The sequence below is a fragment of the Phocoena phocoena genome, chromosome 2 (assembly GCF_963924675.1).
Source record: "Phocoena phocoena chromosome 2, mPhoPho1.1, whole genome shotgun sequence".
In the NCBI taxonomy this organism is placed as follows: Eukaryota; Metazoa; Chordata; class Mammalia; order Artiodactyla; family Phocoenidae; genus Phocoena; species Phocoena phocoena.
The window spans coordinates 87,363,641-87,479,685 of NC_089220.1; the positions used below are offsets into that span (position 1 = coordinate 87,363,641).

The following is a 116,045-nucleotide window of genomic DNA, read 5'->3' on the forward strand; positions in this document are numbered from 1 at the left end:
AGGCCAATCCACCGCCCCCATAGGTGGGCGTGGAGTTCAGAGCCCGCTTCTGAGTGCGGCGTGGAGAGGTTGTGGGTTTCCTAGGTGTCAGCCAGCGGCAGCCAGAGGCGATCCGTGTGACCAGAGGAAGGGCGCATCCGACTGGTTGGGGCGCGGATGGGGTTGGCAGGGGAGGGGTGGAGAGGGCAGGCGAGAGCCCAGCGCCAGGCAAGGTACCGCCCTGCTAACTTTCCCGCACTTACATTTCCTTCCCAGGGCCCAGGATTGGGTGCCTTCCCTCAGCCCCTTCCTCTCTCCCCACCCCACTAGCCCACAGGACCTCCCCGGGGCGTGGAGTACAGGACGCTCCGCCTTGCCCGCCGCATTCCGCGCCCCCTTCCGGCCCGCGCGCACGTCGCCCCAGCCGCCGCCAGAAGGGGCGGGGCCTGGGCCCTGGCGTTCAGTCAGCCAAGGTCCCAGCGTGCCCTGCGCCGGTCAACGAGAGCAGATCCAGTGACTCACATCCGCCGCGCTAACTCTTTGCTCGCTCTCTACTTGCACACGCTTACACCCGGCTCGAGATGGCGGCGGCAGCGGCGGGGGACTCCGACTCCTGGGGTGAGGAGAAGTTCCGGGAGCAGGGCCTGGGCCGGCGCTGGCCCCACACCCAGGGAGGCATTAACGTGGCTCGCTCTTTTCCGTAGACGCGGACACGTTCTCCGTGGAAGACCCGGTGCGGAAGGTGGGGGGCGGCGGCACCGCCGGCGGGGACCGCTGGGAAGGCGAGGACGAGGACGAGGACGTCAAGGTGGGTGCGGGCCGGGGCTCCGAGCAGTGTTGGAGCGGGCTGGCGGTGTCGCGGGCAGAGTTGCCCGCCGACGGGCGGGCGGACGGAGTGTGGGCCCGGGGGCGCCGCCCGGGCCTGCGGGCCGTGGGTCTAGGCTCGAGCGTAGGGCCTGGCGGTGCCCTGTTCCCCTCTTTTCGCCGGCCATATGGGCCGGAGGCGGGCAGCGTGGTCTGTTGAACTTCCCTAACGAGTCGCTGGCCCCAGCCCTAGCCTTAGCCCTAGCCCCGGCCCTTCTTTGAAGGTCTGCGCTCCGGCCTGGATCCCACCCGCCAACTGGCGACGGGAGGTGACAGCAGCTGCTGGACCGGCCCACGTGCAAACTTCGCGGTCTGGAGTTGCTCGCGGGGATGAGACTGGGAAGCTGAGAATGGAGCCTCTGGCTTATCCCATATGGAAAGTCTTGCAACCCACCTGCCCTTTCAAGCTCAGGTCTCCCCAGGGCCAATAACTCATTTATATCCCCGAAGGCCCATTTGTAGAGTTTGTTCGAGGTGTTGGATGAGTGAAATATTGTGGTTTAATTTTAGCCACCTTTTTTTTTCCCCCCACACAAACGCAACAATTTTTAGCCTCCCTTCTCCCATCCTGTGGTAAAAGGATGAACTGAGTACTGAGATAGCTAGCAGTTAGTGATGAGAAACCTGGGTAGTCCACACAGCGACCTATTATTCATTTACACACGAACGCGTAAGGAAATAGTGAAGATTTGGTGGTTGGAGAAGACGAGGGAGTCAGTGTTTTGTGTTCTTTTGGTGGTTGTTTTTCCTATGCCTTGTAGATTTGAACCTGATTTACCGTCTTCGTTTGTTTTTGAGAACTCCTGGGGGCTTCAGATGACATTATGACTACTGCATTCGTTTTTGTTTTTCAGGTAGCTACAGAAGTCTCAAGCACAGAATGTTAAGACTCTTACTAACAAACTTCTCAAAATCTTTTTATTTTTGTGAAGATAAGGTTTAGTATGAGTTGGAAAATGGTTGTTTATGGTTTCAATTCATTTGGTGAATGTTTTACTCTTCTAACTTCTACCCTTCAGCTCATGCTAACAACCCTACAAATCCTTCTGCTTGGGTTGAAAAAAAATTTAAGCTAGGTAATCACTCTGAATTTTGTGTTAATACTGCTTTTGTTACATTTTACCTGAGTCTGATGAGGTGGATGTCCAATTCATTGAACAGCCTGAGGTTCAGGGATGACGCGAGCTTTGCAAATCTTGGGTTTAATAAATGAGCAATACTATTGTGAAGATACTTAAATGTTTCATTTAAATGTTGTATAGACATGGGAATGGATTGTGTTATCAGCCTCATTGCAAGATATTAGTTACCTCCCTACATTGTAGCAGATTTTCTGTTTTGAGTCTTTAGTTCAGATTTGTCCTTTCACTTTTTCTGTGCAGAGTGGATGTAGGAGTTAAGACATCTGTTATGAAAATTGGGAATAAGTGAGAAGAAACGACTAGAGAAATCAGAAAAGAATTATCAGAAAATGAAGTTTGAATGAAGTAGTCTAGACTGATATCATGAAGAAGACTGACTGAAATTATTGTATTTAATGGTGTCAATCCTGATAAATATAATTCTGACCACTTGGAACTAATTTTGGAGATTTATAAGTTGTAAATCTTATTTACAAAAAGGTAAATCTTATGTACCCTAAAGGTCATCTCGCCTCTTTGCACTCTTTTAGTGCAGAATTTCTTTCTTTTATACAAGTAGCTTATTTCTTTTACATAAACTTTGAAGTTGATATTGGAGTAGAAAGCTGAACTTGTCCATTTTATTTCCATGTTGAAATGCTGGTTTATTTCTGTTGAGTTTCTCCAAGACTTCCAAATTAAGGTGATCATGGAGTAGTTTGATTCCTAGTAGTTTGGAATAGACAGACCTGGATCTATATTTTTGCCTTGACATTTTCTGTTTGTGGTCATGAACCAGTTTTTTAATCCTTTTTTCTTTCTCTTCCATTTCCCAATCTTGTCATTACAGAAGCTACCTCAGAGGATTATTTTGCACTTTAAATGAGATAATATGTCAAGCATTAAGCAGAGTTGCCTGGCACTTGGTAGGCACTCAGTAAATGTTAATTCTCTCTCTCTGCAAGAGAGTATTTTTCTGGCTAATGGAAAATATCTTTAGGCTGTTTAGATCGAGTAGCTGGGGTTATTTTTGTGCCACATTTTCTTGTGCTTAAGCTCAGTAGGAGTAAGTTCTCTCCACGGTGGCTGTTTACTGTGAATTTTTTGTTTTGAACTGAATGACCATGGTTATCAAGCAAGTTTTTGCTTGCTCAGAGGTTACCAATCTAGAGTTGAAATTTGTCACCTTGAATGGTAGTGAGTACAGGTTTTCCCTGCTATCCGAAAGTAGAGCATTCCTATGAAACCTTCCCTGAGCTGAAAGAAGCAATTGCCTTAGGACACATCTTGCTAACAAATGCACAGGATGAATCAAGGTAAAGCACAGATGCTTGCAGACACAGTTCAAAGCTATGGCAGCTTGATGCTGAGATGCTGAGTAGCTTGGTGGAGAAGGAGCTTGGCCTTGGCAGTGCCACTCTTGCTGCTTGGGTGCACGCTGCCTCTATAATGGCTCAGTGCAAAAACGAATGCTATTTTCACTTGTAATAAAAGTGAAAATCCTCTTTGGATTTCTTTCACTTAGCGAGCACAGTTATTAACGAGGGTCATTCAAAAAAGCGAAGTGGCATAAAGTGAACTTTAAAAAGTGAGGGATACCTATAATACCAAATTTCTGAATTCTAATGTTTTAGCATTTAATCCTTTTGTAAGGAGATGCTAACAAGGTTTAGTTACCATGAGATCGAATAATCATAGTCCTTAAATAATACAGTATGTGAATTTTTGAAAAGTCCTTCAAAAGTAAGGTATGTAGAAACAGTAAGTTCTTCAGTTTATGTCAGCATCTAGTGTTTAACCTTTAAGAGTATAGGTTTAATGTCATTTGTAGTGTCCTGAGAAATGAAAGGAAAACTGAGGTCCTCGTTACAGTAACTTGCTTCAGTAGTTTACTGTTTTTCAGTAGATATAGCATTTTGCTGCCCTTGACTTTTCAGATAGCTGTCTGAAAGTGGCAGTGCGTATAGGTGAAACTGTAGAATTTTTAATATTCATGGTAGGGGGGAGTCTATGCTTCTTCCCAGTGAAAAGGTAAGAACTAGGGAGCGTACTTTCCTGTCACATTAGCTTTATATTCCCTTTCTGTACTATCCTGATGTTATGTAGAGGCAGTGGGAGGAATTATTTTCTTGGCATATATCTCTGGATTCCTTCCCCATTGCTGGAATGATGTGTAGGCTATGTTGATTAAGAAGGCACAGACTTCCCTGCTGGTGCAGTGGTTAAGAGTCTGCCTGCCAGTGCAGGGGACACAGGTTCGATCCTGGTCCGGGAAGATCCCACGTGCCTTGGAGCATCTAAGCTCGTGTGCCACAACTACTGAGCCTGCGCTCTAGAGCCCACGTGCCACAACTACTGAAGCCTGTGCGCTTGGAGCCCGTGCACTGCAACAAAGAGTAGCCCCCGCTCGCCACAACTAGAGAAAAGCCCACGTGCAGCAGCGAAGACCCAACGCAGCCAAATAGATAGATAGAAAAAAAGAAAGAAAGAAGGCAGTGAGTACCTACCCACTGCACGCAGGAACAATACAACTTTTACTCCATTTTACTAGTATCCCATCATTTCAGTGAAACAGATTAGAAACTAGATTTATTCAAAGGGTGTGGAGTTTGTTTTGAGAAAACTTCTGGCTGTGATCAATCATCTCAGACATTTGCTTCTGTAATGTTATTACAGAATTTCTTTAAAAGATCCTAGAGAGGGCTTCCTTGGTGGCGCAGTAGTTGAGAGTCCGCCTGCCGATGCAGGGGACACGGGTTCGTGCCCCGGTCCGGGAAGATCCCACATGCCGCGGAGCGGCTAGGCCCGTGAGCCATGGCCGCTGAGCCTGCGCATCCGGAGCCTGTGCTCTGCAACGGGAGAGGCCACAACAGTGAGAGGCCAGCGTACTGCAAAAACAAACAAACAAACAAAGATCCTAGAGAGCTGACTTAGTTGAAAACTGCCTGCCTCATGCCCATTCAACTGTCTGTTAGGATCCTATCCTGGTTAATAGTTTATATCTACCAGAGTAAGGACATTTTTAAGCGTTGGAAACAGTACTTCTGAAGTAGGGCATCTGTATTTCAAAGAAATTGGAGATTGCTGGGGAATTCTCAGAAGGTGGCATTTTGCTAGGAAATGGGTATCTGGAAGTGTGTGTGTGTAACTTATGAGAAGTTCTAAACATATAAAGAAGTGGAAAGAAAAGTTTAATAAACCCATGACCAGGGACTTCCCTGGTGGTCCAGTGGTAGAAAATCTGCCTTCCAATGCAGGGGATGCAGGTTCAATCCCTGGTCAGGGAACTAAGATCCTACATGCCACGGAGCAACTAAGCCTGCGTGCCGCAACTACTGAGCCCACACACCTCAACTAGAGAGCCCATGTGCTGCAAATTACAGAGCCCACCCACTCTGGAGCCTGCACGCCACAACTAGAGAGAGAACCTGCACACCACAGCTAGAGAGAAGCCTGCGTGCCACAACTAAGACCCGACACAGCCAAAAAATAAAAAATAAAGAAAAAAAAATTTTTAAAAACCATGACCAATCTTATATCTTCTGTATCCGCACTTACTGCTCTCCTCCCCCAACCAGATTATTTTGAAGAAAATACCAATTATATCATTTCAATACCCTGATAGTTTTTTTTATAAACTAGTAAGTTTTTAGTTAGGATGGTTATTTTTACAATAAGGCATCCATTACCCCTTCCCGGCCCCCCACCCAGTTCGCCATAATTAGACTCGGCTACCTTGTTTCTATCGAGTAAACTCCTCCACTTGTGCCTCTGTATTCTCCTTTGTTTTGCAATTTGAATCTCATTTTACATTTTTGTTTTGTTTTTTCCTTTTTTAAAGAAAAACACAATAAATGACATCTTAAGAATTTAAAAGGCAAAAAAAAATACTGAAAAATATTTACCTAATATATTTGTCATGCTGGACCATTGAAAATAAATAAGCCACTTGTTTAGAGTTCAGTGTCTTGTTCTTGATCTAGCTTAGCCAGGAATTTAAAGTAGAATTGATAACAGTTCCAAATATGAGACAGGTCAGCAATAAGATGGAATTCAGCAGAGTGCTGAGCCATAGTAGGGTGTTAAAAACTTAATGAATTGACTTAAGTGAAGTAGAATTTATTGAGGCAGGTACCTTGGCTTCCAGAGACCATCATAGTTCTGAGGTGATGGAAGAATATTTGGGCTTCTTTTAAGAACTAAAGTTTCCTGGCAGGTCTAGCCATGGCAGGAGCTCACTACAGAGTTCTGAGGCTTCTCAGAGCAGGTTGGTACAGCTTACAGAACACCAGTAAATGACTCTTACTGCAAGAGATTATGCTTTATCTAAACCAAACTAAAGAAGAAAGGGGGAGGAGTATATGTTAGTTAATGGGCTATTGCTATGGGACAGAAGAAATTTACTGCTCATTTGAAGCTACTTCTATTTGATGATCTATAAATATATCTTGCTTAAGTTGGAAAACATTTTCAGCCCTAAATGTGTTCTCTCATTGCATGTGACATTCTGTAGTTGTACATTATAAAAATGACAGACTGGCCAACTACTGACTGCATTATTAGGAATAAAGAAAGCAGGGTTTAAATTTTTTATGTTATGTTTTCAGTTCTTAGTCATATTTGATTAGGAAGCAGATTTTAAACTTGAAAAGCAGCCATCTCTTTCAGAGAAATGGCTCAAATGATGCTGGGTGTGTGTCTGTAGAACATGAGTATAGATAAGTGAGTAGTTTATCAACAGCCTCTCTTCTGAGGAAGCTGGCCATTTTAGGAGAGCAGCCTGGTTAATACTTTTGGAGATAGATCGGATATTATAGTTGGAAGAGTTATTGGCTACCAATGATAATTGGGTAAAGAATTTAACTCAGTATTTATAGGTAATCTCTTGAACCAAAAACAACCATTTAGGGCTTACAAAATTATAGACTTAACTCTCTATTTTAAGTATTCATTTTAGGTGTTTCTCTTGGAACCCTTCTTACATTTTATCTGAATTTATTGTCAGTATTTACAAAGTCCTGATGTTTATGGAAAATTAGGCAGATATAGACATTCTACTTTTATACATTTACTTTTACAACTAAGGATGCAAAAACTCTTTAAGTTCTGGGGGAAAGCTACCTGGCCTTCTGCTTTTGGGATTGCATCTATTTGGAAGTATGGCCAGGCTCTTCTTGCTGATATCACTATGCTCCCTTCTTTAGGAACTTGTCCCCAGTATAGGAATAACTTCAGGGCAGTTATTACTGTTTCAAGCAGTCTGGGGTGAGGGTGCCTTTCATGGTCCTTTTATGAACTGAGGAGCAGATGTCATGGTTGTTTCCAGGACTTACTAGGGACCACTGTTTTTGCTACTGAAATCCATTCTGTGGTGGAATTCTCTGTAGCCTAGTTATGCTTGCACTGATGGGACAATGTAATGACTGTCTAGAATAAGGTTTATTCTTTGATAGGGAAACCAGGGCGGGGTAGAGGTGGAGCATAGAGTTAGTGCGAATGAGATACTGAAGGAGCAGTGATATGGGTGGGGTGATGTTTTACTGGTAAAGGGAACTGAGGCACATCAGCATTGAACAGAAATGTTACTCTGTTGTGCTGTTTCTCTATGTTGGAGTTACTGGGATGGAGCTGCTCATTTTCAGCTATACCTCTCCCTTCTTGGCCTCCTAGTACCAGAGGCTGCTAGACTCATTTGTTAAAATTAGTGGAAATCTAGCACAGGCAATTTGAGATGAATAATTGACATATTTGTAGCTGGGCATATCTTAGTATGTACTGTAACCCTTCTCTTTGATATGGGGTTCCTTGAAATTCCAGGGGACCTCATTCCAGAACTAATTGAAAGAACAAATTTTGGTGTGGAGGGACCTAGTTCCCAGACATATATTTTATACTTCAGCACTCAGGTAAGAAGTCATGTTTAATATGACGCTTTAAAGGAACTTTGGCCTGTTCAAAACAGGTTCCTTCATTATTTTTCCATTCGGATTGTAGGATAGCTATCTCTGGGCCTTAGTGTACTTATATGTAAAGTAGGGATAACACCACCTTACTTACAGAACTTTTGTGAGGGTTAACTGTTACTATATGTAAAGTCCTTTGGGGAATTCCCTGGCTGTCCAATGGTTAGGACTCCGTGCTCTTACTGCCAAGGGTCCAGGTTCAATCCCTGGCTGGGGAACTAAAATCCCACAAGCCTCTCTGTGCAGCCAAAATTTAAAAAGTAAAAATAAAACATAAAGTACGTTGCACAGTGCTTGGTGCAAAGTAAGCCCTCAGTAAATGTTATCTATCATTATTATCATCATCACTGGTATTAGTAGGGAGTTATAAATAAACATCCCCTGGAAGTAAGCAGTTGGTCCTTTTATCTGAAGCACCATCTAAGCAGCATATCACTCACAGACCCAGCTTTCCTGTGTTCTGTGAAGATTAAAATGACAAAAAACTCCTGGTAGTAGTTAACTTCTATATTTAGTTCTCTGGTTCCTTTTGTACTATGGTGTATTGATACAAGCACTTAAGCAAACCAGCAGGGTAATATAAACATTTGCTGTCTAATTTCTAATCTAGTATCTTAGATGTTCAAACAATGACTGGCTGGTTTGCTTTCATTCTGTTTGTTAACTATGAACTAAGGATTAAATTGCGAAGGTAAAGTTATTATAAAAATGCTTTTGTACAAAGTTCTTCCCACTGCTTGCAGACCCCATGGCAGCCTTAATCAGGACTTTTTATTTCTTTGGATTTACAAATTTTTATTAAGAATCAAGGATTGGTTAGTTTATATACCTAGGATGCTGATTCAGATTTATGACCTGTCTTGTTAAAAACCAGAAGCTTGGTGTCATAGTTATGGCACATTAGTCAGCTTCTGCCTCTTCCAGTAGCGTCAGGGCCTCCTGCTTTGCACCTGCCATGCTGTGGCTCAGCTTCCAGTGGGCGTGTCCTGGTGTGCCTGGCGGTTGTTGAGACAGTGGTCAGGCTACCTATAGATTAAAGCCTATTTAAACACAGGGCTGTGTCTTTGTCTATTAAACCTTCTAAATTCTGTGGAGCCTTTAGAAGATTGTTTGATAATTGGTTTATATTTTGCCCAGTGACTGTGACTGTAAAGACAGTATAGATCCACCTTAAAGTGCCCTGCCCAAGTTAGGGAGCGGGTTCCATGAAGCTGTTGATCAGCTCTTGACTTTTCTAATACTGGGATTAACTTTTTTTTAATTTAATTTTTAAAAATTGAAGTATAGGGCTTCCCTGGTGGCGCAGTGGTTGAGAGTCTGCCTGCCGATGCAGGGGACACGAGTTCGTGCCCCGGTCCGGGAAGATCCCACATGCCGCGGAGCGGCTGGGCCCATGAGCCATGGCCGCTGAGCCTGCGCGTCCGGAGACTGTGCTCCGCAACGGGAGAGGCCACAACAGTGAGAGGCCCGCGTACCGCAAAAAAAAAAAAAAAAAAAAAAAAAAAAAATTGAAGTATAGTTGATTTATAGTGTTGGGCTTAAATTTTTATAAAGATTTAATTCATTAACCAGGGTTGTGTTGTATGGAATATTGCTTGAAATAATCAAGCCATTAGCTAGAATGTTGGATGCTTTTACATTTGGGGAAGTAAGAAGTATAAAGACTGCTCAGTTTTTCATTTAAAACAACTGAATTATTTAAGAGAGGCTGTTAGTTTTGGCTTGGTTGTCTTGTGTTTTAATTGTTAATGGAGAAGCTTTTTTGTGGAGTTAGACAAGTTGATATAAAAATTCATATGGAAAAACAAATGTGCAAGAATGGCCAGGAAAACAGTAAAAAACCCTGAAAACCTGCAAGGGGTGACTAGCCCCAGCTTACATACGATAAAGCCTCTAATCAAAACAGTCGGTACTGGTACGTGAAGAGACAACAGACCGGTGCGATAGAACAGAAAACAGAAATAGACTAGGTACCTAAGAAAATTTAGTATATGGTAAATCACAGGGCAAAGATGGACTTTTTTAAAAATTGAGATATAGCTGATTTACAATATTATAAATTTCAGGTGTACAACATAGTGGTTCACAACTTTTAGAGATTATACTCCATTTATCGTTAGAAAATATTGGCAAGGTGGACTTTTCAATAGATGGTGCTGTGACAGTGGGTAACCATTTGGAAAAAGATAAAATTAGATCCATACTTCATACCATACAAAAGAAAAACCTCCAGTGGATCAGAGATCTAAATGAAAAAACAATGAAAGCATACATGTTCTAGAAGAAAATTCCTTGCTTTAAGAAAAGACTTTCTGGGCTTCCCTGGTGGTGTAGTGGTTAAGAATCCACCTGCCAATGCAGGGGACATGGGTTCGACCCCTGGTCCGGGAAGATCCCACATGCCGCGGAGCAACTAAGGCTGTGCACCACAACTACTGAGCCTGCGCTCTAGAGCCCGCGAGCCACAACTACTGAAGCCCGCGCGGCTAGAGCCCGTGCTCCACAACAAGACAAGCCACTGCAGTGAGGAGCCTGCATACCTCAATGTAGAGTAGCCCCCACTCGCTGCAACTAGAGAAAGCCCGTGTGCAGCAACGAAGACCTAACACAGCCAAAAATAAATAAAAAAAAAAAAGACTTTCTAATTGACTTGGAATCCAGAGGGAATAAAAGAAAAGATTAAATTTTACTGCATAAATGTGGTGGGGTACATAGCACTTAATGGGGAAAACACTAGAGGCATTTCCATTAAGAGAAGAACAAAGCAATGATGCCCATTTTCTCTGCCACTGTTCATTCACACTGTACTAGAGGTTTTGCCAGTGCAGTTAGATAAGAAAAATCAATTGTGGAGGCACACGAATTGATAAAGAAGGAATAAAGCTATCTCTTGTTTGCAGATGATATGGTAGTATACCTGGGAAAACCCTAGAAAATCAATGATGGAACTAACTTAACTGAAATGAATTTAGTAAGGTAGCAAGGTATAAAATTAACATACAAAAACCAATAGCTTTTCTATACTAAAATAGTAACTGGTTAGAGGACATAAAAGGAAAAAAAAAACATATTTACAGTGGCAACAGAGATGATGAAATACTTTGGAATAAACCTAAAGAGAAATGTGCAAAACCTGTAAGAGAAACTTTAAAACACTCCTTGAAAGATACAGAGGGAGCCTTGAACAGATGGAAAGATAGCCCTTTTTCTTGGCTAGGGCAGTTCAACATTATAAAATGTCAGTTCTCCCAAAATTAATTTATAAATTTAATGCAACACCAAAAAAAAACCCCAACAAACTTGTTTCTGTGGGGTTAGACAAGCTAATAATAAAGATCACGTGGAAAAGTAAACATGCAAGAATTATTAACGGAGGTCGTTTTCTTTAGGATAACTGGGATGATGATGATGATGATGAAAAAAAAGAAGAAGCAGAAGTAAAACCAGGTAAGCCATTGGGGTTCTTCCATTTTTGGTTTTATATCTTAGTGAACATCTGATGCTTATGTTAAGACAAATGAGAAAATGCCTACAAAATCAGAAATTTTGGTTATTTTTAGAAACCAAACATCCTTCCGTTACCACTTCATTCTCTTCTCCCTGTATCTCTTCTCTCTCCTCAAAACATAATCAGATTAGATACCTGCCAAATTTCTGTTTGAGTGCTTTTGTTAAAGGAGAGAGTAAAAAATAAGGCATCATAGTTGAATGATCTAAGTCCTGCCTAAAGGACTGTAGGGAAATAAGAAGGGAGATGTTTGGATCTTAGGGGTCAGATTAGAGAGGAGAAAGGAAGAGTCCCAGAACTTTCCTATTCTTATTTGCCAGGAAATCCCCATATGAAATTGGAGCTATGTGAGGTTTGGTCTCTTGAAGTATATAAGTATGATGTCTGTCTCATTCATAAACTGGAAAGTATTCAAGATAACTATGATTAAAAACATTACTTTCAGAAGTAAAAATTTCAGAAAAGAAAAAAACAGCAGAGAAGATAAAAGAGAAAGAACGGCAGCAGAAGAAAAGGCAAGAAGAAATTAAAAAGAGGGTAAGTACTATTTATTTTCTAAAATACAGAATTCTCACATCAGTAGTGGTGCAGCATCTTAACAGACAGTATTACCTAATAAATAGTACTATTTATTTTCTAAAATATAGAATTCTCACATCAGTAGTGGTGCAGTATCTTAATAGACAATATTACCTAATCATTTGAAGGGCTTTGTAAGGACTATAAATGGATACCATCAGATAAGATGATCCCAAACAAACTGAATTTGTGGTTTTTGCAAAAACCAAACCCAGAAGCTGTATGTCTTAGAATGCCTTTTTAAGTTTTCACAGACATTTTGGAACATGACTGTGTTGTGACCATAGTCAGTGATTTTTGTCATTGCCTGCAGTTCTCTCTAGCTGTGATTAGTGTTTTGTTTTTTTTGCAGTGTACATTTTGAGTGAATACAGAAAGTGTCCATTTCTCTGCCATGTGCTGTATAAATGTTTTTGTTCTTGATTATTTGGAGCAATATCAGGAATTTTGTGTTAATTTACTTGCTTTTTGAATAGAAAACACATTTACATGATTCAAAAATCAGAACGGTATTAAGAAGCACTCCCAACTCTTCACTCATTTGTCCTGTTTCTCTCCCTCTATCCCATAAGTAAATATTCGTTTATGATGTCTCCAAGGTGATTTTGTACATTTGTGTACAACTGTAGAGTCATATTCCTCCCAATTTTTATAGTTTTCATCTTGCTTTATTTAATATATCATGGAAATCTTGCCATAGATCATGGCAAGCTTTCTTATTTTATTTTATTTTATTTTTTTTGCTGTACGTGGGCCTCTCACTGTTGTGGCCTCTCCCGTTGTGGAGCACAGGCTCCGGATGCGTAGGCTCAGCGGCCATGGCTCACGGGCCCAGCCGCTCCGCGGCATGTGGGATCTTCCCAGACTGGGGCACGAACCCGTGTCCCCTGCATCGGCAGGCGGACTCTCAACCACTGCGCCACCAGGGAAGCCCACAGTGATTTTTTTTTTTGATGCTTAAATTGTCCCAACATTGGACAGTAGGGGTCCCTCAAAGCTGTTCCTATCTTCATCCTTTTGACAGAACTCCATTAGTCTTTGAAAGGTTCCTTGTTTTTTGGCACAATAAGTAATGCCCGGGGGTTCCCTGGTGGCACAGTGGTTGAGAATCTGCCTGCCAATAATGCAGGGACACAGGTTCAAACCCTGGTCTGGGAAGATCCCACATGCTGCAGAGCAGCTAAGCCCATGCACCACAACTACTGAGCCTGTGCTCTAGAGCCCATGAGCCACAACTACTGAAGCCCGCACACATAGAGCCCATGCTCCGCAACAAGAGAAGCCACCGCAGTGAGAGCCCGCGCACTGCAATGAAGAGTAGCTCCCGCTCACCGCAACTAGAGAAAGCCCGCGTGCAGCAACAAAGACCCAATGCAGCCAAAAATAAATAAAAATTAAAAAATAATTAAAAAAAAGTAATGCCTGGCTTATCTGGTAGACTCCCCTAGGCCTGGAATCAGCTACTAAAATTCCTTTTTAGTAGCAAATTATCATGGCCAACAATGTGTGAGAATGTCTGTTTTCCCCAAGTCAGGAACATTTTAGATGCTTTTTAATAATTTGTATATCTAAAAATACCTACATGTATGCTTTTTAATTAATTAATTTTTGGCTGCGCTGGGTCTTTGTTGCCGCACGAGGGCTTTCTCTAGTTGTGGCAAGCAGGGGCTACTCTTCATTGCAGTGTGCAAGCTTCTCATTGTGGTGGCTTCTCTTGTTGCAGAGCATGGTCTCTAGGCACGCAGGCTTCAGTAGTTGTGGCACGTGGGCTCAGTAGTTGTGGCTTGCAGGCTCTAGAGCACAGGCTCAGTAGTTGTGGCACACGGGCTTAGTTGCTCTGCAGCATGTGGGATCTTGCCGGGCCAGGGATTGAACCCATGTCTCCTGCATTGGCAGGCGGATTCTTAACCACTGCGCCACCAGGGAAGTCCCTACATGTGTGTTTATATGATCAGAACAAGCAGTGGATTCTTATAGCTCAGTCTAAGAAGTTGTATTGATTTGATCTTTCTTAGTCATTGAAGTTAGAATTATACTTATTTTGTTGTATCTTGATATTAGTCTCCAACTTAAAGAAACCTTAGTTTGCGTAAATTAATTTTATCTTAGGTCAAGTATTGAGTTAAGATATATTCAATTTTGATGCAGGAAATGATGTTCAGGTCTACTAAGGCAATTGAGATATTTCCCTTTTTCTTTCGAGAAAGTGTTCTGAGATTTCCTAACTTGGCATCATGACCTTTTTTTTTTTTTTTTTTGGCGGTATGCGGGCCTCTCCCGTTGCGGAGCACAGGCTCCAGACGCGCAGGCTCAGCGGCCATGGCTCATGGGCCCAGCCGCTCTGCGGCATGTGGGATCTTCCCGGACTGGGGCACGAACCCGTGTCCACTGCGTCGGCAGGCAGACTCTCAACCACTGCGCCACCAGGGAAGCCCATGACCTTTCTTATTTCATCTTCTCCATGAGAAATAAAATGTGACCTATTTCACAAGTGGACTTCTGAATCAAACTCGTCGAACTGCACAGGCACGGATAACCATGAATGGCACAAATTCCCTTCATCTTTTTCCCACTTTGATAAATATTATCAAAGATAGCCCCTTGTAACAAATTGTAGAAAATTATATTACAGTATATAGAAAGGATATAAACTAAACTGTTAACTGTCATCTCAGAGAAGTGGAACAAAAAGATAAATAGGGGGGAAATGTTTTTCTAATTCTTTGAAAAAAATTTTTTTTCTGTCTACATTGTATTGTCATATGGATGTGCCATATACTTTATTTAACCATTCTGTTGTGGAACATTTAGGTCATCTCTAAATTTATTTGATATTATGAATAATACCCCATTTGACCTCCTTTTGGCTGAATATTTGTATGCAGCTTTGGTTTCTTAAGATGAATACCTACAAGTGGAATTATTTGATTAAAGCATATAAGAATATTTTTAAGACTTGATAAATATTACCAAGTTACCCTAGAAAGGTTGTTTCAATATACAGTCTTAGCTAAAGTATGTGAGAGTGCCATTTTCAAGTTGTCTGCAATCTCAATTCCTTAATTAAAAAAAATTACCACAAAATAAACCCAGTCTTCAAATCTGAACTCTGTCACATGACCACCTGAGTTAACCTTCTGTTACCATGGGCAGGTTGCTTACCCTCTCTGTGCCTCAGGTGTTTTTCCTGTAAAATTGGGATAAGAATATCTAAAAGAATGCCTGAAATACAGTAAACACTTTATAAGTGTTTGCTATTATTTATATGTGTCTAGAAAAAAAATTCATACAATACAGAAATGTTCTGGGTCCATTATAATCCCAGCCCTTTTAAAACTTCATTGCTGTCTCATTTTAGTTAGAAGAACCTGAAGAACCTAAAGTGCTAACACCAGACGAACAATTAGCAGATAAACTGCGGCTAAAGAAATTACAGGAAGAGGCAGACCTCGAATTAGCGAAAGAAACTTTTGGTAAGTGGGGGTTTGATAACAGTGCAGTATTGAAGTTCCAAGTGATGAATACTATGGAAGTCTTACTAGTTACGAAAATTCAGAAAACACCTTTTTTGAAGAAACATGATACTGGCTAATTTAGATAGTAGAAAACAGTTTTTAATCTCTTTTGTTTATATTTGAGATTTCATTACTTAAGGTAGAGTGAGATACATGTTCAGATTTTTGAATAATTTGAGTATTGTATAAAAGGTGATTAAGATAGAAAGTAATTGTGGAAGCAATCTAAGTGTCCATTGACAGATGAATGGATAAAGAAGATGTGGCACATACATACAATGGAATATTACTCAACCATAAAAAGAAACGAAATTGAATTATTTGTAGTGAGGTGGATGGACCTAGAGCCTGTCATACAGAGTGAAGTAAGTCAGAAAGAGAAAAACAAATACCATGTGCTAACACATATATATGGAATCTAAAAAAAAAAAAAAGGTTCTGAAGAACCTAGGGGCAGGACAGGAATAAAGACGCAGACGTAGAGAATGGACTTGAGGACACAGGAAGGGGGAAGGGTAAGATGGGATGAAGTGAGAGAGTGGCATGGACACGTATACACTACCGACTGTAAAACAGATAGCTAGTGGGAAGCAGCCGCATTGCACAGGGAGATCAGCTCGGTGCTTTGTGACCACCTAGAGGGGTGGGATAGGGAGGGTGGGAGGGAGATGCAAGAGGGAGGAGATATGGGGATATATGTGTATGTATAGCTGATTCACTTTGTTACAGAGCAAAAACTAGCACACCATTGTGAAGCAATTATACTCCAATAAAGATTTAAAAAAAAAAAAAAAGTCATTGGACCCAAATAAAGTATACTGCTGCTTTAAATGTATGTATCAGTTGGATGAAATTTGGGTGAAATGTGAAGTCTGTAGCTTTGAGATTTAAATATTGAACTGACTGTAGGACTGTCCTGTTGTCTTAAGTCTGGATAAGATTTAGACAATAGTATGCTGGTCCTGGTGGGGCATTCAGCTTTGGTTGTGCCTTCTTGTGCTCAAGGTCCTTTCTTTCTGTACCCCTTCTTGGCCTTCACCATGCCCTGTCTTTAGAGGACTTCCATTTCTGTGTGCCATGCCTGCAGCTGTGGTTTTGGTGTAAGATAAAAGATATGTTCAGGATTCTGTAAATAGATAATAAGTTCAGAGTGTTCCAGGAGGATAGTTACATGGCACAGAGGGTAATGTAAGAAACACGGTCAGAGAAATAATTAAAAGTTCTCACTTCATTTAACCAAGTTTGTTGTTGTCTCTATTGAGTGCTTTTCAGAGTAGAATGTTGTGTTGAAACAGTTAAATAACTTTTTTTTTTAAATATTTATTTGCTTGTGCTGGGTCATAGTTGCGCCACACGGGCTCCTTAGTTGCGGCATGCAAACTCTTAGTTGCGGCATGCATGTGGGATATAGTTCCCTGACCAGGGATTGAACCCGGGCCCCCTGCATTGGGAGTGCAGAGTCTCAACCACTGCGCCACCAGGGAAGTCCTGAAACAGTTAAATAACTTTTAAATGAAACCTAGAGCCAAGAAGGATCTAGTTATTTTGATTTTTTCCTCCCCTCTCCTTCCTCCTCTTTAAAATGGATCAAGCAGGCTGACTGTAGTGATCATTCTCCTTTTCACTGGAAGTATGACCTTATCTTTCAGTGGGTCTTTAGCAATCTCAAGAGTTGCTATGGATGCTCCACTGGTGAGTGCTTGGCATGTCTTAACCACACTCATCTCATTACAGAGAGCACTTGGCCACTATCCTGTCTTTGTAGAATGGTAAAAGCCACCCATGTGTTTATTTAAGAGGAGGGTTTATGTGGTAATCTATTTAATCTATAGATTAAAAGGCAAAAACATGTATTCATATGGTGATCATTTGGTTAATAGGATTTTAATGTTTCTCATACTAAAATACTGGATCAATGTTATTGTTAACAACTAATTTACTTGATAATTGAGGAGTATACGGAAGCATAGTGTCTAATTGCCTAGAATCCTTTTAGGCCAGATTAATTTTTCTATTGGGATTTAACACATGGTTTGCTCTTTTTTAGCTTCTGTAGTTAGCTGGATACTTTCACAGGAACCATCTTAGTTTGCTTTGCTTTTTTCTTTCTCTCCCAACTTTTCTGTGGGCTGTTCTTGGACAGATGCTTTAAGAGCATCACTTTTGTGCCAGGGACTCCTTTGGCAGTGTGGTGAAGCCTTTTGGCCCCTTCTTAATATACTGTCTTTAAATGCATAAAATACACAGGATTTTACTTACAAAGGAAACCTGTTATAATGAAATAGGTGTCAAAATATTGAAATAACCTGTGATTCAGTAATTACGTACAGACCATTTGAATTCTGTCCAAGGATTTCAGTAGACTCAGGTTAAGAACCTCTGTTTTAGAATGAAATAACAGGGTTATTCAGGTATCTAATTAGTTTCTAAACTTTAAAAAAATCTTTGATATTTTGTCCCCTTTCTCCTACAGGTGTTAATAATACAGTTTATGGAATAGATGATATGAACCCATCTTCAAGGGATGACTTCACAGAGTTTGGAAAGTTACTAAAAGAAAATTACACAATGTGAAAAATCACTATATTATGCCAGTTTTTTTTAAGCCTTAGTTCGAGTAAAAAAATCTTTGATATTTTCTGTGTCCCCTTTCTCCTACAGGTGTTAATAATACAGTTTATGGAATAGATGCTATGAACCCATCTTCAAGGGATGACTTCACAGAGTTTGGAAAGTTACTAAAAGATAAAATTACACAATATGAAAAATCACTATATTATGCCAGTTTTTTGGAAGCCTTAGTTCGAGATGTGTGTATTTCATGTAAGTAATTCTAATCTCTGGCCTCTGTGAATGGATGTGTAGGGGCACATCATACTTAGGAGGATGGAGATTGACTTTTGAGGGGAGGGGTTGCTCTAATACATTTAAGATTTGCTTTTTAGCAGTTAGCTTGGGAGCGTTGTTCTGCAGATATACATTGAGTTTGAGTGCTTTTGTTTTTGTTTTTTGAGGGTGCTTTCTGAGTGTTACAGTGGCTTCCCAAAGAGACATCTGTGCTTGTTGGCACAACAGCTAATAAAACACTAGTTTCTTATTTTATCTAATTATATATTGGAGGCGGCAGCTAGCAAAGTGTCTTTTGGGGAAAATCATACAGAATTTTAGAGCTGAGTGAGATCACAGGGAGTGTCTGTTGATTTTATAAATGAGGAAGCCCATGGCCAGGTGCAAGTTGCTCAGCAGAGCTGGCACCCATTCTCTGGGTCCATGGATTTGGTTTCATGCTGAGTCATATATTTCAGGGGCAGGGGATATGGGAGTGACAACCTGGGGTGGTATAGCACTAAGGTGGGAAGGACTGCTTTTGCTAGTGTCTGCTGTTTTTATTTTTTGCTGTACGCGGGCCTCTCATTGTTGTGGCCTCTCCCGTTGTGGAGCACAGGCTCTGGACGCGCAGGCTCAGCGGCCACGGCTCACGGGCCCAGCCGCTCCGCGGCATGTGGGATCTTCCCAGACCGGGGCATGAACCCCTGTCCCCTGCATCAGCAGGCAGACTCTTCAACCACTGCGCCACCAGGGAAGCCCTGTCTGCTGTTTTTAAGATTGAGAAAAATAAATTCTACACAATGAGTTTTTTTTTTTTTTTTTAAATTAATTAATCTGGTTGCGTTGGGTCTTTGTTGCTGCACGCAACTAGGGCTTTCTCTAGTTGCCTCACGCGGGGGCTACTCTTCCTGCGGTGCACGGGCTTCTCATTGTGGTGGTTTCTCTTGTTGCGGAGCTCGGGCTTTAGGCGCACGGCTTCAGTCGTTGTGGCACGTGGGCTCAGTAGTTGTGGCGTACGGGCTCAGTTGCTCCACGGCATGTGGGATCTTCCCAAACCAGGGCTTGAACCTGTGTCCCCTGCATTGGCAGGCAGATTCTTTTTTTTATTTTTATTTTTTTTTTTTTTATTTTTATTTATTTATTTTTTTTTTCAGGCAGATTCTTAAACACTGTGCCACCAGGGAAGTCCCTACCCAATGAATTTTAAGTTAGGTTTTCTTTGGGAAATTATTACTAAGTTGAAGGTTCTGAATTTGATCAGTGATGTACCCATAGTTGGTATTTTATTTTCTGTATACTATTTTTACTGTTTTTGAAGGTGCTCTCTAACCAGACTGAACACTTTTTTGGGTAGCTAAAAACTCATGTCTGTTTCCAGCTTTATATTTTTATAAGGATGGAAGGATGTGTTGTCCACTAAATGGGCTTATTTCCTGGTGGGGCACTTAGATTTCTGAGATAACTACCACTTTCATTCTCATTCGTATGCTATAAAATGGAGACCCCAAGGGGTGGGGAGTTATCATCTGTAGTTTAAGAATTGTTACATGGGCTTCCCTGGTGGCGCAGTGGTTGAGAGTCTGCCTGCTGATGCAGGGGACACGGGTTCGTGCCCTGGTCCGGGAAGATCCCACATGCCGCGGAGTGGCTGGGCCCGTGAGCCGTGGCCGCTGAGCCTGCGTGTCTGGAGCCTGTGCTCTGCGACGGGAGAGGCCACAACAGTGAGAGGCCTGTGAACCGCAAAAAAAAAAAAAAGAATTGTCGTTACATAGTCATTCAGATACTCCTCACTGAGCATCAAGGATGTTTATTTCCATAAGTCATGGTTATTCTCTGCGTATTTAGACCGGATAAGGAAAAATGGTAGGGAGTATTGTGAGCTATAAAGACATTTCTAGTTTCTCGCTGGTGAGCAGTGTCATTATAATTAGAGTTCATTATAAATTTTTGTTGCTGAGTTTGCCATTTAACTTTAAACGGTTCTGATCTGTGAGCCTAGCCATAGGCTGAATGATTCTCCATCGTGTTATGTTAAACAGGAGAAATAAATAGCCTTTCCAAGTTACCGAAGTTAATGATGGACAAATTAGATGGAAGAATGTATATTTTGCTTTTACTTATTCTCCAAAATGCTTAAAAATTACTGGTATGCTTTTTTTTTTTAGTGGAAATTGATGACTTGAAAAAGATTACCAATTCATTGACTGTACTTTGCAGTGAAAAACAAAAGCAAGAAAAGGTAAGAGCTAGCTGCATGGGAAATGTGTATTACACAAGGATGGGGTATAGGCATAATATTCTCAACAAGTGTAGTAGGAGCCTGAGAAGTCAAGCACTGCACTTCACCAATACCATTTATATTGGAATAGAACAGGAGTATGAGTGCCATTACCATCCTTTTGTTTACAGACATGGTCATGTTCTCCTAAATTAATAATAGAAATTTCTCTGGGTCAGGTGTGGGATCTCCCTTATAGAACTAAGTTTTTTCTAGAAGCAGAGCTTTGTTGACTCTATGAGGGTTGCTGTACCATATAAGGTGCCCACAGTAGATAAAATCTCATGAATTATTCTCTTTTTATCTTCAGCAAAGCAAAGCCAAAAAGAAGAAGAAAGGTGTGGTTCCCGGAGGGGGATTAAAGGCTACCATGAAAGATGATCTGGCAGATTATGGTGGTTATGATGGAGGATATGTACAAGATTTTGAAGACTTCATGTGACGTTTTATCTTCTCCTGGTGTCTTCTTTCTGTTGCCCACAATCCCTTCAACATGTAGCACAACTTCCTTTCCTTTCAGTTCTGCCAAATGCTACAATCAGAAGTGCAGTATCTTTTGTGCTGGTTATTAACCCCTTGACACTTAGGTGCTAATGTGCAAATGCGGGAACTTGGATCTTGCTGCCAAGGGGTTAAAATTGGGAACCTCCATTGCTACTAAATCATAGTTTTAAAAAACAGACCTAATGTTGCTATCTGATTCCATAGCAGCAGTCACTAAATTGGAAACAAAGGTTGCAACATGACAAAAAATTGTGTAGTATTTACCAGCACCATTCAGTAATACAGCCTTAACCATACCTCCTTGAACTACTTCATAACTTGTCAAGAAAAGCAGTCTGCTGCAAGGGCATGTGGTGTGCACCTAGTATTAAAGTTGCTTTGTCTTAAAATTGAGCGTGAGGATATTAAAAATACATTATGAAGAAGACTGCTTATCTCAGAGTGAAGATACGGCGGCTGAAAAGCACTAGTTTGATACTTAAAAATTAAATGACCAAAACCCTCCAACTTGGAAGCTGAAGAAGGTAAACCTCTCCCATTATTGCATTACCAAGTTGTGGAATCTCTTGAATGCTAGACTGTCTAGTTTCTATTTATCAGACTATTCTACTGATGGAGTGTTTCAGATGGGGGAGGGAAACTCCTTACCTATTTTATTTGTCTGATTTAAGTGTCTGAGAAACAAATCTCCTTTGTTCTCTGAGGCTGCAGTGGATCAGCTTTAACAGGGTTTTGGCATTTCCTTTCCTTTATAAAACGTGTTTAGCAAACTGCGCCACTTAACTACAGTTTGGTAAATTGTTATGTTAACAATTATGACATCTGCAATGTTTTATAAAGCAACTAATTTAATAAAGTCACTATTGTGAGGACTTAAATTTTGTGTTACCTCCCAAGAGATATTTTTGGAGAGTAAAGAACAAAGCTCTTGGGACTAGAGTTCTCTGTATACTTATAAAGCTTAATAAGTGCTTGATAAGTAGATGTAGTTTTAAAACAAAAATGATGTGTGAGGTCCTTAATAGTGTCACCCTAGAGCAACAAAGGCATAGAGCTGCCTTCCTCTTCTTATTTATTTGGGGAAATTGGTTGGTTGTTTAGATACTAAGGCCTAATTAAGTACCTAGAAGAACTATTTATTTGGAGTAATTGAACTTTTAACTCAGGTTGTGGCTGTAAGCAGAGATAGGGTGATTGTCTCTATTATATATTTTCTTTTAAGCAATTTAACCAAATCTGTGGTTGGAGTCTGTTTTTGAAACTGCCACAGAACCAAAAGTAGGGACAGAGCAAAAAATATTTTAAATTTCTCTTACACAGGAAGTAGGATCCTCAATCAAAGCTCTGTAGACCAGTAAGTGGAAGACAGGACCATCTAAATGATTTGAGGAATTAACAGAAAGCAGTGACTACACAGCAATAATTACAGCCAATAAAGATTGTTTTAAGGCAGACAAGGGCTAAGATTTCCTTAGCAGTAATAATGACATACACTGAATTTAAAATCTATTTTATTATAGAGATCAGTTTCTAATAAATGGAAATGTATCATCTGTTCCTTAACTGTGTAAATAATATTAAATTCCTTTGAAACTGGAATCTGCAGGCACAGGCATTCTTTACTAAATATTGTATCATCTCCTAAAGTAGAAGCTATCCTGAGGAAGATGGACTTTTGATCTTAATACCAGTATCTATATAAAATGGTATAGATGAATAATTATCTTCAAATAGGAGTTTCCTTGTGAAAATTCTCCTCCTTCACCCACTATTCACAAAGGACTGGTATGGTCAGTCCTGGGGTTTTACATGGCATTTCTATAGTCTGACCACAAACATCTGTCAGTACCTCATTTCAGTGTAAGAAAACAGGCATGTCTGAATTTTTGGCAGTAACCATCCTCATGTCATCTGAATCCAGCTAACCTGCTAGCATGTCCTTTAGACAGCAACCTGTCTGAGGGTCCTTCAGAAGCACATTTACAACGTCATAAAATTTGTGTTCGTATGCCAGCTTGTAATACAAGTAGACGTCTTCACAATATGTGAGTAACTTCTTCAGATTTTTCACAACTAAGTCAGTAGGCTGATGATGTTTACATCTAGACAAAGAAACAAGAACGTACAGGTTAGGATAACTGCATCTTGAACGAGGGCTATCAGCTCTGATACTTATCACTGTCTATAGAGGAGAAGGTGCTTGAATCTGAGGAATCAATCAGACTATTAGGGACTGCTTGATAGACAATGAAATTATTTCATTAAAAATGAGTATCTTAATGCTGGCCTTAATTAGAATAATTTCAGTACTCCAAAGGGGACCTCTGATGTTTAGTGTTTTTGGCACCTCAGACAAGCTGAGTAGTTCTCCCATTTTAAGTACAGAGTACCATAAGCAAACTATTCTCATTCATCTGTTTGCATGAATTTGTTAAAAGATTGTCTTTCTGGGTATTCTTGACATCTCTTTGCCATCTCAAGCAGAAGGGTAGCCTATAGGCATGTTATATGTAGTCATAAAATTCTTACCCGTGCCTGATCTCAAAGCAGAGGCATTTTAATACTTACTTTATTGAAATTTCTTCAAATATACTGGATCTTAATAACCTTTGCTGCTTAAATTCTTCCAGGTAATTAAAGTCTCCTTTAAGAATCACTTGTTGGTATAGAATTTCAGCCCAATCAGGAACAAAGTCATAGGCCTCAGCCACAATAGAAGCCTTAAAAGGATGGAGGGGAAGGAGGACACCATTAGAGCCTACTTGATGTAAAACTGAAGACAAACTGCTCTAGAAAATGACTTCATATTCACTCTATGAGTGTACAGTATTATCATCACCAATAATGTTAGAAGACTCTACGTATCAGGGTTGGTGAAAAGTTTGCTATTTCCCCTTCCCTGACACCCCGAACACCTTCCTTCAGTGTTTTTAATCTTCCTCACAGTGGGTTAAAAGAACTGCTGATGAATATTTTTCTCACTAACTCAACTCTAAGGAACAGTGAAAGGGCTGATTCCCTGATAACCATCCCTCCTTGTTAAAGGGCTAGAACCAGCCTCTCAGAAGCCCTGACTTTTTATGCTAACCCAAGTGCACTGGTCTGGAAATGCTGGGGCTAAGAGATGCTCACAGGACCACTAGCAGGGATGTTCCCCTGAACCTCAACTATCTTAAGTGCAAAGATGTCTGCCTCTCTGCCGGCTTAATAGCGTGGGGAAAGGAGACAGTATGTCTCACTGTTCTCCAACCTCTGCCCAGACAATATGCTGGTAAGAAATACTACTATGGAAAGGCAGTTGGAGAGCTGGACTGTCCTGGTTCTGTCACTTGCCCTGAGGCCTTAGGTAAACCACTCAGCTTCTGGGTCCTATGACAGGGACAGCAGGAGAGAGGATGCTGGAAGCATGGGCTAGGTTTTTCTTCTTTGCTCACCTGGTAGAACCGAGGTAGGGCCATGATACAGTCCATCAGCCTGTGGCGCCCCAGGTTGATGAGCATTGTGTTCTGGCCGGTGTTCAGAAAGTGAATCTGCAGTGTTATCAACTTGGTGAGCCGGTGACAGTGCAGGGCTTGTCGCACGCAGGAGTCCTGAGGGATAAGGGTGGCAGTAGGCACAGATAAAGACTTTGTTGCCGTCATCTCCCCCGTGAACCCTCCAGCAATGGAACAAAATAAAATTATTCCTACTGCAGACACCAAGCCCCAAGTCCAGTCTGGAGTAAGACTCTCATGGTTACCTTGGCATAACTCTCTGCTGCATCCAGCATCAGAGTCAGGGCCTTCAGCAGCAGCTGCTTCAGTTGCTGCCCATCCTTGAGGCTGTCCTCTGTAGGGGAGTAAAGGAAACTTGGGTGTGTCTGACTCCCAAGGCTGGGTACTCTCATCCCACTCAGTAGTAGGGTGGACTATAGAAACAACCCAGCTCATGTTCACAGGGAGGCAGGTATGTCTCACTCAGGTAAAGGCTATTGGGCCAAAAGTACACACACACACTGGAGTAGGATTCACTGCCCCATCTAGTTCAATTTCTCTCTGAAACAGCAAGGCAGGCTTACACGGCATCAACATACATTGGTTCTTGACAGGTGACACCCCTGGATGCACTGGCTACAAGAGGGGTAAAATGCCTTCCAATCCCCCTTCTGTCTCCTTTCTGCCCCCTGGGGCCCCACTAAATAAATGTTAGAAGCTGAGGTGGGTATTAGTCCCATGGGCTCTTGCCCGGCTTAGCCCTGAGAACCTTCCCTGGCCAGCAGCACTGCCCTGGAGGTGCTGCTGTGACCTCTGCTCACCCCAGGGCTGAGACTCAATCAATTTCAGTTGGATGCAGGCAGCTGCCTCATGGTTCTCCCCAATCTCCCGACACATGCTGAAACACAGGGCAATCATGTTGTGCTTCTCACTGTCCCCAGGGCGGCAGCGTTTGATGTAGTCCAGTAGGGCCGTCTTCAGGGTACCGCTCTGCCCAGAAAAAAGCGGGGGATACCAAGGTCTCAGCCATGTATTGCAAGGTAAGCAGGACTGGTCTAGTCCTTTGATTCTGAAAGTTCCTCAGAAACTCCCAAGGAAAAGGAAAAGATAAGCAAAAATGAATACAAAAGTTTATACTATCCTGAGTATAAGGAAAAAGGCACATCTTCTCTGCTGGTGGGAGTGTAAATGGTAAGACCTGTCAGAGGCGAGAACCCTTAAAAATGTACACACGTGCATTAGTCTAACGATTCCACTTCTAGGACTCTATCCCTAAAGAAGCAAGCAGAGGAGAGTGCTAAGATGGATGTAACAAGGATATTTAATAGCAAACAATTAGAAATATTCCAGATGTCCAGAATAAGATCTAAGAGAACACCATGTAGCCATTAAAACCGATGTTGACTTGGAAATTATTCATGCTTATTATTAACTGAGAAAAGCAGGCTATTTCCTGTCTGCACAGCATGACAGAAGTTTGACAAAAATACGTGAACATGCATGTATATGTTTGTGGGTATATGTGCAAAGAAAGGGCCTATACCAAATTGTTAGCAGTGGCTGTCTGCAGACAGTAGCTAGACACACAGGGCTTTTTTTCGTGTTCTGTTTTCCAGGTGGCTTTTTTAAAAAAAATATGGAATGCTTCACGAATTTGCGTGTCATCCTTGCACAGGGGCCATGCTAGTCTTCTTTGTATCGTTCCAATTTTTAGTATATGTGCTGCCAAAGTGAGCACCCGTTAAGCGTCTTAATGTTGAATATTCATTACTTTTGTAATCAGAAACAAAGTTATTAAAAGAATATTTAAATGCAGGAAGAAAAATGCCTCAAAAACAATTTTTAAAATCCTGAAAGTGTCCCTATGTCCAGGACTTGCTCCTTTCCTTACAACTGGACTGGTCTGTCCTGAAACTAGCCCAGCATTGAGGAGAGTTTTTCTGTTTTGTCTCTTAATCCTGCTTGGCTGGGCCCAAGTTCCCAGATGTCAAAAGTGCACCTGGGTTTTTATTTGTTTGTTTGTTTATTGGCCGTGCCACGCAGCATGTGGGATCTTAATCTTAGTTCCCCGAAGCGCAGTCTTACACTGGACCGCCAGGGAAGTCCCATAGGTTTTTAAATCTTTAGAGGTGAAATGGGTGAAAACAATGAATCAGTCAATGAATAACTTGAAAACAGAGGCTCTGTGAGTGCATGCCTGGTGTCACATAGTATGCTGAGGACAGACAATTGCCCAGAGACCAAAGGCCTGGCAAGTCAGGCTTTTGCTTCCCAGCCTCCTTCCTGGTCGTCATCATAAATAGCTCCACAGCTTTCTAGACCCAGACCTTGGCATTCACTTCTGAATAGCTCTCGACAACACACTTTTTCATGGTCCCCTGAAAACTTTCCACTCTAAACTGGTCTGAGCTCTGTAACCTTAAGCTACTGGTTACAGTATATGTCTTAAGGAGGTCCTTAATTCCCTCCCTCTATATCCCGGGAGTCCATCCTGATTGGAATTAATCCTGAGAAAACCTGAGACTCTCAAGTGTCAGTAGTACATGTCATACTGCAGCTCAAAAATACGGTACACCTACCGGGTCCAATTTCTTCCTCATCAGCACTTCAAAGTAGTGTTTTTTATGCAGCAAATCAAATATGTATGTCATCTCATTGTACCTTCCAATGCCAGTGAGGAGACGCACCTACAAAGGGAGAGGGAAGCTTGCATCAGCATTGCTTGGAGTTCTCTGGGCCAGACCACTACCCCAACAGTTTGGTTGCTTTCAAATACCGAACTCTGGCGGGAAGAAGGGTTAGTGGCCAGGCTGCCAGGAACTCCTTTCCTCCTTGCCTGTCTCCCTTCCTTCCCATCCCATGTGCCCAACAGGGGCCTTCTCTGGAGGATTCAGAAATGCTAGTCATTGGGAAACCACTGGCTGGCTGTCCCCTCCTCTGTTGTCTCTAAACATGACTGTCAAGTGCCGAAGTGCCATCCTCCTGGGCAGGCACTCTTCCTCTTCCCACCACTCCTCATCCTCATTACAGCACCCAATGGCTTGCTCACACACTTGGGTCAGTTTCAAGCCTCGAGAATTTGGGGGGAGGTACAGGAAGCTTGAGTTGTCAGCCCATTTCAATTTTCAATTCAGATATGAGAGGCAGGTCTGAACCTTGTTTTGTGGGGGAAGTAACTGCCGTCTTAGCCCTCTAGAAAAGCTAACTGCTTGGTAAGGGGGTATGACAGTCCTGGAGCATGGCAGGGATCTTCTTTGCTTTCTGTTCCTTTGGAGCAGTCTCTGATTTGGACAGAAATCATAACCTGGAGCAGAGGGCTGAACTGCCCAGCCAGCTACCAAGTAGGTAGTGGTATCCAGATAGGTAAATCCCCTAAGACCACATCAGCTCTGAGCTGATAGTCTCCAGCCTATCTGTTCTATCAAAGGTTTCCTCAGGATGGAGGGTGAAGGTGAGGGGGTGACTTACCACCAGTCCATACTCTTCACTGGGGGCCAAGTGGTTGTCTGTGAGCAGCCGGGCGGCCTGCAGGACTCGGATGATGCCCTCCATGTGGCACGTCAGTGTGAAGCAGTGATGAGCCAGGATCAGCAGCTCTGTGGCTGGGTGGGTTGGGCACTGGTAAGACAGGACTTTCAACCCTGGCTAACCCCTGTCTAGCTTGTACCTGGCAGGAAGATCAAGGGGCCTAGTACAGCTGGGCCTGTCTGGAGAAGGCTCTCTCACCAGTCCTTTGAGATCCCTGACCTCACCAGTTCTAGCTCTGGGATGGCCCCCTGATGAAGTCAGTTCTCTCAGTGACAGCACAGGGATTAACTCTCTCCTCAGACAGTCTGCATATAGTGACACCATTTCCCAAAGGCTCAAAAAACGAGAACAAAGAACGTAGCTTTCTAAAGATGGAGAAACTTTCTGCAGACAAACTGATGGAGTACCTGCCAATACAAGTCCGAGGGCATTCTCTGTAGCTGAGTGGAGAGTCTTAGGCCTAGTCAAGTGCTATTTGATGCTCTGCACTTCTATAGGCTTTCTAGATTGAGATGTGACGCACACAGATTTAAAACTACTATACACAATCACTATGAGCACAATTAAAAGGCAAACTGGGAAAAATATTTGCAATGCTGGAAGGCAGAAGAGGGGTTCTCAGCCTTAATATATGCTGTGCCCTCTGGGCCTTTGCACCTGTGGGGCCCTCCCCAAACCTACTGGCTACTAATGCTTCTGGTCTTGGTTTGCACATTTCCTCCAAAAACCTTTGGGAGGAAAAAAAGGAAAGGAAGAAAAAACCTTTGGCCCCATCAGTATGCTTACTGTGAATGACACCCCTAGTCTGTGAGCTCCAGGACTGCTGCTTAACTTGTTCACCATACCCCTGTTTTTAGAGTGCCTGGCGCACAGTCAGTACTCAGTAGATGTTGCTGAACTGGACTGAGAAGAGATACAGAAGGCTATTTTATTTATTTATGTTTTGGCCGTGCTGCACGGCTTGTGGGATCTTAGTGGGATCCCTGACCAGGGATCGAACCCAGGCACACAGCAGTGAAATTGCCGAGTCCTAACCACTGGACCGCCAGGGAACTCCCAAAAGGCTGTTTTAAAAATAAACCTATTCAGGGATTCCCTGGTGGCGCAGTGGTTGAGAGTCCGCCTGCTGATGTAGGGGACACGGGTTCGTGCCCCGGTCTGGGAAGATCCCACATGCTGCGGAGCGGCTGGGCCCGTGAGCCATGGCCGCTGAGCCTGCGCGTCCGGAGCCTGTGCTCCGCAGCGGGAGAGGCCAGAGCAGTGAGAGGCCCGCGTACCACAAAAAATAAAATAAAATAAACCTATTCAACCTCTTAAAATCTCACGTGTTCACAAAACATCAGTAAAATGCCTTTTACGCGTCAGTCAAATTTGCAGAGTATAATGGGCTCCAGGAAATGATACTCTCACACACTGCTTAAGAGGGAGTGAAAGTGAATTTTTTTTCCTTAAGTAAATTTGGCAATATATATATAAAGCCTTAAAAATGGGCATACTACTCCTGAATCAGGAATTTGTCTTAGGGAAATAACCATGGATGTGCACACAGATTTGCCTATAAGCATGTCTATCACAGTGTTTAAAACAGCAGAAAACTGGAAGCAATCTATAGGTCCTACAATAGGGTATATACATTTTTAAATTACATATAAGAGAAATAATATGTAACGACTAAAAATTATAAAAAATTATATAGAATAGTGTCATAGAAAGATATTAATGACAGAATATTGGTAATTATAAACAGTATACAAAGTATAATGCTATTTTTGAAAAATAAAAACCTATGGACTTGCATAGAAAAAAGATGAGAGGGACACATACTACTGAATGCATACAACAACACTGAAAAGCGAGCAGGCTTTGAAATCACACAGACGGTTCATATGCCAGCTCTGCCACTTAATAGTTATAAATTAATCAACTTTTCTAAAGCTTCAGTTTCCTTCTAAAATGGGGACAATAATAGCCATTTTTCAGGGTAATGTAAGAATAAAATAAGCTAAATATGCCAAATGTTAAAAGGTTACCTTTTTGTGTGATTTTAAATTTGGGGCTGTTTTGCCATATATATTTTCTCACTTTTCTTCAATGAACTTATGGCTTTCTACTAAGAACTTATAAACAATCCTGGAGGAGTAGGGATCCGGAGAAGGAACAAGGATCCAAATTGAGTTTTGAAAAGACTTAACCTCAGAAGACTTCTTAGAGACCTGCTTGGGCCCAAAACATGTAAGAAAGTGGCCAAGAACTTACTGCAAGACAAGTCCCCATGGGGAACGGAGGAAATCTTATCCAACAACTTCATGCCTACCAAGGTGCGGTCTTGACACAGAGCAGTCAGCTGAAGAAACGTCTGGCTTTCCTCTGTTGGGGTGAACGTCTGCTTATGTCCTATACAGAAAGATGTGGAGAGAGGTGCTAGTTTTACCTTGAAAGAGATGAAAGGAAGACAAGAGCCCCAGGGCAGGAGGCCCACTCTGCCCAGGCCTGGGCACCAGGAGGTAATGATGAAGGTGCTCCCGGGCAGCTCTCCTTTTGCTGGGGTCAAATATCTCAGGTGAGATGCCATCTTACAGGACAGCAGGAGCTCATTAGCTCAGAGAAAGGCACAGTTACTCTAAATATAATCATAAAACAATAAACAAAAAGCAATAATAACAAAATAAATGCAATGTGTTCTCCTCTTACAAGTGCAACCTGGCAACTTGAAAGGACAGCATACAAGATATATATGAGCATAACATCAAATCCTTAATGCTGGGAACTTGAGAATGTGATCTGAAAGGCTGGGGAGGCCTGAAAGGTAGGGCACCTGTTCCCTCTGATGGGGTCAGCAGCTCCCGGGTCACCTCTTCAGCCACAAGTTCAGCCACTGTGTCTGGCTCGAGGCCCTGGGTGCTGATGAAGGCTTGAGCTCGCTTGCATCGGTCAGGCTGCTGAGAGGCCAAGATTACCCGGAGAATGGCCTCACCATCCTGGGCAGCGACATCTGTGTAGGAACAGCCCAACTCCTGAGAGGAAGGCAGAGCCAATCCCAGCCATCGTTAGGAACCAGGAGAAAGCCAGCAGAAGACAGCCTTCCCTGAAATCTGATGTGGACAGACGCCATGGTTTTCTGAGCTTAAAGATCCCTCATCCTGAGCAGAAACCTTAGAAGAAGCAAACACTGTTTTCTAGCCCTTTCTAAATTGCTTTGCCAGTGAGGTGAATCCAAGCAAGAGAAAGGCTTGTCTTCAGAAAACATCAGGTGACTGATCTCTCACTGAACACTGAGCTTTTCAAATGTTATGAAACCTAAGGAAGTTGAATAAAAGGCAGAGCCCCTTCTTTATTGTTCCCGTGGCAGCGGAAACCCTCAATTTCCAAAGAAGTCTCTGAGCCTTGTTGTCCAAGGAAGGGCTTTTAGTGCTCGGCTTGCTTTCTCTCGTGCTCTCTTCCACTGCACTTAGAATCTACTCTTTTTCTCCCTCAACCAGCACAAAGCCAGAACAATTCCTGGCTGCTCTGGCTCCTGTTTTACAGTCATTACATTCCATTTAATTTTATTTTAAAACTTATTTTGGGCTCTTTCCCATATGGAAAGCTCACCACTATTCCCCAGGGATGGATTTATAGGGGCCAACATCCTGACAAGAGCTCTACTCCCAGGTCATGATTATAATCTGAAGGGCTGACCGAGGGCAATGTCCAAAATCCACCTTCACCTTCTCCCTTCCCTCCCTCTCAGAGGGAGCTCCTGTGGAGACCCAGCCCTTTGGCACGTACCTTGGCAAGTGCATAGAGACAGAGGACCTGCCGGCAATAATTCTTCCCATGGAGGCATTTGCTTGTCAGAGTTTCCAGAGTAGTCACCACTTCATCACTGGGGGGCAGTATCACAAATGACTGACTGTCCAAACTTGAAGCTGGAAGCAAATACAGGTCTGAGGGGGGGCTTTAAGGGGCTTTTAAGGTCTCTCCTCAGCCCCCTATGACTCTACCTCTCTGCTCACAGCTTCCTTCACTGCACCCTGTTGACTCCCCCTGGGTCTGGGACCACTTCTAACAGGGCTCACACCCCACTTAAACTTCTTTCATTGCCTTCTTCTAGGAAATCCCCAGCCCAGGATACTTCAAAGACGCAAAGCCACCTAATGAACACTCTAGAGATCATCACCAAAGATGCCTGCCAGACTGTCCTCCACATACACTGCCTCCCAATTTCCCCTTATGTCAAATAATCACCAGGTCTACCTGACTGTATCTCCAAAACATCTCTCCAGTCACCACCTTAGTTCCAGCCTTTATCACCCTGCATCTAAGAGGTGTTAACTGTCTCCTGCCGTCAGCCTCCCTTCTTCCCCAACTCCATCTTCCACACACTCAGCATTCTTCACATTCTAAAATGCAAATCACAAAAATCAAGGATCATCTGACAGATACCTTAAAGGCACAGTAAAATTAGAATCCATTCCTGCTTTTTTAAAAAAAGCTCTTAGCCTAAAATAAAACTTTTTTAATTTGAGAAAGGGTTTCTGTTAGTGGAAAAAAGTAGAAAAGAATATTTATATAACACTGTTTCTAATAGCAAAAACAAAATTGAAAAATTTTAAATGTGTATCAGTAAATCATTGTTAAAAAAATCATAGTACATGACCTGGGAAGGAAATCCAAAAAAGAGGGGATATATGTATACATATAGTCTATATACTGTACAGAAAAGTGAATCAGTTAACACAATAAAGCAACCATACTCCAATTTAAAAAAAATCATAGTACATTCATATAGTAGAATACCCTGCAGTTATTAAAAGAATGAGGTCAATCTATCTGTACTGACAGAGGGAAAAATGTTGCAGAACAATATAACCGTATTTTTGTAGAAAATAAATGTGTGTGTGCACACACGCACACACACGCACACATGTGCAAGCCCACACGTAGAAAATAATGTACGCCAAGCAAGTAAAAGATGTTGTTCTGGGGAATTTGGTGGGCGTGGTGTTGAACGGATAAATAACTTTCACTTTTTACTTTATGCACTTCTGTATTGTGTGATTTATTACATTGAGCATGTAATACTTTTGCTTTTAAGATATTACTCTTTTAAAAATATGCTTTAAACACAAAAATATAAAAAGCAACTCAGACCATGTTATTCCCCTGCTTAAAATCCTTCATTAGAGTTTTCAGTTCTAGGTCTCTCCCACTGACCTCAATATAAAACCTGGACACAGTGCATGCAGTGCTATATGAGGACTCTGAAGAGCAAATAGTAGCAGATGGATCGAAGATAACCTGCATTACCATTTTCTCCCCTCTAGGAATCTCCAGATTGAATGCAACGCTGCCCGAAACCCAGAACCAAGCACTACAGCTCACAAAGAGAGTGGGCTCCAGGAGACATCCTCCAAAACAGGCTCAAGGAGCGGAAACAGAACTCCCACAGCCCATTCTCTCTGGTCCTAGCTCCTAAGCAACCACTCGGCTGTGGTGGGAGGGGCTGCAGCAGCAGTTGGCAAGAGCCAAAACTCAGAGAGGGACCTTCTTTTCCGATCAGAGGTGCTCTGGTCCTAAGGGGGCAGAGTGAATCCCTGTTCCTTTTTGTATTATCCTCCTGTCAGCTGGCCCTAGATGCGGGCAGTCAGGAAAGTACATGACAGGATGGGGTAACTAAACCTCCAGCTTTGGCCAGAAGACTGAAAAGGGAAGCCTCGGGCAACCAGAAAGTACTTGGAAGAGAGATTCAGGAAAGCAACACAATAAAGTTGTTTATAAACATTAGGGCTCATTCCTAGGCTTTGCATGTATGGATCTGATCCCGACCAACATATCAAAGACTTTGAGAACTAAGTCAACAGACAGACCACTACACAGGTTGCAGACTGACCACAGGATGGCATATACAGGATGGATCTGAACAGCACCACAAAGAATTTGAAAACTGAACTGATGTTACAACCACAGCCCACAGAAAGTACATTGGAACGTGTAGTCTGAACATAGCCAGGTCAATTGCCTGCTAAAAACATATCAACATTCTTCATAGGATTTAAACAAGATGCAGCATCCCATAACACACTATTCGAAATGTCCAAGATACAACATAAAGTTATTCAGCATACAAAAATACAAGAAGATCTCAACTCATACAAGACAAAGAAAAGACAAACGATGAAACCCAGCACTAAAATGACATAAATGTTGAAATTATCTGAAAAAGACTTTAAAGCAGCTATTACAAATGTTCCAACAAGCAACTATGAACACTCTTAAAATAAACAGAAAAACAAAGTCTTAGCAAAGAAATAAATGGTATAAAGAAGAATAAAATGGAAGTTGTAGAACTGAAATTTTAAAATCACAGAAATTAAAAAAAAATCTTAATAGCAGAATGGAAATATGCCAGAGGAAAGAGTCAGTGAAACCAAAGATAGAAAAATAGAAATTATCCAATCTGAACAAAGCTTCAGGGACATGTGAAACAATAACTTTTGTTTTTGTTTCATTGGAGTCATTGGAGTCCCATAAGGAGAGGAGTAAGAGTATGGTGCTGGAAAAATATTTGAAAAAAATGATGTCTGAAAACTACCTAAACTTGATAAAGCTACATATTTAAGAAACTCAGTGAACCCCAAATAGCATAAGCCCCCCCAAATACATGTCCAGTCATGCTATAACCAAACTGCTGAAGACAAAAGACAGGAAAAAAATCTTGAAAGCAACAAGAGAAAAATGCATTATCTACAGGGGAACAGTGATTCGAATGACTGCAGATTATTCATCAAATACCACAGAAGTCGAAAGGAAGTGGCAGAACATTTTTTTTTTTTTTTTTTTTTGTGGTACGCGGGCCTCTCACTGCTGTGGCCTCTCCCGCTGCGGAGCACGGGCTCCGGATGCGCAGGCTCAGCGGCCATGGCTCACGGGCCCAGCCGTTCCGCGGCACGTGGGATCTTTCCGGATCGGAGCACGAACCTGTGTCCCTGCATCGGCAGGCGGACTCTCAACCACTGCGCCACTAGGGAAGCCTGGCAGAACATTTTTAAGTGTGGAAAGAAAATAATAAATGTTCTATATCCAGCAAAAATCATCCTTCAGGAATGAAGGTGCAACAGAGACATTCTCAGATGAAGTAAAACTAAGACAATCTGTTTCCAGCAGACAACTCTGAAAGAATTACTAAAGGAAGTCCTTCACACAGAAGGAAAAAGAAACTAGAAGGAAACTTGGAACATCAGGAATGAAGGAAGAGCAACACAAATTGTAAATATCTGAGTAAATATAATAAACTACTCTCCTCTTGAGTTTGTTAAAATATATTTTTTGGTTGAAAACAAAAAAATCTAGCTTTGTTTGATGAGATTTTCAGTGTATGTAGGTGTAATATAATAAGGCAACTAAGATATAAAGGGAGAGAAGTAAAGTAACCTACATGGTGGTAAGGTTTCTACCCTTAAAATATAATTTTAAGTAGACTGTGAAAAGTTACAAATGTATAATGTAACACATAAAGCAACCAATTAAAAAAGTGATGCAAAGCTATACAGTCAAAATCACAAATTAAAATGGATGACTAAAAAATGTGCAAATAACCCAAAGGTAAGAAAAGGTTTCCTCAAAAACCACAAACTACCAAAACTCACCTGAGATGAAAAAGATAACCTGATTAGTCATATAACTATGAAATAAATTTGTAGTTAAAAATCTTCCAGGGCTTCCCTGGTGACGCAGTGGTTAAGAATCCGCCTGCCAGTGCAGGAGACATAGGTTTGAGCCCTGGTCTGGGAAGATCCCACATGCTGCGGAGCAACTAAGCCGGTGTGCCACAACTACTGAGCCTGCGCTCTAGAGCCCGCATGCCACAACTACTGAAGCCTGTGAGCCTAGAGCCTGTGCTCTGTAACAAGAGAAGCCACCACAATGAGAAGCCTGCACATGCAATGAAGAGTAGATCCCACTCACCCCAACTACAGAAAGCCCGCGTGCAGCAACGAAGACCCAACACAGCCAAAAGTAAAAAAAAAAAAAAAAAAAAACAACTTCCAAAACAAAAATCTCCAGGTTTAGATGGTTTTACTGGTAAATTCTACTGAACATTTAAAGAAGAAATAACACCAATTAATTCCACATAATGTTTTCCAGAAACACATTAAGCTAGCATTACCCTGATGCAAAAACCAAAGATGGTATTAAAAAAAAAAAGTACAGATCAGTATTCTTCATGAACATAAATGTAAGAATTCTCAACAAAATAGCAAGTTGATTCCAGTAATATGTCAAAAAGAATAATGCACCATAACCAAGTGAGGTTTTTCCTGGGAATACAAAAAAGCTGGTTCAATATTTTAAAAGATCAATTAATGTAATCTACTGTATTACTAGTCTAAACAAGAAAATAAAAACAAACACGATCATATCAATGGATGCAGAAAAAATTCAACATTGATCCATGATAAAAACTCTCAGCAAATAGGGAACTTCCTCAACATGACAAAGGGTGTCTTCAAAAAACCTACAGCTAATATCACACTTAATGATGAAAGACTGAATGCTTCCTCCCTAAGGTCAGTAACAAGGCAAGGATGTCCACTCTCACCACTCCTATCCAACATCATGCCGGAAGTCCTTGCTAGAGCAGTAAAGCAAGAAAAATAAATAAGGCAAATAGATTGGAAAGGAGGAAAAAGAACTGCCTCTATTCACAGATATGATTATCTCCATAGAAAATCCCAAGGAATCTGTAAGAAAACTCCTAGGATAAGTGAGTTTAGCAAGATCACAGGATTAAAGGTTAACATAAAAAATCAATTATATTTCTATATGTGATCATGTACAATTGGAAACATGATTATTTACATAGGATAAATTTCAGTGAACTAGCCACAAGTCAGATAGATTCCCTCTAACCTTGCTACTTAGCTAGTTAAAAGACCTAGGTGGGACTTCCCTGGTGGTCCAGTGGCTATGACTCTGCACTCCCAATGCAGAGGGCCCGGGTTCGATCCCTGGTCAGGGAACAAGATCCCACATGCTGCAACTAAGAGTTCACATGCCACAACTAACGATTCTGCATGCCACATCTAAAGGATCCCGCATGCTGCAACTAAAGATTCCAAATGCCACAATTAAAGATCTCGCATGCTGTAACGAAGATCCCGCGTGCCACAACTAAGACCAACGCAGCCAAATAAATAAATAAATAGATAAATAAGTGTGATAAACTGGAGCTCTAGGTTAAAAAAAAAAAAAGACATAGGTGTTCCTATTTCATTGACTAATTACCTGGTTTATGAATTACCCTTAACTTAGTGTAACTGGTGTGCCAAAAGGGACCCTTTCTTCCTGGAGAGAATGCCAACAGCACCTCACAGGACTCAGGGCAGTTTGATCTCCTTCACTTACTGCTTTGGACTTTCCTTAGAGGAACGCCAGGTTGTTCTTCTTCCTCAAGCAGCTCAGCACTTTGTAAGAAAGCATGGATGTCCGGGTGCAGGTCATCCACACTAGCTTCCCCTGAAGCCAGTGCTCTGCAATGCAACACCAAGGCAACATCTTGGTTATAGAAATGAAAATATCGGCACACTCTACTTGCTTCATGCACACAGCCATCATCCAATAGGCGCCCAATCAAAAAGTTTAGGGACTCCTGCTCCTTCCAATTCAGTTTGTTCTCACAAGTGTCTTTGGATGGAAGGCCATTAAATTCTAAGTATTTTGATGTGTTCAGAGCAGCCAACTTAGAGAATGAAAACTCACTGGCTAAGCTTTCAAAGGAAAGTTCACCACTAGTTGAAATCTGTTGAGAACATCCGGGGGCTATTTCCTCCTGCCTTCCCCTGAGGGTGTGCTGGGTGATGCGGCAGAGCCAGATCTGCTTCTCTAGCTCCTCCAGCTCCTCCAAAGGCACCAGGTCCTCCTGGGCAAGCCAGTGTCCTGCCAGAGTGAGGAGCAGATGGCGCTCCTCAATGCTGCTTGGTCCCTCTTCAGCTGGGCACTCACATGCCGTAAGAGCCTGGGCTGAGAAAAAGGAAGAAGCTGCTTTGCTTGAAATGGAATTTTTCTTAAAATTCTCATGACATTTTTTCCAGAAGTCAATTCTTGCTTGTTTCAGGGACCACTGGTCAATGTGTTTTAAGGTCTGCATTTCCTGTGTTATCTGTGAAATTGAACACAGCAATTTTTAGCCTTTCCTGGATAAAGAAATATCATAAATGCTAATGCTCCCTCGGTATACCATACTTGTTAAAACCCAAATCAAGTTAGAGAACATGGGACTTGGCTACAGATGATCCTGGATATTTTATCTGGAAAGTTAAGGTATGAAAAACAAATCTAAATTTATCTAATTGAATGAGGTTCAAGAGGAAACCACCTTATATTTAATTCTATTCAAAGTAAAATAGTTGTAGCATGTCCTGTAAGCTAACCTTATATTAAAGCAAACATTCCTCAAAAATGGGCATTCTAGGCTCATCCATTTCTGAAAGTAACGTCTGTGTCAAAAGTGAAAAAGTAGGGCTTCCCTGGTGGCGCAGTGGTTTAGAGTCCGCCTGCCGATGCAGGGGACACGGGTTCGTGCCCCGGTCCGGGAAGATCCCACATGCCGTGGAGCGGCTGCACCCGTGGGCCATGGCCACTGAGCCTGCGCGTCCGGAGCCTGCGCTCCGCAGCGGGAGAGGCCACAACAGTGAGAGGCCCGCGTACCGCAAAAAAAAAAAAAAAGAAAAAGTATCATCACTGGTAAATGACATACCTCATTTAGTTCTCTGTTTAATGCTGGTTCACAAAGCTAAGATTTTACATAACTTAAAAGACTAATGATACCTCTTCAATAATCAGGTTGTCCACAGGTAGCTCAGCTAGTTCTGCTACCCTTCTGGCCAAAGCAAAGTATCCATCTGTCTCCAGTTTTTCTAAAATTGATCTACATTCATGCTGAAAATTCTCAAGGCTGTAGCTGGTAATAATTACACGATTAATGGCTATGGATGTATCCTTCAAAATTTGGCTAAGGACACACAGCTTCTTCACATCTGGACCTGTGCCAAAGAGAAGCAGATATAAGCATTTAATCAGTAAAATACTGCTATGGCATTTCAAGAGTAACTAAATATGAGGGGAGAATATTTATATTTAACATAATAATGTAGTTAAAGGGAAAATAAAAACCTATTTTTCTACTCTGGTTGGCTGACAGAGGAAGCCAAAGGCAGCTCCTATATAGTAAGAACTATTAAGATTAGCACATGGACTCCATCTATAAATCTGGCTTTATATACCAGGCAGAAGTTGGTGGCCTGCTATGTAGTAGCAACTCAGTTAACCTTGGGAAGATTTGGCCATTCATTCAGGTTAGTTCCATCTTTTTCCAGATTTTTCTCCTACCTTGAACAAATTTGTTTTTCTAATTGTTCACTCATTCATTCACTGCAGGCATCATGTGGATCAAGACACAGAACTTCTAGGACAGCTGAAACTGCAGGTGGTCAACAGCCAAAGCTCTACTGTGGTACACTGTCTTCAGAATGGAGCACCACTTGCTCCTCCAGATATCTATCTAACTTAACCCAGGGAGACCCAGCTAAGCACTTCCTGATGTCCCCAGGAAAGTCTCTCTCTCTTTTTTTAATCAAAGTATAATATAAGTGACTTACAGTATTATATCAGTTTCAGGTGTACAGCATAGTGATTTGATATTTTTGAACATTACAAAATGATCACCATGATACATCTAGTTACTGTCACCATACAAAGTTATTACAATTTTATTGACTATATTCCCTATGCTGTACATTACATCCTTGTGACTTACTTATTTTATAACTGGGAGTTTGTACCTCTTAATCCCCTTCACTTATTTTGCCCATCCCCTCACCCTCCTCCTCTCTGGCAACCACCAGTTTGTTCCTGGTATCTATGAGTTTGTTTCTGTTTATTCATTCGCTCTTTAGATTATACATATAAGTGAAATCAAACAAATTCTTATCCTTAGTAACATTAGGAGTTCTCTGCCAATAATTTATGTGGCTGGGTTTGCTCCTACTCCCAAATATAGCATGCATAGAGCCTACGTGTGCCCTACCATGAAGGAGGGGCATGAAAAACGTTCTATAGGAGCCTGCTCCCAATGCCGCCTGCTGAGCTGTGGTCTGATTTAGGTGGTTCCAGGGACAGTGAGACACCTTGCACAATAACCACCAGTATGAGCATGCCGGGTTTCTTTGCAGGCATGATCTAAAACATAAGTCTTTTAAAAAACCTTTCTTTTCTCCAAGCACATATACAATATGCACATACAAATATTCTATAAAAACAGAAATAATTATGTGAATAAAAGCATTATAGTAATGGTTAACAATGTAGACAATCCTTGTAATTTTTTAAGGATAGGGTTAACTCTGGCAAGAAAACAGGAAATTTATTTCTTAATTAAAGTTACTAAAGAGCAATGAAAGTATCTTATATTAAAAGGACCTACTGTTTGGCCTATGTAGTAACTGACAGTAGCTTATATACACTGCATTTTGGAAACACCCCCCTTCCCTTCTAGTCATCAGCCCCACAGCGCACAACATGGGCATGAAGCCCAGGCATTCTGCGCCTGTTGTGTGCAAATGTGAGCTTTCCAGTTGAACATCTGTGAGTTTAAATGTGATAAAATAACCCTGGTAGTGAAAAATACCAGAATCCAGCGTAAAAGAACAACATTATCACTCAACAAAAACTTGGAATTATCAAACAAGTAGAAAAGAGGGTAAGGCAATATTGGTTTCATTCAATCAGCAACAAGCTTAGAGACTGCCAATGTCTGGAGGAATGTGCAAAAAATCGACACAATTTGTCTCTTAAAACCTTCAAAATGAATTAGGCATTCCTGAATCAAGTCTGTGACCTTGAGCAACGATGACATGTTAAGGTTACTTGTCAAAGAAAACAATAATAGTGACAGGGTAGTATAGAGGTTAGCCAGGGGAAATTTGGCTATTTGCTTAGAATTAGTAGATAGTTGTATTACTTGTTTTATATCCTGTTGTGCTGTTTTAAATGCTTTAACCATGACTGAAGTTTCCTGTAACCTCTTCTTCACACCCCGTTCTGGACTGTAATGTCGTATATCCTATGCATTTTAATTTCCTGAATGCCCTTCTAAAATATTTTCAGGATTAAGTAAGCTAACTTCCTAACAGCAACTTACCTGTAAATATTGTCTTACCATCAGAGAAGAGATGCTCTCTTCCAACAAACAGCTGTAAAAGCTTCCCCAGCTCATACTGGGTCCTACACTGCTGCAGCATAAGCTTCAAAAGAAAATACACATGCTCCTTCAGCCATGGGGCAGGAATGATAGCGTGGACCCTTGTGGCAGCCGTTTCAAGCTATGAAAAAAAAGGGTCAGGAAAGTGGTTTCTCAGGAACAGCAAATCAAAACCTCTGAACTTGGGAATGTCTAAGAAAGCCAAGGTACCATCAAAGGCATCTCCTATCACAAAGGAGGATGCTTATTCAGGTCCTTTTCAAACAGCGGTAATTTGTATTGCAGCTCAGAGGAGTAGCAAAAATAAGCCCTCTCTGGCAGCTTTGTAGTTTGTCTCCTTGTGGGACATCCTGTTGTAGAGAGCTGTGTGTCTGAAAGTCAAAAATGGGAAAGAGACCTAAAGACTGAATGGAGTGAAGCAATGCAAATACTGCCAAGTTAGTGACTGCCAGAGTAACAGTCCTGTGAGTGGCTGTGAAATTAACCAGACATGTTTCACTTAGCAGCTTCTTTAGAGAGGGGTCTAGTCCTGCCCTGAGTCCAGAAGATTTGAAATTCACATATGAAGACCTCTTAAAAAGACTTGCTTGGGCTTCCCTGGTGGCGCAGTGGTTGAGAGTCCGCCTGCCGATGCAGGGGACACGGGTTCGTGCCCCGGTCCAGGAAGATCCCACATGCTGCAGAGCGGCTGGGCCCATGAGCCATGGCCGCTGAGCCTGCGCATCTGGAGCCTGTGCTCCGCAACGGGAGAGGCCACAGCAGTGAGAGGCCCGCATAACGCAAAAAAACAAAAAAAACAAAAAGACTTGCTTAACATTGCTGAGCTGGTTCTATTAGTTTGCTTATAGTTTATACTATCATTAGAGAAGGATCTCAATTAGTAAGCCTGAACTTTTGTCATTTCAATCACATGCTAAAAATATTAATAGGAAAGATGACCCCAAGAAGCAGCCGTATTAAGCTTGAATCAGAGCATTAGTTCTTTTTTTAAAAAAATTATTTAATTAATTTATTTTTGGCTGCCTTGAGTCTTTGTTGCTACACGCAGGCTTTCTCTAGTTGTGGCGAGTGGGGGCTACTCTTCATTGTGGTGCATGGGCTTCTCATTGCGGTGGCTTCTCTTATTGTGGAGCACGGGCTCTAGAGTGCAAGCTCAGTAGTTGTGGTGCACGGCATGTGGGATCTTCCTGGACCAGGGCTCGAACCCGGTCCCCTGCATTGGCAGGTAGATTCCTAACCACTGTGCCACCAGGGAAGCCCTCAGAGCATTAGTTCTTAGTCTTTATTTACTTGTTTCCCTACCTCTGTTGCTCTAAGAAGAGGGTCTATGTCAGACAGACAATGGAACTGGTTAAAGTAAAAAATATATGGAAGTAAAGAGCTCAGGTAACAATGGAGCAGCTGCACTGCCCCTTGGTTGGGGACTGGAGCAGGGGCAGACAAGCAAGAATAAGAAGAGACCTGGAAGGACCTAAATGTAAAATGCAAAACTATAAAACTCCTAGGAGATAACATGGGAGGAAACTTAGGTGACCTTGCGTATGGTGATGCCTTTTTTAGATAAAATACCAAAGGAAGAATTCATGAAGGAAATAACTGATAAGCTGGACTTCATTAAAAATAAAAACTGCCCTACAAAAGACAATGTCAAGAGAATCAGATGACAAGCCACAGACTGGGAGAAAATATTTGCAAAACATACATCTGATAAAGGACTGTTATCCAAAATATACAAAGAACTCTTAAAACTAAACAATAAGACGACGAACAGCACTATTAAAAAAATAGGCTGAAGAGCTTAATAGATACCTGACCAAAGAACATATACAGATGACAAATAAGCATATGAGAAGAAGATCCATACCATATGTCATCAGGGAAATGCAAATGAAAACAATGACATATCACAACATACCTATTAGAATGGCCAAAATCTGGAAGTCGGACAACACCAAAGGTTAGCAAGGATATGGAGACACAGGAACTCTCATTCACTGCTGGTGGGAATGCAAAACAGTACAGCCATTTTGGCAGACAGTTTGGTGGTCTCTTCCAAAACTAACATACTCTCACCATATGATTGAGTACTCCTTGGTATTGATATTTACCCAAATGAGTTGAAAACTTACGTCCACAGAAAAACCTGCACACGGATGTCTAGAGCAGCTTTATTCATAATTGCCAAAACTTGGAAGCAACCAAGATGTCCTGCAGTAGCTGAATGGATAAATAGACTGGTATATCCAGACAATGTAGTATTATTCAGCACTAAAAAGAAATGAGCTATCAAGCTATGAAAAAGACATGAAAGAAACTTAAATGCAGGGTGTGGAGTCAAGATGGTGGAGTAGGAGGATGTAGAGTTCATGTCTCCTCAAATCTAGGGCACCAACCAGGCGCTGGTGAGGGACCTTGGACACCTAAGGGGATGGGAGGAATCCCTGTGTAACCAGGGTCTTGGTTCCCAGGCCAGGGGTCAGGCCTGAGCTCCTGTGGTGGGAGTGCTGAGTCCAAACCACTGGACTAACAGAGAACCTCAGACCACAGGGAATATTAATCGGTGTGAGCTCTCCCATTGGTCCTCATCTCAGCACCAGACCCGGCTCCACCCAATTGCCTGAAAACTCCAGTGCTGGATGCCTCAGGCCAAACAACCAGCAAGACAGGAACACGGCCCCACCTATCAGAAAAAATGAGATGACAAAAAAATATGGTACAGACGAAGAAGCAAGGTAAAAACCTATATGACCAAATAAATGAAAAGGAAATCGGCAACCTACCTGAAAAAGAATTCACAGTATTGACAGTAAAGATGACCCCAAATCTCGTAAACAGAATGGAGGCACAGATTGAAAAAATACAAGAAATGTTTAACAAGGACCTAGAAGAACTAAAGAACAAACAAACAAGTGATGAACAACACAATAACCGAAATGAAAAATACACTAGAAGGAATCAATAACAGAACAACTGAAGGAGAAGAACAAATAAGTGAGCTGGAAGATAGAATGGTAGAAATAACAGCCAAGGAGAAGAATAAAGAAAAAAGAATGAAAAGAAATAAGGACAGTCTCAGAGACCTCTGGGACATTAAATGCACCAACATTTGAATTACAGGGGTCCCAGAAGAAGAAGAGAAAGAGAAAGGGTCTGAGAAAACATTTGAAGAGATTATAGTTGAAAAATCCCCTAACATGGGAAAGGAAATAGTCAATCAAGTCCAGGAAGCACAGAGAGTCCCATACAGGATAAATCCGAGGAGAAACATGCCGAGACACACATTAATCAAACTAACAAAAAATAAATTGAAAGAAAAAATATTAAAAGCAACAGGGGAAAAGCAACAAATAACCTACAACGGAATCCCCATAAGGTTAACAGCTAATTTTTCAGCAGAAACTCTGCAGGCCAGAAGGGAGTGGCAGGATATTTAAAGTGATGAAAGGGAAAAACCTACAACCAAGATTACTCTACCCAGCAAGGATCTCATTCAGATTCAACAGAGAAATCAAAAACTTTACAGACAAGCAAAAGCTAAGAGAATTCAGCTCCACCAAACCACCTTTACAACAAATGCTAAAGGAACTTCTCTAGGTGGGAAACACAAGAGAAAAAAAGACCCACAAAAACAAACCCAAAACAATTAAGAAAACAGTAACAGGAACATACACATTGATAATTACCTTGAATGTAAATGGATTAAATGCTCCAACCAAAAGACACAAACTGGCTGAATGGATACAAACACAAGACCCATATATATGCTGTCTACAAGAGATCACTTCAGACCTAGAGACACATACAGACTGAATGTGAGGGGATGGAAAAAGATATTCAATGCAAATGGAAATCAAAAAAAAGCTGGAGTAGCAATGCTCATATCAGATAAAATAGACTTTAAAATAAAGACTGTTACAAGAGACAAGGAAGGTCACTACATAATGATCAAGGGACCAATCCAAGAAGAAGATATAACAATTATAAATAGTTATGCACCCAACATAGGAGCACCTCAATACATAAAGCAAATGCTAACAACCATAAAAGGGGAAATCCACAGTAACACAATAATAGTGGGGGACTTTAACATTCCACATACACCAATGGAGAGATCATCCAGATAGAAAATAAATAAGGATACACAGCTTTAAATGACACCGTAGACCAGATAGACTTAATTGATATTTATAGGACATTCCACTAGAAAGTGGAAGAATACACTTTCTCCTCAAGAGCACACGGAACATTTTCCAGGATAGAGCACATCTTGGGTCACAAATCAAGCCTCAGTAAATTTAAGAAAGTTGAAATCGTATCAAGCATCTTTTTCAACCACAACACTACGAGATTAGAAATCAATTATAGGCAGGACTTCCCTGATGGTCCAGCAGTTAATAATCTGCCTTCCAGTGCAGCGGACGCAAGTTCAATCCCTGGTCAGGGAACTAAGATCCCATATGCCACAGGGCAACTAAGCCAGTGCACCACAACTACTGAGCCCACGTGCTCTAGAGCCCCTGTGCCACAACTAGAGACCCCACATGTCACAACTACTGAGCCCATATGCTCTGGATCCTGCACACCACAACTAGAAAGGCTGTGTGCTCTGGAGCCGGCGCAACACAACTAGAGAGCCCGTGCACCACAATTACTGGACCTGCGTGCTCTGGAGCCCATGTGCCACAACTAGAGAGCCTGCACACCACAACTAGAGAGCCCACACACTGCAATAAAGAGCCCGCACGCTGCACCTAAGACCCGACGCAGCCAAATACATAAATATTTTTAAAAAAGAAATCAATTACAGGAAAAAAAACTATAAAAAACACAAACACACAAACACATGGAGGCTAAACAATACACTACTAAATACCCAAGAGATCACTGAAGAAATCAAAGAGGAAATAAAAAAATACATAGAAACAAATGACAATGAAAACACAACAACCCAAAACCTATTGGATGCAGCAAAAGCAGTTCTAAAAGGGAAGTTTATAGCAATTCAATCTCACCTCAAGAAACAAGAAAAATCTCAAATAAACAATCTAACCTTACACCTAAAGCAACTGCAGAAAGAAGAACAAAAAAACCCCTAGAGTTAGTAGAAGGAAAGAAATCATAAAGATCAGAGCAGAAACAAATGCAATAGAAACAAAGAAAACAATAGCAAAGATCAATAAAACTAAAAGTTGGTTCTTTGAGAAGATAAACAAAATTGATAAACCTTAAGCCAGACTCATCAAGAAAAAAAGGGAGGGACTTCCCTGGTGGTGCAGTGGTTAAGACTCCATGTTCCCAATGCAGGGGGCCCGGCTTCGATCCCTGGTCAGGGAACTAGATCCCACATGCATGCTGCAACCAAGAGTTTGCATGCGACAACTAAGGAGCCGGTGAGCTGCAACTAAGGAGCCCATGAGCTGCAACCATGGAGCTGGTGAGCCATAACTAAGGAGCCCTCAAGCAGCAACTAAGGAGCCCACATGCTACAACTAAGGAGCCCACCAGCTGCAACTAAGACCCAGTGCAACCAAATAAATAAATATTTTTAAAAAAGAGAGAGGATTCAAATCAGTAAAATTAGAAATGAAAAATGGAGAAATTACAACTGACACTGCAGAAGTACAAAGGATCATAAGAGACTACTTACTACAAGCAGCTATATGCCAATAAAATAGACAACCTGGAAGAAATGGACAAATTCTTCCAAGACTGAACCAGGAAGAAATAGAAACTATGAACAGACCAATCACAAGTAATGAAATTGAAACTGTGATTAAAACTCTTCCAACAAACAAAAGTCCAGGACCAGATGGCTTCACAGATGAATTCTATCAAACATTTAGAGAAGAGCTAACACCCATCCTTCTCAAACTCTTCCAAAAAACTGCAGAGGAAGGAATACTCCCAAACTCATCTATGAGGCCACCATCACCCTGTTACCAAAACCAGACAAAGATACTACAAAAAAAGAAAATTACAGACCAATATCACTGATGAATACAAATGCAAAAACCCTCAACAAAATACTAGCAAACAGAATCCAACAACACATTAAAAGGATCATACACCATGATCAAGTGGGATTTATCCCAGGGATGCAAGGATTCTTTAATATACGTAAATCAATCAATGTGATAAACCATACCAACAGCTTGAAGAATAAAAACCATATGATCAACTCAGTAGATGCAGAAAAAGCTTTTGACAAAATTCAACACCCATTTATGATAAAAACTCTCCAGAAAGTTGGCATAGAGGGAACCTACCTCAACATAATAAAGGCCATATATGACAAACCCACAGCAAACATCATTCTCAATGGTGAAAAACTGAAAGCATTTCCTCTAAGATCAGGAACAACACAAGGATGTCCACTCTCACCACTATTATACAACATAGTTTTGGAAGTCCTAGCCATGGCAATCACAGAAGAAAAAGAAATACAAATTGGAAAAGAAGTAAAACTGTCACTGTTTGCAGATGACATGATACTATACATGGAGAATCCTAAAGATGCCACCAGAAAACTACTAGAGCTAATCAATGAATTTGGTAAAGTTGCAGGATACAAAATTAATGCATGGAAATCTCTTGCATTCCTATATGCTAATGATGAAAAAATCTGAAAGAGAAATTAAGGAAACACTCCCATTTACCACTGCAACAAAAAGAATAAAATACCTAGGAATAACGCTATCTAGGGAGACAAAAGATCTGTATGTGGAAAACTATAAGACACTGATGAAAGAAATTAAAGATGATACAAACAGATGGAGAGATATACCATGTTCTTGGATTGGAAGAATCAATATTGTGAAAATGACTATACTACCCAAAGCAATCTACAGATTCAATGCAATCCCTATCAAATTACCAATGGCATTTTTTACGGAACTAGAACAAAAAATCTTAAAATTTGTATGGAGACACAAAAGACCCCTAATAGCCAAAGTGGTCTTGAGGGAAAATAACGGAGCTGGAGAAATCAGGCTCCCTGACTTCAGACTATACTACAAAACTATAGTAATCAAGACACTATGATACTGGCACAAAAACAGAAATATAGATCAATGGTACAGGATAGAAAGCCTAGAGATAAACCCACGTACCTATGGTCACCTAATCTATGACAAAGGAGGCAAGAATATACAGTGGAGAAAAGACAGTTTCTTCAATAAGTGGTACTGGGAAAACTGGACAGCTACATGTAGAAGAATGAAATTAGAACACTACCTAACATCATACACAAAAATAAACTCAAAATGGATTAAAGGCCTAAATGTAATACTGGACATTATAAAACTCTTAGAGGATAACATAGAAAAACACTCTTTGGCATAAATCACAGCAAGATCTTTTTTGATTCACCTCCTAGAGAAATGGAAATAAAAACAAAAATAAACAAATGGGACCTAATGAAACTTAAAAGCTTCTGCACAGCAAAGGAAACCATAAATAAGACGAAAAGACAACCCTCAAAATGGGAGAAAATATTTGCAAATGAAGCAACTGACAAAGGATTAATCTCCAAAATATACACACAGCTCATGCAGCTCAATATCAAAACAACAAACCCAATCAAAAAATGGGCAGAAAAAAAAAAAAAGTGGGCAGAAGACCTAAACAGACATTTCTTCAAAGAACACATACAGATGGCCAAGAGGCACATGAAAAGATGCTCAACATCACTAATTATTAGAGAAATGCAAATCAAAACTACAATGAGGTATCACCTCCCAATCAGAATGGCCATCATCAAAAAATCTACAAACAATAAATGCTGGAGATGGTGTGGAGAAAAGGGAACTCTCCTGCACTGCTGGTGGGAATGTAAATTGATACAGCCACTATGGAGAACAGTATGGAGTTTCCTTAAAAGACTGAAATTAGAACTACCATTTTTTAGCAATAAAGTGTTTTTAAATTAAGGTATGTATATATATATTTTTAGACATAATACTATTGCACCCTTAACAGATTACAGTATAGTGTAAACATAACTTTTATATGCACTGGGAAACCAAAAAGTCCATGTGACTCACTTTATTGCGATATTCAGTTTAGTGCAGTTGTCTGGAACTGAACCTGCAATATCTCAAAGGTATGCCGGTACTCTGCTTACAATAATGGACAGAATAACCTGACAGGAGACAAGTAAGGAAATAGAGGACTTCACACAATAAACCAACTAGATCTAACAGACATACACATAACACTCTACCCAACAACAATAAAAAACACATTCTTCTCGAGTTCACATGGCATATTTTCCAGGATAGAATATATGTTAACTCCAATTAAGTCTCATAGATTTTAAAAGACAGATATCACATGAAGTATCTTCTCTGACTACAATGAGATGATGTTAGAAGTCAATAACAAGAGGAAAACTGGAAAACTGACAAAATTGTGGAAATTAAACAACACATTTTTAAAGAAGACTCAAATTACTAAATCAGAAATTAAAGTGGGGACATTACTACCTATTCTACAGAAATCAAAAGGATTATGAGAGTACTATGAACAACCGTATGCCAAAAAGTTGGATGATCTAGATGAAATGGACAGATCCCTTGAAACACAAAACCTACCAAGACTAAAACACAAAGAAATAGATATCTGGATAGACCAAATCTCCTAGTAAGGAGATTTAATCAGTAGTCAAAAATCTCCCAACCAAAAGAGCAAAACAAAACCAAAACCAATTCCTAACAAAGAAAAGCCATGGACCTGATGGGTTTACTGATGAATTCTACCAAACACTTAAAGAACGAATACCAATCTTTCTCAAACTTTTCCAAACAACTGGAGAGGAGAGAACACTTCCCTACTTATTCTATGAAACCAGCATAATCTTGATACCAAAGACAGATAAAGACACTACAAGAAAACTACAGACCAATATCCCTTATGAATGCTGATGCAAAAATCCTCAACACAAGACTCACAATCTGAATTCAGCAGCATATTAAAAGGATTATATACCATAACCAAATGGGATTTATTCCTGGAATGCAAGAATGGTTCAACATACAAAATTCAATGTATATCACAGTTTTCTTCAACAGAATGAAGAAAAAAAAACCCCACATGATCATCTTAATTGATGCAGAAAAAGTATGTGACAAAATTAAACACCACCGCATGATAAAAAAAACACTCAACAAACTAGGAATAGACGGAAACTACCTCCACATGATAAAAGCCTTATGTGAAAAACCCACAACAAACATCATACTCAATGGTGCAAGACTGAGAGCATTCCTCTAAGGTCAGGAACAAGGCAAAGATGCCTGCTTTCACCACTTCTATTCAACACAGTTCTGTAGGTTCTAGCCAGAGTGTTTAGGCAAGAAAAGGAAATAAAATGCATCCAAGTTGGAAAGGAAGAAATAAAATGATCTCTGTTTGCAGGTATGATCTTATATAGAAAACCCTAAAGATTCCACCATAAAACTTAAGGGTAAACGAATTGAGCAAAGTAGCAGGATACAAAGTCAACACACAAAAATCAGTTGCATTGCTATACACAAACAATGAGCAATCTGAAAAGGAAATTATAAAATTTTTCCATTTCCAATAGCATCAAAAAGAATAGGACTTCCCTGGAGGTACAGCGTTTAAGACTCTGTGCTTCCACTGCAGGGGATGGGCGTTCAATCCCTGGTCAGGGAGCTAGGATGCCACATGGTGCAGCCAAAAAAAAAAAAAAAAAAAAGAATAAAGTACTTAGGAATTAACTTAACCAATGAGGTAAAAGACTTGTACAATGAAAACTACAAAACACCGCTGAAAGAAACTAAAGACATAAGTAAATGGAAACACATTCCATGTTTATGAATTGGAAGTCTTACTATAGTTAAAATCTCATTACTATCCCAAAAATCTACAAATTCAATGCAATCCCTATCAAAATCCCCATGACATTTTGTTTTTACAGAAAATCCCAAAATCATATGGAATCTCAAGGGACCCTGGATAGCCAAAACAATCTTGAAAAAAACTAAAAAAACTAGAGGATTCACTCTTCCCGATTTCAAAACTTACTACAAAGCTACTACAGTAATCAAAATAGCCAATGAAGACAGACATATAGACCAATGGCTAAGAAAAGAAAGCCCAGAAATAAACCCTCATATACATGGTCAAATGATATTTGACAAGGGTGCCAAGACCATTCAATAAGGAAAGAACAGTCTTTTCAACAAATGGTGCTGGGAAAACTGGATATCCACATGCAAAAAAATGAAGTTGGACCCTTACCTAACAACCTACACAAAAATTAACTCAAAATGGACCAAGGACCTAAATATGTAAGACCTAAAACAATATAACTCTTAGAAGAAAACACAGGACAAGAGCTTCACAACACTGGATTTGGCAATAATTTCTTGGCTAGGATACCACAGGCACAGGTAGCAAAAAAAAAAAATATGCAAATTGGACTTCATGAAAATTTAAACAATTTTGTGCATCAAAGGACACCATCAACAGAGTAAAAAGGCAACCCACAGAATGGGAGGAAATACTTACAAATCATATGTATGACATGGGATTAATATCCAGAATATATAGAGAATTCCTAAAATTCAACAACCAAAAAAACAGCAACTCAATTCAAAAATGGGCAAAGGACTTGAATAGACATTTCTCCAAAGAAGATATACAAATGGCCAATAAGCACATGAAAAGATGCTCAACACCACTAATCATTAGGGAAATGCAAATCAAAAATACAATGAGATACCATCTCACACCCATTAGGATGACTACTATCAAAAATCCAGAAAACAGGGCTTCCCTGGTGGCGCAGTGGTTGAGAGTCCGCCTGCCAATGCAGGGGACACGCGTTCATGCCCCGGTCCAGGAATACCCCACATGCTGCAGAGCGGCTGGGCCCGTGAGCCATGGCCACTGAGCCTGCACCTCCAGAGCCTGTACTCCGCAATAGGAGAGGCCACAACAGTGAGAGGCCCGCGTACGGCAAAAAAACAAAAAAAAAAACAGAAAACAAGTGCTGAAGAGGATGTGGAAAATTGGAAGCCTGTGTACTGTTAGTGGGAATAGTATAGCTGCTAGGGAAACAGTATGGCAGTTCCTCAAAATATCAGAAATAGAATTACCATGTCATCCAGCAATTTCACTTCTAGGTAGATACCCAAACAAATTGAAAGCAAGGTCTATATATATTCGTACACAACGTTCATGCAGTATTATTTGCAAAAGCTAAAAAATAGAAGCAACCCAAATGTCCACTGATGCATGAATGGATAGGCAAAATGTGATATATAAATACAATGGAATATTATTCAGCACTAAAAAGGGAGGAAATTCTGACACATGTTACAACATGGACGAATCTTGAGGACATTAATGTTAAGTGAAATAAACCAGTCACAAGAAGAAAAATACTGTATAATTCCACTTCTGTGAGGTACTTAGTCAAAATCATAAAGACAGAAAGTAGAATGGTGATTGACAGGGGCTAGTGGGAGGGGAGAGTGGAGAATTACTGTTTAATGGCTACAGAATTTCAACTTTACAAGATGAAAAGAGAGTTATGGAAAAAAGAAAAGAAAAGAGAGCTATGGGGATGGATGGTGGTGCTGATGGTTGCACAACAATGTGAATGTAGTTAATGCCACTGAACTATGTACTTAAAAATGGTTAAGATGGTATAGGGCTTCCCTGATGGTACAGTGATTAAGAATCTGCCTGCCAATGCAAGGGAAAATGGGTTCGAGCCCTTGCCCGGGAAGATCCCACATGCCACAGAGCAACTAAGCCCGTGCGCCGCAACTACTGAGCCTGCGCTCTAGAGCCCACGAACCACAACTACTGAGCCCGCATGCCACAATTTCTGAAGCCCATGAGCCTAGAGCCCGTGCTCCGCAACAAGAGAAGCCACCGCAATGAGAAGCCCGTGCACTGCAAGGAAGAGTAGCCCCCACTCGCCGCAACAAGAGAAAGTCCGTGTGCAGCAACGAATACCCAACGCAGCCAAAAACAAATAAATTAAATAAATTAAAATGAAAAAAAAGATGCCTGTTTCTTTAAGAAAAAAATGTTAAGATGGTAAATGTTAAGTGTATTTTATCACAATTTTTAAAAATAATTTAAAAACAAAGATACTGTATGGCTCTAGCCATGGAGAGTGACAGATGAAGGAAATGAATGTCCCTATTTTCTGTGATTTAGGAACTTCAGGCATATTTGAATAACTGATTCAGTGTTTTCGAATAATAAAACTTTAAAATCTTCATTACAGTTAAGACGAATGTGATTGAGAGGAAAATCATATACACAGGTTCCACTGTGATGTATTTGTTGGGTAAAATCAGTATATGGTTTTGTCTCATTTATCATAAAGCTTTTTTGGGATAGAGAGGGCAAAAGTGCTGAAACCCCAAGCAGGACTAAGGCATATTTTCCTTTTTTACAGCTTCCTCTTTCTTCCATAGGGTTAATTAGCTCCACATGTAAATAGGTCTGAAACAAGCATCAGAATAGGTAAAGCCTGAAACTGACCATAAGGCTCAGCATCATTTGGACAGAGACCACAAGGAGTGTTGATGGAAAAAACCATTATTTTCTGTCACAGTGAATAAAGCAGTATTGAACACCCTTCACTCTCAATGCTCTTGGAGTTATTGTGGATTGGCAAAACATGGCCCATGTACCACCACACTCCTCTGTAGCATCCACAGTGGATACCATTATTCCCTTTCCCACTGAGCTTGGCTGCGGCATCAGGATACTGATCATTAGCACATTGAATGAAACCTCTCTGTCATCCATGGCAACTGATGTGCTGTAAGCAAGGTCCCTGCAACTCCTGTCCTGCCTCTCCATCTCTGGAACAATACAAATGATTCAGTTTGCATTGTGCCACGTAACAGCTATTCAACTGCTGCCACATCCTGACTACGAGCAGACAAGAGGCCACTTTAGCCAGTTTCAGATCGGCAAGAAACAGCACTATAATTCCAACTTACAGTTTCAAGGCTCTTCTGGAACTCCAGAAGTTTAGCTTCGGCTTCCTCGTAATTCTTGAAGAACATACACAGTTCATACATCTCCATCATGAAGAGTAATGGGGACTCCTTTGAGGAAGAGTTTGAATGAAGTTAAAAATCCTGAAACTTAATCAATACTACATTCTCAATGAGTAATGCCAATATAGGAGAGGTTAAAGTAAAAAACAAAACTATTAATAACAGCTTTGTAGTAGAATGAAACCATATATATTAAAAAGAAAGGAAATTAAATTTATATTTCCTTTTGGAAAAAAGATACTCAGGCCAGGTACACCTGCTCAACAGTCCATACTCCAGTCTATACTTGGTCCACTACACATGAGCAGAAGATATTCCATTAGACGCTGCTAAGACACCTCTACATACACTCCTGGGTAATGGGCTCCACTGATCTGTTAACCTACTGCTTGTTTGTGGCATTAATCCATACATTTCCATCACTTTGGTGGGAGCTTTTTGGTCAGAGGATAGGAGTTTTAGAATTAGACATTATGGATCTGAACCATAAGTAAACCACTTACTAAAGTACTCTGAGACCCTGGGCATGTTACTTAAGTTCTGTGAGCCTTGGTATATCACTCTGTAAAATGAGGATAATATCACTTCATAACATTCTTCTAAAATATTACTTTATATAGGATTATTATTAGAATCGACTAAAATATTTATATATAAAGCACTGTGCTAAATAAATGATAGTTCTAATATCGTTATCTGTTGTTGGCTTAAAAAAATATCCCAGAGATAGGAATAATTTTAAAAGCCAACGGGGGATATTCTGAAGTAACCCTTTTAAACTGAGGAAAGAAATGAACTAACACTACCTTAAAGAAAAGCTGGAAACCTCTGATGAGAGTTTTGCTCTTCTGCCGTGTTAATAATGTCCTCCAGATGACTGAGAGGTCCTCAAGGTCCCAGGTATGGCCCTCCATTGAGTCCTGAATGTGTCCCATTGCTTCAGCTGCAACACTGTGCTCCACGGAAGTGATGATCCAAACACAGAGGCAAGGAATAGCACTGGCGTCCTGCCAGTGGATAAGAACTTTTCAAAGTAAGATAATGACTGCACATGGACTACTTGACTGCAGAAGCTTCCAGCAATGCTACAACTACAGATGGATATTTCCTGTTTAGAACAAGTCACCTCACTAAATTGGTTAAAATGACTTGAAAATCCTTCAAACATGAAACAAACTCTAAGAACAACCAAGGGACTGTTATAAACTGTCCTGCAGAGTATAGTAGGTCAAAAGGCCAAGAAACCGAGGGGATATATGTGGAGGTCAGCAAAGTACTAAGTATAAGAAAACAAGACTGTCCTCGACAGAACTGCTGATCAAGGGACTGTTCGGAGCATCCCTCTTCCCTGCTCAAGACACAGAGGTGGTTGGTCCACCAAAGCATCCTTCTCTATGACTGCCAACCGGAAGCCAAGGCTCTGATCACTTAAGTTACTGAACATTAAGGCACAAGGAAATGCACTAGATGGCCTGAAGCCTAAGCTGGGGAAGCACAAAAAGTGGCAGTGACCTTGGAAGCACATGCTAGGGCCTCACTGTCATCACCTCACATTCTCCCTGATTATCAGCCTTCCTTGTGTCTTCCCACTTTTTCTACTGCCCTCTGAGTCCCTAATGTAGGCTTCTTAAGATTCTCACCTGGACACATGAGGCCAGGACACTAAGGATTGGGGCCTGTTGTTTCACTGCTTCTGCCAGGAGCCAGCACCAGGAGTTTGGCACCTCTGAGCACTGAAGCAGAATTTCAAAGAAATCAGTCATCTCTACTTTGTTTCTTTGCAGTTCCTGCGGGGACTTGTTGCAGACGTGATCACTGTCCATTCTAGAGTTGGACACTGAGGGCAAGTTCTCAAAAGCCAGTCTTAAGTGGTCTTGAAGAACAGGGCTGAAATACTGGAGAAGAGATTTCACCTAGAAAACATATTAGATGATTGATGATCAAAAAAGACAACCAACTTCCAATTTCAGCTGGAGCTGAAAATGTTGGAGCAAAGCATAGGCAAAATTGTTCTTTCTCACCCTGAACTGCGTCAGAGGTGACCATACAATTTTACATAGTTGTTGTGTTTGAGTAAGTTTCCATATTCAATCTGGAGTCACAAAAACTCTTCCTTCAGCTCTTTAGTAGTAATGACTAGTCCTCTGAAGCCAACCCACTGAAATCTTAGTAAAAATAATAGTATCATAGCAAACAAAAGCCTATGTATACACAACAGAAAGAACACTGTCTTCTGAGAACTGTTCCAATTTCTATTCTTGAAAAACTGGCAACAATCGGTTGCTTACCTCCTCTGGGTGGTAATTATGGAGTTGGCTGTGAATAATAAACTGTAACCAATCATTTGCTTTGGCACACTCTCTAAGGTAAGATGTGCTCAGTTTCAGATTGTGGAGCCTGCAGAATTGTACCACTAATGCCCACTGGCTGCTGGATTCACTGGATAACCTATAATTGGGAGTGGGGGTGGGGGGTAAGAGGAAAAAACTCGTTAAAATGTAGCTTTAAACTGGAAACTTAGTAAAAAAATAAACTACAGTATATTCTCTAAAAAGCGTTTCAACAAATACCAAATACTTATTAGACTGCTTTGGGAAAAAAAGGACTCTTTCACCCATAATGTACAATAACTTTCTTAGCATACTGGCAAAATTCATTCCTTTTTTATCAACCAAGTATCTATCAAACCAGCTATGTACCATCTTTAGGAGAATTGAGAAAAATAGTCACTCAAGAAATTGTCTGAGTGCTTAATTCTCTTGCATGATTCACTTTAGAGTATCAGAGCCCTGATATGTGCCTGGGCTTCCTTGCTAAGGGGAGGGTACCTGCTGAGAAGGAAACTGCTGAGAACAGTCAGTGACAGGAGGTACACGAGAATGGTGCATTCCCAGGGTCGGGGTAGCGGGTCAGCCCCAGTGGAGAATAGCACAGAGGAAAGATGACATAAATGTATAAGGAGAGGGGCTTTTGTGGACAGACGGTCACCTCACCTTCCATATATTATATGGACATATATTAGCAAGAAAAAAATCAAGGACATCACTTAGAGTCAAATTTTGTGACATCTATCCTGCTCCTTCTGAAATGATTTCAACATGTAACACTTAAGAGACTTCTCGGACCAGCAGCACAGTAGAGGAGACAAAGCTCTTCTCCACCTCTTGGAAACTCTATCTGTAAAGAGGGAATCATTATCTTCACCCTTCTTTTACTGATGGCAAGATGCAATTGAAATCTGTTATGTGCTCGATGAGTAAGAAGATAAGGTCTGGTGAAAACATGTGTTGGAAGAAAGACTAGGCAAACACAGATTGGAACAATAAAGCTTGCTAGAAAAGAGGCTGGGATCGCAACTCACGAACCTCTTTATTTCCTGCTGCTGAATGCTGTCCCATATACCTTCCTCTAAGAGAACAAGCAATTCTTCTATGGTTGACTTTTCACCCATAGCCAGTTTAGATAGTTTTTCAGCTATAAGAAATATAAACAACAAAATATGATCAAGAGAAAAGGTCAGGAACTGGGCAGTTCTGTTTGAAGAGTGTGGCCCAGAGACATTTCAGAAACCCATTAAAGGGCCCAATAAAGTGAGATAAAGTGCAAAAATTCTGCAGAAAAAGGATGAAACAGGAGATAACTGTTTCCTCCCCAACCACTCACAATTCAATGCCTTAGACCTATTTGTCCCTTGTCCTCTCAACAAAACAAATGACATAAAGGTGCTGTACCTAGAGACTCTCTGATAAGGTTGTACTGAGCATCTTCATTTCTACACGTGTAGCTCAAAATTATATTGGCCACCTTCATATCAACTCTGAGCTTGAGGCTGTCGAGGCCAAGCAGTTCTAAGAAACAAACACAGGCAGCTCCTATTGAAGGTATGTGGAAGGAGGAGAGCCCTAAAACATAGGCTTCATTGCCTACTTGCTGGATTCTGAAAAAGAAAGGAATCAAAATCACATGAGCACGTGAAAATTTTTTCTCACCAGGAAAAGCAGACTGAATTACATCAGTGATACCTGGAGCATCAGATGCATGCGATTTTTGACTTCCTCCCCCTTCCCTTTTTCACCCCTTATATACATCCATTTAGGTTCTTGGTAGCTTTTAGTCTCCTTCTGGCTCCATAGCCCCCTATTCCCTTATATTTTACCTTCTCCTAAAATGCCTACTCAATAGTCCAAATTATTTTTGCTTCCAACTTTATTCAGGGAACGTGGAATAGAACTTATGAAAGACTACCAACTTATGATCTTATTAATTGTATGTACACAAACTACCAAGAAAATTAATGCCACCTAAAATTTGACATCATAAAGCACATACATTTTAAACGACTCATATATGTACTTTTACATGAATAGAAAAATTTTGAGGAAAGATGCACAAGAAATTAACCATGTTTATATACCATGTAGAATGAAGATGAGATGAGGGACTTTTTTCTTTCATTTTTCACCCTTCTGACCTACTTAAATATTTTAACATAAAGATGCATTATTTTGTTAACTATAAAATAAATTTGTATTTAGCTGCTGATTATATCAAATACTCCTCCCAATTCTGTGCTTTATAAAAGTGAATTATAAAAGACCAAGATCTTAAATACAGAATTCACATCTCACTATAGAATTCCCTCTTTATAATAATTGCTAACATTTGGCAAGCTCCTGGATCATTATTTAAAAACATGGTTTTCAGATATATTTATTATCTTATTTAAAATATATTTTAATCTTTTTTTCCTATTAACAAAAGTAAGGGAATTCCCTGGCGGTCCAGTGGTTAGGACTCCATGCTTCCACTGCAGGGGACATGGCTTCAATCCCTGGTGGGGGAGCTAAGATCCCGCAAGCTGCATGGCGCGGGCCAAAATACAAACAAACAAACAAACAAAAAACACAAAAGTAAGACAAGCTAAATGCCAGAAACCTGGGATATACAGAAAAGCACAAATGAAAACATACATATATATATAATTCCCCAGTCAAAACTGACTGTGGTATGTTTCCAATAGGTTTTTTATATGCATTTATATGCATGTGTAAAAGTACACATATGCCTTTTATTAAGAGTACAAATTATGTTTTAAATACTTACAGCTGCTTGGGGGTCTTGCTCTTGGTTAATTCCTGAACCAGAAAAGTACCAAACGCAAACGATGGTCGTCCATGATGTAAATAATAAGCAAAATTCAGACGTTCTACTATAGCATATTTATTAACCAGGTCAGGGCTAGAGAAATGTGGGAGCTGACTCGCTGCATCTGGGGGGAAAGTGAAGCAGTATTAATCCTCTGCACCTCACCATGATTAATTTCAGATCTGCATGTGGAAAACTTTACTCTGCAATGGTAAAAGAAAACTGGTTGCTGTAATCATTTTGTACCACTGTGAATCACTTTGAACCACCAACATGTAGTAATTTTATTTTAATGTGTGGAGGTAGCCCTCATTTTATACAAAAATGTGTACCTGAGAAGCTGCATAAAAACTTATAAACAGGGGCTTCCCTGGTGGCGCAGTGGTTGAGAGTCCGCCTGCCGATGCAGGGGACACGGGTTCGTGCCCCGGTCCGGGAAGATCCCACATGCCGCGGAGCGGCTGGGCCCGTGAGCCATGGCCGCTGAGCCTGTGCCTCCAGAGCCTGTGCTCCACAACGGGAAAGGCCACAACAGTGAGAGGCCCGCGTACCACAAAAAAAAAAAAAAAAAAAAAAAAAAACTTATAAACTATGCTTTCCCCCTACTGAACTTACTTGTTATTTTAGATGCTTTAATTTTGTATCTGATGATCCATTAAGTTCACAGTGGCAATAACCCTTTAACTACAAAATCTCTGCTAATGATTTGCAAGTGTAGCTTTTTAATTCATTCATGCAGCTCATATTTATATGAATCCTCTATTCACCAAGGCCAACTCACTGTACCTTCCTCCAACAAATACTTTGAGAAGAACATCCTCTTCTCCATATTAATACCCTCCTAATAAATTTTTGTTATCGCTACCCGTACTTTCTGATGTTGGATTCATAGAGCACCTTATTATCTACATCATGATACCAACTTTCCAAGACCAGCAGAGTAGTCAAAGTTCCTCTGTGTCCACGAAAACAGCAGAAAAAATTTCTTTTTATCTTTTTAGAAAAATACGAAGTCAAAGGATATTTGGATGTGAAAAGTTGGTATGAAACAAAGTTAGGGCTTGATAGGAACAGTTAACTGCTTCTTAACTGCTTACTACCTATTTAAAAAACGAGACACTGTTAACAGTGCATCTGCTCTTATTTTCAAAGTTCAAAGCTTATTTCTGAAATAAAGTTGTATCCCTCCCATGGAATTCCAAGGGCTTTTTATATTGTGACTTAGCTCTTATTATAAAAACGGGACTTGAAGACTTTAGAGGAGTCTGTCATCTTACAAAGCTATTACTTAAAAGTATACCTCCTTTGAGATTAAAAAACTGTCACACGCCTTATCTGTATTCTTTGTAAGATCAGAGTGACTCTGGTAACTTACAATTACATATAAAACCATTCATTCATTCAATATTTGCTGAGTTCATATAAAGCTGAATGAACAAACTTGAGTTTTTATTCAAATAAGACCCTGAATTTTTAGTGGTTTGGTGGCTAGTATGGAGATTTTGTATAAGAGAAAATTCTACCTGAAGAGAAATTTTTCTCTGGCCTGCTGCAGAAGCCAAATCACCACGCAGTTGCCTTGTGGCCACTTTCAGTGGTAAAACCATATGATAAAAGAAGTCAACATTCTAATTAAATACAACTCTCCAATTTAAAAAATCCGTATTATGTCTTCATGATAATTGTTTCATTTAATTTGTGCTTTATTTCCTCAAATATGCTTTAAACTTCTAAAAATCAGGCAGGGAACATGCCTTCAGCTTCCTCTGTGTACCCAGTAGAGTGTTCCATCTCCACCAGGGCCTCAGGACTCTGGCTGATGGAGTTGGAGGCATTAGAACAGTACAGGGGATTCTCTCTACTCTCCGGTAACCTCACTGAGATTAGAATGAGTATTTTCACTTGAAAATGCAATAAGCACTACTTTATCCTGCACTGAACAAATATCGATTGAATATCTATTATAGGCCCGGCACTGCACTAGGCACTAGGTAAATTCAATATATTGAAATTTGAACTTATAAAACTGACACATTAGAAAATGCACTTTTACATAAGTCAATAACTATTTACAGGGTATATATTACAAGGTATATATTATGTGAAAAGTACTAATTTGAAGCCTCCTTTAGAGTAATGTAGGCAGAGGCACCACAGGTAATATGATATTAAAGGCTAATTCAAAATGAATAAGTAAAAAAGAAATAGAAAAAGCAGAGTTTAAGAACAACACACAAAAAAAAAAATCAGGGGAAGTTTTATGGTCTAGAGAGGATGGCAGTTTGTGCGCATCTGGTGCTTACCACGTCTCAGGAACTGCAACAGCTTTTTAAGTGCCTTGTCTCCTTTCATTCTCATGTAACAATGTGAGGTGGACACTGTCACTTACCTTATTTTATAGAAAACTGAAGAGAAGTTAAATCAGTTGCCCAAGGTCACACAGCTATTACATGGTAGAGCCAGGATTTGTCTAATGCCAACACCTATGCTCTTAACCTTTATAATACTATAGTGCAAGTGAACAAGGATTTTTGGAAAGGGAGAAATTTAAGCAGAAGGTCTATATTACATTCCCCAGCAAGTAAAGCACTAGTGACCTCATACAATGACTTTTAACTCACAGTATGTTTTCAATTCAGCTTCCTAGAAAATGTTTTCCATCAAAACTACCATGAGGTATCACCTTACTATGGTCAGAATGGCCATCATAAAAAGTCTAAAAATAATAAATGCTGGAGAGGGTGTGGAGAAAAAGGAACCCTTCTACACTGTTGGGGAGAATGTAAATTAGTACAGCCACTATGGAAAACAGTATGGACGTTCCTTAAAAAACTAAAAATAGAGCTACCATATGATCCAGCAATCCCATTCCTAGGCATATATCCAGAGAAAGCCATAATTTTAAAAGATACATGCACCCCAATGGTCACTGCAGCACTATTTACAATAGCCAGGACATGGAAGCAACCTAAATGTCCATCAACAGAGGAATGGATAAAGAAGATATGGTACATATATATATAACGGAATATTACTCAGCCATAAAGAAGAATGAAATAATGCCATTTGCAGCAACATGGATGGACCCAGAGATTGTCATACTGAGTGAAGTAAGTCAGACAAAGACAAATATCCTATGATATTGCTTATATGTAGAATCTTAAAAAAAAGGTATAAATGAACTTATCTACAAGACAGAAATAGAGTTACAGATGTAGATTTTTTCTGTATAATCAGATTTTTTCTGTATAATCAGATTTTTTCTGTATAATTTTCTGTATAATCAGAAAAGATACAAGCACCCCAAAGTTCACTGCATCACTATTTACAATAGCCAAGACATGGAAGCAACCTAGATGTTCATCAGCAGATAAATGAATAAAGAAAATGTGACACATATATATATATATATATATATGGCCATAAAAAAATGAAATAATGCCATCTGCAGCAACAGGGATAGACCTAAAGATTATCATACTAAGTGAAATAAGTCAGACAAAGACAAATATCATGATATAGCTTATATATGGAATCTAAATAAATGATACAAATGAACTTATTTACAAAACAGAAAGAGACTCACAGACACAAAACAAACTTATGGTTATCAAAGGGGAAAGGGTGGGGAGGGATAAGTTAGGAGGTTGGGATTAACATATACACACTATTATATATAAAACGGATAACCAGCAATGACCTACTGTATAGCACAGGGCACTATATTCAATATTTTGTAATAATCTATAAGGGAAAAGAATCAGAGAAAGAATATATATACAACTGAATCACTGTGCTGTACACCTGAAACTAACATAATACTGTAAATCAACGATATTTCAATTTAAAAAAAAGAAAAAAGAAAATGTTTTCCAGTGGAATGTGCCTTTATTTTTAAAATAGAAAGCAGGGGGGAAACTAGGTTGGCTTTACAAAAATGAACTTCTGTCAACACTGCTGAAATGCTCTAAAGCAAGAAGAATCCATAATGACTTACCTCCTATAGTCAGTGTGTTGGCAGACTGCCAGCCAAACAATCTGCTAGGATCAAAGGGCAATAATGACTGGAAAAGGGGAAAAGTCAAATCAGAGTTAAAAGTTAATTGATTCTAAAGTGAAGTAAACAAAATCATATGAAAGAGCTTCACAGGCAGTTCAGCTTCCCTTCTTCAGGGCAATTAAAAACTTTTATCCTTCTAGACATAAATTCTTTGAACACAGAGCATATGAGACATTTTTCTACATTAATAAAAATAGAACTGGCTATGTTCCTTTTAAAGACTCTCCACACTTCAAACTATGTCTGCAAAGTATACCCTCTTTTGATAGAACCAGCATCAATTATAATGTAAAAATGGCTTTAGAAGTCCTTTGGAATCAAAAGGCAAGAGGACTGAGAGGCTAGAAAATGTTACCACTGTAAATACAACAAGGTGTGCTGAGGCAGGTCAGGAAAGAGTGAGACAACTAGATCAAGGGTTAAAGGAATGTGATGAACAAATCATCACTAACAACAGCAAAGAAAAAACAGCCAACTAAGATCAGGTCAGTCAGAAAAGGTTTGAGAGCAAGGAGCGCTGGCTGTTTTGAAATCTGTAGGCCAAAGGTTTAGCAAAGACAGTAAATAGATGGTGGGAGGGATATAGGAGACAACAGAACTCTTAGGCCAAGATCTGGATGGCTAAGAAATGAGCAGCTTTAATTTTATTTATGTATGCATGTATGTATGTATGTATGTATTTACTTATTAATTCTTAGTTCCCAGACCAGGGATTGAACCTGGGCCATGGCAGTGAAAGTGCCAAGTCCTAACCACTGGACTGCCAGGGAATTCCAAAGCAGCTTTAATTTTAAATTAAGGGAGAATCTTGTGGTCTATTAAGGAAGGAATACTCTTCCTAAAATAACAGGACTAAATAACTGCATCAGTCAACCTGAAAACAGAACAAAGAACAACCTGAAACCTCTTATGTTTTAGGCTGATTGAATCCACTTTAGGTAGTAAAACTATGTTTTTATATAATCTACTTATATCTAGTTTATATACCAATGTTACTCAAAGTGCTGATCTGCAATGAGATAAGAAGCTTGTGATAAATATAAATCTAGCTTACTGCTTCCTTCTTTGAGAAAGTCTTGCTACATAAAATCAAAACAAAACAAACGAACCAAAAAAAAAAAAAACCTACCCTGCTGACACATACAAGCAACAAGCAGTTCATGGACTGGGACCTGCCTGGGGACTACATTTTTAAGTAGCACCAGTGTGTACCCTAAAAAATTTCACATTAGAGTAGGAGAGGTTTTGTACCTTCATAGGATTATAGAGTTTAGATTGAACTGAAGACACTATAGGAATACTTGTACCCAGGAAAAAAAGCAAAAGCCTTTTGAAATGAGAAATGAGCAAAAGAAGGTGTCCTTAATTGAGGATCCCAGAATAGGTTTCAGGGAATCTGTGAATTCCTCTGAAATATAAGCAAAATTATGTGCAACTTTTCTGGGTAGAGGGTTCATAGCTCTCTCACATTTTTAAAAAAATTTATTGTTTTTGGCTGCGGCACATGGGCTCTCTAGTTGTGGCACGTGGGCTTCTCTCTACTTGAGGCGCACGGGCTCTGTAGTTGCGTCACGCAGGCTTAGCTGACCGTGCGGCATGTGGGATCTTAGTTCCCTGACCAGGGATCAAACCCGCACCTCCTGTATTGGAAGGCAGATTCTTAACCACTGGACCACCAGGGGGAAGTCTCTCACATTCACATTCTTAAAGAGGTCTTTGTCCTGAAGGTGACTTAAATAAATAAACAGCCCTATTCACTGAGAAGAGACAGAAATTATCAGTGGTAGAATGAAGCAGCTTTCAATGAAAGTAGCAGACAAGTGTGCTGGCCAACTATCTGTCTGCTCTCAGATCCATTTCTACCTTTCCCATGTTCTGCCCTGAACTGCAGAGAACTGCATTTCCCAAACTCACTTGCCCTCTGGCTACCAGATAGGTATAGCCATGAGAGACAACATGGGAGATTAAAGGTGCCAAGAGGGGAGAAACCAAGATATTTTCCCCTTCTTTATTTTCTAGGGCATCTCTTGCATGGTTCCAGCCCTACCCTCTCGTCCCAGCTCCCAGTAGGTAGCCCGGTTGTGATTTTAGCTCCCAGAGAGGCTACAGCTGTTGGGTTCAGACAACACCACTTTCTTGCAGCCTTAGGGGGTGCTGGCTGCTTCCTTCTTTGTTAATTTTTGGGTTGTCTCATCATCACACGTTTGGTTTCTCCATTTTGCTATCATTCTGTGTAAGTAATTCCCTATATTAAATGTCCTCCATTTGGAAGACCCAGAGTGGTTCCTGTTTTCCTGGCTGAACGCTGACTGATACTCCTAAATACTGTACCTGAATCAGGTGGTAGAGTGTAATATCTGGTGGCAGGACACTAGGGGCAGTGTACTGTGGGAAGAGAGCAGTTTTAAGCTTGGGGTAAGGAGTTAATGCCATCTTCAGTAGCTGGGGATCTACTTTCTTCACACAGTTCTCATTTTCTTCATTCTGAACAACCTAAATAAAAAGATAACATGGTATAGAATAATGTTTTTCTCTTCTTCAAATTTAAGTCCTTTTTTCATAAGTAGCCTGTGAAACAAGGTTAGCTTGATATAATAGGTGGTAGTGAAAACAGCACTGGACAAGGAGTCAGTAGCCAATTGTTCTAGTTCTGGTTCTAAGACAAACTAGCTGTATGACCTTAGTCTAGATATTTAATATCAGGCAGGCTTCAGTTTCCTCATCTACAGAATTAGAAAGTTTAGCTAGATCAGTGGTTTTCAAACTGCATAAGGAAAAGCTGTTTGAAAAAAGGCTCTACTGCAATATTTAAAAATTTCAGATATTAAATAGTAAATATTTTACAAGAAAAAAACCTAATAGACTAGATGACTCTTAGGTCCTTTCCTCTCAGGTCTCAAGTTATTCTGACTGATTTCTGACAGGTGATCAAAAACAGGAAGAATAAATAACCATGAAGTTAAGGTATACTGCAACAATCTAAAAGAGGTGGTATTAAATTAAGCTAGCATCAGTAACAAACTTTTGCAGATTAGATGTTTAACAGCATTCTTAAGTTCCCTCTAACCAGCCACACTATACTTTCAAAAAAGCAGAGACGGGCAACTTTTCACTGGATTCCTCAAAAGAGTTTTTAAGGGTAGCTAAAAATTATGATTTCCTTTTTAACTCTCAAAGAGGTCAAATAACAGAGAGTAATTCCCAAGTCACAGATTTAAAGTATACTTACTCCAAGGAGCAATTAGATCTTGATTCTATCCTGAAAACAAACCTGGAGTATTAGAGAACAAATAAACAGGAAAAAAATCACTATACAACATTCAGTTGCCCCTTGGTATCCACAGGTGATTGGTTCCAAGACCCCCACAGATGCCAAAATCTGAGGATGTTCAAGTCCCTCATGTAAAATACTGTAGTACAGTCAGCCCTCCATATCTGTGGATGCAGAACCCCCAAATATGGAGGGCTGACTACAGCAGTCTCCTTTCAACTTAAGAGGATACGATATAAAGTTTAAAAATTCACCCTTGTTTTATGCTCTTTAATCTAATGAAATACTTGTAAGTGGTTATATTTTAATATCAACTGAGACCTAGAAAATCCACCGATATTTCTGCTAAATTTAAAATCAGTCCTATTTTGCCATAACAGGTAAAAGTGCTGTCCATACCTGGCTGACGCCCCCAGGGGCATACATTGTGGTAGCAAGGGCCAGGAGGGTATGTCCTTCCAATAGCATACTGCTTACACTGGCCTGGTTGCTGGGAATCAGTATCTGAGCATTTGCAAGGCTAGCCTGGAAGATCAGTTTGGGATCTGAAAATAAGAGAGTACATTTTTCTCCTTGAGAGAGAGAAATACTAAACTAAGGATTACATAATTCTGAGAAAGAAACTTAATTTTTAACTCTATCCACAGTAAGAAGGATTTTCTAAGTTTAAGAGCAATGGGAAAACGTCACAAAGGAAAAAAAAGAAAGATCTGTCCACATAAAAATAAAAACTTCCGTTCAAACAAAGAAAATTGAAAGGTAGTAATAACAAGGGCAAAAATCAACAACAGATGACAACCTAACAATTAATGCCTTCAACAAAGAGCTCATATCAATACAAAAGCCCAAAATACTGACTGTAACAGATAAATGGACAAAAGAAATAACCATTTTACAAACAAGGAAATATAAATGTCTGACACATAAAAATATGTAATTCATTAGCAATAAAGAAATGCAAATTAAAATAGTAATTAGATGCCATATATCACCTATCAAATCAGCAATGATTTTTAAACATATTCATTCTCAAGCACAGAGCTGGTCAGTGTGCACAGAAGCTGGGACTTACAGAAAAGAATGGTGTAACCCTCCTGGAAAGCAATCTAGCCTTATATCAAGAACCTTAAAAAAAAGAACCTTCAAAATGCACATAACCCCAGACCCAGGAATTTTATATCCAGGAACCTATCTGTACTAAGGAAATAATCTGAAACAAGCACAAAAATTTTATGTTCAAATATACTCAAGATTATTATTTATAATAGGAAAAATTGAAAACAGCCTTAATGTCAAAAAATGAGAGGATAGTAAATTAAATAAGAGTATTTCTATACAATGAAATATTATGTAGACATAAAATGGTCATTGTCTCTAAGAACACAGGAAAATTCTTATGTTATAATTACTATATGAAAAAACACAATATACAAATACATAGATGTTTCTGGTTATATCCCTAGCACTTACAGACTGTCACAGGTAGGGGATAAATAAATATTTGTTGGATGAATGAAATACAATATTGACTAGGTTTAAAGAAAGTATAGAGAAAATAACTAGAACAAAATATATTAAAACATATCAAGAGTTCCCTATGGATAGTATCTTCCTCTTCACTTAAGCTATCTACCTATTGAGGTGTTATCTTGGTAGTTGTCTGTGGCTTCCTATTTTTTTAATTATTATTTTTTAACAATGAAACATGTTACTTTATGATCACCAGAAAAATAAAACAAAACCAAAAACCCCTCAACCCACATTATGAAAAAAGTTATTCATTAGGAAAGAAATCAGGCATTACATAAAAGTGGCTGTTGACACTCCTTGCGTATGTTGTGGCTTGGCCTGTCCCCTTTCCTGAACCTCTAGAATAACACCCACTAAGCCCTCAGGGGTCACAGGGTTTTTCTACCTGATTATAACCAGAGCAAGGCTCTCCATCATTGGCTCCACTAGAGAAGACACAACAATCCCACATATACTATGGATTTATTTTCACTCCAATTGGAGTTCCTTACTGAAAGATTCAGGGCAGCCATTTGGAAGACAGACCACCTCCTCATGGAAACAGGGTGTCAGTCTACCAAAGAGCAGGAACCTGTGATGAACTGGTAGGGTAAGAGATAGCCAACATAACCACACATGCTATCTGCTCCAAGTCTGGTTTTCTTCACTGTCAAGAGGCTAACATTTTTGGTCTTTTGCTTTTTAAATAAAGCTTGAGTCTAGATTATGGTCAAATATTTGTCTACAGCTAGACAGTTTATTCAAAGAGTTCACAATTTAAATTCCATTCAACGACCAGTTATTTATCCAAAGCAAGTTTTATTATTTAATACAATACACCCATACCTGTTAAATTACTGGAAACTTGTCGACACTGAACTAAAAATTCAAACCAAGGGTGAGCTTCATGTAATTCTTTTTTTTCCAAAAAGGGACAATTTGGAGGACTAAGTCTGTATATAAAACAAACAAACAAAAAAACTATCTGATTAACATAGAGGATAAGACAGACAATTACAACCATGTTTGCTCAGGTGATAACTAGCATAAAAAGAAAAAGAACTTTGTAATTAAAAAGTAAATATAACACAATATAATCCCAGTCTTGTGTTGTGTTTTACATATGCCTTATGATCTGGAAATAGAGAATTTTAGAGACAGGGATAATATCACTTACAATGTATTTCCTACTGTGATGAAATTTTACCAACTCTGTATAAGATTACCACCAGATATCTTTGCACTTGAAGATATGCTGTATTGGTTTTTGTTTTTTTTTTAACAACAAAAGCTCTTTAGCTTTTTCAAACTTAAGAGGTTTTTGAAAACCTTTACGTAACTACAAGAGAAGCTGGGACTAAGCAGTTAAGGCTCATAACAGGTCCTCTAAAAATACAGCTTTTAAACTTTCACTTGCCAGTAGCTTTGAGGAAAACATTTCTGTGTTCAAAGTAAGTCTTAATGATATGAACAAGAAATACACCCTTTGCTTGACTTCCTAGTCTTTACTACACAAAATAAAATAAAAATGTTCTCCTTAGCACATGAATGTGGGTTCTGGAATCAAACGTAAGTATAATTAAATCTAGCTTTACCAATTACTAGCTGTACACCTTAAATAGGGCACTTAGTCTCTCTCAAAGCTTCAGTTTCCTCATCTGTGAAATGGAGGAGTAAGTAACCACCTCACAGGGTTTTCTGAAGATTAAATGAGATAATGCATGTAAAGTACTAAGCCTAGTGTCAAGAACACTGTAAGCACTCATACGTTAGAGACTACTACTATTTTTATTATTACTGACCCAATAGCAATTAACACTGGCCACAGATAACGATACTGCAGGTTGATCTTAGATATCAATATATATTGATATCTGTCTATCTAAATATAAGCTTTAGAGCATTTCTAAGATACCTTGCAGTGGCGTTGAATTCAAAGTTTTTAACATTTGCTTGGTAATGAAAATATCAAAGAAGTCCAAGTTAACCTTTAGAATCCTCCCTCTTTTAAACTTGTAAAGCATTTCTTTCTAATTTCTAGTTATTTAAAAGGTTAACAGAGATGTTACAGAATTAACATCACCAAAAAACACATAATAAGCATTTAGTTGAATGCAGTATTGAACTAAAAGATGTACCAAATGTTAGAGTGGGAGGAACTACTTCAAAAAGATCAGTATTCCTCACAAGAATGCTTAATATTTTCCTAAAAGTCACATTCAGAAGTAGTACGGAGAGAGGGAACATGAAGGCCTGCTCAAGGACAAGTTAATTCTTAGTACTCACTTGTAATAGTCAAGAAAGACATAAAGAAGATACTGCAGACTGTGTTCCAAACAATAGAGAATGAAGTGACAATGGAAATCCCAACCATCTTTGGACCTATAGTTTTGAACAGGGAGGGTATCTTGCATCACACCCCCAATACGGTTCAGTCTTTTGAGAAAGAGTTCAAAGTCTTCTAGTTCAGATGTAAGAAAAATTCCATTCCTATTGGGCAGGTTTAAATAAAAGATGGCAAGTTAAAAAGTTGCTATATTCAGAGCAGACCAAATCATTTCCATTGTTAAGTAGTCTCAACTAGTTAAAAGTATTTACAAATTAATACTGCCAATTCTTACCCCATAAGCATGTTCAGACACACATATTTTGCTAGTTTCCAATAAAGGTTTCTGCACCACTGTAGTATTTTAATGTAGTAATGACAGTCTCGAGTTATATTAAATATTTCAAAAACCTAAACTAAGCCACCTCGATTACTTTGTTTTTACTGGAACTGTACAATCCAGCGTGGCAACAGTGGTTAAATCTTGAAGCTAGATGCTTTACACACTGAGGAATTCACCAAAATATCCAAACAAAATCATTAAGAAATTAAAGCAGAATAATTTAAATAGACCAACCATTAAAGAATAGAAATTTGCATTTAAATTTTTTTATAAGTTTACTGTTAAATACATCATACATACCATTAAAGGAGTATAGAGAACATATTATGTGGAGTTTAGAGAAACACTGCATAGCCACCACCCAGATTACAGAACACTGTACCTAGAAGTCCTCTGTGTATTCCTCCCCCTTTACATGCGCTTTGCCCTCAGAGGTGACCACTATCCTTACTTTCATGATAACTATTCCCTTACATTTATTCACCCATATAGTTTTACCACCCATGTGTGTAACCCCAAATAATATAAGGTTTGGTTTTGCCTATTTCAAACTTTATATAAGAAGGGAACATCTTAGATATATTGTTGTCTTGTTTCTTCTACTCAACATTGTGTGATTTATCCATGTTGAAACATTGTGTGATTTATCCATGTTGATACCCATGGCTATAGTTTTTTAGTTTTCATTGTTATATAGTGTTCCACTGTATGATTATACTACATTTTACTTATCTGCTCTAACTTTGATGGCCATTGTTCCTAGATTTTTGGTAAAATAAATTTCCATTTCCATGATTACAAATAAGGAAGAGCATCTCACATGTTTATTGGCCATTTGTGCTTCCTCTTTTGTGAAATGTCTATGTGTGCTGGTATCTTTCCCCTCCAGATCCAAGTTCTACTCTCCTGCTCTGCATCCCTGGAGGCTCACCTGTATGGGTTGCTCTAGAAGACTCCTGTGCCCTCAGGTTTCTGTTTTGGTTTCGTCTCCTATGGGAGACTCCCATTGGGAGATAATAATTAAAGAAAAAGGGAGGATGGGGATACCTGGGCCCTCTCTGTGTGAGGTGACAGCAGGTTGGCTAACATTCTCCACTAAGAGACACAACTCCTGCCAGGCAGCTCCCTTGGTCTCAGTAACTGCTGTCTTCCTTTGCCCTGCCAGGCCTTTTAGAAAGCACACCCTACTCCCAAGGTCATGAAGATATTCTTCCCTACCGTCTAAAAGCATTATAATTTTTACATTTTACATTTAGGTTTTAAAATCTACCTGGAATTGATTTTATGCATGATATAAGGCAGAGGGTCCAATTTCATTTCCCCCATATAGCTATTTAGTTATCCCAACCCCATTTGTTGAAAAGACTATTCTTTCCTCCAAAAAGACTGTTCTGCAGTGCCACCTCTGTCATATATAAGGTGAGCATACATATATGTCTGTTTCAGGGCTTCCCCAGTGGCACAGTGATTAAGAATCTGCCTGCCAATGCAGGGTACATGGGTTCGATCCCTGGTCTGGGAAGATCCCACATGCCATGTGGTGCCATGCACCACAACTACTGAGCCTACGCTCTAGAGCCCATGAGCCACACAACTACTGAGCCCACATGCCACAATTACTGAAGCTCGCATGCCTAGAGCCTGTGCTCCGCAACAAGAAAAGCCACTGCAATGAGAAGCCTGCACACTGTAATGAAGAGTAGTCCCTGCTCACTGCAACTAGAGAAAGCCCGTGCGCAGCAACGAAGACCCAATGCAGCCAAAAATAAATCAATAAAAATAGTTTTTTAAAAAAAGTCTGTTTCTATGCTCACTCTTCTGTCTTAATTGCTATAGCTTTAGAGTAAGTTTTAATATCTGGTAGGGCAAGTTCTTCTTTTTCAGGGTTGTTCTTGACCCTCTGAATTTCCATATAAATATTTATAATCAGCTTGTCAAATCCATTGCTGGGATTTTCATTGAGATTGCACTATGTCTAAAGATCAACTTGGGAAGAATTGATAGCAGGCTTGTCTTGTTCCAAATCTAAAGAGAATGCTTGTGATGTTTCACCATTAAGTATAATATTAGTTGGAAGATTTTTTGTTAACATCTCTTTAAAGTTAAGGAAGTTTGCAGCTATTCCTAGTTTGCTAATAGGTTTTATTATAAATAGATGTTGAATTTTATCAAATGCTTTTCTGTATCTATCAGGGTGGTATGAATTTTTCCCTTTAATCTGTTAATACAGTAGATCTCACTAATTCATTATTGTCATAATTCATGTTAAAACACATACATATTATCTTTATAAACAATCAAGTATTAAGCAAAATATCTGATAAGCATACAAGTTATACAAAAGTCTACTTTTAGCAAACAAGAAGAAAAGGATTTAGTGCAATGAAAAGAACAGTGACTAGAAAGTCAGGGGTAAAATGATTGAAGCCTGTAAGTAACTGGGTTAGGCAAAGCTCTTAACTTCTTTAGATCTCCCTCTCCACATCTTTAAGTTGGGTAGGACAGTACAGTTATACTTCCCCAATAAGTATAAACCTAAAAGAATACATGGGAAATAATTTTAAGAAACTTAAAAATTAACAAATATGTTAAGTCTCATTATTTTGACAGCTTAGGGAGATAGGTTGAGCTCTATGAAATTGCTGATATTCAACCATTTTTCACCTCTACAAATGGCAAGTTCACATGATTCAAGCTAACAATTATTTTTAGAAATGAATTAAAAGTTTAAAGTCTTGGGCTTCCCTGGTGGCGCAGTGGCTGAGAATCTGCCTGCCGATGCAGGGGACACGGGTTCGAGCCATGGTCCGGGAAGATCCCACACGCTGTGGAGCAACTGGGCCCGTGAGCCACAACTACCGAGCCTGCGCGTCTGGAGCCTGCGCTCCGCAACGAGAGAGGCCGTGATAGTGAGAGGCCCGCGCACCGCGATGAAGAGTGGCCCCCGCTTGCCGCAACTAGAGAGAGCCCTCGCAAAGAAACGAAGACCCAACACAGCCAAAAATAAATTAATAAATTAAAAAAAAAAAGTTTAAAGTCTTCAGTTATCACTTCAAGTGATACTTCCCCTGTTTTCTTAATTGAGCTGTCCTCTTTAGTTCAAGGCCATACATGGCGTACGGGTGCAGTGATAGTACTGAGAAGAGTGGGAAACATTATAGGATACTAAGGTATCCTCATCGCAAGCTCTTGTCACTTGGTCCTTGTATCCCCATAGATAGCTTACCATTTCTACCCCAAAGCATATACAGTGTTTTGGGAAGAATCTTCATGTAGAATTTGAGAGCCTATTCACTACCTAATGTGATTTTAAAACCTCAATATACAATAATGCCCTTTCAATTTTAAAATATCAATATTATGAAACAATGTTGCATTGGATTTATGGCATTTCAGAGGAAAAGTTGCATCACTGTATTTTATTGTTCTTCCTTTTACACATCCCCACAGTTTACAGTACCTGGCCAGTGTATCTAAAATTTCATTCCTCATGTAGTTGTTGCAGCGAGTATTCTGATCAACAACGTCAACAGTCAGAGGGGGCCATTTGTTCTGCTGAAGTGAGGCATAACTATTCCGGGTCTGAAATTCTCCAATCCACAAGGTAATGCTGAACCAATCATGGCGAGCTGTGAGGTATCTCCAGAGGGCTTCGGGAGAATATGATTTGTATTCTACATTAAGAACAAAATACATTTTAAAATAGCAATGAATAATGATTATTGACACAAAGCTCAACACTAATTGAGTAAATATGATGATCTGGACAAATATCTATATAATATAACAGATGAATTATTCAGGCCCTCTGCTTCTTTTACTATTTTCCTCTTTTGTGGTGTTGCTCATTTTATAATCGATATATTAGCCCTCTTTTCCCTTTTCTTTTAATATAAATAAAAACTCTGGCTGTAATAATAAACACGAATTTGACATCCTATGAATTACCACTGTTTGCCAGTGTTAGTTATTCCCCAGAGCCCTGGTATGATACAGATCCTCAGTTTAAATAGGAAGAAACCAAAGACTATTTGGAAAAACAAAGAATGTCACTCTGAGGCTGGGAAGAGAACTCTTAGCCTTGAAATCTCAATTCACTGAACCACATGACTTTTCTCTTTCACTATCACATTATAAATCCCTTACAAAAACCTCAAGGGCTCAATGTAATGACTTGCATTTTAAAGTAACTGAATATATTTCTTCCCCAAAAGGAATTCTAAAATGAGGACACACCAAAATATTCAAATACCAATGCCTTATTTAATCCTCATTCACTATGCTCAGATTTTAGGCTCTTTCACACTTGCCTTCTGGACTTATCCTGGGGAGAAGGATGGATTCTTGTGTTAGTTGATTCCACCACTGAGCCCAAGTTAACACAATTCTGTGATCTTGCTTGTTAAGTTTATCTGTATCTTTATGATCATATTTCAGGAATGAGTCCAAAACAGACTTGTGCTTGAAAAAATCTTGTTCCTTTATCCAATACCTAAAAGAGTGATATGAAATTTTTTTTAATTTTGGAGGAAAAAGCATCATTCCTTTTTCTCTGTTCAAGAAGTTCTACTCTTTTGGGGAACACAAAATTCAATACTCTTAATTTTGTATTTATTATCTTAAAAATATATATGATTATGCACATATTGAAATGACAGGGAATTCCTAAGTCTCTTCTAGATGATACAAGTTTTATCTTCATAAGGAATGTAAGCTCAGTTCCACATAAGAAGTCCATACTAACAGTTATAAGCTAAGCCTTGTCTACAATATTCTTCCCATGTTATAAAAAGGGGGCTAATGAGACTACCTGGGAAAAGACTGGATCTGCATATTTTCTTGGAAATGTCCTGAATAAAACTTCTCAACTTGATGCACGAAGTCTATAGTTCTTTTTTCTTTTTCAGAAAAATAATTTTTTTCTTTTAAAATTTCAACCTTGAATAGAAAGTAATTTTTAAAAAGTAATTAAAGCAGTGACCTCACAAAAATCAAAAACATTTGCAAAACAAATGTCATGATTTTAAATATTTAAGAATTGTGTTTTGTAGATAGCTAGTGGGAAGCAGCCGCATGGCACAGGGATATTAGCTTGGTGCTTTGTGACAGCCTGGAGGGGTGGGATAGGGAGAGTGGGAGGGAGGGAGACGCAAGAGGGAAGACATATGGGAACATATGTATATGTATAACTGATTCACTTTGCTATAAAGCAGAAACTAACACACCATTGTAAAGCAATTATACCCCAATAAAGATGTTAAAAAAAATTAAAAATTAAAAAAAATTAAAAAAAAAAAGAATTGTGTTTTGAATTTTTGAGGCAATGTATGTATTCGCACAAATTTTCCTTTACCACAAATGCAAAATGATCATTTAAAAAGACAAAAGAGTTGTCATACTTTTACTTACTGGGTATTAGTTGAATATTAAAATAATTCGTTTTGAAGTTTCACCAACATTTACTAGAAAATGTAAACTACTTGGTCTCACCTTTACCTACCAAAAAGTCCCGTATGTTTTTATCAGTTGTATAGAAGCATATCTTGAGCAATTGGTCTTTTACATTAAAGCCCTGAAGTAAACATAGAAAAATCAAGAAAACTTACATTTTGTAATGGAGCTATTTTGAACATAAATATATGTTAAATACAGAAGTACTCTATTATAGACATATGCCTTGTTAGAATTCCACAACTTTTCAGCTCTTGTAAACATTCATTTTCTACATTTATCATGCATATTTACTGCCTAACCCTAAAGTCCTTAAGGCACTTTGTTTGCCAGAAGAAAGGCAGCACACAGAACAATTTAGGGTAATGCCAGGCTACCATAGTACCAAAACTACAGCTATCTGTTATGATGATTCACTTGAAGACAAAAGTCTGTGTAAATAACAACCTTTACATAGTTTCACTCCTCTGAACTTCCAGAAAGTTACTGTGGGCAAGACCTCAACCACGCAGATGAGGCCCAGATCTCAGCTTTGTCCAGGAACCCCACCTCTAGGACATTCCCTTCTCAAATGAAGTAAAACCATGGAACACAAGGTAAAGGTAAAAGCCATTGGAAAGTTCAAATGGAGATATAAGAGGTCACACAGACAATAAAGAATGTCCCCCAACAAATAATGAGGTCCTGTGCATGCTCTGACATGTGTGAAACCTTTCATGAGAAATACTGTCTCCTTCTAACCAAAGTACCAAATCTAACAGAGAACAAATGATGGAAATTCCAATCAAAAATTTCTTCAAGAAAGTTCTTAGTACCAAAGAATGTTTCCCAGTATTACTGTCATAATTTCCTAGTAAAAGTTACACAAATTTCTTAGTTTGTGACACATCTATGAATACAAATCAATTTTTATATCAACCAGAAATTATATTAAATACATAAGAGAACTTCTCTTACATTAGAGACTTTATGATCAAACAGATTATGCCACTTACCATATTCTTCAAAAGCTCAGAGGCTTCCTTTATATTATTCTTTTTCAAATTGTCAAAGACCAAATCTAGGCCTATTCTAATCAACTCCTCGAGTCTTTGAGCAGAATGACTATTAATCCTGAAGAAAGTTTGTGCCTCTGGTATTTTGTTGTTTAAAATGGCATTGGCAATAACTTCCTAGGAAAGAAGGAAGGAAGAAAAATATTTGCTTTTTGAGTTCCTTTTTATTACCTTATTATGATTATCAACATGGGACTTATACATTTACTGAGTACCTCAATAAGGGACCTTTACTGAAAACCTTCTACTAGATTTGGGGCTTTGCACAGGGGACATGAATTGACCAAAAGATGGACTCTGCTCTCTAGGAGGTTTTAGACTAGTATAAGAAATGCAAATAAAGCACTGATTATAGTACTGTATGATAAGGGTGATGATATAGGTACCCCAGGGTTCCAGAGAGGAGGGTCCAGGAAAGGAACATCTAAATAAGAGAGATGAAAAAAAAAAAAGGTTTCCTAGTAGAGATGACTGATAAAGTAAAAGTTTTAAAGACAAGTATGTGTTACATACGTTTATTGAAAAAAGAACATGCGTTCCAAAAAGAGAGAATATTATATGCAGAGGCATAAAGGCAAGAAACAGTATCAAGCATTCAGAGAACTCCAAATTACTTAATATAACTGGAGAAAAAGCTGAAGAGAGTAGCAGGCGAGACTTGAAAGAAAAGCAAAGGCTCCGTCATAAAGGGCATTGTGTGTGTGAGATGGATTTTATCCTGAAACTTATGCAGAGCCACTGAAGGATCTTAAAAGCAAGGGTGATATAATCATATATATATTTTAGGAAGATATACATATTTTAAAAAGAACATGCATTCATATGCATGTTTTTGGAGACAGCGTCCACTGCTTTCATCAAAGTGGACTGTAACCTCCCCCAAAATTAGAAATCAATGATTATGAGTAAAAAGAGCAGAAGACCATGGATGAAGCCATGGAGCACATTAAAAGAGGGGAAAACAGGAAATGAATGAAACCTGCAAAGGAGACGGGAAGAGGGAAGCCCTAAAGAGTGGAAAGAAAATCAAGTAGTTTTTGGCTAGAGAATGATTAAGAGACAGAAAATGCAGTCACAGCAGGTACTTCCCTACCCTTCCACCCCAAGAAGAGCAGTCTTGTGAACCTGGCAGCATCTCAGCCTTATCAACTTTCAAACCCTATCAATTCTGATCCTCTGGGTTAAGCTATTCTGGCCTTTGTCTTTCCAATGCCAACACTCTCCAAGAGGTTAGAGGAATTCTTCCAGTCCCTAGTCAGAAAAAAGAATCAGAGTTTGGCTGTATTAACTTATACTATACAAAGAAAGGCAAGTTGATAAATACAGGAAACTTAATTTACAAAATATCTTAACTAGAATCTGAGATAAGACTCGAATATACTTCTAAGCAATAATGTCATAAAATTTTCCTAAGATAGAATCAACAGCAGCAATTTGATTTATTCAAGGGTCAGGCAGAATGCATAAGTCCAAAGTGCCAGGCCCTAGACACTGAAGGAGTGACAGTTCACAATGAGTTTGGGGTCAGGTGTTTGTCCCTGGATCCAAATGGGCAGATCTGGCATAAAGAGGGAGCCTATCTGTGTTCTGAATTAAATAAATGAAACTTGTAGACATAAACTTGAAGTTGTGCCCAGAGATCCAAAAATCTATAAAACCTAGAACGCTTGCCAAAGATTCTGAATCACAAGTGTTCAGATTCTAAATTCTGTTTCTTCTATCATTTTCTCAGATCCTCTAAGTCTGGCAAATAAAAGAAGTGATAATTACTCATACTTACCTCAGTGCTGAGCTTCTCCCATATATTGCTCTCCTTTACTTTGGGGACATTTTCATTTACATCATATTCATCTATAGCATCTGTTAGCTTCCAAGGAAACTTTATCATGAAGGTTCGAAGTTCATTAATGTAGCTGGTCAAAATGTTCACTCCTTTCTGTAGATGTTCATCTAGCTCTATGGAAAACACCAATGTGCCAATTTCATATACATAAATGTGTGTGTGTGTGTGTGTGTGTGTGTGCGTGTGCACAGACAGAATAAACTCTGAGCTATTATAAAGAAGTTTACAAAATGGCAAAATTCAAACTCAGCGTTTTCATGTCAAACAAAAAATCTCTGAGCCTTCTCCTATTTACAAGTACGTCCATGTTTTAATATAACCCTTTTCACCCTCTTCACAATGATTAGTTCTTTCTGCCAAATTTTCCAGTGTTAAAACCCAATTCACTCACTCAGTTACACACTGACTTTACCCAACCTAAGCAAATGGCACTCCCCGGCTTACGCTCTCTCACGCAATAGGACCACTTATATCTCTGTCCTGACATAAGAATGGGCTAATTATCCCCTTCTTTGCTGCTGTTCTTACCTTCATTGTGAATAAAAAGCTCCTTTATTTGTTTGTTAAGGAAAGACAGTGTAAGATTAAGCAACTGTTCCGAAAAGTGTTTGCTCTGGGTTTCAGAATCATTTTCTCTAATTGCTGAGCAAAGTAAATCCAATGCTGGTGTCAGCTCTTCCACATCTGAGGAAAAACCAAAGAAAGGAACGTGAAGAACACCAGGATACTCCCAGTAAAATTAACCTATCCAGAAATACCATGCTGCAATATCTTAAAACATAAGACAAAGACAAATGTCTTATTCTCGAAAAGCTCACAAAACTTTCATGAAGTCTCATTACTTGCAAACTTTAGCTACTCTACTTACTACTAGTCATCACTTACCGGTACTACGAGTAACTACGATTTTGCTGACCAACTACTATATTTTAAATACTGTACTTGGTGTTTTATAAATGCTATCTCATTTTTTCCATTTAACAACCTGAGAGGTAGGTGTTATAGCCCCCTTTCCACAGATGAGGAAACTGAGGATTAGCGAGGATAAATAACTTGTCCAAGCTAATTTGAAAGTATAGACAAAATTTGAATTTTAGCCTGTCTGATTCCAAAACCATTCTCTTAAACACACAGGTGAAAGCAAGGCCCCTGAATCCTCTATTTGCCAGCTTCAAATAAATAAAATGATTCCTGTTTATCTTAGCATTGGCCCCACCTCTAGAATTGTACCTGTGTGAGAATGATGGGAAACATGGATTTTACCCTGAGAAACCAGGTAAAGTTAGTCCTATGCTTCTTGTTTCCAGATCCATCCCCACTCTTCAAGGAAAAGCAGTGCAGCTGAGAGTGGAGTAAGGAGTAATCACCAACCACCCAACAGCAGAAGTGAGTAATGACCATATAATCATTGATGGAGTCCCCCTCAACACCACAAACCAGGCCTTTCTCTATAAATTCAAGCAGACTTAAAAAAACAATGGAGCATAAAAAAGTTAGCAATTCAAGAGGGAGGAGACCAAACTCTGCACGCAAAACAAAAGAGAATGTTTTTAAAAAATAAAATTTCTAATCCACATTGTCAGTAAGGACTAACGTTAAATTGATAGAAAAAGTAGGTTGTCATTTTCTCCACTTAAGAGTACAAATTGGTGAAACTTTTCTGGAGGGTAATTTATAAAAAAATTTAAGAATGTAAATTGTGTGTCTCTTTGACCTGTGAATTCCACATCTAGAAATTAATCCCAATAATTGTACATATGTGAAATTACACAAACACACAGCATTTATAGCACATTGCCAATAATAGTAAAAATTAGAATCAACCTAATGTGTAATGGGAGTTTGGTTGGGTAAATTATGGTACAGCCCATACAATGAAATTCTATGCCATCATAAATAATAGGTATATCTATCATTATCAAGAAAGATGTCTGTAACATATTATCAAGTGAAAAAAAAAAAAAGCAGATTATAAAACTTTATGTACAAGGGAAAACACACTTTATTACCCTGTCCTCTAAAGAGAGGATTTGCATGACTACCTGGTCCAAGAAGAAAAGCAGAGCTCCCGTTTATTAAAAATGAAAGTCAAAGTCTTGAAAAGAAGTGTTGCTAATGTAGCAAAAAAGCAGAAGAGTCAGGCTGAAAAGTCTTATAACAAGTCCCAGTCCCCAACTCGGCCAGCTGCACTGCCACTATACATCAATATCTCAGACAACTGCAAGAGCTGGAAATTTTTGCAAATGAAGTTTATTCTCTTTTGAATAAAATGCTCTTGAATTTGAAAGATCATCTCTTCTTTGCATACCAAAGATACAAAGCACAGTACAGGATATGAATAATCAACGCATATGATAAGAACATTTATAGATTCTCACAACTATCTCAAGATTCCAGAAAGTAAATAAAATGTTATGACTGACTCCTGGCAAATAAATAAGTCATCAGAAAACACAACAATAATTTGAAAGTGATTAAAAAGGAAAAATGATAAATACAAATGTAGAAGTCTCTACACTACTTACGTTTTAAATATAAATGGGATGGAAAGTGATCAAACTGATCAGGTACAGATGATTTTGAGGATGGACTCAAAAGATTTTCCTTGCTCTTCAAAAAGAAATCTACTGTGTCCAGCTGACGATTTTCTATTCCTGCCTGAGGTGGGAGAAAATCAGAAAAAAATTACAATAGGAAAAAAAATTGGGATACAGATTTTTTAAACTTTACAACTTAATGTACTTACACAAAGAGACACAGACTATCTTTTTTTTTTTTTTTTAAGATTTATGTTTATTTATTTATTTATTTTTGGCTGCATCAGGTCTTTAGTTGCAGCACGCGGGATCTTCATTGAGGCATGCAGAATCTTTCATCGCGGCGCACAGGCTCTTTGTTGCAGCGCACCGCCTTCTCTCTAGTTGGGGCGTGCAGGTTTTCTCTCTCTAGTTGTGGTGCGCAGGCTCCAGGGCGCGTGGGCTCTGTAGCTGTGGTGTGCAGGTTCCAGAGCACGTGGGCTCTGTAGTTTGTGGCACACAGGCTCTCTAGTCGAGGCGCGTGAGCTCAGTAGTTGTGGCGTGCGGGCTTAGTTGCCCCGCAGCATGTGGGATCTTAGTTCCCTGACCAGGGATCAAATCCGCGTCCTCTGCATTGGAAGGCAGGTTCTTTACCACTGGACCACCAGGGAAGTCCCCACAAGACTATCTTTATCTTGCAAGAGTACGTGAGTTCTAGTGAGGATTCTGACAATGACCGTATGACTTGGGGCAAGTCTCTGTAACCTTTCTGAACTTCAGTTCTGCTTTAGTTCTACCATTCTGTAATTCTAACACCATTCAGAGCTAGGTACTCAGGGATCACCCTCACAGTTATCATCTATTTTAATTAAAATGTTAAAGCAGTATGATAAAAAGTTAAACTGAAAAAGCAGGCTAAATACAGACTCCCATTTCTAAAATAGGCATCTGAGGAAAGTTTTCTATAAAGAACACGTAAAAATCACAGATTTAAAAATATATATACAGTTGACCCTTGAACAACTCAGGAGTTAGGGACGCTGACCCTCCCGTGCAGTGAAAAACCCATGTATAACTCTACAGTCGTCACTCTGAATCAGAGGTTCCACACCCATGTATTCAACCAACCCTGGATTGTGCAGTACTGTAGTACTCACTATTGGAAAAAAGTCATCATACAAGCGGACCTGCACAGCTCAAACCCATGTTGTTCAAGGGTCAATTACGTGTGTGTGTTTATAAGATATACCTTTAAATGCTCAGTTGAACTGGAAAGAAAGAGAAAAATCCTCAGAGAGTACAAACAAATCCCTGATGACCTAAATAAAGCAGGGGCTGAAAAACAGGGCCCACCAACCAAATTCAACTCCTGTCTGTCTTTGTAAATGAAGTTTTATGGGAACATCCGTTCATTTACCTATTGTCAATGGCTATAATGGCATATCTGAGTATTTGTAACAGAAATCTTCCTGGAAAGCCTAAAATATTTATTCTCTGGTCCTTGACAGAAAAAGTTTCCCATGCCTAGCCTAAAGCACTGTGCCTAAGAATCACCTGGAGAGCTTGTTAAAATGTGGATTGCTGAGCCCATTCCCCAGAGATTCTGGTTCCCTAAGTCTGGGTTGGGGCCTGAGAATTTACATTTCTAATAAATCTGCTGGAGATGGTGATGCTGCTGGTCTGGGGACCACACTGAGAATCAATGGGCTGAAGTTCTGGGTGCTAGGCCAGGCAGGCTAGGTGAGAGGTATTGGTGAAAGTTATGTGTAAAGGAAGAAAAGAGAGGATAAACCTAGGGTCTATGCACAGTGACAATCTCCAAAAGAGGATGAACTAGAAAAATTACTCCACCAGAGGGAGACCATAAACAAACCACGCCTTTGCACTAGGTAGTGAAAGGAAAAACTATACTATGTATGGTTAAATAAGAATATTATTGCTCTTAGGAGATATATGGTAAAGTACTTAGAATGAAAAGTTACAAAGTTTGCAACTTTCAAATAGTTCAGCAAAAATAAGAAGTACACATACAGTTAAAACACGTGGCAGGGCTTCCCTGGTGGCGCAGTGGTTGGGAGTCCGCCGGCCGATGCAGGGGACACGAGTTCGTGCCCCGGTCTGGGAAGATCCCATATGCCGCGGAGCGGCTGGGTCCGTGAGCCATGGCCGCTGAGCCTGCGCGTCCGGAGCCTGCGCTCCGCAGCGGGAGAGGCCACAGCACTGAGAGGCCCGCGTACCGGGGAAAAAAAAAAAAAAAAAAACACGTGGCAAAATGTTAACAGTCGGTAAATGGGAAAGAGGTAAATGGATGCTCATTTTATTATTTTTATAATTTTTCTATAAATTTGAAAATTTTCAAAATAACACATTTAAAAATAATGACCAAATAGTAATTCTGGAAATTAAAAAAATAAAAATTGAAACTAGATACTCAGTGGATGTATTTAATACCAGATTAGATATAGCTGAAAAGAGAAGTAATGAGCTGAAAGAGTGATATAAAGGAATTATCCAAAGACATGAGTTAAGAGAGGTTAAGAGAAACTGAGGAAAGTATGAAAATTCTAACTACTTCTGACTGAAGTACCATTGTGACGACTGGAAAACGCACATTCAATTTTCACACACATGGAACATTTATGAAACTGAGTACTTACTAGGCTATACCTGAGTCTCAACAAATTCACTTGTTTGTATGTGGGGGGAGACTAAGGCCAAAACAATGCTGTAATACCACATCATCCTAATTAAACTCACTACACGGACACACTATGTATAAAGACAGAGGCTTTACAGTCACACTGCCTGGGTTCAAACCCTGGTGCTACTGCTTAGTGTCCAAGTATATCTGTATTAGAATTCACAACCTCTCTGTGTTCCCTCACCTATAAAATGGAAATAATAAACAATATTTATCTATAGATAAGAAAATTAATGAGCTAGCATCTGACTATTAACATTAATATTTAGGAAAAATAACTATAGGAAATAACCTAAGAGTAAACACTACTCCTTCTGAATAATAGATTTGTAAGAGACTAATTTTCTTTTTTCTCCTATTCTCAAATTTTCTACAATAAATATTTTGTAGTATATAAAGGTAAGTTTTTCAACAAATGGTGCTGGACTATTGAATATCCACATGCAAAAGAATGAGGTTGGGTCCCTTCCACTGACCATACATAAAAATTAATCAAAATGCATAAAAGACCTAAACGTAAGAGCTAAAACTATAAAACTCTTATAAGAGTAAATCTTCATGACCTCAGAATAGGCACTCATTTCTTAGATATGACACCAAAAGCCCAAGTGACCAAAAAAAAAAAAAACCCAAAAAACAAAAAAAAAGGTAAACTAACTTCATCAAAATTAAAAACTTTTGTGTTTCAAAGGACACCATCAAGAAGGTGAAAAGACAACCCACACACAGAACAGGAGAAAATATTTACAAATCATATATCTCATAAAGGTCTAGAATATAGAAAGAACTCTCAGAATTCAAAAATAAAAACAAATAACTCAATTACAAAATGAACAAAGGATTTAAGTAGACATTTCTCCAAAGAGATACACACATGGCCAATAAACATTTGAAAACATGTTCAACACATTAGTCATTAGGAAATGCAAGTCAAAACCACAATGAGATACCACTTCACTTTGACTTCAGAGCTAGTAGGATGGCTATGATAATAAAAAATTGGACAATAACAAGTTTTGGTGAGAATGGAGAGCTACAGGAACTTCCATACATTGCTGGTGGGAATGTAAAATAGTGTAACCACTGTGAAACTGTGAAAACAGTTTGGTGGTTCTTCAGAAAGTTAAATGACTTCATAATTCCACTGCCAGGTATATACCCAAGAGAAATAAACACACATGATGACACAAAAACTAGTACACCACCTTTCATAGCAGGATAATCCCTAACAGCCAAAAAGGAAAAACCAACTAAATGTCCATCGACTGATGAATGGATAAAAAACATCTGCTTTATCCACATAATGGAATGTTATTCAGCCATAAAAATGAATGAAGTACTGACACATGCTACATGGATGAGCCTTGAAAACATGCCAAATGAAAGCCAGTCATGAAAGGCCACATTTTTTATAATTCCATTTATATGAAATCGTCAGAATAGGCAAATCCAGAGACAGAAACAAGATTAAGTGTTTGGAAATTAGGGTTTGTGAGGAATTGGGAGTGACTGCCAATGGGTATGCTGTTTCTCTTTGGGGTGATGAAAATGTTATGGAATTAGACAGGATGGTTGTATAACTCTGAATATACTAAAACCCACTGAATTGTACATTAGATAGGTGAATTTTATGGTATGTAAACTATATCTCAATAAAGTTGCCACTAAAAAAAGTCTGGTACATAACATTATTAACTTCCAGTTTTCGACCTTGCTGGGCTGTGTGGTACAGTAGAAAGTGCCCTGATTTTGATTCTAGACCCTGCCTTATTAGTATGGCTATGGGCCACTCAGTCAACCCTTTTGAGCCTTACGTTTTTCATCTGTAAAATGAAATGAATAAAAACTACCCAACCCGTCCCATGTGGTTATTTTAACACAATTTAGAGAATGCATAAAAAAGACTGTTTGTGAACTATAAAATGTTACATAAATTCAGGTATGTCACTACCACAGCTGGATTAGAGGATTAGGGGCTACAGAGTAGGAATAAGAGATCACTCCTGCTCGAGCTTTCCATAGCTTGTTTCCACTTCATTTATTCTCATCAGCTTATTGTTGCCTCCAACTCTTGTAACTTTTTTTTCTTAAATAGTGTTTATTATAATCTTTTATCTTTTAAAGCCAAAAAGGGTAAACTGCTAAGCAAAATTAGGGTAACAAAACAGCCAAAACTAAGCAAATGGATGGGTAGAGGCTACAGATCCTTTGCCGCTAGGTTAAATGAATCTCCGAAATTGTTAGTCAAGTAACGGTAGATGACAGAAAATAACCAAGCAAAGTTCTACAGACGTTTAATTCTGTTACCTCTAGCGCATGTATGGGGATGGAGCACCTCCCCCAACCATTGAGATGGCAAAGAGAGTCCACAGTGCTGGCACTTCCATGGATCATTAGCCTATTTAAAAATTCCTCTTGAGTCAAACCAAACAAAATCAGAGACAGTCCATCTTCTAGAAGAAAAACAAGTTAGCTTTAATAAATTATTAGGAGTTAGGTTTCAGGATTATGACAGGAATTTCTAATTACTCAATACTTCAGCACTGTAATTACAAACAGGTTTACTGGGTACTAGTAACTAATGCCCTTAGGTAATAAATTCATACTTTTTCGAAGAATGTTATTTTTTAAAACAGTAACTGCAAGACAAATGCTCATAAGGACAATGCATCCTATGAAATGACACTGAATCTCTCTTTTCTACATTGTACTATATGGCACAATCAATACCTGGAACCTTTAACTATTTACTGAGATGTCACATTTCTGGTTTACTAAAATAAAACAATAGCATGCTCTTGACACAAAGAAATACATGATTACCAAAACTGAGATAATGAAGAAGAAACACACGGTTAGTTCAATGAGAACACTCAGTAGTTTTACAGGAGGTTATGGCATAAATGCTGAATCAATGTATATCTGACACACCAAACCCAAATGCCTACGGGACCAAACAGGTGGGGAGAAGAAGTGCAAGAAAACCTAACCTGAAAGAAACTAACCCATCTAAGAGCACTGAAATTTGGCTCCAATCCATAAACTACTATGAGAGATGAGGGGCAGTGTGGCAGAGCTTTCAATTTTTCAGTAACAACTGAAATTCCAGATTTCGTGTGAAACCCTCTAATTTTACATGTTTATAATAAATAGAATCTTTTTTAAAATGCCTAGGTAGAGCTTCCCTGGTAGCGCAGTGGTTGAGAGTCCACCTGCCAATGCAGGGGACGCGGGTTTGTGCCCCGGTCCAGGAAGATCCCACATGCCACGGAGCAGCTGGGCCCGTGAGCCATGGCCGCTGAGCCTGCGCATCCGGAGCCTGTGCTCCGCAACAGGAGAGGCCACAACAGTGAGAGGCCCACGTATCGCAAAAAAAAAAAAAAAAAAAAAGCCTAGGTAGTGTAGGCCAAACAAAATGAATCTGAGTTCATGCATGGCCCATGAGCTAACAGCTTGCATCCTTTGCCTGTACAGACTGAAGTCTCATGAATGACTCGCTGGGTTAAAATCAACCTTTCTTACTCTTAAACTCTTCCTGACTCAGTCCTAGCATTTAGCTGAGCAGAAATAACCTTAATTAAAAATCAAACACGTGGGCTTCTCTGGTGGTGCAGTGGTTGAGAGTCCGCCTGCCGATGCAGGGGACACGGGTTCGTGCCCCGGTCTGGGAAGATCCCACATGCCGCGGAGCGGCTGGGCCCGTGAGCCATGGCCGCTGAGCCTGCGCGCTCAGAGCCTGTGCTCCACAACGGGAGAGGCCACAACAGTGAGAGGCCCGCGTACCACAAAAAAAAAAAAAAAAAAAAAATCAAACACATGAGACATTACTGAAAGCAACACCAAATTTTCTCCATCAAAGCCTAGGCTTAGAGGAGTAGGCACCACCACCACCCAGGCAGCAGAAGTAAAATAGATAAGAGAGCACCTCTCAGCATGGATTTCAACCTGATACAAGACATTCTCACCTGTCAAAACAAGGCACAGTTGCTGGTCTCCACCACTGTCTACAGGAATACACTTCTTGCCCAGCGAAACACACTGCATGCTCTGGGTCTCCAAATCCCACAGGACAATGGTACAGCCCGTCCTTTCAACTGCCCAAGTAAACAGCGCAGTGAAGCCTGTCACAGACATACATGTAAGCTCAAGGGGTTCCTCCTGTTCACTGATGTGTATTCTTTTCCATGATCTTCCTGAATCACTGGTCTTGGCAGGACCTTTCTGTGGAAAACTATACTGGCTGCACATTACATCCTGTGGAGTGAAGGCCCAGTTTGGCACACTGGTACTGTGGTTACCAGATTCAGGGGGCTCCAAATGCAAAATATCCTGGAACCACGGAGCACAACAGGTACCTTCCAGCTTGGAGTTCTTTATTGTTTCATTCAGTGATGACAGCTGGGCTTTCCAAGACCTGGAAGATAGGGCAGAACTTACATCTGTGACAGTGAAAGGCACAAAGTAAAGCAGTAAACCAAGCAAAGATGCACTTAGGAAAATAAAAGTGTCTACCTCTGTAAAGACTTTTAGTGAAAAGGTACAGTGTCAGCATGACAAAAAATGGAAATAATAAAGTAAATCCAAAAAGGAGGTTTCTGTACCGATCAACTTGGAAGGAAAACTTGGTCAGTTTCATGTTGTAGTCAGAATTAACAGGATCATCTTCATCTATCCCCTTAGGGCCTTCAATAGGAATGTCTTCTAGTGTTCTTTCACATAGTAGGTGTCCTGGGTATTGCCTATGTTTTAAAAACAATAGTCATGGTAAAAAAAACTGATGATCAAACAAAATCTGTGTTATTATTGCTCCTGTTAAAAATGGAAGGGCGGTGGGGGTGGGGGTGGGGGAACTTCCCTGGTGGTCCAGTGGTTAAGAATCCACCTTCCAATGCAGGGGATGCGGGTTTGATCCTTGGTCAGGGAACTAAGATCCCACATATTGCGGGGTGACTATGCCCGCACGCCACAACTAGAGAGCCTGCGTGCTGCAACTACAGAGCCCATGCGCTCTGGAGCCTGAGCGCCACAACTACAGAGCCTATGTGCGCTGGAGCCTGTGCGCCACAACTAGAGAGAAGCCTGCACGCTGCAACTAAGACCCAAACGCAGCCAAAAATAAAATATATATTTTTTTAAAAATGGAAGGGGGTATGGGATGGAGGTGTTACAGAGTAGAAAGAGTATAGACGATAAGTTTCCCTGACCCAGACTCCTTACCTCCATTGCTTAAGGCAGATTGATAAAGTCAACCTTAAAAGTCTGACCCACCTGTAACTATGTGTGAAGATAGATGTCAACTAGATTGATTGTGGTGATCATTTCACAATATACCCATATATATGTTGTGTATATGAAACTAATATAATGTTTATGTCAATTAAAAAAAATTTGACCCTTAAGGGAAGTTAGCTTTATGTAGAGATAAAAGCATGGATTATCTGCTACATTGTAGATGTTGTGCTAAACACTTTACCTAAACTAAGGTATTGGAGCCTTTCAACAACCCTATGAGGTAAATAGAAGCCAGTTTTGTAGATACAGAAAGTAAGGCTCAAACAGTGGAGCTGAATGTGAACCAGGTGAATGTGACCGTAAGCCCAGGTTTTTAATCACTCACCATACCACCACCACCACAAATTAAGACTTGGGCTGAGACCCGGGGAATACATAAAAGCTAGGAAAGCAAAGTATGAGTGCAGGTGTGGATGGAGAGTGTATGTGGAAAGAGGGCTGTCACGTTGCAGAAGCACAAAGAAGGCTACGGTGGTTAAAGCATAGTGAATGAGAAGCAAGGTGGTGTGAGATGAGGCTGGAGAGCTTGGCAGGAGCCAGATGGGGTCAGGTTTTATGGGCTACTAAGGATTCTTAGCTTCTATCTTGGGGTGAGGGGGGCGCGGGAAGAAGCTAAATAAGGGTTTTATGCAGAGAAGCCATATGATCAGACACAGAAGAGTAGCTGTGGGGAGAATGGGATGCATGTAAACTCCCTGAACACTTAAATTATTAACCCTTTCAACAATTTGAAGGTAACAGCTTGATATACATTTGTCAAGGAGATGGTGTTAGAGAAGTCAGGGTGACAGTGAGAAAACATGATCCATGGAGAAGGTAGTTCCCGCACCAACAAAAGATACATACCCTGCCCCAGATGTTCATACCTAGCTATACTCTGATAAGACATGCATTGTAACACCACCACTCTGGCTACTCCGTAGATGATGGATTTGAGGGGGGAAGAACAGATATGGGGAGACCAATTACGAGGCTGGTAAGCTAGTTCAGGTAAGCGATGATAGCAGAATAGATCACAGTGATGACAGAGGAGTTAAGACAACTGGGCAGATTCAAGACACACTCAGGAGCTAGAATGGCTAGGACCTGGTGATTAGCTGGATGTGGATCTAATACTTAAAAGAGGCTAAAGATCTAGAAAAGAGAGGAAACAGAAAATGGTCCCTGAGAAGGAGGGAAAGAATGGGGTCCAGAGTACACACAGAAGGACTGGCCTTCATAGGAGGAGGGAATCTCTCCATTGTAACAGGACGGAAGATGGAGAAGACGAGTGCAGGTAAGTGGGTTTGCAATTTAATGTGAGAAACTGAAGGAGTTCCCATTAGATGGGTTCTACTTCCTTTATAAAGTTGGAGGTAAAGTCATCTAAGAACAGTTGGGGGTAAAGAGATGAATAAAGGTTTGAGGAAAATGGAGGTTTAAAACGTTGTAAAGAATGGACTCATGGGCTTCCCTGGTGGCGCAGTGGTTGAGAGTCCGCCTGCCGATGCAGGGGACACGGGTTCATGCCCCGGTCCGGGAAGATCCCACATGCCACGGAGCGGCTGGGCCTGTGAGCCATGGCCGCTGAGCCTGCGCGTTCAGAGCCTGTGCTCCGCAACGGGAGAGGCCACAACGGTGAGAGGCCCACGTACCGCAAAAAAAAAAAAAAGAAGAATGGACTCGTGAAAAGTCATTGTAAAATTTCCAGGCAACATGAGAGACCACAGAAGACAGTGAATGTGAACTTATAGTGGTATCAATTTTCCTCTGTGGTTTTCTCACAAGTGCTCAGTTGCTTGAGTGCAGGGAACGAGAAGAGAGAACAAAAAAAAAAAAAGATTTGTCAGATCAAGTGCTACCACAGGGCAGGAGCAAGAGTTTAGGGCTCATTCAAGAAAGTGACTGAAATGACAGGTCACGGAATCTATGCTGTAAAGGGAGGGCAGTGAAGACAGAGGGGGCTCCTGTCTTCACTTGGGAAGTCAGCATATTAGAAATTCCAATGAGGTCAGATGAGAGAAGTGGGGGTACTTGAGTAAGCAAGCTGTACAATCTGGCAAGTCGTGCTCAGAGTGGGATGTGTAGAAGAGTGATTTGTGGGAGGAGCTGTTTCATATAATGACAAAGCCCAGGGTATGACTATGGGAATGGACAGCTAAGGTAAACTGGAAGGAAAAGTCATTGACAGTGAATTGAATGAACAAACCATGAGGAGCTTACATGGAGCTTACAAACTCTGTAGGAAACACAAAAAATTAGAGAAATAATACAAGACTATACACAATTAAGTGCTAAACTGTAGCTCAAAGCAAAAGTGCTACAGAAGTCCAAGGGAGAGAAAAATTATAAAATGAGTAGAAATTTACAAGTGGAAGGGATTTTAGTAAGGAATGACTTCATTAAAGAGGTGGATCTCAAAGCATGAATAGGACTTGATAAAATGAAAAGGGGTGGCTGACTTTTTGTATGGCAGGAAAGAACAACTAGGGTCAGGAGGCAGGGATGGTAAAAAAAAAAAACACTGTTAGGTTTCAGAGTACACTTAGAAAATAAACATGCAGTCAACTTCCTCAAGAAATTATACTAATTAAAGAGCACTCATGTAAATAACTAACAAATAGCGATCACTCATTTAGTTGGACAGGACAGATCCCTAAATTGACTATAGGGAACAGAACAGCAGCTCTTCACTGGCTGATGTTACAGTGGCTGAGTTCAATGAAATTTGTTCAAAGGGATGTGCCTGGTGCCCACTTCAGTGTTCTTCTCTTGGGGTGCTGCCAAAACATCTGGAGGAACAGAACCCTACACTCAAGGATCAGAGTAGCTGAGTGGGCGTTCCTTCCCCCCTCACCTGTCAAATTATTTTCCAAGGAAGTTGATTAGAAGGTTAACTCTACACGTACAGGATATATTTTAGTCAGTGAAAATGGCCTACTGATACACAAGCACACAGTCTGAAAATGTGATAATCATCCCTGCTCAAAGATTAAAAAAAAAAAAGTATTAAAAGGCCATTGAAAACAAATGAAAAACTCACAGTAGTAAGAAGTTCTGGCTGATATGTGAAGATGAAATTAACCCTTTTTTGTAATCCAGACAATGAGCAATAAACCCATCAAAGTGCATTCCCAATTACTCAAGGATATGTTTATTTCATTCATATTAAGTTAGGACCAAAAATCCTAACAGTTTGAAATGTCCCTTAATACTGAAAGTCATAAATGTGGATTACCCTACTTGCAAGTTTCAATAAACAGGGTGGTGTGTGTGTGTGTGTATGTGTGTGTGTGTGTATGCACATTCACATACACACATATTCCTTTCAAACATTATAAAATCAGAAGCAATTAGAATTTCTAAATCAAAAAGCTACGTAAAGAAATACTCAATTTTCACTAATATATTTAGGAAGTGTGTGGGCCCTCAAAAGGAAGCACCTGAGGAAATCCTAAAATGGAGAAAGCACAGTTAATACATCTTGTCAAAGTCCTTAAATGAAAAGTGATCCCCTAGGCAGCCAGGACCCTAACCCACGTAAGACACAATTCTAACACAGGGTAAATCCCATTTTTCTTCTACTCTAGTATTGAGAAGTGAGTAGATAATGTATAACAGCTAAGGGCTTTTAAAATTGTGCTTGGTTACTTTTCATTTATGATCATATAAGCCATATATAATAATAATAAACATAAATCAAAATCAAACTTGGATATGTATCCAGAAATAAAAAGGTAGCCAGTGGTCACTTGTACATACTTTTATATAGTAACAAGCTCACTAGGTAGTAGCTAGAACGTGATCAAGCAAATAGAAGGAAAAAACTGGTTAAAAGAATAAAAAGAAGCTAACAAGTACATTTTTAACCTCTTATGGCTCTAATTATTTACCTGAAATCAGAGAAGGAAGTAATCTACATACCTGAAATACAAATTTAAGTTAAGAGCAATTGCAGTGTTGGAGGAGCTGACAATCACTACAACATCTAGGTCTTGAGACACTTTCAATGAAGTAAAGGAAGAACTCTTGGCTGGCTCTTGTTGCTGCTCATTATACATATCTTCTTGAGGAAGTGCCAAATCCACATGAGCTACATGTCTACCATCCACAGTGTCAAAAATGTCTTCGAGTTAGAGTTAAAGAAAACGTCAGTCTTAAGTATGCCTAACCATTTAAAACACAGGACGAAATAAGAGTTATAGACTTCACTGCTCCAACCTTGTAGGAATAATAATAGAAGGAAGACGGACACTAAAAATCCCATCATATTAACCAGGTGACTATGAAGTCGGGGAACCAATAAACAACCTGATAGAGAGTTCACTCAACAATACTTGTTGAATCTCCACTCTGTGCCAGGCCCTGAGACAGCAATAATATTTTCCACTAGTGTTCTACAACAGTGCTGTCCAAAAGAAACAACGCGAGGCACATTTGTCACTGTAAATTTTCTAGCAGCCTTATTAAAAAAGTAAAAAGAAACCAGTGAACCTAATTTTAAGAACGCGTCATTTAACCTAGTATATCCAAAATATCATCTCTATATGTAATCAATATTAAAAAATTGAGATATTTTACATCTTTTTCACATAAGTGTTCAACCCTAGTTATTTTATACTTATAGCACATCTCAATTTGGACAATTAAATTTTCACTGGAAATATCTGGTCTGTATTTAGACTTCAAAAATTTATATTTAAGAACTTGGAACAGCCAGAGTTGTTCCAAACATACTCAAGAGTTCTCCAATAACTCAATCAAGTATCAGACTTTAAATCTAAAGTAATTAAATACAATTAAGAATTCAGTTCCTCAGTCACACTAGCCAAAAAATTTCAAGTGTTCCACAGCCACGTATGCCTACTGCCTACCACGTCGGACAGCTCAGTTCTGTAACCTGGCAGCAAAAATGAGGTTAATCCAATATTCTATAACAATTTTTACAAAATAAATTTTAACACAGGCTATGATACATGTAAAATAGAAAAATTACTTCTTTAATGCAGAAATGAAAGTTCCAAAAACACATAACGGGTCGTTCTTCAAATAATCTTCAAAATAATTTTGCTGGTGACCTATGAATCTGCTAAAGACAGAAAATCTGTGATAGTTTTCCAAAAACAAATTTCAAACAGTTATGCAAACCATTTGATTCCCTAATATGATGGAACCATCAGAGACGATAAGAGATAGGTTATATTCACACATGAAAATGTGTGTATCATATCATAAGCAGTCATCTAAATCTCTCCTGGAACAAGCACAAAGTAGATATTTAATAAGTATATTTTAAATAAATGGGTAATGCAGAACATACACAATTTTAAAACAACATAAATAAGTTGGACAAGATGATTATGATTTATAAACTGAAAAATATTTGAATGGAATATAAAGCAATGTAGTTTGAGTATTTTAAGTTCATGAAGATCTTTTTCCCTGAAAGTTTTACTGAAAAATTAATCTTGCTACCTACAGCCCAGTCCCTAAAACTAAAAGCCTATAAAAAGGCTCATTTTTCCAGGTATTCTCCTCCCCCACACATCAACATCTTTACCAACAAGGATACAGATCCAGCCTAAACGACTCAAAACAAAAAGAATTCCTCTGCAGAGCTGTGTGTCAATAATCCTGTCCACTGCCTGTGCAGGCAAGGATAATGTGAAACAGCTGAGTACCCTAATCTCAGCATCTCTTTCAGGAAATATAATGTGCAGGATGATATATTCATTGATGAACAATAATGATGTGTTACTGTGAAATGACAGAATTCTCAAAGATAATAAGGAAATACCTATAAAACAAAAGGATATTACGTCAAACTCACTGGTCACAATTTTACAACTGGTAAATTTGATTCTGTTAACACAAACAGGTAAAACAAAAAAGAATCAGCATTTAACTTAGTCCAACTCTAGACAATTATTGGTCAAACTCACCTAAGCAAGTGGAAGGTAAGTAAGGAACTGAATAAAGATGGCCTACAATGTCTCTGTGCCTTCTGTTTACAGCCAGAGTGTGACAACACACCAGAAGATGATCAAAAAAGCCTACTTACCCATGAGACCAAATAAGAACAATCACAGACTCTTTTTTTAAAAGGAAAAGAAGGAACCTTATAATCAGGGTAGCGAGAATGCAACTGCCTTAAAAATAGAAGCCTGAGTGCTTTGATTTCTGCTCCCTGCAGCCCTCAGGATGGGACATAGCCAACAGGTCTGTAACCAGTCTAGATCAGCACATTATCCAATAGAAATATAATGTCAGTCACAAAAGTGAGCCACACATGTAATTTTAAATTTTCTAGTAGCTGCACTGAAAAAAGAAAACAGGTGAAACTAATTTTATTATATATTATTTACCTCGTATTCAAAATATCATTATCAACATGTAATACAAAAACTATTAGTGAGGTATTTTACTTTTTTAGTACCAAGTCTTCAAATCTGGAATGTATCAACATTTGACATTTAAAGGACATATTAATTGATACTAAGCACATTAAGGGCTTAATAGCCTCATGTGGCTAGTGCCTACTGTACTGGACAAATATCCCTCCCTGACTTCACCTCTATAAGGACTTTTCCTGAAATACATAAAATTACATAGTATACACAAATTCAAACATGCTAAAAGACCACCTGCAAATACTTACTGATAATTTGATCTTCAATGAGCTTTTGCAATGTCTCCTCAGTATAGCTATATGAAATGGTTGCATCACATCTTCCATCTTCCAAATTAAATTCACAGATGAGCAGTGCATTATCTTCACTAAGAGCAAGCAGTCTGGGCTTGTCTGTTGGTGTCCCACTGTTATGAGAGTCCTCCCATACAAACCTAAGGAAAAAGTTTAGACTATTTATTATATTCTATATCCACAATAATACTTACCCACAATGGTGAAGGTAGGACAGAAGAAGTAGAGAACAACTCTTTGGTTCACCTAATAGCATTACTTCTATATACAACCTAAGGGAATGTAAACTGCTCTAGAACTTCCAGTCCCTTCAGGGCAACACAAGAATATAGGAGTCATGTGTGAAAAGGGGGCAAAGATCAAGAAATGGTGGCTGCTTTTTTCCTTCATCCTAAATCTGGACTGATGGTGTGTTTAAAGGAACTGTCATGATCAAGGATATGTTTCAACAACCAAATATGTCTATTATTTATAAGAGGTGGTCTTCACAATTAACAAAATACATTTTGCTAACATAAGTGCTTTGAATAACTTTAAAAAAAGAAAGTGATTATTTGCATTTATAGACTTTGAAGACTCTAAACTGGCATATTATACAAGAACTCTGTCCAACGAAACTTTCCATGAGATGCAAGTACTCTACACATCTGCAAAGTCCAATACAGTAGCCAACAACCTCATGTGGCTACTGAGCACTTGAAATGTGGGTAGTGCAACTGAGGAACTAAATTTTCAATTTAAGTGCAGTTATAGAATATTTAAAGCAGTGTAAAGTCAACATACCAACATGACTAACAAGGATGGAAAGAGGCTAATAATGCTACAGCTTCAAATTAAATAATAAAATTAAGTTACATTAAAAGAGAAAAAAGAGAGCCCCAATGCTGAAAACAATGCAATGGAATGAGATGAGGTTACCATGCTGATAGTTTCATCTTTTAAAAAAAGCTTTTTTTCTATAGAAGTAGTAAGTTTTATATTTAACAACAGTGGACTTGGTGCTACTATGTTATTATTAGAAAAAAACACTGACATTTTATATTTCTGTCTTTATACCTAGAATGATGTTTCATAAACAGCCAATTCCTGACTGTTCACACTGAAATCTGATGTCAAATATGAAAAAGGTTAAACAAATTAAGATATATTTAAAAGGCTGAATACTGTGAAACCAGTAACATCATTAGTACATGGGACTATACTGCCACGTGGAAAGAGAATTTTCAGTGAACATAATATAGAATGTACAGTGATTTCAACAACATACAAAGGACCATACATACTTTGAGAAAAGGAGGAAGCAAATTCTGTACACTATAAACTTGTCCTTATTTTTACCTTACGAATTATTTTAACTGAATTCAACTAAAAAAACTAAAAAGTAGCCCTTCTTGATCCTCCCCCACTAATTTCATGCTATAGCTTACAAAAGCCCCCATTATTTTATGTCTGTTCTGCTTATCTTCTGTGAGGTTCTCTCTCTGCCTCATTCCTTTCCTTATATGGCTGTGTTCATAGGTACTTAATACTGTTGAATCAACTAACTTATGGTAAGGAGGGATTCCTTTTCCTAGCAACTAGAGATCAGGAATAAAGAAGACAAACATAAAACAGGTTAAAACATTCAGTGATTGAACAAACGAATTTCTACTGTGAGGCACTTTTATAGGACCTGGATATTCCACAACTCCTCTGTGGCTACTCAAAAATCGTTAACATTTCTAAAATGTTTTGTTATTAAAGAGTCCAAAGCGTCGGAAGGCACTCTCAAACTTAATGATGTAAACTGTAAGAGTTACATATGTGGAAAGTAATATATGATTGAAATTGTTTCTTTTCTGTCTTCCCAACCATACAACTTCACATGTAAGAACTGTCTTATTACACCTTTTAGGCACTGCTCCTAGGTAACGAACAGAAAGCGCATAATAAGTATTTGTTGAGTGAATACACGAGTAAGTGCGTAGAAAACGCAGGCTCTGTCCTTGAAGGGGGGTGGAGGGGAGGGGAAGCCCAAATGTGAAGGAAACAGCTATCTGTATCAGAGATAAGGAAAAGGTAACAGGATGATTCAAATGAGAGATGATGCCCCTCAGCTGGCATCTTTAACAGATTTAACTGAAGAAAATGGGCGTGGGGCACGGCAAAGTGACGATTAATCAACCTGTGTTAAATGAATTTAAAAAGCGTCCAAACTGGGATTCATTACAGGTTTTCCACGTCCGGAGAGGATCTGGATACTGTCTCCACCCACCCGGAAAGGGAAATGGGTGCAGGGACGCGACAAACCGAGGAAAATGTTCCGAGAAGGAACCGGGCCTGCCTCTGAGGCGTTGCCCTTCACCATCATCCCTCTCCCGCTACCTCCAAGGTAGGAGGGGAGCAGAGGCGCCAGCCAAGCTAAGGCTGCAGACTCCCTCCACAAGGCCAGGCCCGGCCACAGCACTTACTGCCGAAAAGGGCCTTCCAGGCGGCAGCCGCCCCCGCCCCGGCCGCCGGGCGCCAAGGGAAGCACGTGAAGGCTGCCCGCAGCCGTCAGGCTCCCCAGAACCTCCTGCTCCCTGTGCAATTGCGCCCGGGATCCCAGACGCCCTGTTGCCTCGGCGGGGACCGGCACCAACAACACGGGTAGTACCCGCTCCACGGCTTCAGCGCTTCCAGCCCCCTTGTCTGCAGCCATCCCGCTCGCACCGGTCCTTCCGGTCCCTACGGCCCGCTGTGTCCTGCGCGTGCGCAGTGTAGCCGACCCGCTGTAAGCCTCGTGACTCCCGCGGGGAGATATACACTGACGTAGTCTGCCCGGTTAAGTTCTCCGCACCACCCACTCCAGCAAAGCCACAGCTGCCTTTGTTTCTAGCCCACGGTTTGCTGAGAGTTGAGGGCCTCCATTAGCGGCTTAAGGTGGCTGTAGCAGCTGTTCTCACTCTGTAGCATTACCCTTTGCTTTCTTACCCTTGCTGCCTCCTATCTATTGGAGGCCTGTGCCTGCCACTCTTCGCTTTTCTTATGGGCTGTTATTTTTGCTTACAGGCCCTGAGTGGTGCAACGTCCTTGGTATTTGACCGATCCATGATGAGGGAGCTGACTTGATGCTGACATCAAATAATATCCATTGTAACAGCCAGGGGAACAGGGTGGGTGGAAGTGGTAGAGTTCCTGTTTCCTACTACTCTTTCCTCTGGGAGGTATAATCCAAGATCGGCCAGCAGAGGGGGCGAGAAGAGGTGGGGAGTAGGCATTTTGGAATGGTCTCCTAAAGAGAAGAGGTGGGGAGTAGGCATTTTGGAATGGTCTCCTAAAGGACAGCAGTGCCTTTCTTAACACATACTTTTCCACAATCAGATGGCGTCACACAGCTATTAAAGGTCACCTCCTTTGTCTGTGCTTTGATTCCCATCCTCCTCCTGTTGTAGGACTTTGTAAACTTTCTTCGCCTTCATTACTCTCCACCCTTCCCCGCCCCGGCCACTTTATGGCAGTGCTTTCATTATCATGCAGGCATGCTGTAATATCACTCTTTAAAAGAAAATCGTTCCTTAACCTACAGAGACTACTACCTACTGTCCAATTGCTCTGCTACCCTTTCAGAAGATTCCAAATTGACTCTTTCTGTAGTCAGTGCCTCCCTCCTCTGTCACATCTCCTCATTCCACACTCCTTTTTAAAAAATAAATTTAACTTTTGGCTGCATGGGTCTTTGTTACTGTGCGTGGGCTTTCTTTAGTTGCGGTGAGCCGGGTCTTCTCACTGCAGTGGCTTCTCTTAATGCGGAGCACCGGCTCTAGGCGTGCGGGCTTCAGTAGTTGTGGCACGTGGGCTCAGTAGCTGTGGCTTGCAGGCTCTAGAACACAGGCTCAGTAGTTGTGGCCCATGGGCTTAGCTGCTCTGCTGCGTGTGGGATCTTCCTGGACCAGAGCTCGAACCCGTGTCCCCCTAGCCTTGGCAGGTGGATTCTTAACCACTGCGCCACCAGGGAAGCCCACACACTCCTTTCTTAAAGTACTTTCTTTTCAACTTTGGTAGCACCACTTCCGTAATTTTCAACCTATTTTTTTCAGATAACTCCTCCTCAGTCCCCTATGTTGGCTTTTCTTCCTACATCATCTCTTCCTCACTCCTAACTTGTAATACATCTGTGTGCTGATACTCCCACTTTTGTGTCTTTATCCCTGACCTTTTCCTTCACCTCCAGACTGCTCTTCACCTACTTGATATATCTACTTGGATTTCTAACAGGACATATTAAAGGGTCTAAAATGTTGATTATAACCCTTCGCAATGCATTTTTCCTCGTGTGTTCCCCACTTAGTCTAGGGCACCCACCATTCACTCTGCCTGGGAGTCATCCTGGATTCTTCACCACCACCCTTATGCAGCCCATCAGCAATGTCTGTCAACTCTTACTTCCAAAACCTTTTCCAAACTTCTCTTTCTCTCCCTAAAGCTCTTCAATTCTTGCCCCAGCTTTGGAAAAAGAACTTCTGAACATTTTTTTCTCTGCTTTCTATCCTGTTGCCCTAACAATCAGCAGTCAGAGTGATCTTCTCAAAACAAAATCACGTTATGTCACTTCCCTGTTTAAAATTCTGACTTCCCAGCAGTTAAAAATCCAGACTTTAAAAAATAACCATGGCTTACAGATGTGTACTCTGCTTACCTCTCTCCTACCTTATCACCCTCCCCCCCTTACCTGTATACTTCAGTCACACTGTCCTTCTTTCTTTTCCTGAGACACACCAAGTTCATTCTCACTCTGGGGGCTTTGTGCTCACTAGTGCCTCTGTATGGAATACTTGTCATTGATTCCAGCTTAATTGTAACCTCTACTGACAGGCCTTCCATTCCACTCCAGTCACTCATCCCCCAGTTTTGTTTTCACCGTGGTATTTATCACTATTTGATGTCTTCTGTCAGTCCCTGTCCAATCAGAATGTAAGCTTCAGAAGAGCAGGGGCTTTTCCTTGGTCACCACTGTTTCTCAACCACCTAAAATGGTACCTGGTTCATAAAAGGGACTCTTGTGTTTTTTGATGAGTGCATGACCTTGTTTGTCAAAGTAAACCAAACATCCCATATCTCAAAGGAGATATTTATATAAAACACTCTTAGCTCAGCTAGGGCTACTTATAAAAAATGGCAACAGTGGAACAGTTTCCAAGGTCTATTGTTAGACATAACAAGGACTTGTCCCTTACATTAAGGACACTTGAAGCTTCACACATAGGAGATATAATGAAAGCCGTTTTCTTAACTTACAAACAAACTGCCACGCTTCATTCTATTATCTTTTTAATTATACCTCATTTTGCCTTGCCTTTTTAGGCACATAGTTCATAGTTTCTGAAGCATAAGAAAAGGTTTTGGGCAGGGTTCACCAATATATCAAGGCATACAACTGTCTTCAGACTCTCTGGATCGCTTTAGGCAAAACCCATACACAACTAATGTCTGATGTTAAACTCTTCCCACATATACGTATTCCGGAACAACCTGATCAGTAGATCAAGGCAAACCTACAAAGAGAAGAGGTGTTAACTCCGAACAACTTCCCTTTAAAATATTGTGTGATGTGATTAATATGTCTCTTTCCAGCAGATGGTAAGTTCTGAGAGATGACCTACATGTTGTTTGTGTGTTTACATCTTATTTACATTTGAGTTGTCCCTCAAATACTTCTTTAATGAAAAGTTCATCTTCTCAAACTAGTTCTTACCCTCAGATAGCTTAGCATGATAAATAATCAAAGTTCCTGGGAATAAATGGAAAGGTTTGGCTGAAGAAACAGGCCCCACGACCCTAACTTGGAGCAGACTGGTTACTCAGTAAGTACCAATGCCTAGAAATACTTCTAAAAGCAAGTTATCCTCCCTACTCTTGATTTAAAAGTAGTAGAGGGCTTCCCTGGTGGTGCAGTGGTTGAGAATCTGCCCACCAACGCAGGAGACACAGGTTCAATCCCTGGTCTGGGAAGATCCCACAGGCCGCGGAGCAACTGGGCCCATGAGCCACAACTACTGAGCCTGCGCGTCTGGAGCCTGTGCTCCGCAACAAGAGAGGCCGCGACAGTGAGAGGCCCGCACACCGCGATGAAGAGTGGTCCCTGCTCGCCACAACTAGAGAAAGCCTTCGCACAGAAACGAAGACCCAACACAGCCAAAAATAAATGAATACATAAATAAATAAAGTAGTAGAGAAGTGACAGAACCTGGTCTGGGCTTGAATAGGGGGCTATGACCTTGTTTCCACAGTCACTTACTCCATCCTAGCCTCCAGCTGCTGTACCAATTGTTTGTCCACATGGTGACAGAACAGAGGAAGAAGGTTGCTGGGGAAGGCCAGGGGTTCTGCCAGAGAGGCTGTGGGCATCTGAGCTATCTCCCAGGCAGTGAGAACTACCATGTCTGTCCTGGAGGGCAGAGAAGTAATACATCAGCATCTTTGTATGCACGCAGGAAATAGGCTCAGGGCCCAGGTTTCTTATTGTCTTTCTACCACCACTATCACCCTCTGTACCTCCAGCAACTGAGAGAACATTTGCACATTTGGTATGTGCCAGGCAATGTTTAGTGCTTTACACACATCTTCCATCTCATTTAATCTTTAGATCTCTAACTGGTTAGTACCCTTATCCTTAGATCCCTAGTTTATAGATGAGGAAACAGGCTAAGGAAAGTAAAATAATGTGCCCCAATGTTATGTTCCTGATAAGTAACAGAAGCAGAATTCACACCTAGGTCTGTGAGTAATTAAAGGGACAAGCTTTAAGAGCCTACCTTACACTGCCTTCCATGGGGGACAATGCTCTAGGGCACTATAGAAAAAAAAAAAAAGGGCAGAACAGCTACAACTCTGTTTCTCTGTCCAACCTCCTCCCTGGTGCTTGAATAAACCACTCAGGAAACATCTCATCTGGCTCAGCCTATACATCCCAAGGGTACTGAATAGTATTTAGAAGGCTTTTATGATCTTACCAAGCTGTGTGGTCACTGCTGGGTTCCTCTAGGGAAGAATCCAGTGATATCAGCTGTTCCCCATGACTTAGCAGGGCATAGAGCAAAGATATTCCAAACTGCAAGTGATAAAGTATCCAGAGTAAAGTTAGTTTACCCTAGGCATTCAGTGCTTCCCTGGCTCTGCTATTTCCCAACTAAGAGGGCAAGTTCACAGGTACAAATGGAGTCCAACACCCATAACCCCATCAAGTTTTATACTGGCTGGCCAAGAACTCTGAGCCCTTTCCAAGGAAACCACTGCTCTGAATAGTCCAAAAGATTCCTCTGGGGAGTTGATGAAATGCACACTTGTGGGCTCCACCCCCGGAATCAGAGACCATAGATCAGGAACAGACCCAGGAATCTGATGTGGGTAGGCTGTGGAGCCCATTTTAAGAGGCATTCCTTTAGGCAAAGATCTTTAGAGGGGTTCACAAGATAATCCACTAGGTTATTAGAAGATATGAGGTCTTGCACATCTGGAGTCTCATCTTGTATTTATTATGTACCTAAGTATAGTGTTCCATGTACATGATTTATAAACACAGGTGGTATAGTTCAGCAGTTTTTTGGTAAAAGGGATTCACTATCAAAAATGTTTGGTGACTTCTGATCTAGAGGTGATAGCAGCACCACCATCAGGGAGCTTGTTAAAAAAGCAGCCCCACCCTGGGTCCATTCCAGATAGTACCTGGAGCCACCTGTTTAAAGACAAAAGCCTCCCGCGCGTGTTACCTGATTCTGCAGCACCACAGTGACTGGCCGCTCTGAGGAGCCAGGTGGTTGCAGCATGAGTCCCTGAAGTCCTTGGAGGAGTTCATGGAAGGTCAAGCGGCTGATACATTTGCCCAGAGGTTCGAATAACGTTTGCAGGGCCTGCAAGAAGGTCAGTAAGGGCCTCTCTCTGACTCCTCGACAACTTCACCTCTGGTCTCTTTCCGTGCTCACCAGCCTCTGGCCCCTTCTGGTCAGGTCAGATCTACCAGGCCTATCACCACTCAGGTGTCTCCATCCCTAGCACTGGTCCTTCAGTACCCACTTGTCTAGGATGCCTTCCCTAAGCGAAGTAGCTATGGGGCTCACCACTTATCAGGGGGCCCTGAGCTTCTCAACATCCAGAGCACATTCACACCTGTGTAACCATAGGCCTGTGGGTTTTCCTTTCTTCATTTGCCTGAAGATGATCAGCTGTTCTTGTGGTAGTTTGTTCTGTAACCCCCTCACCTGAGGGTAGCAGGGTCAACACTCCTTACTGCCCAGCACATTCTCTGGCTTCTCTGGGGGAGGGGATTGGAAGGAGGAGAAAGGGGAAGAGGAGGAGGAGTAAACATTCCTAACCCATCCACAGAACCGTCCTCTCCTCCACTCGATGCCACAGTACCTGATCAGCCACATCCCTCTTGACAAGGAGGGGCAGATGGCGGGTGATGGCCAGAAGAAGGCTGACAGTTCGATCTCGGGGCAGAAAGGGGAGCAGCCGGGCCACTAGGGCTTTTCCCTTCCTCACAGAGAGCACCTGCAGGAAGCCATCCGCTGCCTCCCTACAGGTGACATAGGAGAGCATTGCAGGGATCTGCATAGAGCAAAGGGCCACAGGCCAGAAAGGAGAGGCAGAAGCTAAGCCACTGTCTTTGCTGAGCCGTCCCTTCCTGGGCTGAGGTGTGACCCTCCCACACTCACTCCAGATTATTCTGTTCCTGGGTCTTTAAGGCCTGGAAGAGCTTCTCAAGCTGGTTGCTCTGCTGCTCACAGGGCTGTGCGGGCCCATCCTTCTGGCCCTCCTCTATCTCTAGTAACTGAAGGAACAGCTGGGAATGTGAGGGTGGGGAGAGAGGAAGAAGGGGTCAATGTGAGTATATCCTGTTCTCAAGGGAGGTGAGGAATTCACTGCTAAGGCTGATGTCTCACCTTCTCAATCCGGTACAACACCTGAAGCCTCTGACTGCTTGCAGCTCCTGTCTCCTAGAGAAAAAGTCCCTGGCTGTTAGCCACACCTCCACAGCAGCAGCCCAAGCCTAGGTGAGCTAGAACGTGATCTGGAAAGGCTAGACCACAAAGCCGGATCACTCTTGTTCCTCACTCTTAGGTCACGACCTGAACTCAAGCATGAGAGTGTTCCAGACCTTTCTCCAAAACCGGGGAGAGAAAAAGGCTGTAGGAAGATAATGCTCCTACCTGCTCCTGAGTTCCATGGGGCACAGCATCAATAGCTCGGCGAGGGCTAAAACACGTTGACACAGCTACCTGGCCCAGGGAACCCTCGATTCGAACCACTGCATGGAAGGAGTCAGACGGGCATGTGCCCCTCTGCTTTCCACCTGTGTCTACCCGGCTGTCCACCCCAACCCAGCAGGTCAGCCCCAGTCCTACCTGACTCATAAGCCTCCGCCTTCTGAATGTAAGGTGTGACCAGCTTGAAAGACTCAAACCTGCTCCTTCGCCCAAGCAGCTCTTCATCTGCCTGCTTCTTCTCTAGTTTCTGATAATATTCCTGAGAGTCCATGGATTAGTCAAATGTGTACTCATTGGCTGAACTTAGAGTTAGGGCTCTGCAATGCAACCTCTGAATATACCCTTGCCTACAGCATTCATTCCATAAATGCTCCTGGCACCTTAGGGCCTTATAGTAGCCACTATAATGCATCTTAAAGCACCCTAGGCCTCATGCCACCTGTTTCAGGGTCCCCATCCTAAGGACTTGAAGAGCTAGTACCACCACCAGATCTGATGGAAAGGCAGAGAGCAAAGCAGAGAGCCAGGAAGCAAATGTGTCCCAGGGTCTGCAACCTTCCTGCAATCTTTATTCCAGGTTACACATGGGACACCGCTATCCTTCCCCCTCCCTATTTTAATTTGGTGATCCTACCTGTGCTCTCCAAAATCAGTTATCTGATGGTACGAAGACCAATCAGCGGCTTGAAGTACAGAGAGGACACTACTTCAATTGGCCTCTAGGCCAGTTCTACGCTTGTGAGGATTTGTGCAGCAGCTCTAATATCTTAAGGAAGACTGTGAAATCCAGAACTAAAATAAAGCCACTGACTGAGAGACAAACAAGAATTTAAATACAGCTCCTTCATTGAACAGCAATGTCTAAAAGTCAAGAGTGGAAGATGATCACATTCAAGCAATCCTGGCAGAAGGCAGAGGGTTTTGAAGCTGGTGGGAAGTAAAGGAGGAAAGTAATGTCAATAGGAAGGAGATAAAGGTGGAAACCTCGGTAGGGGTCTCATGGAGGTTGAAGAGAAATTGAAATACAACTTAGACAACCCAAAACCCATGGACAAAGGGCAGACAGGAAGCAAACAGAAAGGAGTCCAAAAGCCTGCCAGCATTTGTTCAATTCAAGAAATTGAATCCCATTACTTATAAAAGTTCCCTGTGTTTTAGATCTTCAAAAGTAAAAAGTAAGTAGATGAATGTTTATTTTAAACAAGTCATTTCTGAGAGAAACCAAAGTGTACAAAGATGAAAGAGTCCTCATTTGCCGACTGAATAGGAGAAATTCTCAGCAAAGGACAGAGACAGAAACCTCAGAGTGTGTTTGGGGAATCATAACTAATCCCATGTGGCTGAAATTTAGGAGAAGAAGGGGAAGGAGTTTGGGATGTCAAGTGTAGAAATATGACCCCCATCGTTTAGCAATCATTCCTCCCACCTGAAGGGACGTGGCCACTGTGAGGGGAAGGGAGAATCTCAGAGGACCCACGGAGTCAGGCCCATTTGACATCAAGGTCAGAGGCTGGGCAGAGCCCCTGGGGCTCACCTGGTAGTAATAGTCATCCAGGCGGGGGTTCTCACTCTGCAGCTGAACCATCTGCACTTTTACCACCCAGTCCTTCTCTTTTCGGGTCATGAGGTTAGCACAGGGGTCTGGCTGCTGAGACCAAGGCTTCTTGGCTGGGGGACTTCAAGCCAGGAGGAGTGTCCCTTTAGGCCTACCCACCCCTGCCACAGAGAACTCCCCCAAGGAGTGGAGAGCTCGGAGCGGGATGTCGGGGGAGGACAGCAGAGTGCAGAGGTGGGCCAGGGTGTGAGAGGCTTAACTGGTGGGGCTTTGGGGGAGGTGCTCTGTCACAAGGGAAACCCCAGCATGCAGGGGGGCCCCCCCTTAATCCTGCTTCTCCTCTTGGTTTTACCTTGGTGGTCGACCATGCTGCTGCTGTTGCTTCAAGATCCGCTGGTGCTGAGGGTGGAGCTGGGTCAGATGACTGGGAAGACGTAGAAAGAAACTTGGGCTGGGTGGGAGCAAGCTCTCAGCCCCCCGCCCCCATTCCTTTAGCCTCTGGGAACCTCAGCCAGACATCTAAGGGACCCTACCTGCTTAGGACCCTGCCCAAGCGTCATCCACATGAGCATCGCTACCCTAGCTCAGCAGGGCTTACCTCCCCCTCCAGGATATGGTTTATCCCTGAAACTTGGCTACAGGAAATCCTGACACAATATAAAACCATTTGGCCTGGTTGTCAGGACTTCTGAGTCCTACTCTCAGTTCTGTCGTCCTGGCTGACCTCAGATAGTCCCTGGGCCTCCATTTCCTTACCTGTGAGGGGAAGGAATTGCACTCTACCACATCCTTCTCTTAGTGAGTTTCTCTCAGTATTTTCTGTGGCAGCTGGTAGAGGGGCAGCCATGCCTCCTCAGCCCCTACCCTCCTGAGACTTCTGGAGAAGAGCTCAGCCTGTCCTGGACCCTGGGACACTGCGCACATCCGAACCAGTACCTGAGCCTAAGGGGCCACGAGGTTGACGGGCTGCAGAGGACAGATGGGTCTGGCGAGGGCAGTCGAGGTCCGAAGTGCGGGGCTGCAGTGCTGGTGCTGGGAAAGGCAGGCCGGAAAGGAAGTGGTGCCAGGTAGTCCAGGGTCTGGGAGAGGAATTTCAGGGTCTGGGAGAAGGGCATCTCCACCAATCCTGATTTTGCTGTTGACTGCCTTTCTGCCTCTATGGTCTCCTTTTCCTTCAATAACCTCACTCAACATTTTGCCATCTTGGGGCCCCTCGAGCCAGTTGTGAGGACGCCAGACTGTGGATCCCGTTCTTGTTTCCAACAGGTCTCTCACCTCCTAGGGAGCAACTCCACGGTCCCCGACAATGTGGGGGCCTGTGCTTTCCCCACTGTGTGTGAGTCAACTCCCTGCCCTTTCCTCTCTGAGCGTTCACTCAGATCTTGTCTTTAGCCACTGGGGCCATGCTTAGCTCTTTTCGGACACCTCTGAAGCCCTCCTCAGTCTGCAGTTCCCTTCTCTTCCCGCTGCTGGATTTCTGGCAATTGCTCTACCCCAGACCATATGCTCCTTCTAGCACTAGGCTCAGTGCCGCTTATATTCTGTAAGATGGAATAGTTTGTCCTTTTCATAGGAAGGCCAGTTGTCCCAGTACCACCTCTGTTGTTTACCAAGCTACCCTGCATAAGGGGCGTTTCCCCCTTCCTACCCACACTTCACTTTGGGCGCTGCATCTCCAGAGCAAGGTCAAGGGCACAGTGAACATAACGGAAATAAGGCCCAGGCGGCATGCTGCTTCTCAACACCCAGCCTATTTCTCACAGGATGGAGACTGGAGTGACTCACCTGCCACAGAAAGTGCAAGGAAGCAGGCGACATCCCCAGAACACCAGGGGCCTTGATTCCAGGGGAGCTGAGAAGACCTTTCTGGAATGAGAGGGAGGAAACACCAGGCTGGAATGAGCCCCTGTGGTATCATCTACATTCACCTGTGTTAATGGGGGGAGGGGAGCAGCAGGACCAACCATTTCCAATACGCAGGACAGTGGCAGCCTGGCCCTCCCTCAGTTTCAAAGTCAATACAATCAGGACCCCTCTCCTTCCACTGAAGGGAAGCCAGACTGGCATCTTAGGAGTTAAGCTGAAGCAGGGTCTGAGTAACTTCATTTCTACATGGGACTCCTTTGGGTCTCTCCACCTGCTAGGGGAATCCAAGGGAATAAAGACCAGGGACGGACTGGGAAGACATAGGGGCCCAGGGTCAAAGATGACTCGCTTTCACCACCAGGAGCAGGGCCGTGCATCTCTAGGTGATGCACGGCCCTGCAAGGACCTGGATTCAGGTGAGGGCAGCATCAGAAACTAAGTAGTTGACAGAAGAAAGGAGGGAAGGAAGGAGAGAGTCTTTACTGGGGTTCAAGCCTGACATAGAAAGTGTTAGCCCACCTAGAAAGGGGTGAAGAAGAGGAGAGAGATGTGTAGCCACAGCCTGTGAGATGCAGACAGTTCAGGACAACCCTCCCCCACGTCTTCCTGCTGTGCTACCTGGATGTTACGGACAGCGCTGAGGACAGCTGGATCCCCGAGATCATTCTCTTCCTCCTCCTCTTCCTCCTCCAGGTCAGGGGCTAAATCTGGGTCCAGCTCCTCCTCCCTCTCTTCTTCATTTTGTTCCTCTTCCTCCAACTGGGAGGCACACACCAGCGCTTCCTTAAGAGCCAAGGGGTCACAGGACTTGCCTGGGCTTTGGTTTAAGTGGGTGCCTGAGGAGGAAGTAGACAGGGGTTCAGCTGGGAAGGGTCTGGTCTAGAGAGGATGCTTCTCTGTAGCACTTCTGTTCACAAGCCATGTCCAGCACCATCTTCAAACATCTTCTCTTGTTCTATGAGTTCAACTCAGCCTCACTACCCCAGGGCGCCTCTAACCATCCCCACTAGAGCAAACAGAACCTGGCAGGTGCCAATCACTTTCACTTTCTTCATCCCCTCTTCCATTGCCTCATTAGTCCCACCACAGGCTTCTCCACCTGCTCACCTCCTCTAACAGCCCTTTCTGTGCCTCTTTGATTAACCGAGTTCCAGCTGCCCTGACTCGTGACAATTTAACCTTAGTGGGCCAGGGATTTTTACATCTATCTGTTCGTTTAATTCTCACAACAACCATACAAGGCCGGTATTGATCATTTTTCTCTGAAGGTGAGGAAAACACAGGGCCCATAAAAGTTATCTCAGTCACTGTCATGATGTCGCTGGGAATCACTCCAAACCCATAGACATCCAAAACCCATGTCTATCCACTGAACCAGACCATCAAACTGCCGCACTCCTGGGCCTTTTATCAGATACCACAGACCACTTGGTGATACTACCTTTAAGGCATTTCATCTCTTCGGGCTGGCAGACTTGCTCCATGGCTGTTTCCTCTGGCGAGAGAGCATTGTCAGCCTCTGGAAGGTAAACCTGGGAAAAGGAAGAGACCCAGAGACCGTGTCCTGGGTAAGGATGGCGTGGCACCCAAACAGCCAAGGTCTTCCCCCAGCAAGGTTGTCAGAAAAGTTTTGACCCAGATCTCAAGGAGCAGGACCCTGGGCTCTCAGACTGCCCTAAACCTCCACCCTCTGACCTCACTTAGCCCAGCTCTAGGGAGCTGTCCTGCAAAGGGACAGAGAAGAGGAGCAGGGCTAGGAATTGGAGGTCACCACCAGCCTTGGTCTGTGCACAGGGCGGGGGCTCACAGCGACCTGGGTGGCGACACCCACCCCAGGACTGTGGCTATCCTTTCTGCTTAGCTTAGCCATGGCGGCCTGGGCCAGGCAGGCTCGGCTGCCCCTGGCTTTAAGATTCCCAGCCCCTCCCCTGTTCCCCTGTTAAAGGGCCAGCATCCCCAACCACTGCAACCTGGTAGAAATGTCAGCACACAAACTCATGAGAAAGAAAACCCTTGAAAGGGCAAGAGAATTAAAGTGTGTTTTTATCCATCCATGGTTGTGAGTACAGTTTATTGGGATCACTATTTGGGAGCAGATATTTAAAAAGAGGATCCCTGTTTTCTAAACCCTTAATAGGAATTTTGCGAGGTTCTTTTCTCTTCAATCCCTAAGCTTTGCTCCATTAACTTGGATAGGAAATCCCTGGGTGGATCTTGAGGCAATTACTGAGCAGCCAAGTTCTCAGTGCTTCAGGGCAGGGTGCTTGTGGATCCCTAATGTCCACCTGGTGATGCTTGCCCTTCACTGTGTCCTTGAGTGCGCATGAGCTTGAGTCTACTAAGCACTCCTACTGAGGAGGGACCCCTGAGAATATAGAAGCCAGATCTTCGAGGTAAAAACACTTTTGCATGAGTTACACAGATAATCCCATATCTTCTTGGCTGCTTGCTGTAAGTGGAAAACTGGTTCAGAAGCTCAGGACTAAAAAGAAAAGGAAACAAAAACAAGCACCTCAGGAGTGCTGGTAGCAAAACCTGAGACCCATCTGCGCCTCATCTAGCCCCTCAGCGATTCTGGGTTCTGTGCCCACATCCTGTGTTCAGCTGAAACACACAGGCTTTACAGAACTTCTGAATAAAATTTAAAATGAAGCTAATTCTCTAAATTAAAAATGCAAGTTAGGGCCCTATTGTCATGGTTATAGGGCCATGATTCTTGGTGCCTCTAAAGAAAAATATTCTTTTCAAAAGTTTTGCTGTAGGTAGAACCATATGGGTGAGGGAAAAAATTTAAATAGCCTGAAAGTTATTGAAATTATTTTCAAATATCTAATTGGGTTCAGGCCTTTTTGGTAATGCTATTCAGCTGTTTCTCTCAATAACTCCCTAATCATTTACCCTGGTATCATTATCAAAATGGCCAAATGGTGGGCTTCCCTGGTGGCACAGTGGTTAAGAATCTGTCTGCCAATGCAGGAGACATGGGTTTGAGCCCTGGTCTGGGAAGATCCCACATGCCACGGAGCGACTAAGCCTGTGCGCCATAACTACTGAGCCTGCGCTTTAGAGCCTGTGAGCCACAACTACTATGCCCGTGTGCTACAGCTACTGAAGGCTGCATGCCTAGAGCCTGTACTCTGCAACAAGAGAAGCCACTGCAGTGAGAAGCCTGCAGCACCGCGACGAAGAGTAGCCCCCGCTCGCGGCAACTGGAGAAATCCTGTGTGCCGCAAAGAAGACCCAACATAGCCAAAAATAAAAATAAATTAATTTTTTTAAAAAGGGCCAAATGGTGACTTTCAGGGTTCCAGAAGTGATTTGTCAGGTTGTTATAGAGACCAGGTGTTGGGGGAGATTCAGTTGCTGTATGCAGAACTTTTTTTTTTTTTTTTTTTGCGGTACGCGGGCCTCTCACTGTTGTGGCCTCTCCCGTTGCGGAGCACAGGCTCCGGACGCGCAGGCTCAGCGGCCATGGCTCACGGGCCCAGCCGCTCCGCGGCATGTGGGATCTTCCCGGACCGGGGCACGAACCCGTGTCTCCTGCATCGGCAGGTGGACTCTCAACCACTGCGCCACCAGGGAAGACCCAGAACTTCATTTTGAAGGCACTTCCTTGTACCAACTAGTACCAGAGCAGGTGGACTAGGGGTAGTCTGCAAGATTACAGCCCTCTCTTGGCTATTTGAAGTTTCACTTGGGACCTAGAGCCTTTTGTAAAAGTCCCTTCCCCTTTTGAAGTCTTATATGTCTACTGATCCTTCAGATTTTCTAGCTTTCTGCCATAGTTTGTGCTAAGTTTAAGCCAAGCCTGTGCTAGCCTTGAGGCATAGGCAGTGAATGAGCCAATGCTACTGGTGGACTCTTAGAACTTCCCATAATAGAATAAGAAGTACAGACAGCTTAACAGGACTTTTGGATCAGATAAAAGATATATTAGAACTGTATAGCACAGGGAACTATATGCAGTATCCTGTGATAAATCATAATGGAAAAGAATATAAAAAAATATGTGTGTGTGTATATATATATATATATAGAGAGAGAGAGAACTGAATCCCTTTGCTGTTCAGAAGAAATTAACACAGCATTATAAATCAACTATAGTTCAATTTAAAAAAAAGATACATTACAAAGGTTGGGACTTCCCTGGTGGCACAGTGGGTAAGACTCTGTGCTTCCAATGCAGGGGGCCTGGGTTCGATCCCTGGTCAGGGAACTAGATTCCACATGCATGCCGCAACTGAGAGTTCACATGCCACAACTAAGGAGCCTGCATGCCACAATTAAGGAGCCGGCGAGCTGCAACTGAGCCCGTTTGCCACAACTAAGACCCCATGCAACTAACTAACTAAATAAACATTAAAAAAAGGAAATGTTTACATTTGCTGAATAAAACACCTAAGGACTCTTCCACTTTTATGGGGAGATTTTTAATCCATTATTTCAGTTTCTTTAATGGTTGTCAGTCTATTCTGGTTTTCAATTTCTTTTTGAAGCTGTTTTGTTCAATTATATATCTTCTAGGAATGTGTCCATTCCCTGTGTGAGTTTTCAAATTTATTGGCATAAAGTTGTTCATAGTATAAGAGTATCTTTCAAATCCATGCTATACCTGTACTTTGTCCCCCTTTTAATATATTTTTTTATATATTATTTATATATTATCCCCTACTTTTTTCTTTTTCCCAGAGTCTATATATTTTATTAGTCTTTTCAAAACATCACACATAAGTCAGGGTTTCTGCAGGGACAAATAGGACACTGAAATTGGATAATTTTAATAAAATTAAATTTATTAAGATAGAATTTTAATAAAAGGATATTTATAAATGTATAGAAAAAATATAGTGCAATCGTAAAGAATAGTACAGTCCCCTGGGACTAGTAACAGTTGGTAGTAACCACTTTAGGCAAGAGAATGGAGTGTGGTTACCAGAACCTGGAGACCAAAGTAAATTCTTATGGAGCAAAGTTTTAAATATTAAAAAAAAAAATTAAACCTCAAAAATATACAAAGAAAATAGTGTAAAAATTTCTTTTTAAATGTGGAGTGAGTAGAGAAAGCCCTTCTAACCATGACCCCAAACCATAAGCCATGAAGGGTGACTGATGAATTTGCCTACATAAAAATGTCCAGCTTCTGAGTGTCAAAAAATAAAGCCATAAACAAAGAGCCATAAACAAAGTCAAAAGAACTTTATTTTGATCTGGTAATCTTATATTTACCTTTAAAAATTATTTAAAAGGACTTTTAGGTGAAGATTCTCTATAATGTTTCTGAATTTTGAGGACTCAGAAAAAGAGATATTTATGTTAAACCCAGATCCTTTTATCCATATTTCCTTCACAACTGCTGGTAATCAATATTATCCTATCAGCACCCATGTCAAAATTAACATAACACTGTTGATGTATAATATAAAAATAAGAGAGCTATTTTCTCTCACATTTACTTTTAAAATCTTATCCTTAGTTATGTGCTGAATATCTTGTAACAGAACATTGCATCCTGTGGAGACTGAGAAATCTTTTACCATGTTCTCACTTCTTCAAAAGGAAAATTTGTCCTAATTTAAATAAATATGACTTTGTATTTTTAATTAATTATCGAAATGTGTCTTAATCCATTTGAGCCACTATAACCAAATACCAGAGACTGGGTAGCTTATAAACAACAGAAACTTGTTTCTCACAGTTCTGGGAGGCTAGAAGTTCAAGATCAAGGTGCCAGCAGATTTGGTGTCTGGTGAGAACCCACTTTCTGGTTCGCAGATGGTGCCTTCTCACTGTATCCACACATGGTAAGAGGGATGGGCAAGGGAACTCTCTGGGGTTTCTTTTATAAGGGTACTGATCTGATTCATGAGGGCTCCACCTTCATGACATAACCACCTCCCAGAGGCCCCCTCCTCCTAATACCATCACCTTGGGGGATAGGATTTCAACATATGAATTTGGGGGGGGGGACACAGATATTTAGTCCAAAGCCATGACCTTTGAGGAATATGGGCTAAGGATATAAAACTACTATTTTTTAACCGATATTTTATGTTGAATTGCAATATTTGGTTATAAAAATCTCAAAAATGATATTGTTTCCCAAAACAATGCTTCTATTTACATTATAGGACAGGTGCATATGTAGACAAAGAAAAATTGAGACTTTGTTTTCCAAATCTATATTCAATCTATAATCACGTAATTCAATTTCTGTGATTAATCTGTAATTCTCACATCTATAAAGAAACTCCTGGTTAAGAGAAACTTTTAAAAAGAGATTGTTGGGTGCTGCATTTAGTCTTAATGTTTGTTTGTTTATTTATTAAAAATTCTACTTTCTTCATTTCAATGTTCATTCATTTATTTTATTTTTTTAATATTTATTTATTTGGTTGCGCTGGGTCTTAATTGCAGCAGGTGGGTCCCTTAGTTGCGGCATGCAAACTCCTGATTGCAGCATGCATGTGGGATCTAGTTCCCTGACTAGGGATCGAACCTAGGCCCCCTGCATCGGGAGCATGGAGACTTATCCACTACGTCACCAGGGAAGTCTCAATGTTCATTCATTTAAATCACCTATAATATTTGGAAAAAATTTTCACCTTAGGAAATTGCAGTTTAGGGTTTCATTGAATTATACCTAAGCTCTAAAATATTTCTGTTACACAAAATTGAATGAATTACAATTGAATAAATAAGATTACATAAACAGGGGCTTCCCTGGTGGTGCAGTGGTTGAGAGTCCGCCTGCCGATGCAGGGGACACGGGT

General features: G+C 40.7%; 3 protein-coding genes and 1 non-coding gene across 4 annotated transcripts; 1 reads left to right on the plus strand and 3 right to left on the minus strand.

Annotated features, from left to right (window-relative positions):
* The first annotated feature begins 445 nt into the window (after positions 1-445).
* On the plus strand, positions 446-22,018 carry EIF3J (eukaryotic translation initiation factor 3 subunit J). The gene is made up of 8 exons (XM_065871243.1): positions 446-597; positions 684-787; positions 11,317-11,374; positions 11,881-11,972; positions 15,373-15,487; positions 18,191-18,352; positions 20,524-20,597; positions 20,947-22,018. Exons 1-8 carry the CDS (start codon positions 561-563, stop codon positions 21,076-21,078), a joined length of 774 nt encoding a protein of 257 aa, XP_065727315.1. The 5' UTR covers positions 446-560; the 3' UTR covers positions 21,079-22,018.
* A 616-nt stretch (positions 22,019-22,634) lies between these two features.
* On the minus strand, positions 22,635-99,310 carry SPG11 (SPG11 vesicle trafficking associated, spatacsin). Its single transcript, XM_065871715.1, has 40 exons — positions 99,081-99,310; positions 96,586-96,770; positions 95,500-95,724; positions 93,852-94,053; positions 89,258-89,395; positions 88,622-89,070; positions 86,964-87,109; positions 81,965-82,097; positions 79,968-80,123; positions 79,377-79,552; positions 77,537-77,713; positions 76,591-76,662; positions 75,901-76,028; positions 75,401-75,582; positions 74,551-74,764; positions 70,708-70,911; positions 69,268-69,374; positions 67,312-67,457; positions 65,973-66,134; positions 63,579-63,645; positions 59,540-59,705; positions 58,168-58,373; positions 57,802-57,910; positions 56,725-56,884; positions 56,077-56,349; positions 55,243-55,443; positions 54,377-54,484; positions 41,340-41,502; positions 38,951-39,165; positions 37,529-38,282; positions 31,910-32,049; positions 30,957-31,155; positions 30,398-30,535; positions 28,082-28,215; positions 27,193-27,300; positions 25,435-25,603; positions 24,880-24,968; positions 24,575-24,730; positions 23,709-23,860; positions 22,635-23,242 (listed from the first exon to the last, which is right to left on the minus strand). Exons 1-40 carry the CDS (start codon positions 99,308-99,310, stop codon positions 23,062-23,064), a joined length of 7,320 nt encoding a protein of 2,439 aa, XP_065727787.1. The 3' UTR covers positions 22,635-23,061.
* LOC136119471 (U6 spliceosomal RNA) lies at positions 26,244-26,351 on the minus strand. The gene has a single exon (XR_010655473.1). It is a non-coding gene; the product is annotated as a U6 spliceosomal RNA (small nuclear RNA).
* A 344-nt stretch (positions 99,311-99,654) lies between the features above and the next one.
* On the minus strand, positions 99,655-110,589 carry PATL2 (PAT1 homolog 2). Its single transcript, XM_065871716.1, has 15 exons — positions 110,478-110,589; positions 109,894-110,111; positions 109,195-109,275; positions 108,346-108,488; positions 107,762-107,833; positions 107,389-107,530; positions 105,993-106,113; positions 105,798-105,895; positions 105,531-105,584; positions 105,303-105,430; positions 105,004-105,163; positions 104,358-104,498; positions 103,602-103,699; positions 102,887-103,036; positions 99,655-99,883 (listed from the first exon to the last, which is right to left on the minus strand). Exons 1-15 carry the CDS (start codon positions 110,587-110,589, stop codon positions 99,655-99,657), a joined length of 1,947 nt encoding a protein of 648 aa, XP_065727788.1.
* Positions 110,590-116,045: the final 5,456 nt, after the last annotated feature.

Bases quoted from the DNA above. Each gene is read 5' to 3' on its own strand.
- EIF3J (XM_065871243.1), top strand. From the start codon at position 561: ATGGCGGCGGCAGCGGCGGGGGACTCCGACTCCTGGG. The intron at 598-683 runs GTGAGGAGAAGT...TCTTTTCCGTAG, and splicing joins GGGGGACTCCGACTCCTGGG to ACGCGGACACGTTCTCCGTG. The intron at 11,375-11,880 runs GTAAGCCATTGG...CATTACTTTCAG, and splicing joins AGAAGCAGAAGTAAAACCAG to AAGTAAAAATTTCAGAAAAG.
- SPG11 (XM_065871715.1), bottom strand. From the start codon at position 99,310: ATGGCTGCAGACAAGGGGGCTGGAAGCGCTGAAGCCGTGGAGCGGGTA. The intron at 94,054-95,499 runs GTATCCTTGTTG...TCTAACTCGAAG, and splicing joins GAGTCGTTTAGGCTGGATCT to ACATTTTTGACACTGTGGAT. The intron at 57,911-58,167 runs GTACAGCACCTT...TATTTCTTATAG, and splicing joins CCTTATCAGAGAGTCTCTAG to CTGAAAAACTATCTAAACTG.
- PATL2 (XM_065871716.1), bottom strand. From the start codon at position 110,589: ATGACAGTGACTGAGATAACTTTTATGGGCCCTGTGTTTTCCTCACCT. The intron at 110,112-110,477 runs GTAAAAATCCCT...CTTCCTCCTCAG, and splicing joins AATTAAACGAACAGATAGAT to GCACCCACTTAAACCAAAGC. The intron at 108,489-109,194 runs GTGAGTCACTCC...TTCCTCTCCCAG, and splicing joins CCTTGCACTTTCTGTGGCAG to ACCCTGGACTACCTGGCACC.